The following is a 120,306-nucleotide window of genomic DNA, read 5'->3' on the forward strand; positions in this document are numbered from 1 at the left end:
ACAACGCTTTTTACTTTTTTTGTATGTGAATTGAATTGAAACACATTTTTTTTTAATGACCATAGTTTTATTTACAAATGGCAAAAATGACAAAAAAAATGGCAAAAAACAAAGAAATATCCTTAACTTTTTGTTTGCAGTGTACTTTAATACTAGTCATTACTCACTTCATGGACATAATATGCCTAAAAAAAAAAAAACTTTTGTTGTTAATTACAGTATAATAACAAGGAATTGATTTACACTCGAACATGTTAGATCGAGATTATCTAGAACAGCAAAGTTATAGTAATGTTTTCAATTGCAGTGTATGGGATGGTGCATAAGTGTCCAATGTGTCGGCTGATATGAAACTAAAACAACAAAATCTATGAACATACAAGAGAACAGCTGGAGAATAACTGTCCACTGTAATGACCACAATGCATGAAAGGGTTAAATAATTTCCTTGATTGGAAACTGCATGATGCAATTTTTTCAGATTTATTTATTCATTTATTTATTTCCTTTGCAGTGGACTGTTTTTTTGTTTTTTTTCCTGTTTTTGTTTTTCTGTGAAACTCTTGCACACTACAGAGAACAAAACTCCATTGCTGAGTCTCAAGAGGATATTTGGGTTCATTTTATTTCACTACAGATTAGATTTAAGGGTGTTTCATGCACACCCTTACATGTAATTACTAACATATTCTGTCATAATAAATAGACCAAACCCAAGAGTCTGCAGTTGTTTTATGACACTTGACAGGCTGACACCATAAATTAAAAAAAAAAAACTTTTCTCAATGTCTTGCCTGGTAAAATAAAGGTTAAAAGCAGTGCAAGGTTTTATTTGGTAAAAAGGGAAAAAAAAAAATCCAATCTTTTTCTGACCTTTTTATTTTTGTCAGCATCAAGTTAGATGAAAATAAAACTATTATCTGACGTACATTATTGTTTTGTTGCATTTTTTTGGTTGTTCTTAGCAGAAAATAGCAGCAAATGTCTAACAATGTGAATTTTCTGATTAATTCAACATGCAGCTTGATTTTTTTGTTCACATCCATCCTCTGTTTTGTGTGGACTGACTACACTGCACCTACTGTACGACAGATAAATACTGATAGAACATAATTAATACCTTTATCATTAAATTCCGAGGTCATTCTTTTAAGTAAGCTATTGGTTTTAAGTCTGTACATGTATCCCCATAACCTCCGATTTTGAGTTATAATTGAATTCAGGCATATTTTGTATTCTTAATATGTTATGCTGTTACGTTCTTTCACTTTAACTGTCTCATTCTTAATAAAGCAAGTTATCTGACATTTTTTTCGAGTTGAAAAGGATGTCTGCTGATGTACTACTTGGTGTCACATCATGATAATTAATGGTGCCTTTTTTTAACTTTTACTTTTTAAATTAACTATTTGTCTGGAGAAAATGTCAACATTTTTGCGTTTAATAATCCAAAGTCAACAACTTCATAAAAGTGACTTTTCATTTTGCACTCAGTTATTTTTGAGAAACCACTTTTGACAGTTTTAGGGCGCAACGCATCATTAATTTATAGTTAATAATGAAAAAAGTATTGTTACATCACTCAACCCTGGAGCTATTTCTGTCTAAAAGAATCTATTGTGCTGCAAAAATCCACATTTTAAAGAGTCATTTAACCTATGTGAACAGCCTCTAGTAGGATGACTGCAATGTTTTCCACAAAAAACAGTTTGTTCAAAGAATTTTCTGTTAATTGTGCATCAAATCTGTAGCGATCCTAGCAGTTGGACCTTCACAAAGGTTAGGTGTGAAGGTCTGAGAACAGCCAGTGCATGTAAGTGCTGCAGATATAACCTCAAGGACACTTACAGGTTATGGTCAAGTAAAAAATATATGAAGCAAGTTTAATTTCTATCAAATTAAACTGTCACATTAGTTCATAAAGGGAAATTTTGTCCCTCAGTTTGGACTTTCATTCCTCCACTGGTGTTTATCAGTTATCTCTATCCTGTTCATTATGCTGTAAAACTGTAATGGGTTTATATAAATGGTGATCAAGTGTCTGACTCTGATCCTGAGTCTTGAACTCATCCACATGCATCATGTGATCCTAGGTCAGGGGTGTCAAAGTCATCTTTGTTCAGGGGCCACATTCACCCCAATATGATCTCAAGTGTGCCGGACCAGTAAAATAATAACAGTGGAAAAAGTAAAATTACATTATGATAATGTTTACATCTACAGCGTTTCCTTAAAAATCTGAATAACATGAACAACTTGAAATGTCTTACAAAAAACAAGTGCAATTTTAACAATATTTTGCCTCAGTTTATCAGTTTATCATTTATACATGCGTTACAACTTCCATTACAATTACAAATACACAAAACATATAGTACCAGGCATAATATTGGTAAAATTTCATTTACTTCTCTTAAGACATTTCACGTTGTTCATATTTGTTCAGGTTATTCACATTTTTTGTCAAAGGATAGTTTGCTAATGTAAACATTTACATGTAATTTTACGTCTTTTCACTAAAACAAACATAAAATCTGCCATTATTCATGTTATTATGATAGTATTTTGACCAGAATGAGATCTAATTGGTCAGTATATGGAACCTGAATAAGATAATTTTTTACCACCATTGATTGTTAATGTCTTCAGTGTAATTTTTACATTTTACTAATTTATCCTACGGGCCGGATTGGACCCTTTGGCGGGCCAGATTTGGCCCCCCGGGCCGCATGTTTGACACCTGTGTCCTAGGTTAATTAAACTTATTAAATGTATATACAGAGTGTCCCATAAGTCTCCATACATAGGAGACATAATACATTCCATACATATATGGTTGTAACATGTATTTCTTTATATTTCTTCTTTATGGTTCTTCAGCAGACATGCATTGAAATGTGTTCCCGACAAAATGGCAGTCATATAGAGCATATTATATAAATAAAAATGGTTTATGTCAAGAAATGTTTATTTTTCCTATGTATGGAGACTTATGGGACACCCTGTAGTATGCAGCTCCAAATGCATTGGCATTTTTTTTTTTAATCAAATAATGTAAGTGCAGTTGTGTTTTTCTTCCAATACAACAGCAGAAATTACAGATTGAAAAGACATCATCTTGGTTGTCAGTGGTTGTCTTTTGCCAGTCGTCATATCATACTAGATCAACACTTGACTCTCCAGTCTTTGGTTAAGTAGAGATCTGGGCCAGATGGATCTGCCAGGTCAAATGAAACATTAGCTGTCAGGAAGGTAAAGATTTACGAGTTTATTATAGGATGAAGATGTACTGGTGTGTAAGACTGGAGTGGTCTCTAAAGATCTGGTAAGCAGTTAAGCAGGGGCCACATACAGGCCAGTGCGATCTCAAGTGGGCCGGACCAGTTGAATACTAACAAAATAATGTCATCTTTAAACTTTTCTTTATGTTTCAGGGTGAAAGAAGTTTAATTATATTATGAAAATGTTAACATCTACAAACTATAATTTAAATAATGTGAGTAACTACAAACAACCTGAAATATCTTTTAGAAAAATAAGTGCAATTTTAACAATATTATGCCTCATTTAGTCATTTACACATGTGCATTACAACTCAATCGCAGTGGATCTACAAAGGCTCAAACATTTATTAATAGATATAATATTGTTAAAATTGCACTTACTTCTCTTAAGACTTTTCACATTGTTTATATTTGTTCAGGTTATTATCATTTTTTGTGTAAGGATAGTTTGTATGTGTAAATATTTTCCATCCATCCATCCATCCATCCATCCATCCATCCATCCATCCATCCAGTCACTCTCACATTCACACCTATGGGCAATTTAGATTAACCAATTAACCTATCAATGCATGTTTTTGAATGGTGGGAGGAAGCCGGAGTACCCAGAGAGAACCCACGCAAACATGAGGAGAACATGAAAACTCCACACAGAAAGGTCCCTGGTTGGAATCAAACCTACTTTTTTTTTTATTTTTTACACTAAAACAAATGATTTCTAGGCTATTATTATTGTAATTTATTGGTCCTATCCACTTGAGATCGAGTTGGGCTGAATGTGGCCCCTGAACTTAAATGATAGACATGTTCAGTGTAATTTTTGCATTTCACTAATTCATTCCACAGGCCTGATTGGACCCTTTGGTGGGCCGGTTTTGGCCTACGGACCATATGATTGACACCCCTGCTCTATAGAGAGGCTATCTGGAAGATCACGGACACTGGCAGCAGCAAATGATTTCACATAGCTTTTTGCATAAAAATACAATGAGAATCGCATATTGTAAACAGCTGCCATGTAATTGTTTCCATGGTGGCATTAGTATAATTAATATTCACATATGCATATAATTATAGGAATTAGCATGTAACATACAAGAGACCCAGTGAATATGTGAGTTTGAATGCATCATTCTGTTTCTACATTTATATGAGCTTTTGTGAAGAGAGTCCACATTACCCAACACCTGCACACTTCTAATTGGTCCCTGCTGTTCTACATCTGCAGCTTATAATCTTGTGAGGGGGTGTATTTTAAGTATTGTTAACCTTATTTCAGGTCAATATGGAGATATCAGGAAACTGGGGGCCTTGACCACTCTGCAGCCCTTTGCCATCACTGTGTACATGTGCGCGACTGTATGTGTCCATGCAAACTATTTTATTATCTCCCATTAAGAAGGTTATGTTTTCATTACTGTTTTGTCTATCTGTGGCCAGGATTATGCAAAAACAACTGCACAGATTTTTACAAAACTTGGGGGTAGGTTAAGGTACGGGCCAAGGATGACTCATGCAAATTTGGAGCTGACATAGCTTTTCTGTCAAGTGCACTTCTAGTTTATTTTATTTTACATAGGTGGGAGTTCCCATAGAGATAAGAAATATCTTCAGCTAATAATAGCAGAATTCATTTGTTTGGAAAGAGTTATATCTGTGCTAACAGAGTCTCAACATTTAAAGGGAAAGTAATGGAACATGGAAAAAAAATAGCTTTCAAAATCATGAAAGAATAACAGTGTATCTTACAGTGAAACATAATTATGAAGGTTTTTGTTAAAAGCTTGTAATTGGACTGTCGAACAAGCAAAATGTGACTATGAAATAATCTATGAAAGTATAATAACCATTCATTTTCTGAACTGCTTAATCCTCAGGAGGGTTATGAGGGTGCCACCAATAATCATCAGCGGGTGAGGGTGGAGTTCACTCTGGATGTGTCACCAATTTACATATAAAGACATATTATGTATATGCAAGATCAGAATAGTTATACATCAAAAAATAATAAATCACAATAGTAAAAAGAAAGAAGACACAACTCAAATGTACTCTTTTTACACTTTATTGTGTATATATAGATATATATACATATACATACATATGTATATGTATATATATATGTAAAACTACAAAAGTAAGACTGTTTCAAATTCATAGACCGCTGTCCATTTATCTCATATACTATATATATCTATTTATATATTTATATATATATATACAGATATATATATATAAATTATCTACAGTCCATACTTTGATCCCAATACAGTGATCAGCTGATAGTTTCTTTCTCTCTGTTTGTATCCTCTATTGCATAGAAAAAGGCACAGCTCTGAGGTCTGTGAAAAAAATACAGCCTCCGTAGAGGGAATCAGCCTCGACTGCAGTACATCTTTCCCGGCGAGTCAAACAGCCGCACACTTGGACAGCGCTAAAACAGATTCGGTAACAAACACTGATCAAAAAGTCTCAGGAGCTTGAATGTTGTTCATACTATGTACATTACTTTTGGCATTGAAGCGTCTATGACAGGCTTTGGAGTCTTGACATCTGAATGTTGGGTTGTTGAGTATTGCTGCATGAACTGTACGCCTTGAACTGGAAACTGATGACAATAACAATAGTACAAAAGATGTAAAAAGTTGTGGCCGCCACCCCACAAAAATCAATAACAACAAACAAACAAATAAACAAAAATAATATAACTACCAATGTATATAAAAAAATGGCTTCCACCCATAATTCGGCCCTCAGATACATTCCTATCTGAAGCGGAGTACATTCCTACCACACATTCTGTACACACATTTACAATCCAAATGTTCACTTCACATCAAAAATAAATATATTTACAAAGAAAAGGAAAACAATATGAATAAATAACTTCATTGACAAAAACAAGCACTCCAAAATTCAAACATAGTGAAAGAAACAAGACGCAGTCGTCGACAAACGGTGTATAAGTTTGTGCTGCTATCTGCTCGGCTCACACTCTGCTATGAATTCAGTTAAAATGCTTTACATTTAAGGTCGAACCCACATCGGGAACTAATCATCTTCCATTGGAACATATTTGAACATCACCCCAGCCTCGTGGCTGATGACTAACACAGTAAGCTGAGTCACACTGAATTCTGTCCTATTAACAACTACCGAGTCCCGCCAACGGGGAGCGCTGCTACAAATACCATTAACATGCCAGTTTACACCACAGCAGTGCTGGGTTGGCAGGTGTGTGTGTTCAGGGCTGCCTTTTATTTGCACAAAGAGTGTTTCCAAAGACAGAAAATGGCCTTTTAATATTATTGGTTGTGGAACATCTATGCAGCAGCTACTCTGGGTGAAAGAAAGCTTTGCCTTTTTGACTAATACAAGCATCCTGACTAGCCCCAAAACACACCAGAACACAGTTTCAATACTTGACTACACAGCAGGTCCTGAAATAAACTGACTTGTGAAACATAACAAATGTACAGTAGGGTGTCCGGTTTGGATTTTCCCAAATGGTTGAAATTGTGTCACTTCACTGCCTTGTGGTTTTGTAACTTAAAACAGTAAACTAGTGCAGCTTCAGCACAAACAGAAAGATGCTAGGTGGATGAATTTTCTTACGTGTCTAGTGCAAGAATGCCCTTGTTATTATCAGTTCAATTCATCAATTTATCTAACTCACAATGGGCAATATCTAAGGCCTTGTTCAGACTGCAGATTGTTTCCTTTTGGCGTATACGGATTCTGTCCAGAAAGTCCAGAAGGAGGGTAAATAAAAAAAACACCTCAAATGAGATTTTTGCAAAATTGGATCCAAAACCCGATTTGTGGCTCCAATCAGATTTTTACAGATGAATTTCAGCCCAGACACTCAAAGCAGCTCAAATCAGATTTCAGCATCTTCTGTGTCACTCAAAACGTGGAGGAGATGCTGAGCAGAATCAGTGCTTCTAATACCAGAGCCCTATGGAAACAACATGGAGGACAATAGTATGTGGCACTTGGTGATTTGAAAGCTGGACTTTTTGGATGGACGGCCAATTCTTCTGCATCCACGATCACCAGCATAGCTATGTAGACACTGATGATTGTTTAATTACAATAACCAATGACAGTAGTTTGTGTTTTGGTCATCCCTATTTTGGCATTTTGGAGAAACATTTGGATAAAATGCCAAGTTGGTGACTATGAGGTGTGATAGTTGAGCTAATGCTAAGCTCTAGTTTATTGGCCCAGTCAAATGCAACTAATTTTAAGTAAGTAAGCAATCTGATGGTGACGTTAGAATAACCTATAACAACTACATTCAAGCTGTCTGTCAGGGAAATATACATTTTATTCAATATACAGAAGCTCTGAAAGCTCACTTTAGCAGGGGAGCAAGCTATCAATAAAAGCTCTAAAAATTTCAAGATAGACCACCACAATGAGGGTCTCTGAGAGCACAAAGAGACCAGAATAACCCCTGGAAAAAGTAACTGACTTAGTTTAGTTCAGTCTATGGGAGCCAGTGAACATGTTGCAGCTGTGATTACTCTTAAGACACTTCTCCTTGGTCTGGATGCATAAATCTGATCTGATCATATGAAATACCAGTCTGTCTTAAAGATCTGAGTGGAGAAACAAGTCCGATTTGCCTGCAGTCTGAACAAAGCTGAAGTATAAGCCATATGCACTGATTAGCAAAATCCAAGAGCAGCAACACTTTCTGATCCAAACTGTGACTTTTGAATAATGGTGACTCTTAAATGATGAAACAAAACATTAACTAGGTCATTGATTTAAATAATATAAATGGGACAAATACATTGACAGAATAAACATCTGCAGACACAACATTAGAACTGAGTATTCCTGTTCTGTTGCAAACTGTTGAACTGTGTGTGTACTCTAAGAGGAGAAAATACACAGGCATATGGAATCCTCATGTAACCCTTAGCCATTAGTTCTGTGTCAATCATATTTTTGTGCCAAGAGCCAAACACAGCGGCCCGTGCAGGGGAGTAGTGCCTTAAAACAACACAGGCCTTTGCACGGTTGTAGTATCAAGTTAACACAGGGTCTGGCTTTCCTAGTTCCACATTCGAATGATTTACACAACTGTTTTAGTCTCCCCACGTTGCTTAAATCACAAATGAGCTTTGGGGTTGACCACAAAGATGCACAATGCACAGAAGTACGCAGGACCTTCAGATATGGCGTAAAGGGCTCCTATTTTAAACACAAGTAAACACATACTGCAAATACGGGGGCTACGCAATGCTGTAAAGCTGTGCTGTAATTTGTGTCACTCATGTTACTAATTCTATGCAAAGAAAAACCCCAAAAAGTGGCAAGGCATTTCTTATGAAGTATTCAACTTTCTGAGAAGAGTCATATTTGTAGCGTACAGTTTGTAACAGCTTTTTTGAGTCATGCACGGCCAAATTCAATAGACTTCAACGAAAATCCCATGTGTTCAGAAAACAGAGTCTCTGCTTAGGTTGAACTTTTCACATAATCTCCACCCGAATGGTGACGCTGCCGCCACTTCCAATGTAAACACGTCCAGCCTTCCTGTGGGTGTAGCTCATTTGAATTCTGCTGCAACTGTATCATGATAACTAGGCTGTATGACTAAGCCAATGTAAAACAGCATCCAGCACAGTTATGTCCTCATGACAGGGAAAGACCTGAACTGAATTCATAGACGTGGACATAAACAAACATAACTTTCTAGTAAAACAAACATATGAGTCGACCCAGGGATATTATTTTAGAGCTAGTCCCGAAGCGGAATTATATAGCCAAGCTAATATTGTAAAAATGACGTAAATTCCCCGTAAAACCTTTTTATGCTTGCTTTACAAATAAAACATAACGTCTGTAATAAGATAGAGATTAAATAATTATTATTTGATCATGTGAAATTACCTTTCTTAATAATAGTTTTAATACAATACAATAAATTAAAAAACATGAAAGATTGGCCTATCTCAGCCATAAAAGTGAAGGAACTAAAAGAAGAAAAAAAAAATACTGTAAAAACAGGAATTGAATAAGTGGTCATTTTGAAAGGCACTCATCTGCTAAAAGCAATGAATTCAGTGTGTGTCTGTGTTCACTTGTATTTCTATACCTGTAAGGAGCAAATGTCCTCACAAAGTTAGAATGATTGCAAAAATCCTGTTGTCCAAATGAGGACGATTTGACATTTTCTTCTATTTTCATTGACGTTTTATGGGTTAAGGCTTAGGTTCAGGCAAAAGATCAGACCTTGTTTTAATTTAAAGTAGGACCAGGGAATGAAAGTCATAAATGAAGGTCTTCACAAGTATAGAAATACAACTCTCTGTGTGACTTTGTTTCCCGGTTACTTCATTTCCACACCTGGAAAGACGAGCACAGTGCATGCACAGTGTTGTGTAGTAGTAGTAGTTGTCATAGTAGTACTAATTGACATCACAATTGATGTTTACAATTACCGACCTTAAAGAGTTTCTTTTTTTTAACAAAAATAAAAACAACAACCAGGAAAAAAACCCCAAAAATCGATCCCAACTTTTCTTTCCAGTCTGTTTTTCTGGATGAAACTTTGGGAGGTGGTGGCGAATCACGAGCCCACTAACACCTCCATGATGTGGTCCAGTTCTGTCAGATCAATTTTAAAAGGCTGATTGGCTGAAACCTGCGGGGCGGGGCCGCTATACGGTGATGCCAACGATTTGAGGAGGTCGTCCGCCGTCACTACTGGTGACAGTTTGGAGAGGCCGCCGCCGGCCGTCACACCTACAGCCCCCGCTGTTGTGCACGGGTCAAAGTCATACATGGATGTGTCGATGTCTGCAAATAGGACATCGTCCAGCGCCAAATCTGAAAGAAACCCAGAGGGCGAGGAGGTGGAGGGAGGGGAAGTAGTAGAAGGGGAAATGTCTGCGAGGCCACCGGGAGGCAGTGTGGGTAGGGTGTCCATCAGCCGGAGCTCGGCACAGCGGCCTTCTACTTGCAAGACGCTAGCTGCCTCTGGTTTAGCACCCGTGGTCCTGCAGTCTCTGGGTGGGCCTGTGGGTGATGGCGACAGTGGGGCTAGGCAGGGGGAGTGGGCGAGTGGCGTGGGAGCTGGGGAGGTAGTCACGGTCGTAATATTAGCTGCTGCTGTCCTTGTTATGGCTGGGGGAGGACCCAACTCCATGTCACTCAAAGAGGAGGGGAAACCGTCGGAGGCAGGCACATGGACCCGAGGGGACACCTGGCTCAGGAGGGTTGATGGCAGCGCGGGAGGAAGCTGCACCGGGGGAGGCGACAGAGGAGGAGTGGGCGGGGATGGAGTGCAAAAGGCTGAATCTCCTCCATCCTCCTCCAGTAAAGAGGCCGGAGTGAGGCAGGCTTCCAGAGGGTCGGGGCCGCCCTCTGCAGGGGCAGAGCAGGCCTGGGATGTCTGGCAGGTGGGAGGCACCAGTGGGTGGGGTGAAGGCGGCGGAGCGATCACTGGCATCAGCAATGCAGAAGGCTGGGATACCTGGGCGGTCGCAGCTGCTGACAACACACCAAAGGAGGGCGGTGCCTCGCGGAAACCCTCGTCCATAGGGTCGTCAGGCGGCGGCGAGGGAGGCAGGAGCAGCGGCCGCAGGGAGCCCTCCTGCTTGAGTTCGTCCTGGATGCGCCGCAGCATGTTATTGATGAGGACGCGGCGCTCCAGGCTGGGCTCGCCGAGCGGCCGCTGGCTGTACAGCTTCATGAGAGAGATGTTGAAGATGGTCTGTCGCTGCAGGGTGTACGACACCTTGGACAGGCCTTCCGGACCCAGGCTTAGCCCCCCTCCCGCCACCGACGCCTCCAGCGTTTTGCCTTCCAGCCCCTCTTCATCCTCGTCCAGCTTCCGCTTCGCACCTTTACCGAACATATATCTGGAAAATAAAAAACAGAAAGACAGGATTCAGTAAAAAAAAAAAAAAAATTGCATTTTTCAGTTTATCAGACATGTGATGGTGACTTCAGAGTTTCTACTCATAAGGAAACTCACAGTCCAGACCTACATCATATCAGTGTAATCAAAAATAAATATTAGTGGTATTCATGTGCCACAAGAAAATATCATACTTTCTATGCTTTTTTGATATTTATGTCACTAATCATATGTTTGTACAACTGTTCATGATGTTTACTGTGGTGGAATTCCTTCAAGAAGCCTCCAGGGTTTTATAATCTCACCTGCACAACCTGCTTCTGAATGTTTTCCTTTCTGCACTGCTGTAAAGTGCTCCATGTGCAAACTGATAAATATGAAAACATCAAATTCACCCAGAACTTGGATTGTAAGACTGTTAGTTTTATTTTACAGGTTACTTCCTGGTTCCTACAGAAAAGAGATCACACACTCTGATGTGGTAAACACCTCAAAACAGCTATGACGCTCCAGTTACCTAACATGTGGTCTTTGAGGGGGTTTGATCTGAGTCCAGCGGCGCTATTGAATCTCAACATAAAACTGTCAAACTGTCATCGGTTTTCATGCCGCGGAAACCCATTTTTCATGTTCGTCAGTGAAGTTCGCAGCTTAGCCGTGGTGATTCAAGAAGCTGCTTAAACACAGCGAGCTTACCGCAACAGGGGATTTAAAGAAACATACGTTGAAACCGAGTGCAGCTGCAACGGGAGCCTCACCGCTGCATACTGTAGCACGCACACAGAAAGACACAGGCACACACTAAGTTATGTAATAGCAGCGTTCCCTGCTGTACCACAGGATCATAGGCCAGATTTAAAGCCCAACCCCCCTCTACCCTCCCTCCTCCTCCTCCTCGTGCCGTATTAGAATAGCACATTGAGTTACTTAGTGAGGGGGTGGGGCAGGGTGGGGGGTGAGAGACATACAGTAGGAGAGGAGAGGGAAAAAAGGAGATAAAACCACAGAGCATTGACTAAACTTATATAAAGCTGACAGTTTTATAGATGTATTTGTGTTATTTATTTACCAGTGCCTGTTTTATGATATTAGTGAAATGGAAGCGGCAAGAAATCTGTACGAGGGCAAAATGAAAGCAAGCAAGCAAGCAGGACAGATGAAGTGAAAAATAAAAAGGCAAAAGAAGAGAAAAGAAAGACAGCAAGGAAGGAAGAAAAAGAAATCAGGCATCGCTGCAGTGTGTTTGAGTCTAATCCAGGCTGACAGGCTCATGCAGCCAGTCACTGTCTACACACACTGCGCATGCGCCGCCTCACACAGACACACACAAAACACACACACATACAACCACACACACAGGAAGTGTGAGCTGCAGGCCCAGTCACCACGACTGGTTGGTTGCCATGACAAACAGAGTCAGCTGGGAATTCACCCAAAGAGATGACAAAGAATGGGATGGGGGAGAGACAGAGGAGGAGGAGGAGGGGAGGAGGGGGAGGAGGGGGGCAGGAAGGGAGAGGAGGAAGACGAGGAGGAGAGGTGAGGGGAGGAGGAAGTGGAGGAGGTGATAGATTGAGAATGGGTTTTGAAAAGGTGGGAGGGGAGCGAGCTGGGACTACAGCCGAGGTGTCGATGAGCAAGGCACTCGACGCAGACTTCCGCCATCTTTACAAGTGACTCCTCAACGGTGGAGGTCTGTGGGCTACCTTTAGATGGTGTTAGCGCTGCAGTAAAGACCACCAAGTTACGACCAAAACCAGATCAGAGAAGCAGCAAGGACATTACAGCCACCAAGAGTTTTTAGATGTGACAACAATAGAAAACAATGATCTTTTAGGTGTGAGACGGACTTTGATGTAACACAGCTTTATACTTTTTCTTTTTTGTGGTGTGTCTGTGTTGTCTTTGTGTATCACTGAGCCACAACAGAAACAGGATGGACGCTGTAAAAAGTTAACAAAAGGGTAAGCAAAGTTACAAAAACACAAGTAGACTTTGTGTGATTATACACCAATGAAAGCAAAATGATCAGTATTCTATTCTATTTCTATCTCCTGAACTGAGTACAAACAAGTACAGCTGCATTGCACGTTTACAATGTACATTACGAGTGCATTAAACAGAAGATAATCAGAATAAAACTACATATTTGAAGCATTTAGTTGGCATTATTCACAAATTTGTCGTAAGTTCCTGATTTTATACATAATGCCAAAGAGTATACCTGTATTATCCTTAAGTATCATGGGCATAAATGTAACTTTAGAACAATATATCCCAAAGCTAACATAGCATTAGCTGCATTTACTGATATATAGACACTGAAAAAATTATTAGACCATCAAAAGTAATCAAAAACAATGGTTATGCAATCACATACTAACTCCTGTGTGTATCATGTGACTAAAACAGACAGAAAAGAAAACATGCAATGCCTAAAAGCACTGTTTTTGGCAGTACAATGCCATAACTATTGATGTAAGAACTTAAATGATTTCAGTTATTATCAAGAAAGCCATGAAAAATGGATAGATATCAGCTCTGAAATTAAACTCTTATGAGCTATTTTTGTTGTTATCAGTATATTTGTCCAAACAAATGTACCTTTAGTTGTACCAGGCATTAAAATGAACACGAAGTTGAAGGAAATAAGGGTGGTCTAATATTTTTTTCCGTGACTGTATGGTGAGTAAATCAAGTACCTTGTGCATCTAGATATGTAATAAACAGCTAAGAAGCAACTGAAACTAGTGCCACCCGGTGTAAAGTGGCAAAAGAATACAGGAAATCCATTCTGAGCTAATTCAAAATCATGGCGGACACTGTAAAAAGGTAACTAATTTTCTCTGTTAACGTATATACACACACACACACATATATGGCTGATTGCAAGGTTACAAAAAACAACTTAATTTTGTGTGATTATATACCAGAGAAAGCAAAATTGTCTATATTATATTCCATTTGTACTTTCTACACTGAGCTATACAGACTGATTTACAACATCAAATTGAAACTGCTGTGAACCTTTGAGCTGCAAGTTCAATTAAGTTTGCAAAGAAACAGCAAATTGGATGTAAATATAGAGGAGGATGAATAGGCTAATACCCCTGTGATCATCCTATGTCTATTTGTTTTTTGTTTAGTTGTTTGTTTTGATGATGTCTATGTCATCATTATGTGTATTTCATTTTTTATTTCTAATTTATATTGAATGAGTGATGTATCAGTGTTGGCTGTTTTATGTCTTATTCTGTCACCTGCCTAGGGACTGCAGAGGACAAGCAGTTATTTTTACTAATTCTGGCATATTTACATGGGTGTATTTTTTATACAACAATGTTCATAAATATGCATGGTCCCTATTCAATAAACCAATAAAATAAAACTGACAGCATCAGCAATGTCTAGGCAACAAAAAGCTACTATTCTACACTTTATGACATTAGATGAGCTCGTTTATCTGCATAATATAAACAAGGAAGTGAGATCTGGTCACATGTGATCACTTGAGATGCAGGCGGAGACGCGTTATGATGCCAGCCGTGAGGTACGTCGTGATTGGATCATGGAAACACATGTCAAAGCCAGGTCTGAACTGAGGAACAAAGTGTAACTTGCACTACTGTCTAAACAAACATAGCTATTGTTTTGGGTTTTTTTTTTCTGTTGTACCGAACCATGACTTTTGTGTACTGTTACACCTCTAGATGCAACCTCATATTTTATTTTATTTCATCAGTATTGGCTCTGACAACTATGATTAGGCTTTAACTGTAATCAGTAGTCGCTTTTCCATTGACCTTCAACTTATGCGAATATAATTTGCGCATAAAAATTGACCTAATAGAAAAGTGAATATTTCGTCGAAACTCTTGTTTTTCGATTAAAAGTTTTTGTGCTGGGAAGAGGTGGTTTTTCAGGTGTAGCGCAAATGGTATATCACGTAAAACTGCAACAGAAAGACCTTTTTTCCGCAACTAGAGTCACGTGAATTAAAAAAAAAAACGGATGTTGATGGATGTTACAACAAGAGAAGAAGAGTTTGAAAAGAAACATGGTGCGGTATGTGTGGACACACCAGGAAACCGAATCATTTTAAAATTTAGTACGAGATAGAGGGGTAATATAAAATAGTAATGAATATATCTGTAAATCAACACCATATTTACATTTGTTGTCATGTTTATGGAATGACTTCTTGTGTCATCTCGTGATAATAAACAAATCATCGCATTTGTGATTTTATGAAAAAAAAAAATCGACATTATGCACTTCTGTTTTTTTGACATTTAGTAAATATCAGTAAAGTTCTGCGCAGATGTCCAATGGAAAAGCGACTAGTAACATTGAGAGAGAATAATAGCTACAAAATACATGTAAAATTGTTGATAAGATGTTCAGTTCTAGATTTGGGTAATTACTGATCCAGATTTATTAACTCAACTATTTTAGGTATTTATTGCCATGATATGTATTCAGTTAATAATACAGTCAAAGATTGTAGGTTTTTCATAGGTTGATAGTAGCCAATTAAACTGCTTTAAGCTTTTTCCTGCTGTAAATTCATCCTTTAAAAATCCACCAGCGGTCGACCTCTAGTTTAAGCAGACTACCGCTGCAGAACCTCTGATCAAAGGGACGGCTGCTTTTGCAAATCTGTGACTCTCAGCTTCGTTAGACGGCGCAGTTTCTTATCGAGCTTCGAAGAAAATGTTGCGCGTCAAAAGAGAGAGAAGCAGAGTTAGTTTCAAAGCAGTTTGCGGGTGTGTGATTGAGAGCTGAAGCAGCTGCGCATGTCTGACTCACTGACTCATGGCAGGGTGTTTAGACACACACACACATACGCACACACACGCACACATACGCGCACACACACACACACACACACACACACACACACACACACATATACAGAGCGCAGGGCTAACATACCAGAGGTGCCCCACCCCTTACATTCCACTTCATTATCCTCCTCTTCTCTTTCCTTCTCTTTCACTCCTCTCTTTCTTTTACCTCTTTTCCATCCTCCCTCTGTTTGTTACCTCCCCCCTCCCCTCCCCTTTCCCCCCCTCCTCCGTTAACTGCCAAAGTTCACAGCACCAGACCCATCCTACACCCTATGAGCCACCTCGAGATATGAACAACGCAAGAAGAACAGATCATAAAGGACTGGAGTAGATAAAGCAGAGCGGAGGAGGAGGACTGTGATCCAAAATGGAGCCATAGCCTTCATTCAAGGTCACTGTGACTTAACACTTGAAAGTAAAGTGTCTCACAAAGTAGTACCTTAAAACGACATTTTCAATTAGATAAATATAGCTAACGCTTTCTAAGCTTTTGGATCAAAAAAGAACCCGTCTGCTACTTCTGGGGTCAGTATTATTATGGGTATTTCTGGTGCTGAAGTTCAGAGTAGATTTGATAAATATTAGCTTGAAACTGTCCAGAAAGAGCGCAAAGATTTAAGTTTGCATTACAGTATATTACTAATCCTTAATATAACTGTATTCTTCCTTTTTCTTATCCTAGAAAATAAGCTTTGCCAAATCATTTAAAGCCAATTTATTTATCTAGCACATTTAAACAACAAGTGCTGCACATCATACAAACAATTAAACCATTAAAAGAAATACTAAAAACAATAAATAAGTGCATAAAACTGCAGCAATGCTCTAAATAAAATAATAAAAGTAAATAGTTAAAAAATAAATAAATAAATAAAATCAATGAAAATAAAGCCAATATCTAAATGGGCCTACTTATTTAGAGGATAGCCTATAATATTACAAAATATTATGATACAAATCCATAAAAACAGCAAAGTTCTCCTTTATTTAAAGCTTCAGGGTGTGATTTTCAGTGACATAATGCAATTGTAAATTGAAACCAAATGAATACTCCCCCACCTTCCCCTTTAGCGTCCACAAAAACACATACAAAAGTTATATTCAGTGTTTGTTTTGTCCATCTTATACAGGGATATTAACTCTGTTGCATAATCAGACATAGCAGGTAACAGTGATGCACCTTAAAACTTCACGTTACCTGCTATGAAATGGAAAAAAAGGAGACACTATTATGAATTTTATTACTGAACAATGGTTCTAGCTTTCATGCGATTACACACTTTCATTACACCGCTGCTGTTTGATCCTCCTAAATCTAACTGGACCTTTCAAGCAGGCAACATTTTGCTCTATTAGTTCACCCTCAGGCAAACCCAAAACTGACCACACAGCAGGCTTCAAGCGGAAAAAAAAAAAATCCATTACTTGACATTTGTGGAACTTTAAATGTCTATACCACCTCACACAAGAAGAAGAACTACATGTATTTGATAAGATACGAAAACAGTGACATGTGAGACAAAACAACTACAAAACATGTAAAGCTAACTGAAGATTTGAGGTCAGGTGTTAGCAGCGTACGTATGTCGGTCTGTCAAACACACATCAGACATGTGACACGAGTATGTTTTTTTTTTTAATTCCAGGAGCTGGCTGTGGTGTGTGTTGTGCAGTAGTGCAGTGCTAGTGGATGGACTCTGCAGTGATATTATGATCCTGTAACCGGATACGCTGGTTTCCATGCCTGAGCTGCACATCCACCCCTCCCCCTCACCTCCACATCAGGCTATTTCAGGTTCTCTAGATGCACGAAGTAAAGACACACACGCACTAATACACCGCTGCAGGTAAGTAAATGCAGCAGCGCGACGTATGCATGAAGACATACGGGGGTGCAGCTGCAGTACGTCCAGCTCTGCACAAGAGGACGACTCTATCCAACTCCCTCTTGTGTGTGTGTATGTGTGTGTGTGTGTGTGCGTCTCTCTCACTCTTTCAGTCACTCGCACACAATGTCGAACTAGTAAACACATTCCAGACAAAACCCAGAGGAAGAGATAGTGCGTTGTAGTGCTCGCCTGACCAGACCCGCTGTGCAGTCGCCGCTACACTTCCACACACAACTTTAAGATTCAGTTACAGCGTGACGATACCTACTACTACTACTGTTTCCAACCCTGCTGCTACTGCTGTGACCGACTAGACTGTGTTTACTAATTGTGATTCTAGTTTTAGGACATTTTTTTGGGTCGTAGGTTTCTGGGTTTGGAAGATGTAGTAATGGGATTTGATGTTATCGGACTAAAAACAGCTGATTGTTGCGTAGAATTAAACTATCATCAGGCTGTAGATTTTCACACTGAAGAAAAACAGTGAAACAAGTGCAACAGCTTTGCACATTTACAATATACATACATTATGAGTATTTCAATGGGAGACAATTCTGATACAACCACATGCAGTCGCAGAAAATTTTTTAGACTACCCTTGTTTTCTTCAATTTCTTGTTCATTTTTATGCCTGGTACAACTAAAGGTACATTTGTTTGGACAAATATAACAAAAACAACACAAATAGCTCATAGGAGGTTAATTTAAGAGTTGATATCTAGCAATTTTCCATTGTTTTCTTGATAAAAACCAAAATCACTTCAGTTCTTACATCAATATCTATGGCATTGTACTGACAAAAACAGTGCTTTTAGGCATTCCGTGTTTTCTTTTCTGTCTGTTTTAGTCACATGATACACACAGGAGTTAGTACTTGATTGCATAACCATTGTTTCTGATGACTTTTGATGGTCTAATCATTTTTTCCGCAACTACATTATTCACAGATTTCCCATAACTTACTCATTTAATACAAAATACATAAGTCTATGTATGTTTTATTAATAGGACTGGTTTGGTAAGCAGTACTGACATTCTAAATTTTGCAGATATCTCATCTTATTTATCTTTTTATCTTATCTTTATGTTACTTCTATTAATCTTTTTCACCTGTTTTTTCCTTGAGAGCAAACTGGCTTTTCTGCTGCTGTTTTTATTTTAACAGGATCCAAAATCTAAGTGAAAACAAAATCTTTTCCTGTGGAAATGTAAATTCATATACTTTTATTTTCATCTTTGCTTGTTGGTTTTCACTTAGAAAATTCAAGGTCAGGGAAATATTGGATCTTCATCCTTTCTGCAGAAAAAGCATCACACTGCTGTGGTGTTTCTATATTCTCATGGCTTTCAACTGTATATCAAGTGTAAATATATATATCTAATGGAATACAAATTAGATTTAACGGCATTAATCTGTGATCTGCGAAATACATTTTAAAAATAATTAAACATCAAACAGTGAAAAATTACTGATCTTTATCAAAACTTTGCCGCTCATTCAGTTCTTTTGCATGAGCCTGCAATGAAAACTGAAATCAAGTGCTATTATGAGGAAATTCCCAGGTATTTTTTAAAGGATGAATGGGCGACAGGAGGTCTCATCTGCAGTTTTGTATTAAATAATCACATTGCAATTTATCTGTTGATTAAAGTAATTTGTTAAATATGCTGAAACTAAGTGGAACGCCCATATGTTTGACCCCAACTGATGTAATTTGAATTTGAAATATGTTGAAAGATGCTCTGTAATGATGCTATGGAATAGCAACAAAGGTGAACAGATGGTAGAGGACATTCAGAACCCAAATAAATAAAGCAATCGCGCTACTGGAAACATGTCCGAGTGCGTGCCACAAACGTGCATGTGTGCGCTCTCCGTCATAGTGATCATAAACAGCGCTCACGTGACGGAGGTCAGCTGCATATCAGACCGGGAATTCACTACGATCTCTTACATAATGACAGACCTGGTTACAAAACACCCTAGCTTCTACTGAACAACATGGTGCATCCCATTAACACTCAGAAAGATTCGGGTTAGGGTGGGGAAACTGGGGCGTCGACATTAGAAAGGTCTTTCCTTTGCAGATTCTTTCAATTAAAACAGAGCTGAAGGCATTCTTAAAGGGGTCATATTTTGCTACACCCACTTTTATTAGTCTTTGGTACATTTATTTGTGTATTTAGGGACTGTAATAGTTAAAAAAGTTTGAATTTGAACCCTCCAGGTGCTGCAAAGTTATCTTTATATTCATTCCAGCAAAAATCTAGTGGATTTCTACAACCTGTTTCAGTTCCTGTTAATTTGTTACATTTTATAACTAGTTCCGTCACAACATTTGCACATATAAGGTCAAGACTTGCAATGAACATTCCTCTGAGTATGACAGCGGTTGTAGTAAAAACTGAAAATATGTCCAAACTTCGAACAGATTACCTAAAATGTTCAGTTGTTGGTTGTATTATCAAACTCAAGTGACAGAATGAGACAGAGAAGCAAGGGCAGCAACCTGGAGGGGGTGGGGTTATTTGCATTTAAAGGGCCAGCACTTTAAACGACCTTTCTGGTGTCATTACTTAAAAATAGGGTTGAAGATAGACCTGTGGAGTTGAATTAATGAAGAATTCAAACCCAAGCATAGCATTTACAGTTTATGTAGACCACAGGGAAATGTTTTAAAATGCATAATTTCATTTAAAAAGGCAAAATATCACTCCTTTAAAGCCTGAAAAACATCTGAACGTCTCATTCGGTCCTTTTCTCTATTAAAAATAATGTTTTTCATTTGATTGTTTTGCATGTCTTGTAGTAAGAGCCTCTGTTGTGTGCATAATTGCATATAAAAAAGCAAAATATCACTCCTTTAAGGTCTCAAAAAACAAGACTATAATATACTTTAAAGGTCAACTATGTGGCTGGAGTTTGTTTAGAGACTGCTCGCTCACCTGCACAGTCATTTACAACTTCGACTCATATCAGTAGAGAGAGGGAGGTGGAGGTGACAGAATGGGGCAAAGGTTCGAGCTCGGGCATGTAACCTTCAAAACTACACTTAAAAACTACAAAGACTAGTTTATAATGTGGATTATTATAGTAGAAATAGTATGACTTGAGCAGTTTGTGGATGAAAACACTCTTATAAAACCAAACCAGTTCATAATAAGTGAAGCAGATGCAAGAGAAAGTGACTGAAAGGGTTCATTTTTCATTCATTTACAGATATAGTACTCTTTTAAGTGTGGAGAACATGCGTTTGCAAATGCTAATGCTAATCTATCCAATAGTTACCTATAGTTCTGACTGCTAAATCTCATTTTCATCAGTATTAGTTTGAGCAAGTGCAATAAGCACATCTAATATGACTTCCTGGAATAGAAAAAAAAAAAAAAAATCACTTCATTAACTTGAGTTCATAATAAGTGAAGCAAATGCAAAAGAAAGTGGCTGAAACGGTTAATTTTTCATTCATCTACAGATATATAATACTCTTAAGTGTAGAGCACACGAGTTTTCAAATGCTAATGCTAATCTATCCTGTAGTTACTTATAGTTCTGGCCACTAAATCTAATTTTCATCAGCGTTAGTTTGAGCATGCGCAATAGGCATATCTAAAATGACTTCCTGGAATAATAATAATTAAAAAAAATCACTTTATTAATATGCACCAGCATGCCCAGGATACATGGGATGATCAGATTACTGGCTAGATGAACTAGCTTCAAGTGATTTTTGTAGCGATTGCCAGGTTAGAAGAATGCTGGATAATAGACTTAAGTGCATGCTGGGACATCAATTTCCAGCTCATTTTAGAAAAACACTTGAATGTGTTTTGTAATTATTCATATTAAACACAATACTTTTTTGTCTGTTCATGTTAATCATCTAACGCACACAGGTATTAAGCATCACTTTAATACTGAAATACAGTGGAAATAGGGTTAACTTGAATGTAATACTGTGTTAAATGTGCAAATCCATCAGCTCTCTCTAGAGCAGGGGTGTCAAACTCATTTTAGTTCAGGGGCCACATTCACCCCAATATGATCTCAAGTAGGCCAGACCGGTAAAATAATACCAGTGAAAAAGTAAAATTACATTAGGATAATATTTACATTTACAGCGTTTCCTTAAAAATCTGAATCACATGAACAACTTGAAATGTCTTAAGAAAAACAAGTGCAATTTTAACAATATTCTGCCTTAGTTTATCATTTACACATGTGCGTTACAACTTACATTACAATTGCAAATACACAAAACATATAGTACCAGGCATAATATTAGTAAAATTGCATTTACTTCTCGAAAGACATTTCACGATGTTCATATTTGTTCAGGTTATTCACATTTTTTGTAAAAGGATAGTTTGTTAATGTACACATTTTCATGTAATTTTACTTCTTTTCACTAAAACAAAGATAAAATCTGCAGTTGTCATTACTTATAAGTTATTATGATACTATTTTACTGATCTGACCCAAATGAGAGCTAATTGGTCTGTATGTGGAACCTGAATAAAATGATTTTCACACCATTGATTGTTAATATGGAATTTTTGCATTTTACTAATTCATCCATTCATTGGACCCTTTGGCGGGCCGGATTTGGCCCCCGGGCCGCATGTTTGACACCTGTGCTCTAGTGCAGGGGTGTCAAACTCACTTTAGTTCGGGGGCCACATTCAGCTAAATATGGTCTGAAGTGGGCCGAACCAGTAAAATGATAACATAATTATATATAAATAATGTCAACTCCAAAATTTTCTCTGTTTTAGAGTGAAAAAAGTCAAATTAAACAATGAAAATGTATTCATCTACAAACAATGTGAATAGCACGAGCAAACTGAAAAAATAACTGTAATTTTAACAATATTAAGCCTCAGTTTGTCATTTACACACGTTCATTAAAACTTACAGATCACTACAAATACATAAAACATTTAATATCAGGCAGAATATCGTTAAAATTGTACTTACTTTTCTTAAAACATTTCAGGTTGTTCATATTTGTTCAGGTTGTTATATTATACTTTGTTTTAGTGTAAATACATGAAAATATTTACATTTACAAAGAGAGAAATTTGGATTTGTGAGTATTTATAGATTATTATGATCGTATTTTACTGAATCCTGCCCACTTGAGATTGAATTTGTCTGAATGTGGAACCTGAACTAAAACGATTGTTAATATCTTAGTGTAATTTTTGCATTTCTCAAATTCATCCCAAGGGCCAGACTAGACCCTTTGGCAGGCCGGATTTGGCCCCTGGGCCGCATGTTTGAAACCTGTGCTGTAGTGTGTCTGCTAAAATACATTTCAAAAGTGACAAGAAAAAGACTGTAATGCAAATGATGGACTGAGGTTGTGGTTAAAACATTCAGATATGATATTTTGGACATAATCGCCCACCCCTTGTTTCACTTCTCAGCCAACATCTGATCGCAGCAGTATCACTAACTACCTGTACACATTCACGACAACACACTGATGCTCTGCGCCGGACATTTGTGGACATCTCAAATTTCTTATAATCAGTGCACACACACACACACACACAAACACATTGCTTCCTTCTCACACACACATGCACTTAAGTCTATAAATAAAAAGCAGAAGAAGAGAGCAGATTTAGGTCAGCAGACGTGTCTACATGTCGTTGAGCGCTCCTCTCTTCCCACTGAGCCTCTTCGGGGATAAAACACAGCTTGATACTTCCAGTGACAACGCCTCAGGAACTACACAAATCTACAGCGTCAATATGCCTGGGTGTAGTATCCACCTTATTACTGCAGCATCCACCGTATCACAGCAGTATTGGCCTTATTACTCACAGTGCCCACCTTGTCACAGCAGCACAAGCTCCAGTGCTGCAAGTGCTGTCATCATTTCTACTGCAGGCAGCACCCTTATTACTTAAGTATAATCCTTATCAATGCAGTACAAGCCGTACTGCTACACAGTAACCCATTATTACTAGTACTACATACTCAGGTATTCACCTTCTGATGGTTTAAATTATAAAGTAGCCTGCTACATCCATCACTCATAGCGTAGCTGAAGCAACTAAGGGTGAAAACACAGCAGCTCCACTCTTGACACTGCTTCCTGTGCATTTTCACATTTTCACAAACTCCCCGATTTTTTTTTTTTTTTTTTGAAGAGTCCGAAAATGTCTCCCAGCTCAATGTGGATGAGGCGTAGTGAGCCGAGGTGGATACGTCACAATAAAATGTGCATGCAAGTACAGGCTTTCATGGTGTCAGACAGATTTATGAAGGCTGTGCATGGTTTTTAATGTTTGTGCTTCTGCTTTCTGTGTTTCAGTTGGTGCTTAATGCCGACTATGTTGACACGCACTGGAATATTCCGCTGTTGTTCCCGGTAAGACGATATTCTGAATCTGATACCGAACATGTAAACAGCATGTTCTGAATTAGGCCTTCTTCTGAATGTAGGCTTTTTCAGTTAAACATGTATTATTCATGCTTTAGGAGCATTCTTTGAGCGCGTGTACAATACACTCACAATGTGTGTCCTTTAGGTTTGAGCAGAGATACAGGGCTACTTTAAAACATGAAGAAAATTTAGGATATCAACAGGTTTTTGTCCAGAAGGTGGTTGAAATAGGGGAGACTAGGATCACACAGTAACATGCAACCACCAGGGGAATATTTTCTTAAAAATATATTTTATTTTACAGTTACGTACTTATGTAAAAACACAAAAACAAAGGCTCAGATATGTGCAATAACTAATTAATTAACTAGCCAGTCCTTACTTAAAGGGGGAGGGGCAGAGGACGATCACTGGTATACAGATATAATACCAGGGGAATATTTTTGACAATCATATTTTGATGCAAAGAAGCTAAATGTCAGCGGCAACTTCCTCTTTTCTAAACTTTGACTTAATAAAATGCATGTTAGGGCATCAACCTGTCAAGAATGCACAAGTATGAGTGTGCACAGCTGCAAGTCCAGAAGGATATTAGTGGAATAGTTTAGTGGAAATATTGTCCTTTGTGGAAAAACAGAACATTTAAAGGGGTCATATGTTGCTAAACCCATTTTATTTTTAGTCTTTGGTACCTTTATTTGTGTATTTGGACCCTAATAGTTCATAAAGTTTGAGTTTGAACCCTCCAGGTGCTGCAAAGCTATCTTTATATTCATTTTAGCAAAAATTGAGTGGATTTCTGCAACCTGTTTCAATTCCTCCTTAATTCATTATGTCTACAATTAATTACGTCATGACATTTGCACATATAAGGTCAAGACTTCTGACAAGACTTCTTAGAGTACGACAAAATTATGTTGAAAATATGTCCAAACCTTGAGCCGATTACCAAAAATGTTCAGTTGTTGGTTGTATTAATGAACTCAAATGGCTGAACGGGACAGAGAAGCAAGGGCGACAACCTGGAGGGGGTGGGGTTATTTGCATTTAAAGGGCCAGCGCTCAAAACTACCTGTCTGGTGTCATTACTCAAAAGTAGGGTTGAAGATGGACCTGTGGTGTTGAATTAATGAAGAATTCAGATCCAAGCATAGCATTTACAGTTAATATAGACCACAGGGAAATGTTTTAAAATGCATAATTCTGTTTTAAAAAGCAAAATATCACTCCTTTAAGTCCTGAAAAACATCTCAACGTCTCATTCGATCCATTTCTCCATTAAAAATAATGTTTCTCATTTGATTGTTTTGCATGCCTTGTAGTAGGAGCCTCTGTATTTGCATATTTTCAACAGTAATAACTGTAATTAAAATCTTCTGTTCTGTTTTTAGGGTGCTTCTGACATCTGTCCAGATGAAAAATGGCCTGTTGGCTTACGCTAGTGCATTTAATTGACACATTATTGAAATTGCAATATGGCCAAATGCAATTTCCAAATCTCAGAACCTGCTGCCTGTCTTTGATAAAGGTAAAGTGTGACACAAACCGCCACTAGAAACAAGCATTGTGCATATTCTTCAGACATAAGTGGATATGTTTGTTTGGTATAGAGCTCCCATTTACTTTAAATGAAAAAGGAATGCAAAAAATGAGCTTTCTGATTAAAGTACCAACTCTGATTCGAATCGTCGTATCTGTTAAAATAATCACTTTTTTCCTGACCTACAGTACCCGCTAAATAAACCAACAAATACACAAAGAAACATAATGTGGACAGTATGTAACTCTGTCATTTGGTGTTTCTCAATCAAAACAATAACAGAGGAACTATTTTGTTGAAGCCGTGAAATAGCGTGGGACGTTGACAGTTGTTTTCATCGCCTCTGTTGATCACAATGTACATATGACTCAAAGACAAATGATGTTTACAGATGAGGTCATGTATGGATTCACAATATTCAGTCTTACAAATAATAAACACTACAAGTTAGTACGAGCTATCACACAGTTGATGTTATATTTCAGGGGTGTCAAACTCATTTTAGTTCAGGGGCCACATTCAGCTAAATTTGATCTGAGGAGGTCTGAACCAGTAAAATAATAACATAATATATAAATATCATATATATAATGTCAACTAAGAACTTTTCTCTATGTTTTAGAGCGAAAAAAGTAAATTTACATTATGAAAACATTTACATCTACAAAATATCCTTTCAAAAGATGTGAATAACACGAACAAACTGAAAAAAATAAGTGTCACTTTAACAATATTCTGCCTCAGTTTATCATTTCCACATGTACATTATAACTTACAGATCACAGTGGATCTACAAATACACAAAACATTTAGTAACAGGCAGAATATTGTTAAAATTGTACTTACTTCTCTTAAGAAATTTCAGGTTGTTCATATTTGTTCAGGTTATTCAGATATTTTTGCAATCTTATACTTTGTTTTAGTGTAAATACACGGAAATATTTACATTTACAAAGAGAAAAATCTGGAGTTGTCATGATTTATATGTTATTATGATAATATTTACTGAATCCTTCCCACTGGAGATTGAATTGGTCTGAATGTGGAACCTGAACTAAAAGGATTGTTCATATTTTTGTGTAATTTTTGCATTTCACAAATTCATCCTAAGGGCCGGACTGGACCCTTTGGCGGTCTTTGGCGGTCTTTGGTGGATTTGGCTCCATGTTTGACACCTGTGTTATATTTGAATTGTTGGGATAGTAAATAAAGAAGTCATCTCAATATTTAACATGGATGTAGTTGGTTTTTTTTATATTCTAATGCAAAGTTTTAAGGCTTAAGCTACATCAACTAGCATTTTTAAACTGAGAGTCTGCTTCTCTGTTTGTTTTAGGTCTTGTTTCGAAGTAGAATCAGATCAGAACTCGTCATGTGTCGTATTGGTTGAGAAGCTGACGACATTTTTAGCGATTGGATTGTTATTTACTGTGAACTCTGCCTGTCTGGAGAGTCTGGGGACCCCCGTTAGCTCCTGAGGGTTTCCCCACGCAGCAAAAAACCGAGGCTTCCCGCTTCCCACTGTGGTTATCAACCCACCCTCAGCTCGGTACAGTATAGACAGTTGTATAACCACGCATCCACACACAGACATGCGTCTACAGACTCCTCGCCATCAGCTGGGGTTCACTGCAGCTCAAACCCACGGATCAGACTGTATTTTAGGTGTTAACCGGTCCAGAGCAGGACCCTCTCTGATGTGTGTTGGACCACAGTGCAGAGGGGTAACAAAGTAAAGAGGAGCTCCAGCCTGCTGTCAGTCTGAGAGCTCACTGCTGTGCTGTGGTGCATGTTACGAAACAGAGGCCCCTCCGCTCCACTCACCACAACAGCTCCACTGACTGAGACGGTCCCAAACACCGGAGACCACAGCACTTCCATTTACACGGCAAAAAAACACACTGCAGCACACAACGGCAGTCTTACAGGTGGACCGGACCAGAGCAGCTTCACACATCCACACAATCCACACAAGCAGCCAAATGGCAATTAGATCCAAGCATGTTATTTGTGCCTGCAAGTGGCATTCAACAGAAATATGTGCAATTTAAGAGCCTGTCACCCATATTAGCCTCAAAAACGAACACTTGAATTCTATCCTGTTACAGTTAACTTAGTCGTTTTTTATTTAAATGTAGGTAAAGCTCTAATTTTATGACATTTTTCTGCTTTTTATTAATACAAGTTCAATTATTAACTTATTTAATGTAATATAGTGCTGAAAAAAGCCCCATAGGTTCATATGTGAATGTATTTCAGTGAAGTAGAAGATGTATTTTTTGTATTTGGACCCATATTATCCTCAAAAATGAACACTTTAATAATATTCTGTTACATTAAACTTACAGACTTGTTATTTAAATGCAGATAAAGCTCTAACTTTAGAACAGTTTTGTGCATTTTATTGCCACAAGTTCAATTATTAACTTATTTAATGTTATATAGAGGTGAAAAAAAGCACCTTGGTCCAATAATTGAGTGTATTTGAGCTAAGCAGTGGATGCATTTTGGGTATGGGTACTCACAATATCCACAAAAATGAACATTTTAATGTCATCCTGTCACATCTAACTTACAGACTTTTATTTAAATGTACATAAAAATCTAATTTGTTAACATTTTTGTGTGTTTCTTGACACAAGTTACTATTAAAATGTAATATAATGGTGAAAACTGCAACATGGACCAATAAGTGAATGCATGTCAGCTAACTAGTAGATGCATTTTGGTTATTTGTACCCAAATTATCCTAAAAAAATGAATACTTAAATTTTATTTTGTTACATTTAACTTACAGACTTGTTACTTACATGCAGATAAAGCTCAAATTTTATTACATTTTTGTGCATTTTATTGCCACAAGTTCAATTATTAACTTATCTAACGTAATATAATGGTGAAAATACCAACATGGACCTATAAGTGAGTGCATTTGAGCTAAGCAGTGGATGCATTTTGGGTATGGGTACTCATATTATCCTCAAAAATAAACATTTTAATGTCATCCTGTCACATCTAACTTACAGACTTTTTATTTAAATGTAAATAAAAGTCTATTTTTATAACATTTTTGGGTGTTTCTTGACACAAATTTCAATTATTAACCTATTAAAATGGAATATAATGGTGAAATTTGCCACATGGACCTATAAGTGAGAGTATTTCAGTTAAGTAGTGGATGCATTTTGGGTAAAAAAAAAAAAAAAAAAAAAAAAAGTTTATCAGACAGACTTGAGTCCGTGGTGAGAAAGTGGAAAGTGGCAGACACTGAGAAAAACGGTGAATAGAAAACAACTAAACGAAGAAATACTGGCAGGTACTAACAATTTAATAGAAAAACTTTCCCGAGCAGAAAACCCCCACAACTACTATTACTACTACTACTACTACAACACCAACTGCCCGAGCGACTCCTCCAACAGCAGCCTCCACTGTGTCTATTATTCATTAGAAATAGGTTATTTCTAAGCCCGGACGCTCTTCCTCCTGCGCTGCTTTTCTGTCGGTGCTTTATAAAAAGATAAAATCCGGATCTTACCACATCCAGGTCCGCCGGAGTTCGGAAGAGAAACATGGAGGGGGAGATTTAAACTGTCCTGTGTCGGCTACAGAAAAACAAGCCGTCCTCGCTGCCGGAGACTCTGTCACACAATGGCGCTGATAGGAGGAGGAAAGCGCCTCCGCTCGTAGGAACGCCGCTGATGCCTTCACGGACCGTCGGACTCTTTTCACCGGATGAACCGCATGTGAAGCTGTACTCCCCTCAGTTACCATGATTCATTACTATTGATGAACGATATGATTATAACTTCAATCGATTTACTGCGGCAGTTTACTGAGTATGAGTAACTATATTATAATTCCCATTAAAATATGGACATTTATTATATTCATCGACTTTATCTGTCATTTGTTAACTTCTAATCGCGTGTCATTTACATGTAAATGCAAACAAACATAAAGAATGTATTGGTTTTATTGCTGAACTGCATTCTATAGCAATTATTTTCTATATCCTTAGATTTTATGTTATTATCACTACCAAAACTGTTTTTTTTTTTTTTTTATCATATTGCAAAAGAAGCCTGTAATTGACTTTTGTGATTTCTGTTGTGCAATATTGTTTATTTTTTGTCCTGTGTGCAATGCTTGTTTGTTGTTACTATAGTTTTATATTGATAATTATTATTATTATTAGTGCTATTGTTGTTGTTATTATTATTATTATTATTATTATTATTACTATTATTATTATTATTATGTAGTTATTGTTCATTGTCACTAATACTAGTATCATTAGTAGTAGTAGCAATAGTAGTAATAGTACTATTTTCCACTATTATTATTTATTGCTACGTGTACTTTTTGAGTGCAATTGCCTGTTTGTGCTTCTTTATTTATTGCTTTTAATATTTTCTTATTTTCTCATCATTCTTCTTATACCTGTGAAATAATTCTATCCTGTAAATACGATGTGGTGCTGCTGCTGGAACTTTAATTTCCTGAAGGGCTCTACCAAAGGGATCAATAAAGTTCTAATCTAATCTAATCTAATCTAATCCGATTCAAGATATTTCTAGATTAAATTATGTAAAGGGGATTGTTTTTGTCTTAGATATGTCAGTTTATGTTATACACAGTCGTATAATTTAATACATGATAACTTTAATAAACTTCATCTTTAGCCTACATCTTTTTGACAAATATTGTATTTATTCTTTTGGCATGTTGCTAATTGCGAATGCTAATGCTAGGTACTGTGTGTGTATTAGGATGGGTGAAATGCAGAAACCAAATTTTGCTACAGAGCTAATAAAGTGAGTTAATCTTATTCTTTAAGCATCATGTTAAGTGTGATTATGTTTCAGACTCTGCAGTAACAAATGCAAGGTGATTAACAGTGCATGTGTAGTCACGAGTACTGTTTATAATACCAGCATCCCTTAGAAAATGAATGAATGAATGAATGATTGAATGAAAGAAAGAATGAATGAAATCAAATGAATAGATACACACAGTATGAAATGAACAAACAGAAACACGTGTGGTCCAGTTGGGAAACTTCCATCCTGGAATAACTGAGTTGTCACTTTAATATTAATAGGAAAGGCTTTTTAAGTTATCTCCCTTTCTTTCTTTCTTTCTTTCTTTCTTTCTAGCCAAAAATATTCTATTTTGTGGAAACTGCTACTATTTTTGTACATACTGTGCTGTGAAAATATCTTTTCCCATGGGGAAAAGTAAATTATACTGTCACTAAGTAAACATCCCCATATTTTAAGCCTGTCTGTCTTTAAAGCTCTAGTACAAAGGCCTAGTTACAAGTAGTTCTGTGTGACCTGAAAGCATACACCAAAATACACCACTAACTATCCGTATTTTTCTCTCTTGTTTAGTTCAGATACACACTAAATTTAACACGAATAGCTTTGCCCTCTTTTTTATTTCTCTTTATTGATGAATAACAGCGTTAGCAGGTTCATCATTGGATCCATTTTGTTACAGTTTACAGGTTTACGAGGAGCACATGAAGGCAGCAGGAGAAGCTGAAACCGAGCAGCTGCCCCGAGAAGTGACGTCGTCAACTTAGCCCCGCCCCTACCCCGTCCACACATGAACGCACACACACGCACACACGTTTTCTGTTAGTATAATGTGAGGTTACTGCACATGAACAACATGAGGTTGTGTTTAACCTGTAAAATAAAGCTCATGTTACTGAGTCTGTGCAGGTAAAGAAAATACAGGACAGTTGGAAGCATTTACTGGTGAACAGCAACAATATATGTGAATTTCTACAAAAGACTGTACAAGTATTAAGTCATAATCATGACTCAAGGTAAGTACAGCCCATATATTTCTAAGAGGATAATATTACATTACAGAAAACCACTATTTCCAGTGTAAATCATTATTTTTGTATCATAATAATGACAAAATACCAAAGTTTATTCGATAATTAAAACTAAAAGTTAATAGAGAGTTTTAATTGGCAGGTAAAATAGGTAGATCTGATCATAACATCTCAACTCCTGACATTTAATCAGTAATTTATTAAAAAAAAAAAAAAAAAATCCTCTGTTGACACTGCACAAACATAGGGAATAACTGGAGTGCAAAAATGTTCACAGTTCTATCACTGGTACATCATTTTCATACAGCAAAATGTCTTTTTACTTGTACATTCTAACTATTTTATTTACCAAAAAATAATAAAATAATTTTCAAATCAACTGAATCATTTTTTAAATCAACATTTATGTCAAATTATTGATTTCTTCACTAAATAAGCAGGATAAAATACAGCCAAATATATGGAATAAACCTTTTTAATATGATCAAAACTCCTGCATTGCCATGTCTAGTTTTATTTCACCATAACATTATCTCTCACTTGGGAACGTATAGTGTTATTTATGATCCCATCAGTTCAGACAACATATTACACAGTAAATTATAAGTCACTCTAAGTCAATTATACATTTGTTTCATTTTAATGTCACCTTAAAGGCATTTTGAACATGTGTTTTGCTTGAACAGACTGAAATTTTTACTGCCAATCTCTGTGTTATCTGTATCAGCCCTTAAAAAGTCAGTTGATCCCTAATCTGTAAGATTTATGACCATGTAAAATTGTCAGATTACCCAGCGCTAGTTTAGGGATAGATCTGTGGAGAAGCGAAAATAAGACCTAAAATAAAAAATCACTCCAACAGTAGATTTATATGATGCATTTGATATTCACCTCTAGATTTACTGATGCATGATTTTTGTGTTTGATGGGACAGTAATTCACAAATAAAACCGGACTGGGTAATGTCACGGTCTTAAATTGTTTGGCAGATGATTTACCTTTCAAAGTGATGATAAATATTATATCATTACAAAATTAGATAATAGTGCTTTGAAAACTTTCCTACTCATCTAACAGTCATTACAAATGGCCTGTTCATCAGTGTAATTACAGTATTTGTTGCTAACCCTGGTCGCTAGGCTACGGTGTTTATTTCAGTCTGTTTATAACCATACTTTGGCGCCTGTCTGCACTAAAGTGTTTACTTTTAGTCCATATTAACATGAAGAGATTGTGTTACATATTGTCTGGTTGCTGCTAAAAAATAATAGTGAAGAATTATTAGAAGTCTGTTGGGCGTTGTCAGTCTGATTTAGAGTTATCCTAGTAGGAAAACGGATCCATTATGAAAACATAATTCTGCTTCTTCTGCTGCCTCTTGGCCAGGTTGTCATTGTAAAGAGAACTGGGTCTCAATTGAAAAATACAACCGGACAAATTAGGCCCCACAGTCTAGATAATTAACCCATAAAGACCCAGTGCAACTTTTGTGAAAGTTCCCAAATGACTTTCTCTCGCTAATTAACCTTTCTTAAGTGATTTATCACCACATATCCTCTATATTTTGCTTTTTATATGAAAATCAGGTATTTTCCCGTATTTAATTTACTAATCATGTACTTTAATCATCATGATGAGATTACATATGACGGTTATTTTATCAAAAATTTAGGGGAAAAAAATGGACTTTTTCAGCAAATACATCAATAGCTGAACATAAACCAAGTGTCTCCATCCACTGTCACTTACAACGTGATATCATGAATTGCGTACAGATAACACGCCACTTTTAATTAGCGTGTTATCTGTACGCATTATAAGCTTTCCACATGTATATTCATGCCGCAAAAAATTAGGGTTAGGGTTAGTGGTTACGAATATGTAAATCGGTGATCTTGCTGTACGTTGACATGCGATCAAATGGCGTTGAATAACATGTGAAAGGAGGAAAATGCATACATATAGCGCGCCAAATGCCATAAGAACTGGCGTGACATACAACACGATTTCATGAGATCAATCTGGTCACTGATCCAACTCCATGGGTTTTATTGGTGAATCAATATTGTAGAAGATGACAGTGTTTCCACGGTAACTACGGAGCCTCTGAACGTCCAAATGGGTCATATCTGATGACCATGAAAAGACGACAAACTGCATTTTACATCGATTACTTACACGTATTAATAGGATCATAAGTGGATCATAAGATATTTAACATTTTATATCAGTAGATGCTGTTGGTCACCAGTGGATGTTTGGGTCTTCATGGGTTAATGGGAACACAGCAGCTGTATCTACATGAAAATACAGTTGTGCTTATTTAGTTTAATAATAATAACAATAACAATAATAATAATAATAATAATAATAATAATAATAATAATAATAATAATAATAATAATAATAATGGATTAGATTTATATAGTGCTTTTCTATGAACGCATACCATTATTCATTCACTCACACATTCACATAAGGATACTGTCAAGATATTGTAGTAATTTCAGTTCAAAATGATACAAAAATGCAGAATTTTTAAAGCATTCCAGAAACCAGAGGAAACTTCCAGAATTTGGTTATCTCCTGGGCGGCTGCTGCTGTTTTTTCAATGATTCAGAATATTTGTATTCATGGTTTTGACTTCAGTATGATTTTGGGATGATGCATCCACACTATCATTTTTATGTCTCTCTTTAAAAATCCACAGTGGGTCGACCTCTGGTTCTAACTGTTTTCATCAGTGGGTCTATCTGTTACTGTTTGGAACTGTGTGGAGAGATTTCTAACTGAAGTGATGGAGGCTGGACTGATGTTGCTGTTTGGCTGGCAGATGGTGGGGTGAAGCCGGTACAACTCAATAAAAAAAAAAAAAAAAAAACCACACACACACATTCATAGACAAAAACATCAGTGAAGCATCCAGGGGCACAAAGTGGGCATCTTAGACCGTTTGTGCCCCCGATGCCCCCCTGCTGCAACACTCACTCAGTTGTGCATGAACACACACACACAAACAATACAAATCTGCTGCAATTAGGCCATCATAGCGCACTAAAACTCTCCACTGAAAGTCACACTAATAGCGTGACATGTGCAGAAGGCTTAACTGACTGGGTTTTTCAGCAGAGCTTATGGAAAATGATGGCCAAACAAAGCAAAAACAAGAAATAGTCTGTTGTTCTTGGCAACAGAGTGAATCATGGGAGGCTCGTGTGAACAGTTTAACCTGAATGAAGCCTCAGCTGGAGTATGGCTAACAGGAGGGTTAGCCAGGGTGAGCTCTGTGCGCGCATACATGCATACGTAGCATCTGTGGTGAATGGAGATCTGCTTTTAGTCCTGCGTTCATCTCTCTGGACTCCGAGTTGAGTCATGAATGCCGAGCAGCGAGGAGGGATGGCTCTAAATAAAGATTTCAGGTCAAAAACAGGAAATGGCTCAGTGAGCAGGGAGGGCAGGGCCATAGCAACACCAACTGGAGAGCTGCACCCACAACATCCCTCCCTCCCTCCCTTCCCTGCATCTTTCTTTCTTTATTTCTCCCTTGCTCTTCTTTTATTTCCCTCTTTGTGTAAAATCTGCTGTTTCTTCTCTGTCTTTTTTTTTTTTTTTTGCTGGTTTTACAATCACTGTTTCTGTCTTTGGTGGTTTTTCCCTCTGCATTTTCTGCAGTTCTTTAAATTAATTATATTTTTATGAGGTTTTGATTCTAATCCTGTGATATAAAACTACAAAAAGACAAAGTAAATGGCCCAACTGTTTAATCATTTACATTAAAGTTATGAAAGAAAACACCTCCAAATGTGACTTATAGCATATTCATCAGCATTGATGGACTGACATACAGTCACAAAAAAAAAAAAGAAAAAAAAAAAAGGCCATCAAAAGTCATCAAAAACAATGGTTATGCAATCAAGTACTAACTCCTGTGTGTATCATGTGACTAAAACAGACAGAAAAGAAAACGTGGAATGCCTGAAAGCACTGTTTTTGTCAGTACAATGCCATAGCTACTGATGTAAGAACTGAAGTGATTTTGATTTTTTTATCATGAAAACGATGGAAAATGGATAGATATCAGCTCTGAAATTAAACTCTTATGAGCTATTTTTGTTGTTATCATTATATTTGTCCAAACAAATGCACCTTTAGTTGTACCAGGCATTAAAATGAAGAAGCAATTGAAGAAAATAAGATGGTTTAATAATTATTTCCCTGACTGTAAAAAAAAAAGCTGTGGTTAATCTATTTTCTTTTACAATTTTGAGATGCTTGTACTTCAGTATTTCCAATTTCTGCTACTTTTATTTCATTTCTTCTACATCTCACAGACAAATATAATACTTTCTACTAAACTACATCTGACTGACTGTTTTAGCTTCTTTTCATCTGAAGATTCAACACAATGAATAACACAAAAAACGATTAAAATACAACCCAATGTTAAAGATTAAACCAGTAGTTTCCAACATTTTATCTACTGACATCTCATAAAAAGCAGTTCATGAGTTAAAAGCTCATGCACTCACACATCACATTTTCCTATCTCAATTTCTCACATGGTTTCATTTAAACAAATACAACAATCATCCAATCTGCCACTAAAAATCAAAGATTAGAGAAAAAAAAAAGTTAGTCTCACACAGAAGCTACTATTTCAACACTTGGTTTTAACACTTTGTCAGTGCTGAAGAAAAGTCCGGTTGCATTCATTATCATACTCAAATATGGATAAAAACTCTCTGGCTCGTTTCTATTCTGAGAGGCCAATCACAATTGTCTTAGAGAGCACTAAGCCAAGGATGCAACAACAGTGCCTTTGAAAAAAGTGTTTGAGGAATTTGTTGTGGTGGAACATTTGCATGTGGGGAGACGAGCCCTGGCATTAAAGTGGCTAAATTCCTGCAGAAAATGAACAGTAAAAGGCATACAGCACATTGAATGTTTGACGTATAACATGTAGATTTACAGATTGGAACGTGTTTCACATAGCAGGGGACAGTGAAGGCTGACACAGTAGCTGGGTTTCCATTACAGTTTTCCACAAAATAAAAGCAATATTTGTACAGTTTCGACAAGTATAGTTGCTACTTGTAGGTGTTTCCATTGAAGAGTGTTTGGCTTCTGATGTGGGATTCTAATAAGTCCTGTCAACCAAGGTTAAAATAGTTTTGGATTTTTCATTATAATTTAGTTTTATTTAGTTTTGACTTTTTTCCCACTAATTCAGTTAGTTTTAATTTGTTTTTAGAGCAGGTTTGCTAGTTTTTAATAGTTTTTTTTTAAGTGCTTAGCTTTAGTTTAGTTTTTTTTTTTTTTTTTTTTTATATCTTTTATCTTCTTTGCCGTCAAATTCAAATAAACCCCAGACAGGACTCTGCTGCTTTCTCCCAACTTTAGTCTCCATGTTTCCAGGTAGAGTGGGGACTAGAAGACAACTGTAAACCACAAGTGACGGACCGTTAAATATTATATGGTGCCGCTAGCTAAAATTGCTTGAGCGAAACAAATTGATTTCGTATCAGTCCGACATTGACAGAGACGAAAACGAAGGGAATTTTATCCATAATTTTTATTCGTTTCAGTTAGTTTTGTAAACACACAATACAGTTTCAGTTAGTTATGTTTTTTCTTTTAATTAGAGTTTTTATTTATTTCAGTCAACGAAAAATGTTTTTTCAATTCCAGTGTTCGTCATTTCGTTAGTTTTCGTTAACGATAATTGCTTGCTGTCAACCTGTCTCGCGATATGTTGTAGTATCGTAGGCATACCTGACAATTTCACTCTGTAGGTGCACCTGATCATCCCAAGATAAAGTCTTTATTTATGGCAGCGGTAACGCATAATGGATTTCTGGAAGAGAATTATACAGAATTCACCGACGAGTTGTGGATCCAAAATTTCCGAATGACTTGGCCAACATTTAATGAACTGTTATGTTATCGAACCTCTCGTGGCAAAGGACTTGTCATGCCCGTGACTAGTGAAAATGCTCAAAATAAGTTTCCATTACACTTTTGCACAATACTTCTGTATCGAAACGTCTCAAAAACCACTTCAAGAGGATGTAAAAACTTTTTCGCGATCTTTGACAGTTTTTGCCACATTTCTGTATTTCCATTACCAGTTTTTTTATTGCTCAATTTACATTTTGCACATTTCTGAGGGTAATGGAAACCCAACAAGTGACTGAAACTTATTCCAACAGACTGAAAAAAAAGTCAAAAAAAATTTAAAATAGTGCTCAACAACTGATCACAATTTTCATTATCACTGCCTGGATAGCAATGAATTTAAAAAAAGAAAATATTCAAGTGCACTTTGGATTAAAACCATGAAAACAGCATTAGTACTTCAATGGGCCCAGACTATTCTATGTTTGGGGTTGATAATAGCATTGTGCCTGTTATAGGACCAGCATACTTAATATTGTATTGAAACGTCTCAAAAACCACCTCATGAGAGCGTAAAAACTTTTTTTGCGATCTTTGACAGTTTTTGCGACATTTCTGTATTTCCATTGCCAGTTTTTTTATTGCTCAATTTACATTTTGCGCATTTACGAGGGTAATGGAAACCCAGCTAGTGACTGAAATGCCCGACTTATTCCAACAGACTGAAAAAAAGTCAAAAAAATTGTAAACAGTGCTGAACGACTGATCACAATTTTCATTATCACTGCCTGGAAAGCAATGAATTAAAAAAAAAGAAAATATTCAAGTGCACTTTGGATTAAAACCATGAAAACAGCATTAGTACTTCAATGGGCCCAGACTGTTCTATATTTGGGGTCGATATTAGCATTGTGCCTGTTACAGGACCAGCATACTTAATATGAACATTACAATGCCTCATTATCTCCATATATCATCCCTGGTTTCTCTTTATTCACTCTCCACGTATATAGAAATATACTAATTATTACAGGGTTTTTCTTGGCTTCAAATAAGGTAGATTTGGAAACAACATTAATTTTAACAGCCTGAATAACCATATGTGCAAAGAAAATGACAATTAGCACATTAAAACTACACTGTAATTGGTTTTACTGTTACTTAAACACTTCATTAAGGCTATGCAATACCAGGGAATACATAACAGTGTTGTGATTACAGATTTGCAGGTTTACTAATTATCTTATGTCACACACATATAAGTTTTAGGAGGGGGGTGCTTCTATGGAACTGGGTTTATTTTGGTATATGGCACTTTGCCAGCTTTTTAGACCCAATAATAAAGAGAAATTTAGACATATTTCCCCCGAGGATGTACCTAATGATGACCTCAAATAAATGCAAAAAAATTATACTCTTGCTCTGAGCCATCCCAAAATGAATTTTTAATAAAATATTGGGGCCAAAATAGGACCAAAATCGAGACAGGAAAAGCTACCTAGGCGTCAATGCATTTGATCTGGAAAACATGGCTTGATCTTATATACCACTATAAATAAAGACACTGTGTTAAATCTGATGATCCTAGTGGTTTTTGTAATCCAGACATGTGGGTTTTTCATGAATCAGCAGTCTCATTCCAGGTTTCGTGTGTAACCCATTGTGTCCACTGGTGTTACATGCGGAACCTGCCCATTTAAACACATATAAATTGTGAGTGATTTTGCAACAGTGGTCATTTTTGTGAAACACTCTGCCTTCCATATTTACTTTGATTCCCAAAATGTACCTGTGAGAGAATAAAAAGATATTTGAAAAAAATAGTAGTGCGTAATTTTTGTGTCCTTTTTACCATGTCACATGCAAATTTTTGTATAAAAATAATATAAAAATGGGTTTTATCTGAAAATAGTTTCTTCTTTTTTTTTTTATCTCAGTAAATATTTATTTTAAAATATAGAGCCAAAGTGCTTCCAAACTTTCTTCATAAAATTAGTCTACATCTAGTTTGAATTTTTAGCCCCTTTTGTCCTGTTTTTAGGGACCATTTCATAGAAGCACCCATGTTTTGAAGAAAAAAAGCATTAATGTGTGAATTGCTGGTTTGATGCGGTTCAATAAAGTTTAAAGGCTTCCTTACCACACCAGTAAAGTGATATTTCTTGTTAGAAAGTAGGTGTACATCTTGTAATTCTACAGAAAAAACCCTATATTTATCATAGAATAGTGTTGTTTACAATCATAGTTCAGCCACAGGGACCAAACCAGTACTTCTACTTCAACACTACATATAGCTGCTAATATGTCTGAACTTATTGTTACTTGTAATGGAGTATTTCAACACTGCTCTGCTGAAACTTCGATATAAGTGAAAGATAGGAGCACATCTCCATCACTAGTATCAGCGTAGAGTGTATGTGTCACAACTTGACTGTGAACCTGACTCATGGTGAGTTCACTGATCCCACTCATCACCCCGGCCCAGTACATGAAGCCACGTGTTGCATCCATACATCACCATGTTGCACCTTAGGGTGGCAACAGACTGCATTACAACTGCCCCCTGAATTAGCTTGACCACCATCATGTTCCATTTATACTCACTGTTATAACACTGGGACCGTTTTATATCAAGAGGATCTATAAATGAACAATGACACATGGGAGAAAAATCCATGATGACACAAAGACAAGACTGATGTGTGTTAGTCATCAGCTCATGTGGTCAATCTGTTGTGCATGTCTTTTAATCACGTAAATACTTAACATTACAGGAATGAATTAACACTACTAGTGTTATGTTGCTAACTCAATAACAGACAACTATTTTTAATACTTCACACATTTGCCCCTCGTAGTGTGTAAATAAACACCAAAATTTATATTTCGTGCTGCCTATAAATCAAGTCACAAACAATGTTGGGTATTGTTTGGGGTTTTTCCTCATAGTAGATCTTAACCCTTTATAGGGCACTGATAGAAATACTCTGAAATTCAAAATTTAAACCTAGTGTGTTAGTGGAGGACATAACAAGACTCTTACTTTTGTGAAATTTTTCGAAAAAATTGGATTCTTATGTAGAAAATCAAGGTTAATGAAGTTACCATATTTGGTTCCTTACCCATAAGTGACAAATATAGTGAAAAATACAAGGAAAACACATGTGAGGTGAATAGACCATGTACTTTAGAACCTTAGAACATCACTTTTAGAGCATTAGACCCACATAAGTGCGTATCCAGACCCTTGTCCACATCCACATTATCCCTTTGAACATCATTCCTTACATTAGTACCATTACTTCATGGTACCTAACAAAGCAGGTACACGCACTGTTCATGCAGAGGTGGATCTTACAGACCCTGTAGACACCATTGGACCTGAGATTGTTGCCTCGCTGTAACTATTGCTGTCACTGTCTTGTAATGCATGCGGAAATTACCAAAAATAGTCACTTGCCCGATAAAAAGTTAATTTGGCCTATGATTTACTTCTCAGAGGGTTTGAACAAATACAGTCAACACTTTCCTACTCAGTAAACATTTGTTTTATCAGTGTAATTACTGTATTTTGCAGAGAGTGTTGCATCAGCCTATGGGTTTGTAGCATTAACATTTCTTGGCTAATGAGTTTATTTCAGTCTGTTTAATACAATACTTTAGAGTCAGTCGTAGTGTTTGTTTAAGTTGTTTTGCTGCTGTTGAAGAAATAGTGATGATAAATTATTGCAAGTCGGCTACAGGTATGGCTTCAGAGTCTAATCTACATGTAGATGCTTCAGAATTACACTTAATTTAAAAAAAACCCAAAAAAACAAAAAACCCTTTGTGATTCATTATAAAACTCCGGCAGAGCAAAATATGCTGCCATCGTCTCTATAGGTAAGTAAATTGAAACACTGCACTGTATTGACACTAAAATGTGGATGAATTTGTTTTCTTCATTTACATATTGTCAAAACATATTAATAATTTAATTTGAAAATGATGCAAAATTGTAGAAAAAAACAAAAAGAAACAAAAAAAATCATAAAACCCCATCACATACAGCCTAAGCATCCTGAAACCAGAGAAAACTATAAAATTTTAGCTTGTTTACGACTTCCTTGTATTTTACAAGATTCAGATCACATATTATGATTCTACCTCCAAAGGTATAATCTTTTAGCTGGATTATGAAATGATTATTGGACGATTCTTTCTAAACTGTGCCTACAAATTAATATGAAATGTGTGTTAATAGCATTAAAAAAGTTTTTTTTTTTTTTTAAATTACTAAAGCATATTTGGAATTGAACTACACTGTTGACCATGAAGTTGGAATAAAATATTTTGACCTCTTCTTATCAAGTTATTATGACAATGTGATCCAAATGTAACTGAGACTCGGTATGTAATCATTGCACCTCGTCAAAGGTGACTACTGTTGTGTATAAATAGGACTAAAGAGAGGAATGTGTCTGAAAACGGAATTATTCCAATTTAATGTTAAACAGTAAGATTCAATATGGTGAGTTTATGCAACAGTAGTTTTGTAGTAAAATACAGTCACATCTTGCCTTCTGTTCCCGTGTTATGACAGTGAATAATAGTGTTTTCGCAGAAAATTATTAGCTGACCTTGGACCTCTTGCATATAAAATGTCATCAATTCATTATTTTAGATTTGTCTTAATTAGTGAATGAATTCCTGTGGCCATAAAAGTGTTGTGAGGTCGTAGTGAACTTGACCTTTAGATTTCACCAATAAAATTCAAATTAATCATGCATTCCAGGAGACATCAACCCAAAACATAAAACCTCAAAACACTGAAATGAGGAAAAAGGTGTGAAAACTAATGACTGTAATGACTGCAAGAGAAATTAGAATGAAATTTATCACAGAGTCGGAGTCTGATGACGGATTTGATATTTTTGAGTTGAAATGATACGAGGTATGAAGTTAAAGAGGGACGACAGTGAAGACGTTCATGTGTGCGCTGGTAGGTTTAAGAGAGGATATGTGGTGAGGACCCTGGAATATCATTAATACTATTAGACATGGGTGTGGCACATGGAGAGAGAGAGAGAGAGAGAGAGAGAGAGAGAGAGAGAGAGAGAGGGGTAGACACAGAGGGAGGGGAAAGGCTCCACACCAAAAAACACCCATCTGCTTTCTTTCCCATTCTCTCTCCCTTTCCCTTTGTCTCTACCTCCTCCTATTTTGTGCCTTTGTCCCATAACGTCCATCATCCCACCCTGACCCACACACACACACACACACACACACACACACACGGTTACGACCTAAGCACGATGTTTGGCGTCTTCATGATCCGTTTTCTTTCACTTTCTGACACACTTGGATGAAGCTGCTGTGTTCATCTGTTCACCTTCATCTGTTACACATCTCACCACCTTCCTTTCTTCTTTCACTAAGACTTCAAACACTTGACTCACGCACCTTCAAAAAGGGGAAGTGGAAGTAAGCAAAGCGTCTCTGACTCCCACATTGGTACCGTTTTTACTCAAATATGCAGCCCTCACCGGTGGTTTCTCGTCATATCGTTGATGTAAACATCTAATCATCATGAAATGTAGTCAACAACATCACGTTTTGCTGCATTTCCAGTTTTCCCACTCCTTTGTCTAAAATGTATTTATATTCTCGATGGGAACCTTTATTGCATGTCCTACCTCTTCATCATCTCCATCTATTTCAGACAAAATAAACACAAAACACACACAAATATTCCTTCCTAATAACTTTTATCTCTTGATTAATGCAAGATATTTATCAGTTTTAATGGTCATAGCTTAATTATATCAGCAAATCAAGATTAGAAATGGTGTGTTTTAATTTTTAAGCCCATTATCCAAATATCACACTGTAATTATGTTTTTATCTGAACATATTAAACATTGTTATCTTGTGATGATTGGCTCAAATCAGCTTCTGAATTTATATCCAGACTAGATTGATTACAGACAATGCTCTAATTACATCTGGGACAACCGTTTGAGACTAATTTGTTATCCAAGCACAATTTGAGAGTGAATTTGAGATCGCAACAGTTGTTACTATATTGATATTATGATGATTATCTCGGGACTGACTAAAACAGCGACCACAGTCCTCTAAGGCTACGTTCAGACTGCAGGCAAATGTGGCCCAAATCTGATTTTTTTGCCCATATGTGACCTGTATCCAATCTGTGAAAGAAAGTTTGAACAGCACAAATCCAATTTTTTTTTTTCAAATCCGACCCACACCACTTTCATGTGTGGTCCTAAATCCGCTACATATCTGAAATTTTGCAATGCGACTTCAGTCTGAATGACCAGGTCGCATTTTTCTGACCTTTAAGTCATTGAAATGCGACAAACATCCAAATTCTGCATTTCAGGAGGAGAAGCAGCGGGAAAAACATATTTACTTCCGTAAACACCGTGAGTCAGGACCTCTTTTGTGCATGCAGGTCACTTCAGGGTCGCATTCAGTTCACACTCAAAACTGATAGAAGCAGCTTTGCAGGTGTCTCTTTTACAATATCTATAGTCGCTTTTCTACTGACCCTCAAATTGCGCGAATGTAACTCACAAATAAAAATTTACCTAATGGAAAAATGCCAATTTTGCCAAAACGAGCTGGCAAGAGTTGGTTTTTCGTGCGTGGTGTAAATGGTATATCACAAAAAAACTGCAATGGAAAGACCTTTTTCCACAAGAGGACCTCTTTTGTGCATGCGGGTCACTTCAGGATCGCATTCAGTTCATACTCAAAACTGATAGAAGTCGTATTTAATGTGTAATATGAATGAGCACACAAAAAAATCAGATTTCACCCAAAAATCTGAATTGTGCATTAAGAACTGCTGTCTGAATGTAGCCTTAAGGCCAGGGGTGTAAGAAAATATCGGTATCACAATATATTGCGATATTTCACTTCATGATACTGTATCGATATTAAAAAGTACTGTATTGATATTTTTAGGTATTTATTCAAATGCAGATATTGTGGAGGTTCATTTTTGTTTTTTGTTTTTCCAGCTCTTTTATTTCTACATTCACATGGGTTTTTTGTTCTGTTGTTTGTTTACTAAAAAAAGTACTATTGTGATATTGCAAGTCATAAAAGTCGTTTTTTTAGATTGATAACGCTGTTTTGTTAAATACTGGATAATTCAATCATCCTAAAAGCACTTTTTACTGTCTGAAAGAGGCAGATGTTTGTTTGTTTTTATTGTGAACACACAAAAATAAAGTTCTGATGTTGGATGACTCAGGGACTGAACACTATGGATTATTTTCGCAATAGAATGCAAACATTTAAGCAGGATCTTAAACTGTAATGTCTGTAAAACATTATTTATTTATTTGTGTGTTTTTTGTTCTGGTAAAGCTGCGTGTTAAAACTTTATTCATGCAAATGCTGCACTTTAAGTTTTTCCAGAAAAAAAAATCTTTAAAAAAAACAAAACAAAAAATATTGCCATGTTAACAGTATCGTGATATATCGCAATATATCATATTGTGATCCTAGTATTGTGATTTGTATTGTATCACCAGATTCTTGCCAATAAACAGCCCTACTTAAGGCCCCCATAGAATTGGGTGTACTTGACTCCACGGATGTCCATCTGTAGTCGAGGCGAACCCAGTGCAGGCCCAAAGTAGACGTCCGCTGGACATGCCTGCACAAAGCAAAATTTTTACGACCGTGCAGACTCCGAGCCGGCCTGGGTGTGCCAGGGATGCAGGGTGGGATCACTATCTTGCCTTTTTTCCGGGGTTTCTGTGTAAAAGTGGCTATTGATTCATTAGCGGTTTTGGACCTAAGTTTGTTCTGGTACACGATTTCCTATTGTTGAGAGTTTAGAATATAAATACTACACGAGATCCCTTCAAAACAAGTAAAATCAAAGTTATTACTGTGCAGCTAAAGGGTCCCTGTCAGTGTTTTACTGATACTCTCTTGTAGTCATGTGTACAGGGGTTGGACAAAATAATGGAAACACCTTCACCTCAAGATGATAATGCCCCAATCCATACAGCTAGAATTGTTAAAGAATGGCATGAGGAACATTCTAATGAAGTTGAGCATCTCGTATGGCCGGCACAGTCCCCGGACCTCAACATTTTTGAGCATTTATGGTCAGTTTTAGAGATTCAAGTAAGACGTCAATTTCCACCGCCATCGTCTCTAAAAGAGTTGGAGGGTATTCTAACTGAAGAATGGCTTAAAATTCCTTTGGAAACAATTCACAAGTTGTATGAATCAATACCTCGGAGAATTGAGGCTGTAATTGCCGCAAAAGGCGGACCTACACCATATTAAATTATATTTTGTTGATGTTTTAAGGTGTTTCCATTATTTTGTCCAACCCCTGTACGTTGCATCTCACCGCTGCAGATGTTTAAGCTAATTTTAACTACTTTACTGTTGACTACTTCTCTAAAAATGCTGCTTTTCATGAGCTCACTTTGAGGGTACGGATTTCTGTGAAGCACTGATGTGTCGGTGGAGAGATTACAAAAAACACCTGCTCCTTTTCACCCTTTCTTTTTGGCATGCCGTTCGATTAAATCAGCACACCTCTGGTTGCTGTGAATGCAGACATCTGTTCACAGCTCACAAACAGCATCAACAACAGCTCAATTTTGTATCTACTTGTTTCGAAGTTAAGGTACCAAAATAACATGACAGTGTGTGGTACCTGAACCTGTACTACTGCTAATAACACCAACAAAGAAACAGACTTGTTTGGGGGCTGGTTTTCTACTTCACTGCGCTCACAAAGGCATGGTGCAGTGACTTTATTTTGGCTGAACTCACAGTCGGACAGTTTAAAGGTTCACTATGGGAGACTGGAGTGTGTTCACGTGCTTATGTAAAGTTTGTGTTGGAGTCTGTTTAGTACTGGTTTGCTGACATTAACTAACTGCACGTCCAGACTAACAACAATGACTCTGGTATTTTACCTTGCACCCAAAAATACCACCTTATAATAACTTTCTGGATGCTCAGACAGTACAGCCACATTATTTTAACATCTATTTTCAGCCATTTATACAACTTAAAACCTTTTAAACCTCCACAAACTAATAATAAAAATAGCCATTCTGACCTTCTTTGCAGTTGTCGGTGTCCTGTCAGCAGTTTTACAGGTGTCTATTTTACAGTATCTATAGGTGCTTTTCCATTGACCCTCAAATTGCACAAATATAACTTGCGCATAAAAATTTACCTAATGGAAAAACGAGTTTCACCAAAACACGCTGGCAAGTGGTGGTTTTTCGTGCGTAGCACAAATGGTACAGTATATCACAAAAAAACTGCAATAGTAAGACCCTTTTGTGCAACTAGAGCAGGGGTGCCCAACCCTGGTCCTCGTGGGCTACTATCCTGCATGTTTTAGATGTATCCCTCTTCCAACCCACCTGATTCAAATGATAGGCCTATCATCAGGCTCTGCAGAAGCATGATAATGACCGTCAGGTGTGCTGGGAGAGGGATACATCTAAAACATGCAGGATAGTAGCCCTCGAGGACCAGGGTTGGGCACCCCTGAACTAGAGTCACATAAATAAATAAAATGGATGTTGACGGACGTTCCAACAAGAGAAGAAGAAGAGTTTTAAAAGAAACATGGCGCGGTATGTGTGGACACACCAAGAAACCAAATCAGTTTTTAATTTTGTACGGGATAGAGGGGTAATATATAATAGCAATGAATATATCTGTAAATCAACATAATATTTATGTTTGTCACCATGTTTATGGAATGACTTCTCGTGTCATCTTGCAATAATAAATAAACAAATCATCGCATTTGTGATTTAATGGAAAAACCAACATTACGCACTTGTGTTTTTTTGACATTTAGTAAATATAGTTAAAGTTTTGTGCATATATGTCCAATGGGAAAGTGACTATTGTTGTCTAAAGGAAAAAGGCTTGATGGGCAGTCCCACAAGAGTCCACTAGTGGAATTAAACCCCACAGCTGAGTGGCAGTTCCATATTCAAATCTAATCATACAGTCATGTTTTTCTGCTCTTTATGACTGCAAGATTGTGCAACACCAGGTACTATATGATTAAAAATGCTGTCAGATTCTGGAAATGACAGATTTCAGGCAGAACAAAAAAGTTATATGACTTAAATCAAACTTAAGTCACAATTTCTAGGGCTTGAGACTTACTTGACTAACACTGACAAAACTCTTGACTGGATTTAAGCAGTATTGACATGGGACTCAGATACTTTGTAATAATCACAGAGGTCGTCTTTGATCTTAACCTCGTGCAAATCAGCCATGTCTGTGATTTGTTAAGTAAAAATTTCATCACAGATCGTGTAGCCTATTTCAGCAAACACAAATGTCCAGTGATACAATTAGCACCATGCAAATCATCATCTTTGTCATTTAGCAGCATATGCCACATTCTTTGTTTCAGTCTATTTCCTGGTTTAGGACAATGAAGGTGGAAATTCCAGAGGCTCAAGTCACAATATAAGATTAATATTCACCAAAAGAGCAAGTTAAGTCTTTCAGAAGGATCTCAAAAACTGATGAGCTGGATGAACATGTATAGTAAAGATGATTTTTCAGTCTTTTAACCCTACCCTTGACATTAGAACCAAGGAATAATATTAGTGAATTTGCAAAAAAAAAAACCAAAAACAAACAAAAAAACCATGGGCAGTTAATTCCCAGTTACCAGAGGTCCACGGGTTATACTAGACTTTGGCCAAAATGTCTTTGGATTTAGTATTCATCTGACTCCACTTGACTTTGACTCGTGACAGATGACTTGCTGAGTCATCCTGCTCAGAAACATACTCAGAGGTCACATATGATCTGTGAAATACAATAGAAGGAAGGATAGATAGATAGATAGATAGATAGATAGATAGATAGATAGATAGATAGATAGATAGATAGATAGATAGATAGATAGAATGTACCTGATGACCTCAGATAAATGCAAACAAAAATTTATACTCTTGCTCTGAGTCATCCCAAAATATATGAATTTTTAATACAATTTTGGGGCCAAAAATAGGACCAAAATCGGGACAGGAAAAACTACCTATAGGTGTCAGTGCATTTAATCTTGAAAATATGGCTTGAAATGGTCTTATATAGCGCTATAAATAAAGACACTGTTAAATTTGACGATCTAAGTGGTTTTTCTAATCCAGAAATGTGGGTTTTTCACGAATCTGCAGTCTCTCCAGGTTTCATGTGTAACCCATCGTGTCCACTGGCGTTACATACGGAACCTGCCCAGATAGATAGATAGATAGATAGATAGATAGATAGATAGATAGATAGATAAATAGATAAGTAAGGTTAGCATTAAGGTTACTATATACTCTAAAAAAAGTTGCTGTACAAAACTATAAACAAAACACTTCTAATTTAAAAGTCTAAATGTATTAAAAGTCATTTAAGAGGATTGAATGAAGATTCCACAGACTATTAAAACATCCACACTCACCGTTATTATTCATTTAATTTGTAATTGACGGCTCATTCATTCAGATCATCAGAAGTTCATGTGACTGGACTCGTCACTTCCTCGACCTGAACAATGACTTAACTTGTCTGGCTTGGTTTTTAGTGTGGACTCCACTCAGCTTGGTTGATTTTCACCACAGAAACTTAAAGCTTAACATGTGACCTACACCTGCTTTTCAGTATACATTTGTGTATATGAACGTTTAAAACATACCATGATAATAAACATATATATATATATATATATATATATATATATATATATATATATATATATATATATATATATATTTATATATATATTTATATATATATATAATGTCATATGAAGATAACAGTGGCACTATTTTATGCTGCTAAAGCCTGATATATCCTTGTCTATAACTAACATTCTTTAGTCATCCATTCATTTTCTATAAAAGTCTATCAGTTCAGGAAATGACCTTCCTCTTGTGCCCATAAGACTAAGACACTTTCTGTATTTTTTTCCTTTAATTTGTCACCCCTCTGCATGTGTTCTAACATGTCTGCAGCAGATATTTGTCCTCTAAAGGAACCACTGGGTTTCAGGCTAAATACCACATTATACTATAGTATAAAGAAGTCAGTATTGAGAGAAGAAGTAAAGCACTGTGGGTTTTGGTCTCTGTTAAACCACCGTATCTGTAAAAGATCTTGAATATAAATCACCATAATATTGTACAAATATTTCTTCCTCCACAGAATGACTACCTTGACTATAAAGCCCTCCTTGTTCTGTGCGTAGACAGAGAATTTAAGGAGATATGTCTATAAATAGAAAATAGCTGGGGCGCTCCAAACAAAACTTTTCATCTTGCGAGAGGAGGACTTGGGCTTTGACTAAGAACATGGACGAGAGACTGAGGCAGAAAGACAGTGGAAAGACAGCGAGAGGGGGGGAGAAGGAGGGAGGTGTGTTTACTCATGGCTGTGTGACGCCTCCAGTGTCAGGTGACTTACAGGAAAGAAGTTGTTGTTCTCTTTCTCTCTCTTTTGCTGCTGCTCTGACTCCGTTTCATTTTGCGTCCTTTTACTTTTTTCTGCGTTTCATAACTTCTCAAATGTTCCCCTCTTTCTTTTCACTGACTCTACTGGCATGTTGTTTATCAGACTATATAATCACAACACAAAATGTCATACACAAGTAAATCAGTCATGGTTTAAATGTTACAACAATGAATACTTTGGTTTTTATAAAACTACAAATAGTATACTGTGAAAATACTTCATTATAGGTAAATGTTCCAGTATTCATGTCCCTCATAAGGTTAACCCTTTATAAGTCACTCATAGAAATACTTTGAAATCCAAAATTTAAACCTTAGTGTGTTATTGGAGGACATAACAAGACTTTTCTGTTACTTTTGTGAAATATTTCACATTATTTTAGTGTCATATAGAAAATCAAGGTCACTTAAGTTACCATATTGGGTCCCTTGCCTGTAAGTATAAAAAAAATACAAGAAAAACACATGTAAGGTGAAAGGAACATGTATTTTACAACATTAGAACATCACTTTTAGAACATTAGACCAACATAAGTGCTGATCCAGACACCTGTCCACATCCACATTATCCCTTTGAACATCATTCCTTACATTAGTACCATTACTTCATGGTACCTAACAAAGCAGGTACACTCACTGTTCATGCAGAGGTGGACCTCACAGACCCTGCAGACCACATTGGACCTGAGATTGTTGCCTCACTGTTTTGTAATGTATGCGGAAATTACCAAAAATAGTCACTTGCTGGATAAAGGGTTAAAGGATTATCAGCAGTAAATTTACTGTGTTTTACTATTACATAAGATATTTCTTTTTTTTTTTTTAACTACCACATTTGTGTGTATGTTGCATTTTACTGTGGTGTTTTAAGTTCATTTTAACTGTTGGCAACGTAATCTACAGCAAAATGTCATATACAACACCTGTAAGATCATTCGGGATGGGAATCGTTAAGAATTTAACGATTCCGATTCCATTATCGATATTGCTTATCGATCCAATTCCTTATTGATTCTCTTATCGATTCTCATTGGGTGAGGGAATAAAAGAGTACAAATGGGTGTGTTTGCATTAACTGTCTTTTATATTTCCATGTCTGCACAGAAAATATAACATATACAGTATGTACAAATAATAACAGATGACGCCGGGCCTGGTTGGGGGGTGGGGGGGTACAGTGAAAGTGAAACTAAAGACGCTTTACTAATTCCTCTATTGCCACATTTCTACTATGTGGAACCGGTTCGACTAGGCTCAGCTTGTCTCCTGTTGTTGTGCATCTCATTTCCTTTCCCTTCTTACCTTTGGAAACTTGTATTTGAGGAGTTACGACATTTGTTGCCCGCACTGGAACTGACCCGGCGTTCACTCTGCCGCTACATTCACAAGCATCGCTAAGTAGCGAATCAAATATTTGACATTCCTGTAAATGAATCACATGCTGTGGACAAATGTTTGAGGATATTGGAGGGATTCCACCCTTTTGAAGACATGGAAGCTTTGACAGGGTTCCAGTGGACCTGGTGTCATCTTTTTAGACTGTTTCTGCCTCAACGCCATGTTGGCTACGTTCTGACCAAAACAATGCAGCGTACGTGTGACGTCATCGCGCATGCACAACGAAGGCGGAATCAATAAGCAGAATCGTTAAGCAGGCAGGCAAACAATTCCAAGGAATCCAGCTACTGGGAACCGGTTCTAAACCGGTTCTCGAATCCCATCCCTAAAGATCATCATATATTTGTTGCATGAAAACCAAAAATCTCAACTTTTCATGAGTGAGAAAAACAAGACAATGCATTTTCAGTGAATTTTAACAAGTGTATGTAGCTTAACAGGAGAATTTTCTAGCCATTGGATGATGTTAATATTTTGTTTGTTTTTTTTCAATGAAACTACGTATGTGAGAATTTATGGGGAAAAAAAATCTGTATTTGTTGTAGGTGTTAACAACAGAGACCTGAAATATGTACCAGCTACATACTACTTTTTGTAAGAAGACAAAACGGTTGTTTAATGCTGGTTGTTTGTTGATGTAAACAACCTAAATTTCTCAGTCGCCTGCATCCACGAAAAAGAAAAACCTCATTTCTATGTAGGGACAGGTCAGGTCTTTCTCAAAAATACATGTGGTCACTTCTCACTTCTACCATTAAAAATAATGATGAAGGTTCCACATCTAATTACCAGTTGGACTCTCATACTAATGCTAGGCACTGTGTGTGTGTGTGTGTGTGTGTGTGTGTGTGTGTAACATGGGTAAAATGCCGAGACCGAATTTCCCTACGGGGATAATAAAGCAAGTTAACCTTTAACGTTTAAGTAATTTTTTTATCCTTTTTTAATTATGCCACCATTTACACATATGACATTTGTTAATTTAAAAAAGATTATCTAACAAGTCTAGAAAGTTGCAGTTTGTTGTAAAATTGTCTAATTATAAGCCTCTGATACTTAAAAGTCACAGAGTTCACATCATCATAACTGTGACTCCACGATCTGTTCAGAGTCGCTGAAGATGTCTCTGCAGCTTCACCATGACCAGACTGTTGGGATTTTCACCACTTTTGACACATTTTAACTCTCAGAGTTTGAGGTGAAATACACCAAGACACTTTACTGTTGATGATGTGCATCACATGCAGTTCGACATGCAGTCCACTGAACTGTGTAACACAAGACTAGAGGTTTCTTTATTAACTCTGCAACAAACGATGGCTTTTTTGGTTGGTAAAATTATCTTTTAAATCAACAAACACATGTATGTATGGTTGCACAATTGTCTCTTGCCAATGACAGGCCATTCATATTTTCTCTGAAGTTAGTTCCCATAGGGCACATGGAGCAGGACTTCAGCTTATTATAAAATGAGTACTGATGCACCGATACCACTTTTTTCCTGACTGAGTGACTAAGTACAAGTACTTACATTTGATTACTTGCCGATACCGAGTACCAATACGAGTACTTAATAATACCATTACAGTTCTTAGTTACTTTTGAAAATGTGCTTTATTGTCGTTGTCATTAGCCTGACTGTAAAAAAGTGCTGCTACCGACATTTGATGCATTGGAATGAACGTTTCTCAATCAATCCACCAGGGGGCACCGCTCTTAGTTAACCATACTGGACAAATACCATGAAGAGGAGTAAAGTTTTTTGAGAAGTAGAAGAAGAAGAAAGTCAATAATAACAAACATGGCAACAACAGAGTAGGTAATACTCATGTGGATACTAATATTGACATTGATAAGGGTGGTTGTCATAAATATGTCAGTAGTTTTTCTCTAACTCACACAATGATCTTTGAAAAAATCCGCCACCTCCACAGTTCCCTGTAGTACTGCTTCTCTGTCTGGGTTTGCACAGACCCTCATATATAAGATAATATGATAATGTTTATATGAGTCTGGGTACGCATCTGCAGGCTCCTCGAAAATGGACAGAATTACGTACGGAATGCACGCACAGGACAGACAATACGCTCCGTCTGTATCCGTCTGTCTTTAACGTAACTTGCAGTCAATGTTAGTTTTATCATTTATTTTAAAAAATCTCCACAAAAAACAACTGACATTACCACTCGGCCGCATACCTGTTGCACTGTGAACGTCACACTGGTGTAAAGTGGTATCACTGTGTTTGTATCAGAGCATTTTAACAAGTACGAGTATTAGTACACACGCTCAGTATCGGACCGATACCCAGTACTGGTATCGGTGCATTCCTAAAAATGAGTTAACCTTTAACTTTTATTTTACATATTGAATCAGTGTTAAATGTTTCTCTGAAAATGACTAAAGTGGTCAGACAAATATAGTAGAGTAGAAGTAGATATTTCTTTGCAATGCAGTGAAATGGCAGAATAAATTAGAACAGAGAGCAAATTCTTAAGTACAATGTTGACTGTATGACTTTGCAAATCGTCCATGCTTGTAAAGACATTATGAGGGTCTGTAATAAGGATCTTAGACATACAGTGCTCTGTTGTATGTTCTAATAGCTTTAGGCTCGGGGCTGTTTAGAAAGGTTTACACTGAAGCTTTAATGTGTGTACGTGTGTGTACCCATCCATAGCAGGCTGGTGAGTGTGACACATTCCAGTGGGACAACTCAACGATAGTCTAGCAGTAGATGGGACACAGATACCTCTGTCTGCTGAGGAAAAACTCAACAAAAACACATTGATGCTGGAGAATTCAGTTCCCACAATCACTACAGTGCCACTGCCAGAAATGTCGAGGTTGTTTTTATTTTTTTTCCCACAATTTGGGTCACAGGTTAACTCCACATTAAGCGATCAGAAGACAGGGACGGCTGTAGTGTTACATTATTAGGAATTATTGTATTGGCATTATCAGTGGAAACAGGCACAACAGCCATACAGAACATGCAAGTGTGTGTTTGTACACCCTTTCCCTCTGTTCTGCATACCTTAGCGGCCCTGCCTCTAACAATAAATTCTGCAGCGTTTTTAAAAAGTGCACTTCAAGTCAAACCGAACTGCAGTGAAAACTCTGCGGAGAGAGATACCGTAGCTGAAAACAGGAAGGTCATTAATCTTCTAGAGAAAGCGAGCCGACTCACAAGTCATGGCACAAGGAAGCAGCCGCAGCGGTTCAGATTTAGAGACTAGCAGCCAGCAACTACAGTTTAGCTGGTTATCCGTCTTTCTCTCTCAGATTTTCCACCCCGAGCAGCTTCATTTCACTAACCCTCCTGTCCCTTCAGAGAGCTATTCTTTCCCCCCTGGCATTGCTTTTTTGTATCTGGGATACCATGTAAAAAAAAAAAAAAAAAACAAGAAATGAAAGGAAACTGCATATTGGAATGATCAGCGGTCAGCTTGTTGCAGGAGGTAGAGCCTCTCTACGGACCTGCACATACCAGACTCAGATTTAAATGCAAATAAACTCAAGTTGTGATAGATTTCTACTGTTATTTTTACTCATAGTTTGTCATTTCACGAAATTGAATAGAAGACCGGCTGCTGTGTTCTTGTATATTCCTTCATTTGATCACAGTGAGTTAAAAGGCCTGCAGAAAATTAAAGGAGAGAAGACAAACAGTGCTGACCAAATACAGTTCTTGAGTTCTCCATGTGGTACATTACATACTGTCATGTGTAATTACATTTTTTAGTCGACAATGGCTATAAAAGCAACATCAGAGGGTACATATATACTGTAGCTACTGTAGATACCGGAGAATAAAGACATATAATCCGGAATAATAATATTTTTTCTCTTTGATGGGGCTCATTTTGAGAGTTGTCCTTAATCCTTTATAGGGCACTCACTGAAATACTCTGAAATTCAAAATTTCAACCTTAGTGTGTTATTGGACATCAAAATCTACCTCCTCTTGCCATAAAACATCCAAGCACCACTTGCTAAAAACTAAACACATCATTCGTAATTAAGTGAATGTGGAACAATGTGGGTGGGTGGTTAGGGACTACTATTCCTTTTTTTTTTTTTTTACGTTTTTTTTTTTTTTTTTTTTTAAGTTTTTGTTTGGTGTTAGTTGGTTTTTGGAAAACTGGACATGCTTATACCTGTGCTGAGGGGATATGTATACTGAAAATATGTCCTAATAAAAAGATTATTAAAAAAAAAACAACACATGCAATAAAACAACTGTTATAAGGTCATAAACTGGCAAGAATCACTCATATTCACGATTTATAGCTACAAAATTTCTGTAAAATCTCTCTGAATCACTGTATAATGTTATAAAAACCAATATATTTACTGTTTGTGGAAATGACCAAAAATAGTCACTTGCCCAATAAAGGGTTAACTGTGTTTAATTAATTGTATTTTTTTTTATTTCATATTTATTTCCACACCTTTGACCACCAAGTTAAATGTCATTGTTTTCCTGTAGTAAGTGAAAAACTTAGAGGTTATTTAGAACAGCTTCAGGTGCTGCTTATAATTGAGACATACAGTTTTTTTTGTGTATATACAGTAAAATTAGGCGCCCATGTAAATTTTTAAATTCTACTTATGATCAGAATTCATGAGCTGAATCATTGTTCCAGAAAATTAAACATGGATCATGGACAAAGTCAGCATTATTGAGTCTCTTAATAACAGCAGGGTTACTAAAAAATGCAATACAAGGTAAATTATTATATATTTGGAGTATTTTTTTCTTTTTTCCTGTAATTATTAGTTTCTGCACTACAACTGTTATTGATGGTTAACTCCCACTGTTAGCTCTTAAAGTGTGTAGGCCAAAGGATACAACATAATCAAAGCCAACAGGTCACTGATGCAGCAATAAGAACACAATCTCTCTTCAACCTCCCACCACTTTGTGTAATGGAGACCACACTAGAAACACCTCTGAGGGGGAATGAGTTGAAGTGTTTGCCTGCTAGGACTACAACTGTCTTTGTTCCATTCGACCATGATATCAGCCACACTGACTTCTAAGTACGAGTCTCAGGTTGAGTTGTCTGAAAAAATCAGGAGTTCATCAGTGCCACTACTCTACTCTTTTACAGATTCAACAAGGTGCGGGACTGGCTTAGAAATGCATTCGGCTAACATAAAAAAAGACAATTTCCAAGTGGTGATTTTCCTGAATGATTTATTTTTCTAGATTAAACCTTTCTTAACCCTCCGGTATCCGGGTGAGCCTTTTAGGCACACTTTGCACTTTGTTTTAAAAAACTTCATATTATTTTTCACAATTTAAATAAGGTTACAATTTAAAAGTTGTTCATTTTTGCATGATCTTTAAAATTCTGGCCACCAACTAAAATTTGCACATTGTAAACAAAAGAAAATTACAAGACTAGCATCTGTCTGCCAAGTGTGCCTAAAACGCACTATTTCTTCCATTTGATATGTATGATTAGGGCTGACCTTGATTTACAAAAAAAAAAATCAAATTAAAGCAGAAAAATAAATCAGTATATAATATTTAATAGTTTGATTTATCGGTGTGCATTTTTGGCACACTTGGTGACAAATGCTAGTATTTTTAAACATTTGACCTAGTGCCAAAAATAATAATGCAAATTAACCAGTGTCGGAGTTAATCATTGACATATGCCAGGCTGCAAAAATCAAATAATATGTGATCCACTTTTTATGTAGTATATTGAACAATTTTTTTTGTTTTGTTTTGTTTTTTGCATCCAAAAAAATGGTTTGTTTACATTACAAACACAGCATTTAAAGGGTTAAAAAATGTGGCAATTATTGAGTATTTGGTATTTTTATTTACGGCTCACGTTGATGAAATAGAAAAAAGTGTAAAAGAATTAAAAACAAACTGTATGAAAATTTTTTTGACATTATTCCGCACACTTGGTGCTTAGTAAGGGCCTTGCTGGATGGGATACCGGAGGGTTAAATGATTTATCACCATTTATTACAATATTATCCTCTGTATTTTGTATTTTGTTCAGTGAAAATCATATATTTTCCTATATTTAATTCACTGATCATGTAGATGTTCATTAAAGCACCAGAGTAAAGTTGAGCAACGTGATATCATGAAATCGTGTACATATACACACCACTTTTAATTGGCGTGTTATCTGTACGCATAATAAGCTTTCTGTGTGTATGTTCATGCCATGTCAAATACCACACACTGAGCGTTAGGGGTTAGGGTTAGGGGTTATGGATATGTGAACCGGAGATCTTGGCATAAATTGACACGTGATCAAATGGCGTTGAATAACACGCGAAAGGATGAAAATGCATACGTATAGCGCGCCAATTGCCACAGGAAGTGACGTGACAAACAACATGATTTCATGAGATCAATCTGGTCATTGATCCAACTCCATGGGTTTTACTGGTGAATCAATGTTGTAGAAGATGACGGTGTTTCCCTGTTCACTACGGAGCCTCTGAACGTCCAAATGGTCATATCTGATGACCATGAAAAGATGACAAACTGCATTTTACACCAATTATTTACATGTATCGATAGGATTAGTGGATCATAAGATATCAACCATTTTATTTGAGTAGATGCTGTTGGTCACCAGTGGATGTTTAGGACCGGAGATCTTGGCGTAAATTGACACGCGATCAAACGGCGTTGAAAAACACGCGAAAGGACAAAAATGCATATGTATAGCACGCTAAATGCCATAAGAAGAGGCATGACATACAACGTGATTTCATGAGATCAGTCTCGGTTGAAGGTTATTGTATCAAAAACAGAAAAAGAAATGCAGAAAAACTGACACTCAGAATAATTTATCATTAACTGAACATAAACCAAGTGTCTCCATTCACTGCCATTGATCAAACTCAATGGGTTTTACTGGTGAATCAGTGTTGTAGAAGATGACGGTGTTTCCATGTTCACTACGGAGCCTCTGAACGTCCAAATGACTCATATTTGATGACCATGAAAAGGTGACAAACTGCATTTTACGCCAATTATTTACGTGGATTGATAGAATTAGTGGATCAACAGGGATTAAACATTTTACATCAGTATGATTTTAGTCGCTGGTGGCTGCTTGGGTCTTTATAGGTTAACCAAAGGAAAAATGATGGTAGCTCTTAAGTGAAGAGGTATCTGTAAGTGTAATACCACTGATGACCACTAAATGCTAACTCTAAAAATGTCTGGCTCCCATAGACTTGACTTACAAAGAAGTCGTTAACGTCTGCTGTGTCTTGTGGGTATGAGCTTCTGTCTTCTATCACTGACAGCTCAATGGTAGATTTGCTTTTTAGGTTCAACTAACAAGACCATTAAATGATTTTCTCATGCAATTGTTAGCATCAGGAACGAGCCACTTAGCGCTAGCTCATCCATTTCCCCCATATGCTTCCCCTACGTGACATGAAAACAGCATTTAAAAAAACACATTTGGGTGACATGATAGTGTGTGATTTCAACACATCTTCATTTAAAGCTGTAGGACAGGGGTGTCAAACTCATTTTAGTTCAGGGGCCACATTCAGCTAAATTTGATCTGAAGTGGGCCGGACCAGTAAAATAATAACATAATAATATAGAAATAATGTCAACTCCAAACTTTTCTCTATGTTTTAGAGCGAAAAAAGTAAATTTACATTATGAAAAGGTTTACATCTACAAACTATCCTTTCAAACAATGTGAATAACTTTAACAAACTGAAAAAATAAAAGTAATTTTAACAATATTCAGCCTCAGTTTATCATTTACACATTTACATTATAATATAAAAAATACACCAAACATTTAATAACAGGCAGAATCTTATTAAAATTGTACTTATGTCTCCTAAGACATTTCAGGTTGTTCATATTTGTTCAGGTTATTTACATTTTTTTTTCAAAATTATACTTTGTTTTAGTGTAAATACATGAAAATATTTACATTTACAAAGAGAAAAATTTGGAGTTGTCATTATTTCTACGTTATTTTGATAGTATTTTACAAGTCCCGCCCACGTGAGATTGAATTGGTCTGAATGTGGAACCTGAACTAAAAGGATTGTTAACATCTTAGTGTAATTTTTGCATTTCACAAATTCATCCCAAGGGCCAGACTGGACCCTTTGATGGGCCAGATTTGGCCCCCGGGCCGCATGTTTGACACCTGTGCTGTAGGAGCTAAAACCAGGAGAAAGAAATGCCACAGTTGGAACATACACATCTTCCTTTTGCAGCTCTCTAATTTAAGTCCACAGCAAAACATTAAACATATAACAACATAATGGAAAAATGCTACCACTTTGTGAAGAATCTAATCAGCAGTTGTTAATCTCAGCTGTCACTCACATATTTAACTCTCCAACTACTTTAATATGCCTGCGATTAGCCAAAGTCCAGGTGTCGCAGCATAGATTTTCAACCTGAAAACGTCAGAAAACAACAGTTACATTAGTCTCATGACAGTCTCAGTCTACTTGAATGACAATAAGCTGGAAAGTAATTATGGAATATTTTCCCAGTGATGTTAAAACCTATGAAGCAGTGCAGTTTCAGTCTCCAATAGTCAGCATGTCTTATATAATGAATGTTATTCATCGAATTTACACAAAATGTGCTTTATCATGACATATATTACCTGGAAATGAAAGGACCAGCCTCTGGGTATAAAATTTTAGTCATATCACACATATTTTGGTATTTCCAAATATTGAAATGAACAAATGAATGAATCACTGGTTAATTGACTAAACTGTGCATATCAGGTTACAAGTACCCATCATTTGTGGTGTAAAAATATCACTTCTCCTCTGGTGTTGACTTTTATTATTACAGTGCACACAATTCTCGAACATGTTACATGATCACATTTCCCCTCAGAGGTGTAGTTTCCGCACCGCCTCACTCCTCTGCTTCCTTTTGTTAAAATACTAGAAACCTATTCCCCCTCTTCAGAGGTAATCTGATTACTGTGATCCAGTTAAACACACAGGAACCTACTTCTTCCCCTGCTGCTGCCCTCCTACGCCAGACCAGACTGGCTGAGTCAGCTCTGCTGCTCTATCACGATTCAGCCTGACACACTTTCCCTCCTTGAACCCCCCCCTCGTCTTTACTTTCCTTCATGAATCTCTTCATTCACTCAGAGCTGCGTTCAAAACTTCGTCACCTCTTTCTTTTCTCTGTCAGTCGCTTTCTCTTCCCTCTGATTGCAATCGCTCCTTCGCTATCGCTTTGAAGTGAATATACGCACCCCCCTCCGTTCATTTTTCTCCTCTATCTTATTCCTTTGACCCCCTCTCTCTCGCCTTCCTCCCTCCCTGCCTCCCTCCCTCCCTGCTGGCTGCCTTCAGGGTAGCAGAAGGGAAGTGAATGGCTTCAGCCCTCCCAGCTGGTCCCATCACCCAGCAACCCAGAGCAAAACAAAAGAACACACAAAACACGCACACACACACTCGGGTCCACAGTCAGATATGCATGCTCTTAGACACATACAGACTGATATGCAGATGAATGCACGCACACACACACACACATATACACACACCCCCTGGACCCCCACCTTTGCCCCCCGAAACTCACATCCATAAACACAGCCAGCCAGCCAGCCGTCCCCTGCAGACTCCCACCCATCATCCCCTTCCTCCAGTCCCCCACCCATCACCCATCATCCCCTTCTCCCCTCCCCGGCAGCACCCACCCTCTCCAGACACCCAGTCCTTTGTCCACACTCTGCACTGCACAAAAAAAAAAAAGCATATTTGGGGGAAAAACAGATGAACATGTGTTGGTCCCAAAGTGAAGTCGACAAAAGCAGAGAGTAAATGCAGCGTTTGTGTTTGCAGTGCTCACTCTCATACATGCATAAAAGCTGCAACTCAGCACTAAAACAGAGCTTGATTGTTGTTTTAAATTGTGTAAGTACTAAATTACAGATCAGGAAAGCTGCGTGGTTTGTGTTATACAGAATATCATCGGTTTGTGATGGTCAGCGCATTCCTGAAGTTATTTTTTAATGCGAAACTAGAACTCACTGTGACAATTAAGTTTGTACCTGCCTTTCTATTATTTATAATATTTGTTTTTTTAAATGATATTCATGGGAAATTTATTTGCAAACTTGCTGTATCTAGTAGGTATTTTGAAGAGAGGGACCACATAATCAGTTTGGACAATTAGCCTAATCCTCACCCAAAGGATGTTTTATAAACTATTAGCAAAACTTGTCTCTATATAGATCTATGACTTATATTAACCTTCTCATTTCTTGACTTTAAGTGAAAAAAATTTTTTTTTTGTTGGCTTTATATCAAGTATACAGATTTTTTTAAATTTAGATGAAACATTATACTGATTTAGATGTTCAGTTCAACAGGTAACCAGTAAGAAAGGCAGTTAACTTGCAAACATGTTGATTTTTTCAGTTTATTCCAGCTAAAACCATCATTATTAGTTCAGTCTTTGAATAGCTAGGCTATCTATCATTAGTCAATAACATTAAGCGGAGGAAGAAGGATTAGTAGGTAGGCAAAAATTCGATAAAATTTGATAGAAAACAATAAATAAAACGGAGAATTAGCTTATAAATACACACAACGCTGTCAATACTAAACTACTAAAGGCCTCTCTGTGTCACTTAAACTAAGCACAAATTAATCAACATAAAATCACTCGTAGCTGGTTTAAAACATATGAATAATCATGGTTTTATTCAGCTTTAGAAGCAGTGATGGTGTTTGCCTGCCTCTCACTTGCTGAACTAAGTTCTACCTCCATACTTTAATATACCATATAGACAACAGAGTGGTATTAATCTTTTCACTACCAAGAAAGTAGGGGTGTAACGGTGCACTCGTTTGTACCAAACCGTTTCAGTTCGGAGCCTTAAATACAATACAGAGGTGTAGCGAATGCATACATGTTGCTTATGTGAAGAACGTAAACACTTGCCATAAGTTTCTACACCAGGGGTCTCAAACTCAGTTTCTTTCAGGGGCCACATACAGCCCGATTTGATCTCAAGTGGGCCGGACCAGTAAAATAATAGTATAATAACCGATAAATATTGACAACTCCAAATATTTGTCTTTGTTTTAGTGCGAAAATTCAATTAAATTATGCAAATACTTACTTTTATAAACTATCCAAACAAAAAAGATGTGAATAACCTGAAAAAACAGAAATTTCTTAAGAAAAATAAGCGCAATTTTAACAATATTGTGCCTCAACTCATCATTAATACATGTGCATTGTGGATCGGACCTACAAAGACACTAAACACTTAGTAACGGGCAGAAAATTGTTAAAATTGTGCTTAATTTTCTTTAGAGATTTCAGGTTGTTCATATTAATTCAGGTTATTCACATTTTATTGTTACAGGATAGTTTGCAAATGTCAATATTTTCATAATTTTATGCTATTTTTTGCACTAAAACAAAATCAGAACTTTGAAGTTGTCATTATTCATAGGCATAGTAATATCAAATAACATTTTTTTTTCACATCAAACCGAAAAGAAAATATGGAGTCATTATTTTTTATAAATTATTATGTTATTATTGGTTTGCATGTGGAACCTGAACTACAATGAGTTCGACAGCCTTGACGGTGGAATTTTTACACTTTGCAAATTCATCACACGAGCCGGATTGGAACCTTTAATTTGGGCCCCGGGCCGCATGTTTGAGACCCCTGTTCTACACAAACCTTGAAGTGGAATGCACACATTATGAGCAGGGTGGCCGCAAGCAGAACCCATGAGCAATATTTGATATCCTAGATGGATGTCTAAGGGGAGCACGCACCATCCACATGCTGAATGTGAACCAGTATGGCAGCTCAGAGCAGGGTCACAGGTACAAAGCCAGAGGTAGAAGACCCTCCGTCTTCTTTAAGGTCTCTGATTTGGGAGCATGTCGGATTCCCTGTCAGTTATGTCAATGGAGAGAGACAAGTCGACAAAACAAGAGTGGCATGCTGGTATTATTTTGTGAAGATGGGTTATATTTAAAGTTTTTTTTTTTAAATGAAATTGGTCTTCCCTGTACCGAAAATGTATCGAAAACGTATAGAACCGAAGACCCCTGTACCGAAAACGCAACAAACCGAAATTTTTCTGTACCGCTACACCCCTAGAAGAAAAAAAAAAAATTCTGAAGATGACCAACTTCTGGTTTAAACCTTGAAAATCGAAAAAATAGTGCAAGGAGGGCAGTAACTGTACAAGGAAAAAAACAAATATGGGACTACTAAATATTTAGTTTCTCCTTAGGCACCATCAAACCTGATCACGTCCAAGAATCTTAATCCAAATGTGTTTCAAACAAACACAATGAAGGAAAGTGAAAAGAAGTGAAACAACATGTGAGCAGCTCCTGCAGGCTTCACAAACACAGAAATGATCTGAAATGAATCCACAGCAGACTCATCTGGACCAAATGTGTCTAAACGTGGCACCCGTACTTATTCTAGTCGAGCTTAGTCCAGTCCACCTGGGTCCAGTGGAGCCAGTATGATCCAAACCCGTGTCTAGTCCCAGTTTAGTCCACTACAGCCCAGTCAATATTCAACACTAATACTGTCTACACTGTGGTCTAAACCAAATCCTCATCAAAATTAACAACACACAGTCCAGTGGTGAAAATAACGACCTACTCCAGAACTATTCTTGAGTATAAAATTAAAGTATCTCTAAAAACACTAATAAATTGCATAGAAATTGGTAAAAATCTGTGTAAAATGACAGTGAAAATTGGCATTAGAAGAAAATATCTGCATATTTGTTGTTTGTGCATGTCTCTTTTCTGTGGTGAACTGTACTAAATGACTCAATTAATATGTTTGAGATCACACACAAACAAATGTTGTGTTTTTTATTCTAAAATTTAGAATATTTGAGTAGAAATAGTGCAAAAATCTATGCATTTCTATAGGGGTAAATTCAACTCTGTGGCTGTTACAGGTATAAATGCTTATTCAGATTTATTTTGACCGTATTTAACACAATTTTAGGAAGAGGCAAAAAAATGGTAAGATTTGACAATTTATTAAACCAAAGGAATAAATACACAACTGAAAAACACCCACTGGTAAATTTGACCCACTGGCAGTTCTAGTGTTAAATACTGAATATTTAGATATTGTCATGGTATATTAGTACGTAGTCACTGCTAACTGGGCACCAGTTCCTGGAAAAACAAAGAAACACCTGACCATACACACCAAAACGAGGCATTCACTGTCCCCTACATTAATAATTCAACAGGAAGAATATGCCGGAAAAACAAGCCAGCCAAGAGTCATGAAAATAAGCCCAAAGAGGCCAGAAAAAAAGGCAAAAATTGAACAAAGACACAAAAAGTCCAAACAGAATTTGTAAATGCACTTATGTTTTTCATTCTCCTTCCTGCTGTTGTTAATCATCTCGAGACTCTTCAGCTTTATTTTGCAGCCAGTTTGGATTTCCAAACAACCAAGATGAGAACCACTACAATAAACAACCTGCTTTTGGCCTCATGAGGAAATGATTATAAGAAAAAAAAAAGAAGAAAAAACTGAGCAACAGTCATAGTCCTTTTCACCTGTTCATTATATGAGCATACATGACCAGCTCCGTTCATGTGTTATATAGATTCACACACAACTGAAATTATGGCTCTCAACACATCATCATTCAGTCACAGACCCAAACAGTAATCTCCCCAAATGCTACGCTGCACCACTGACACAGATATCAGCCACTTGAAAGGCTGCCAAGCTGACACAGCACTGTATAACAAAGTATATAATCATTAGACCATAATCATACAGAGGCTGAAAGCCAAATATCCCAATATCAGGGCTGGCCTGTTAACACTCCCTCACTCATTCAACATGTGCCATGGCTGAATTATTTCACTGTGGACATTTCAAGTTCTAAATGTACCGGGACTTAATAGTGACATTACATAACACTGTGCACACACTGTCCTCAATACGGAAATACGCCATGTCAAATACATCAATATACTTAGCACTAAATGCCCTTTTAATACTGTACGGCAAACACTAGGGTTCATGTTTTTTCTAATACTGGTTGAATGCGTAAGACATTTTCTCTAAGAACAAAAAGGCTTTACACAGTGAAGTGTGTAGGAGGTGATAGATGCACGTTTGCATGAGAGCAGTCATGAAATGTAACTAAGTACTGTATTTCACCAAAGTATTTGAGGTACTTTTAGTCTACTTGAGTATTACTATTAAATCTCAAAGGCAATTTTTGTTGTTCTTTTTCTTCCACTACATTCGGACCTTCTGTCCTTTTTATTAAATGCTTCATTATACACCAATCAAACCATTAAAATATAAGCCATAAACCTATAGCGACATTTATGAAATTGAGGTACTTGTACTTTTTTGAGTATTTCCACTTTCTGATGCTTATGTAACAGATTTAAGTACATTTCATGCTATATTTTTATTACCCTTGAGTCGAGGGGTATTGCAATCGTTTTGTCATCTGTCCGTCTGTCTGTCTGCCCATTCTCTTATCTAAAAAAAATGCATCGACATATCTGCACCAAATTTATACTGTGGATGCATCTTGGCATGTGGCAGACGCCTATTGAAAATCAGTAACCTTGAACTACTTTTTCAAGGTCAAATGGCTTTGAAATACATCAGAGACCTTCTAGTCCAGTATGAACCATCCAGACCACTCAGGTAGTCTGGTGCAAGTCTGCTCTGTGTTCCAAAAGTCAGAACTAAACATGGAGAATCAGCGTTCAGTTTCTATGCTCCGTATATCTGGAACAAACTACCAGAAAACATCAGGTCTGCTGAGAGTCTGAGTTCTTTTAAGTCAAGGTTAAAGACTCACCTGTTCACTGCTGCCTTTGACTAAAAGGCTTCTTACTTTTTAAATTTTATATTCTCCTTCAAAACTCTGCCAAGCAACTCTTACTTTAATATGAGTGTGTTTTTTTATTTTTGGATTTTATGTGTTGTTTTCTTACTTGCTGTTTTTCATCACTTTTTACATGTTTCTTTTATAATGTTTTAAATGTGTTTCTTTTTCCCTGTCGTTGTATTTCAATGTCCTGTGTGAAGCACCTTGAATTGCCTTGTTGCTGAAATGTGCTATATAAATAAATTTGCCTTGCCTTGTCTTGTGCAGTTATAATATCTGAGTACTTTCACATATAAATATGTATTTAATAAGTTTTACACAAAGACAATCTAATCTAAATCATAGGGCAGTAACTTTCAACAGAATCTTACACTATATTTGACCAAGGGGGATTAAAAGTGTGCAGCAAGTTATGTTTGTTTATCCCTTTCCTGCTCAGTGAAAACCATGCACCTGAGCTTGAATTTTCATGATAAAAGTGAAAGACGAAGTCTTACTTTATAGCTTGATAAAATTCTCCAGCAAATCCATGGAGGATTTTAAAGTGTTTATACTCTTAAAAAATTCTTGGATTAGATGGAAAATGCACAAAGCTGAAGAGTGGACTGTGAAAAGCTAATAAGAAGTTGACTTGATAAAGGCAATAAAGATATAATATGATTATTAATTGCTTCAGAATAATCTGACAACATTATGTAATGTAGTTAAAAGGAGCTGGCACTTGAACATACTGTGTATAGCAACAAAATTCAAAATACAGATAAATTAAGCAGTAAAATTAACCCACAGAACATCACATATAATAGTAAAACACATTTTCGGCCCGATAACTACTTTTTGTATTAATTCTTTACACGTTTTGCTGATAATCCTTCCAATTAAGTAAGTTTTAAGTCTAAATTACTTCATCAAAGAGTACAAACTCAGATCCACAAAGAACAAGGTCCTTGTTCCATGAGTTCTAATTGTTTCCGGCAAAAAGCAGGAAGGTTTTAGAAATCATTTGACCCTACTGCTACTGGCCTTTCTTTACACCATTATGTAATAGTAATAGTTTTATATGCAAACTGTGTTGATGATGATTGTATTTACTGCTGGCTGTGCTACAAATGGCCCCTCAAGCAAAGTAAAGATTACCTTACACTTTCATTCATTCGACCTTTCTTTTCACTCAGAATATATATTTATGTGAAGGTCCTATTTTCAAAGAAGCTGAGTAAAGTGATCACAACAAAACGTACAACAGACAGAAAAATAATGACAGAATTCAGTCAAATAATCAAACCTTAAGGATAAGTGCAGTCATTAAAATACAAAACAAACAACTAAAGTGAGAACAGCTAGAAGTAAAATGTTCAAATCTTTGTGCAGGTTTTCGTCTTTGTTCCAGGTTGCAGGTGCACAGTGACTAACATTTGATTTTCTAATCTCTGTAAAAACAGCCGACACCTGCAACATAATACAGTCATTTGTGTGTGGATGATAAGAACCCACATTAAAAGATAACAGTGGAGTGACATACATTATTTTACCTTAACTATCTGTTAATGACACTTGATAGAAAACACATTTTCACCAGGTGTGCAGGTTATTAAGATGGCAACATACTGCGGTAGAACTGGGAAAAACTACTGTTAGTCGACAAAATAACAACCATTAACATTTTTAGCCACGCTGTACTTTGCTTTTAAAACGCAACAGCAGGGGGAAGTCATATGGCAGAACACACTTATGACTACCAAAACCACCAACAAATCAACACTATGTACCACAGACTGTATCACTCACTGAATGCATTATAAAGCTTATTGTTTCCACATATCTGTATTATCGTATCACCAAGTCAGTTACTTTGACATTCAGTCAAAATAACCATGTCTTATAATCTTCAAGTGCTGCATCAGCTGACAGTTTATGTTATAGCTCTGTTAGCTTAGCTCTGTTTTAAGACTGAAAACAGCCACAGTAAAACCACAAATCACCTCTGTTTTCTATTTGGTTTTTGTTGTCAATTGCTGCACTAAAGATCTGTTTGGAATTGTCCAAACAAGGTCAGAACTGTCACAGTTTAGTCTCAACTAAAAATCAACTTAACAAAGATAATAAATAACATCACATAATAACATTATACCTTCATAAACTGGCATAAGCCTTATAATCAAACTCACCAATGAAGAAACATTACAATTTCAGCATCAAACTCCGTTCTTTTCATTTAGAGTTGTGTTTGGTTAGACTGACAGAGTGACTCTCTACTCCCTCTAGTGGTCACATAATTCGACTGGACTGTCAGTATAAATAGATTCAGTTCATATCCCTACTCAGGATGCAACAGTACAGGTTATCCACAGTTTGGTACATATTGTGGTTCTTGAGTCATGGTTCGCTTTACGTATGTAAATAGGTTCGTTCATTTCTAATGTTGTCATGCGTCACTGCCTTCATACTTCCATGCGTCCTGTACGTTGGAATGAGCGTTTCTCAATCAATCCACCAGAGGGCACTGCTCTTAATTACCATAGTGGCAAAGAAGAGTAAAGTTTTTTGAGAAGAAGAAAGTAAATAATAACAAACATGACAGAAGAGGTTTTATTAATGTGGATACCAGTGGTGGCTGCTCGTCTTTCAGAGAGGGGAAGCTCATTGTCGGCTTACATCAAAAAAAAGGCCAAGTTATTTAAACATAAACTCGTCCCTCCATTCCTTTTTAAGAAAATGGTCAGTGACCTTATCGTACCAAGTAAACAAGAAAACGTTGAAATTATGTTAAATTGAAACAAGGAAGTACAATGAGTGTGTTTTATTTACAGTACAAGAAATGAACAAGTAATTTTGAAGTGGTTTCTCTCTCAATTTCACAGCAGAATGTGCGACGGTATTAAACTGAACTCTGTCAAAATAGCTGTCAATCAAACGGGATTCAGCCTTTCGACTGATCCCCCAATCAGCACGTGGAAGCCTGGTGTCCAGCCCAGCCGAGCTCCGCCCACAGCTCCATTCACCCCCAGAGACGCTGGGTGTCCGGGGGCGGGACAACCTCGTGGCATTTATCCAATTACCGTCCAGTTTTCAGGCAATGAAAAAAACTGTTCCACTCAGTCCCATTGAAGTGCATGGACGCTGAGCGTCTACGGGCAAATGCACTGAGCAGAGATCGAATGAGAAAACAGCGCAACGAGAATGTATGAGAAGTGAACAACATTGAGTCTGCTGATTTGTGATCAAGCTGATTCTGAACTCGTCTTTGAGATGAACGTGTTCTAACACATTTGTAGTCAATGAAATGTCAACACAACTGTACATATTTAACCATTTAATTTTCGTAATTTTAGGGGAGGCTGAGCTTCCCTTGCAGTCTATGAGAAATCGCCTCTGATGGATACTAATGTTAATGTTGAGAAGGGCAGTTGGCAGTAGAAGGGCTGTGTTCCACATCTGGCTCAGGCTGGGCTCTGCACTGTCCACCACTTAATGCTTTAGACGGCCTCCACATCCGGCTCCAACCAATGACAGTAGAATTCCATAAGTCAGTCATCTTGCAAAGCTCTACCCTCTACAATCCAATATAATGGCATCTTCTGCAGAACTTCAGAGCTCTTTAATCTAAACACTGTGATGATAATTTTACGCTATTTTTTAATATTACCCGTGGCCTCCATTTTTTAATTGACATTTAATTGTCAGACATTAAACTTGTTTGACAACAGGATAACATTATCCATGTAAGTATGTTAATATGCTGATATTAGATTTTAGCTGAAGCACCACTGTGACTAAATCTCACAGTTTTTTTTTTTTTTTTTTTTACTTCAGACTTAACTGCCTGAAGGACTAGTCTTACTGTGTGTAGTATTTCTGTTAGAACTAGCCGCAGTACAGCAATGGATTACATGTACACGTGCAAGTTGAGAACTTCCTTCTTGACTCTGTATACGTGACACTGAAAATGAGGTTTATTTTTTGTTTTACTGCTTTGTCTGTGAGGATGAAAGGGGTGACTTTCACAAAATGTCCTCCAAGGTAACCTTTTTAGTAGTGGATTTATTTGACAAACTTGGGAGAAGAAGCAAAATACTGTAAAATAAGGTGTAGTCCTGTAATGAGATTAACTGCAGTCGCACTTTTGTTGTCTCATAAACCCAGGAGAGTTCGACATCTTGTTTTGCATCAAATGAAAATAAAAGAACCAATCAATCAATCGTGCTCTTCTTTGACAAACAACATAATCTGATCTACTCCACGCCACTTCATGATTAATGCTGTTTTTTCACATCAACGTTGAACTAAAATAACTCATGCTCTTAATTAAAATCAATGAATCATTAAGCACTGAAGGCATCCAGCTGATAACAAGAAAATCCAACAGCGCTTCCAGATACTATCAGACAACTTGTATTCGTATAAACTTCATTAAACATGCAACGTTCCTGATGTGTATCTAAAAAACATTTAGATGAAGTCATGATGGTTCAGATGTACAGCACCGCATTGATCTGAGTAAGGGTAAAGCCTTAAGTGAAACGATGAGCACTGTTAAGAAGTGGGAGACAGAGTGTGTGGGAGGGGGTATTCCAGCGAAGTACATGATGTAACATGGAGCTACTATTCAGGTAGTGGAGCAGTGAGTCACAGCACTGAGGGAGGTAACATGATAACATCCACACAGAACAACTAAACATCTGTGTGTGTGTGTGTGTGTGTGTGTGTGTGTGTGTGTGTGTGTATGTGGGGGGGGGGGGGGTTAGTTTGTGAACAAAGTGTACAGCACATGTCTGACAGTAATGAACTACATATGAGTAAATTAATAGACTATAACCATATTTCACTGTAGTTTGCCATTTGTTCAAATCAGTGTGGGGTGTATGATTCTCTTTAAGTGGAAGGAACCTCTGCCGGCCACCTTTGTGCAATGGGTGCATGATTTACTTTTCTTTTTAAAGTTGGAAAAGATTAAGTTTTCTGTTTGTGGACAAATTAATTTGTTTTTATCAACTATGGAATCCTTTTTTCTCTGGTGTCAATAAGACTGTCCTGCTGTCTCCTATGTCCTTTTGACGGAGAAATTTGTTGTTAGTATGCATTATATTAAATTTTAATCAGCCCTGAGCATTGTAAAGAGGAGCTGATAATATTATTTATCTTGTTGTTGTTGTTTTTTTGTTGTGTTTTTTGTTTTTTCTCTCTTTTTTGTGTTTAATAGGTTTGTAGGTCTGTTGTATAATTTGTTCTTCTTTTTCTGGTTGTTTCTTTTTTTGTATTGTGTCTGTATGGTTCCTTATGTCTAAATACATCTTTATGTAAATTGGCTAAAATTTGCTTAGAGGTCTTATTTAGGTCTTTGTGCATAAGAAATCAATATAAGTGAATCCCCAAAGGAATTTTGTGTTGGTAAATGCAAGTTATGCAAATTTACAGGATTTCAGTTCTGTTGCAACATGTTGATGGTCATATGAACTATGTTTTCAGGTCACAAACGTCCAATCACATCACAATTAATGCTAATATTTTCATGTCACAAATGGCCAAGTTATATTTGAACTGAATTTACCTGAAAAACAAATATTCTATTCTTTTAGATTCCCCAATTTTTCTCACAAGATCATATACTACATATCACATGTTTTATTTTTACAGGTTGCAATATGGAGTATGGTGCTGATCCATCCTGCTTATGTTACGCCAATACATACATTAAGAATGTCACACGTCACTTTTAAATCAACAGTTTTCTAATAATAAGCATTTTTATAAAGAAATAACAATTCTATATTGTTATTTACTCTTTAGTATGATGATAAACTATACAATAAATAATTCTGATGCTAGTTTTTGCACAGGGATCATTTGTGGAAACGGTGACATGGCTGCCGAGCATCAGTATGATGGGATCTGTAACAACCATGTCACATTCGTCCACTGCCACATTTTGTGTTTTTGTGTCAGCTGTTTTTGTTTTAGATCCAGAACACTAACATTTATGAATAAAAGGATAGTTAGCAATAGTAAGTATATAAGTTTATTACTAATAAAGTACTGGTACTGACCAGATCATCATGGGTAATGTCACGTCCGTCCACCAGCAAAAGTTTTCACATACACGTGCTATTCAAAATCCAATATTTCTGAAAATATAGCTTCCACTGTCAAATAATATCAGTAGTCTGTGCACAAATGTATTAGCATTATTTCAACACAGTTCTATGCATTTCTTACAACTTTTTTTTTTTTTTTGACAAAAATGGCCACTCATTTGACCCCCTAAGTAAATTTTAGCCGAAATGTATAATTTAAAATAATAAAATAAATACATAAATTTTAAAAATCACTGTGGGGTGATCTTACAATTTCATATTATCATTAATACTTATTAGATACATAATTTACTTTCCAGAGGTATTCAACAGATTATGTCATTAACCCATAAAAACCCAGTGCTACTTTTGTGTCAGTTCCCAAATGAATTTTTCTCTCTATGTAACCCTTCCTAAGTGATTTATCACCCTTTATTGTCATATTATCTTCTTTATTTTGCGTTTTTTCAATATAAGTCATACATTTTCCTATTTTTAATTTACTGGTCATGCAGATGTTCATAAAAGCACTGATTAAAGTTGAAGGTTATTATATTAGAAACAGTAAAAACTGAAGAAAATGTGACTTTTTGCAACTCTGATTCAAGTGGTAGTGCCAAGTGCAAGGGCCAAGGGGTAGGGGTGAAAATGAGAATTGGGATTGGGCCTATGTGCAATGTGTCATTTTGCTAATACTCAAGAAATGAAAAGTTATTATTGCAAGTCTAGGTTCTGATGTGCACTTTAGTTTGAGTTTGATTTGCTCATGCCCTGTCCACACTATCATGAATATTCATCTAAACATGCATTTTTTTCATTTTACTGGCTTTGTTTTGCAAAATGTCCCTAGTCGCTTTTCCATTGCACATATGCGCAAAACTTCATTTACTAAATGTTGAAAAACAGAGGTGCGTAATGTCGGTTTGTCCATTAAATCACAAATCATTTGTTCATTTATTGTCGCGAGATGACACAAGAAGTCATTCCATAAACATAGCGAAGAACATAAATATTACATTGATTTACAGATATATTCATTATTATTATATATTACCCCTCTAAATGATTCCCTTTCTTGGTGTGTTTCCTTTAAAGCTCTTCTTCTTCGCTTGTTGTGTCAGTTGTTTCTGTTCACGTGACTAGTTGTGGAATAAAAGTCTTTTCATTGCAGTTTTGCGTGATATGCCAATTTTGTTATGCCTGAAAAATAACCTCTGGCCAGGACAAAAACTTTTCATCAAAAAAACAAGAGTTTTTTTATGTGCAAGTTATATTCATGCAATTTGAGGGTCAATGGAAAAGTGCCTTCTGTCTACACAACAATGTAAAAATTGTTCCAAATTGGTCCAAATGCTCAGACAAACCCTAGTTTCTGTTCAACTTAAAACACAGTGGATAAAACTGGATAAAGCAGATGCAGAGGCTTTAATCTGCTGCGAAGGTGAAGCAGCAACAAGTTCAGTTGTGGTTGCTGAAGAGTATTCTTTACATGATGTGGATTTATCCATAACACTGGTCTGATCCGTCTCCTAAAGGTATCTGTGCTGACCTTGATCTACTGCAGGTCATCCACTCATTTTTACACCTGGAATTGATGTTTCAGGTGCAGCTTCATTCATACACAAAGTAATAATAGACATGAGCAAAATGGGATATGCCATCATTTTCCAATCTGTGAGTTTTCCCTGTCCACATTGAAAAACACACATCTCCTTTTCGCCGACCTAAAACACTGTTTACATGTGGACAAAAAGCCCAAATGCAGAGGGAAAATATCTGTTGTCGGAAATATCCGCATTAATGTGGACGAGGCATCGGATGCTTTAGAGCTGAGTTCCCCAAAATGAGGGTCTGGATGCAAAATGGGCCACAAAACTGTTTACTGGGTCACAAATTGTCAAAGGAAAATAGAGTCTATAGCAGTAACATGATGTGTGAATTCATTTTCTTAATCAAAACAGTAGAAGAGTGTTTCTGTGGCTGGGTTTATAAATGTTGACCTCACCAAAGTCAATGTGAAATGCAGATGAGAGGTGACGGTTGTAAAAGATGCAACTAGATTAAAGTGACACGGGAGACACAAGATGAAAACAAGACAAGAAGACGGGAAAGCACATAAAAGATATAAAAAGAATAAAATGACATAAAGGACACAAGAAGACACTTTTAGAGAGTTTCAACAGGGGGGAAAATGTAGATCGATGGCATGTCTCGATGCATAGTGTTGGAGTGTTGGTGAATTCTATTTTGTTTGATGTGTTTCAGTTCCATTTGTTTGATGAGGACGCAAATAAATGGAACCTGGAACTCAAATGCTTTTGGAATACAAATTTCTACACTGTATATTATCATATTACATGTTTCCCAAACAGGGTCAGGACCTAAAAATGGGTCATGGAGCTGCTGTTATTGGATCGAGTGAAATACTGCGTAGAGCAATAATGTGATAAGTGAATTAATTTTCCTAATAAAATGGCAAAAAAGTGTTCGCTGCAGGAGTGAACAAATATTCTCACTAAATGCAAATTGCAGAGAAGCAATGCAAAGTCAATAAAAATGTATGGTAAATCTATGTAGCAATCTATCAGTCTATCTATCTGGGTGCTTCTATGAAACTGGTCCCTAAAAGCAGGACATGGGGGCTAAACATTCAAACCAGATGTAGATTAATGTTATAAAGCAAGTTTGGGAGCACTTTGGGTCTATTTTAAAAAATAAATATTTACTGAGGTAAAAGAGAAACTATTTTTCAGATAAAACACTTTTTTTTAAAAAATATTTTTATATAGAAATCTGCATGTAACACTGCAAAAAGAACAAAATTACACGCTACTATTTTTTTTAATAGCTTTTTATTCTCTCACAGGTAAATTTTGGGAGTCGAACTAATCATGCAAGGCAGAGTGTTTCAAAAAAATGGCCGCTGTTGCAAAATCACTCACGATTTATTTGTGTTTAACAGGGCAGGTTCCGCATGTAACGCAAGTGGACACGATGGGTTGCACACGAAACCTGGAATGAGACGGAGATTCACGAAAAACCCACATGTCTGTCCTGATTTTGGTCCTATTTTTGGCCCCAATATTTTAATTCATGAATTTTGGAATGGCTCAGAGCAAGAGTATATCTTTTTTTGCATTTATCTGAGGTCATCAATAGGTACATTCTATCTATCTATCTATCTATCTATCTATCTATCTATCTATCTATCTATCTATCTATCTATCTATCTATCTATCTATCTATCTATCTATCTATCTATCTATCTATCTATCTGTCTATCTGTCTATCTATCTCGGTGCTTCTATGAAACTGGTCCCTAAAAGGAGGACATGGGGGCTAAAAATTCAAACCAGATGTAGACTAATGTTATGAAGCAAGTCTGGAAGCACTTTGGGTCTATTTTAAAAAAAAAAAAAAAAATTACTGAGGTAAAAGAGAAACTATTTTTCAGATAAAACACATTTTTATATGATTTTTTTAAAATAAAAATCTGCATGTAACACGGTAAAAAGAACAAAATTAGATGCTCCTATTTTTTAAAATATGTTTTTATTCTCTCACAGGTAAATTTTGGGAGTCGAACTAATCATGCAAGGCAGAGTGTTTCACAAAAATAACCGCTGTTGCAAAACCACTCGCGATTTACATGTGTTTTAATGGCCAGGTTCCACATGTAACACAAGTGGACACAATGGGTTACACACGAAACCTGGAATGAGACTGCCGATTCATGAAAAACCTGCATGTCTGGATTAGAAAAACCACTAGGATCGTCAAATTTAACAGTGTTTTTATTTATAGCGTTATATAAGACCATTTCAAGCCACATTTTTGAGATTAAATGCACTGACACCTAGGTAGCTTTTCCTGTCCCGATTTTGGTCCTATTTTTGGCCCCAATATGTTATTAAAAATTCATATATTTTGGGGTGACTCAGAGCAAGAGTATAATTTTTTTTTTTTTGCATTTATCTGACGTCATCATTAGGCACATTCTATCTATCTATCTATCTATCTATCTATCTATCTATCTATCTATCTATCTATCTATCTATCTATCTATCTATCTATCTATCTATCTATCTATCTATCTATCTATGTCTCTCTTTTGTGAATGCAGCCTCATCCATTAATAATACTCTGTTCTCCTGCTCCTGCTCAGTTGCCTGCTCTACAAACGCTGCTCTTCTGACATCCGATCTCCCTGTTCGTGTATGTCTGTGTGTGTATTGCATGTACAGTGTACGCGCTACAGCTATACTTGTTAAGTCTTGCCTCCACTGGTTCTGTGAATGCACCACAACGCTTCTACAGTCATTACACACCAAATTCATTGTGACACAAATGCAGGAAACAGCTTGTTATATTAAAACATGCTAAAATAAGAGTACGTTTACAATGTTTGAATGTCTGAACCACTTACTGAGCTCATATGGGATGCATTTGACTATATATTCTGAAAAAGATGGAACAAGAATGACTTTGTCCTTTCTTTCTCAAAAGTGTAAATAGTCCATACATGTAAATTTAACGTAAGAAAACAAATCTAGTGCTCATCCAGTGCCAAAGCGATGCAATACCATGGGAACATTCACTGAATGTCCGTGGGAACTAGTGACTATAAGTGCCTGAATAAAAGCATGTAATAAAATCTGAACACAAGAAGAGATTCACAAAGATGAACGTTGAACATTTAGATTTACGTTAGGGCTACATGACCCATATGTGTAAAGAAATTTATATCATAAAACTTCAGTGTTTTAAACAACATACATGACCATTTGAATAAGGATTTCTTAATTTACAGGAACCTCGAAGGTGACATATCTGTTGTGTTTTGCTGAAACTTGCAGAGTTTACGTGGTACACAGAATGCATCGTGAATTCCTTTCATATTATCAGAAAACATCAGTTTTAAATGACATACAGGACCATTTGAATAAAGATTTCTTAATTTACAGGAACCTTGAAAGCAACATATCAGTTGTTTTGCTGAAAATTGCAGAGTTTACAAGGCACACTGAATGTATCATGAATTCCTTGAATATTAGCATAAAACTCCAGCGTTTTAAATGACATATGTGACCATTTGCATAAAGTTTTCTTAATTTACAGGCAACATTTCTGTTATGTTTTGCTGAAAATTGTCATTTACGAGGTAAACTGAATGCATCATGAATTCCCTGAATATTATCAGAAAACCTCAGAGTTGTAATCAGCATAAATTACCATTTGAATAAAGATCTTATAATTTACAGGAACTTTGAAGACAACATATCTGCTGTGTTTTGCTAAAAATTGCAGAGTTTACGTGGTACACTGAATGCATCATTAATTCCCTGAATATGATCATAAAACATCAGTGTTTGAAATAACATTCGTGAGCATTTGAATAAAGATTTCTTAATTTACAGGAACCTTGAAGGCAAAATATCTGTTATGTTTTGCTGAAAATTGCTGTTTACGAGGTACACTGAATGCATCATGAATTCCCTGAATATTTCATAAAACCTCAGTGTTGTAATCGACATAAATTACCATTTGAACAAAGATTTCATAATTTACAGTAACCCTGAAGGTGACGTATCTCTTATGTTTTGCTGACAAGTGCCGTTTACAAGGTACACTGAATGCAACATGAATCCCCTGAATATTATAATAAAATGTCAGTGTTTTAAATGACATACATTGCCATTTGAATAAAGATTTCTTAATTTACAGGAACCTTGAAGGTAACATATCTGTTGTGTTTTGCTGGAGATAGCAGCGTTTACGAGGTACACTGAATGCATCATGAATTCCCTGTTCTTGTGTCATTTCAGACTCAAACAGCAGCAGAAACAGAAGCAGCACATGTGTAAATAGAACCAAAACACAGTTTATACTCTAAGCACCTTTTTACAACATGAGATTTACTCAAAAAAACTGATGTGACGCTTCATGGACGATACATCAGATCTATTCATGTCCAAACCATCGTTATCGAGGCAAATTTGATCACATTTTGTTTTATTACTCAGCCCTTGTATGTATCACTGATAAACATTTTAGGACCGAGTGTAAACATCTGAATAAGTTCTAAAAATGGACTAGTGTGTCAACAGATCTGTATCCATGGTAACTGAACAAACTCCAGCTCCAAATGAAAACCATATGATACGTTTGTAAGCATTATGTAAAAACTCACCAACTGAGCTTAAGTTTAGATGGTCCTGTCAGATTTCAACCTATTTTACACTATTCAAAGCTCTAAATGAAATGTCCTATACACATATTATTCAATTTCTGCAGTTTTAAACTCCTGAAAAAACACTGACTCCTAATAAATTTACAGTGAACATCCAAAAACCCTGTAGGAAATACAATTGAATAAAAAAAAAAAAAAAAAAAAAAAAAAAAATCACACTTCAATGTGGAAATCCTCCAGTACTACATTTGGTTTTTGCAAGTTGTGTTGGATCATTTGATACTTCAGGGAGATGAGGTGAGAGAAAAACACACACGAAGAACAGAAAGAGCAGGAAAGAAGCGAGAAAAGGTGCTGCTTGTGTGAATAATGAAAAGGAGGTCAGTGCCTGGAGGGGTGGGGCGATGGCGAACGCTCTGCTTAAAGTAAAGCCACTGAGAACACAGAGCAGCCACATGCACACACTCATACACACACACACGGCTGTCTATTGTGGTGCTTCGATGAGTCAAAGGGCAAACTTCATTTGCACGTCTTGTCGCTGCATCTCCTCCCTCTAAAAAACATCAAAACGTTGTCACACATGCACTGATTTACGCTTCCTTCCAGGAAGATATGAATGTTTGGCTATGACTGACACCACCAGCACTGGTGACGATGAAAGACACCACTTCAACTCCTGATTTGTTTACTCTGTCTTTCATGTTTCTCTATAACATGTGCAACTTTTCAGCAAATTATTAGTATCTGCTGCATTGAGTTGATCAGCCTTAAACTAAAGAAAGTATGAAAAAATGGTGTCAGGCACAACAAACCGCGCCCCTCGCACATATTGTTGCTTATTTTGGCATCGATCCAGCTGATGTCATCATGTCTATGCATGTGCTGATGTCAGCACATCAATTGCCTCTATGTATGCGCCAAGTTTGAAGTAAATCGAAACAAAATTGAAGTTTTTACAGACATTTGAAATTTTGCCCATTTTAAGTAAATGGGAGAAGATAAAAGATTTTAAAAATTCACTAAAAATGTGAACTTTGACTTACTTTTCCCTAAATATAATGATATCTATTCAGGGTCACTGGCAATCTATAAACCCAATTTGGTATGAATTCAACCAATAGTTTTGCTGCTATAGACATGTGAAATTTCGCCTGTTATAAGTAAATGGGGAAGAAAAAAAAAAAAGATTTAAAAAAAAATCATAAAAAATTTAAACTTTGACTTACTTTTCCCAAAATGCAATGACATCTGTTCTGGGTCATTGGCAATCTATAAACCAAATTTGGAATGAATTCAACCAACAGTTTTGCTGCTAGAGTGTTAACAAACAAACAAACCAAACCAAACCAAAACCTTGCTTCTCCTTCGGGGGCGGTGTAATCAAGGCTAAACCATTTTGATACTCATTTCAATATTCAAACATTTGCATTTTTACTCATACTCATAATATAATCTTTATGAGATTATGACAGCACAACCTTCCTGTCACTAGGTGTTAAGTTAAATAAGAAGCGGGGCATCTATAAGGATAGGACAGTCATCTACAGCCCAACAGTTCCTTTTACTCATGAGGCTTTTCTCAATTCCCAATTTTTCATGCCCTCAACTCTGCAACCTGGAAATCAGCCTCAGTGGCACTCTTCAACCATGTCTCAGTTCCTTAAGTTAACCATTTCATGCACGAATTATGAGAATCTTAGTCAATATTTTTTTCTTGAGTGTTTTTGTTCTTAAGGTATGAAAAAAACAATGCAATTGATTTTTTTTTTTTTTTTAAAGAACATATTTTTCATGGAGTTACAAAAATGTCCACTCAGCTGGGCACCATGCATTTAAGTTTTGAAGCAAAGAAACATTTATTTAAAACTCATCATCAGAAAGTGATAAACTGTGTGAAAACTATGAAATAAAAGCATTTTTAATGCCGCTAATTGCTAAATCGCTACTGTTTTCTCACATTTTATCACACTCTAATATTAGTTATTACTCATTTCATAGACATATTATCCTCCTGAGACCCAGGAAATTGACAGTGTTAGCTGTTTTACATTAAAAATTTGTCTTGATTGGAAACTGCATAATACAACAGTTTTTTCGGATACATTTTTAAAACTATTTTTATTTATTTATTGATTTTTTTTAATGGAATGTCCTTTGCAATGTACAACATTTTTAAAGTAAAACTGTCAAACTTTTGTCCCCTAAAGAGGACAAAATGCATTGCTGGGTCTCAGGAGGATATGCAAAAAAAAAAAAAATAAAATAAAATAAAATAGTTTGTTTATTACAGTCACACTAAAACATGTTACTGCAGATCAGGCTTATGAAGAACAGCAAGGTTACAGTAATTGTATGTATTGCAGTGTTTTGGATGATGCATAAGAGTCCTGATACGGAACTAAAACAACAAAACCCATGAATAAACAATAGAACAGCCGTAGAATAGCTGTCCACTGTAGTGACCAGTATGCATGAAAGGGTTAATATGCATGTTGAAGATAGAGAACTGAGGACAAGAGATAGGAACTGAACCCTGGTAGTAGACAGGCCCCAGTTCCAAATAATGAAGGACTAGATTATCAATAAACTCAGATGTTAAAGATTATAGCAATAAAAGAAAAATAGAAAAAGACAAATAGAAATGTTGCTTGGCTATTTTTTCTCACCAACACTGTGACTAAGAAATTAATCTGTAATCTGTTTTTGTGATTTTTGAGCCAGATGATGATATACTGATTACATAGACCTAAGACGCAAATGAGAAAATAAAGCAAATAATTGTGTAAAGAATCAATAAGAATACATTAAAGCATCGGATCGATAAGAGTAGTAGAACTGATAAAATCTTAACAATACCCATCCCTACTGAAGAACAAGGAGGCACCCAGGACTTTAAAACAAAAGTTTTCTTCAGTCTTAATTTGTATTGGTTATTTATTTTTAGGTATTTATTACAAGTCACTGTGCTATTGTCTTTTAATAGTTTTTAACACTGCTTTTATATTTTCTGATATTTTTCTACTTTTATACTGCTTATATCTTTGACTTTTATACTTGCTCTTGAGAGACCTCTGCATAATAATTCCTATGGGCAGGTTCCGCATGTAACGCAAGTGGACACGATGGGTTACACATGAAACCTGGAATGAGACTGCCGATTCATGAAAAACCTGCATGTCTGGAGTAGAAAAACCACTAGGATCGTCAAATTTAACACAGTGTTTTTATTTATAGCATTATAGAAGACCATTTCAAGCCATATTTTCAAGATTAAATGCACTGACACCTAGGTAGCTTTTCCTGTCCCGATTTTGGTCCTATTTTTGGCCCCAATATGTTATTAAAAATTCATATATTTTGGGGTGACTCAGAGCAAGAGTATAATTTTTTTTTTTTTTGCATTTATCTGAGGTCATCATTAGGTACATTCTATCTATCTATCTATCTATCTATCTATCTATCTATCTATCTATCTATCTATCTATCTATCTATCTATCTATCTATCTATCTATCTATCTATCTATCTATCTATCTATCTATCTATCTATCTATCTATCTATCTAATTTTCTCTCTTTTTTTAAGTTTTTGTTTGTTGTTAATTGTTTTTTTGTTGTTGTTTGTTTTGTGAAAACTGGAAAATTGGACATATGCTTGTACTTGTGCTGAGCGGATGTGTGTACAGAAAATGTGTCCTAATAAAAAGATTATTAAAAGAATAAACTGATATGTGAAATTGTATTCTTGATGCTTAAAACATGAGATCATGAAACTGTCAAACTTGGTGGATTTTGAGGTGAAAAGTGAGTATTGGATCTTCAATTATTAAGATCCGCAGTGTCACCCCAATCAGTAAGAAATTGATCAGCTCTTCATGAAACACTCATTCTTTCAGACAAGCTCTCATAAAGCCTTCAGAGGAAACGGGTAAGACAATTTAAAAAAATAAAAAAAGGGCCAAAGTTTGTGTCTTGTGCTCCAGAAGCACTTAATAATTCCAAAACTGCAATTTATATGAAAAAGAATGAACAGTGAGTGTAAATACTCCATCTATCTGACCGCCTCTGATGTGCTTCATAGTTTCAGAAAATAACGAAAACTATATAGCATGATGTAATGTTTGAATGTTTCTTTTATCATGAAGAAGAGTAATGACTTATTGAATCAATCATCTTTTTCTGAACAACTCATTTTTAAAATAAAATCAGCATCATGCCTTATTTAAAAAAAAAAAAAAAAAAAAACAAAAAAAAAACTCAAATAAGGAACTAATGAAGATATGAGGGTGAATTTTTGTAAACAAATGAGATGATCAGTCAGGTTTCCAGTAATTTCTCAACCATTATCACATATAATTTCAACTATGAAGAAGCAGGAGTTAAATCAATTACAAATAAACCACACTCAAACTGACCTCTAGAATTAAAATTAATACAATCTCACCGAAGTTATTGGAGTTGTAGTGTAATAGCCGCTGGATCCACACCTTCGTCTGTGGTTGAGTGACCAGGAACGACCCACAGACTATGAACTCAAAAGGATTATAGTGAACTTACACTATCCAGGTCAGAGTGAAACATGCCCCTTTACCCAGAGGTCAGTATTAATGAGCTTAATAATGAACCGACGCACAGAGAAACGGATATAGTTACAGGCAGAGGATGAAAAGCATAGTGTCCACCAGCTCAGACTTCTTTTCCCTAGTGTTTTAATTATTCTGTACTTTGATTTGTCACTATAACACAACTGAACATGTGTAAAACAAGATGGTGCGACTGTAATTGTTGTAAGTGTATCATCTTAAGTGAAGCAGATAAAGAAAATGTGCACGCGTCGAACATTATACGTGCTTTTGTCAATTTTAACCCATAAGGACCCAGTGTGATATTTGTGTCAGTTCCCAAATGATTTTTTCTCTATATTTAGCTGTCCTTAAGTAATATATCACCATTTATTGCACAGGTGTCAAACATGTGGCTCGGGGGCCAAATCCGGCCCGCCAAAGGTTCCAATCCGGCCAGCGAGATGAATTTACAAAGTGCAAAATGCAAAAATTACCCTGAAGATATTAACAGTCAAGGACATCAAACTCAAAAATAACAGCATAATAACCTAGAAATAATGAGTCCAAATTTTCTTCTTGGTTTAATGTGAGGAAAAATCATATATTTTGCCTCTAAATAATGGCAACACCAATTTTCTTCTCTTTGATTTATTGCAAAGAACATTTAAATTCTGATATCCTTTAATAATAAAATGTCAATAACCTGAACAAATATGAACAACCTGAAATGTCTAAAGAAAAATAAATAATATTCTGACTGTTTAGTGTCTTTGTAGATCTGATCCATAATACACATGTATAAATCATAAGTTGAGGCATAATATTGATCAAATTGTACTTATTTTTCTTCAGAAATTTCAGTTTTTTTCAGTTATTCACATCTTTTTTGTTTTGGATAAGTTTCATCATTTAATGTTATTTTTTGCACTAAAAAATTTGGAGTTGTCATTATTTATGGGCTATTATGCTATTATTTTATTGGTCCGGCCCACTGGAGATCAAATTTGGCTGAATGTGGCCCCTGAACTAAAATGAGTTTGACACCCCTGATTTATTGTAATATTATCTTCTGTATTTTGTGTTTTTTGTTGCAGTGAAAAGGTATTTTCCTATATCTAATTTACTAATCATATAGATATTCATAAGTAAAGAGTAAAGTTGGGGATTATTATATTAAAAAAAATAGAGAAAACTGAAGAAAAAATTACTTTTTCAGTAAAATTTACACTGTAAAAAAAAAATCCACAAACATATTTATAGAATAACATGTAGATTTAACATTTTAAACATGTAGATTTAACATTGGATTTCAGTTATATTTACATGTTTTTACATGTTAAATGTACTTTTTTATTACTTTAAAAAAATAAAAAATTACAAATTACAAATAATAAAAATTTTTAAAAGTATGAGAATAGGCTATTTCAACATTATGGTCTTGCAGTTTTAATAGCACCACATTGTTTTTCAGTTTACAGTTTTATTTTCTCAAAACAACAGAAATACATAATTTCTACATACAAATCTGGTTTTGTTAACATGCTCTTCCTGTAAAAAAAACAAAACAAAACTATATTTGATTTAATCATTTACACAAAAATAATTTCAAATAAACAACTCTGCATTGCATTACACTGGTCTACAAGGAAAATGCTTCCAGAATAAAAGTAATGAAATTTTACCACATGAGAGTCACCGATAAAGAAAAATCAAGTAAAAAATGCTGGTTGGCTGAACTTTCCAAGATAAGGCCTTGGGTCAAAATGTGAAATTCAAGAATTAACGAGAGAATGGGTTTGACTCAAAAGGAATATTTGTCTCAGAGCTACAAGATCTACTTCAAAACACTGTCTGCACATTAGAATACATTCACTTTACAGGTTCTATGTAGTGGAAGATTTATAAAACTATTATATAAATGTACATAAACCAATATATATGCGTAATAACACTTAATCACATACCTTGAAAACATCAGCAAACCGGCACTTTTGTCATTTATTTTCCAATTAATCTTATTAAAGTACGTAACATTTAGCACATTTAATCTCTGAAGCAAATCCTTTCTAAAAAATTGTAGACCAGTGTTATCACTTACAGTTTTTCTACGCTAGAATTTTACAACTTTTTGGTGTTAATTCTACAGTCATTTTTTACAGTGTATCATTAACTGAGCATAAACCAAGTGTTTCCATCCACTGTCATTGATTTTCTGGTGAATCAATGTTATAGAAGATGACGGTGTTTCCATGGTAACTACAGAGCCTCTGAATGTCCAAATGGGTCATATCTGATGACCGTGAAAAGATGACAAACTGCATTTTACACCAATTATTTACATGTATTGATAGGATTAATGGATCAACAGGTATTAAACATTTTAGATCAGTAGATGATTTTGGTAGATGGAAGATGTTTGGGTCTTTATGGGTTAATATTAATGTGAGGGTCTAATGAAAGATTTTCTTAAAGGTTATATTACCCATACACTGATACCTCTGTAATTCTACAAGGTATAAGTAGTAGCTCATGTAAAATCCTGATTCCTCATCATCTACTCTACTTCTCTAACCTTCTGCTTTGTTTCCTGTATACAAAATAATTAATTAATGGTGGCAGAGTCATGGGATTTGTAGGCTCAAATTCATCTTATAATTTGATATGTCCACCCGTTTTATGTTTAATCCTGCTGAGAAACCTGACTGCTTGCCTACAGGTAAGAGAATGAAAGGTTATCTTACTGGTGAACACTAACTAATGTGGTTGTGTAATATCAGCTGACACATTTTCCATTTCCAAAGGCCTGTTAATAGCAGGTATTAACTTTAACGCTGCAGTGCCTGATAGTTTTTTTTTTTTTTTTTAGCATCTCTGGATGAGAAAAATCCACGATTACCTGAAAATATTATAATGAAAGTCACCTGAGAGGATGATTTCTACCCATTTCTGCACATTCTCTGTAAAAAATGTACCCTGGGGATGTTAACTCTGTGCTTTCAGACAGGATGAAGGGGCTACTTATGTGATGAACACCTGCATAAAGCAATCGCTATTAAAAAACTTCCTCATCTATTATTATATCTACTATTGTTTTGGATCAAGAGCAAAAAGCAGAAGAAGTAAGGAGTGCATTTTCAATTTCTGCTGCAACTTTACCTGGAAGTTACTTCTGACTAGTTACATACAGGGGTTGGACAAAATAATGGAAACACCTTAAAACATCAACAAAATATAATTTAATATGGTGTAGGTCCGCCTTTTGCGGCAATTACAGCCTCAATTCTCCGAGGTATTGATTCATACAACTTGTGAATTGTTTCCAAAGGAATTTTAAGCCATTCTTCAGTTAGAATACCCTCCAACTCTTTTAGAGACGATGGCGGTGGAAATCGACGTCTTACTTGAATCTCTAAAACTGACCATAAATGCTCAATAATGTTGAGGTCTGGGGACTGTGCCGGCCATACGAGATGCTCAACTTCATTAGAATGTTCCTCATGCCATTCTTTAACAATTCTAGCTGTATGGATTGGGGCATTATCATCTTGAGGTGAAGGTGTTTCCATTATTTTGTCCAACCCCTGTATTTCTGCCCCTTTCTGCTTTTATTTTGGTGGTGACATGACAAAATGTGAAAAAGGCAGTTCTATGCTTACATCTGGACTCAAATGGCCTTCAAAACCTGAAATATATACAACCAAATTCCTTAAATAGTCATACAGACATGTGTCTAATGCAGGGGTGTCAAACTCATTTTAGTTCAGGGGCAATATTAAGCCTAATTTGATCTGAAGTGGGCCGGAGCAGTGGAATAATAATAACATAATAATACATCAATAATGTCAACTCCAAACTTTCCTCTGTTTTAGAGCGAAATAAGTAAAATTATGCGATGAAAATGTTTAAATCTACCAACTATCCTTTAAAACAATGTAAATATTATGAACAAACTGAAATTTCTAAAGAAAATTAAGTGCAATTTTAACAATATTACGTCTCACTTTATCATTTACGCGTGTACATTACAACTTACAGATTACAATCGATCTACAGATACACAAAACATTTAATAACAGGCAGAATATTGGTAAACTCGCACTTCAGACACTTCAAACTGTTCATATTTGTTCAGGTTATTTGCGTTTTTGTGAAATGATAGTTTGTTTTAGTGTAAATAAAGTAAAATGATATAAAAATGTTTATATTTACAAAGAGAAAAATTTGGAGTTGTGAGTATTTGTAGGTTATTATGATCGTATTTTACTGATCTGACTCACTTGAGATTAAATTGGTCTGAATGTGGAACCTGAACTAAAATGATTAATATCTTCAGTGTAATTTTTGCATTTCACAAATTCATCCCACAGGCCAGACTGGACTCTTTGGCAGGCCGGATTTGGTCCCCGGACCTGCCTCTTTCTTTGCAAACCCCTGGAAGCGTGTGCAAATCATACCATCACCAATTATCTGTATGGGCATCCTTGAATTACTATGTATTAATATGTGTTCAAAACCCACTTCATGATCTACACAGTTCCTCAATAAAATATGGAAAAATGATGATGCATACAGCCCTCATCAAAAATGGATATATGCAGAGTTTTGTTTATGAGAAAAGAAGGTCCATCAGCAAAGATTTTGCAACCAATCTGCCAGTGAATCAGGGTTATTACAGTTCAATGAAATACATTAACCGAGATAAAAACAAAACAAAAAAACACTGCAATGAAAAATACAAACAACACAATTAATAAAAATGCAGTAAAAGAGCAGCTTTGTTTTTCATTTAACTGTCTGATTTGTGCTACGCTGTGAGAAAAAATGGAACTTTAAATAAAAAATGGTTCAGTAAATTATACATAATGTCATGCATTCTACACTGTTCAGCTGCTACTGTATTTGTTAAAGGGGTCATATTTTGCTAAACCCACTTTTATTAGTCTTTGGTACATTTATTTGTGTATTTGGACCCTAATAGTTCAAAAAGTTTGAATTTGAACCCTCCAGCTGCTGCAAAGCTATCTTTATATTCATTCCGGCAAAAATCGAGTGGATTTCTACGACTTATTTTAATTCCTTCCTTATTTGTTACGTCTATAACTAGATACGTTACGACATTTGCACATATAAGGTCAAGACTTCTGACGAACGTTATTCCGGGTATGACATAAATGTTTATCAGCAGCAGCGATTATAGGAAAAACTGAAAAAATGTCCAAACTTTGAGCCGATTACCTCAAATGTTCAGTTGTTGCTTGTATTAATGAACACATGTGGCAGTCAACAACCTGGAGGGGGTGGGGTTTGAAGTGGCTCATTTGCATTTAAAGGGCCAGCGCTCAAATCGACCTTTCTGGTGTCATTACTGAGAAACAGAGTTGAAGATGGACCTGTGGAGTTGAATTAATGAAGAATTCAGACCCAAGCATCACATTTACAGTTTATGTAGACCACAGGGAAATGTTTTAAAATGCATGATTCCATTTTTTTTTTTTTTTTTTTTTTTAAAGCAAAATATTACTCCTTTAAGGCTTTCCATTCAATACCTGAAAAACTAAAAATCCAACTAAACTTTTCCTCAAAATTAAATAAAAGCTACATTAAAACTAAACTGAACACACTTTGTCTGTCAATTATATTACAGGTTTTGAGGATTTGCCGTCATGTGGAATAATCGTAGAAGCCATCTCATATGACGCTCATTTTAGTTTGCGATGTTCAAATTGATCATGTAGATCAGGGGTGTCAAACTCATTTTAGTTTGGGTGCCACATTAAGCCAAATTTGATCTGCAGTGGGCCGGACAAGTAAAATAATAACATAATAATACAAAAGTAATGTCATCTCCAAACTTTCCTCTATGTTTTAGAGCAAAAAAAAGGAAAATTATGCGATGAAAATGTTTACATCTACCAACTATCCCTTAAAACAATGTGAATAACATGAACAAACTGAAATTTCTTAAGAAAACTAAGTGCAATTTTAACAATATTATGCCTCAGTTTATCATTTAAACGTGTAAATTACAACTTATAGATCCCAGCGGATCAACAAATACACAAAACATTTAATAACAGGCAGAATATTGTTAAAATTGCACATCAGACATTTTAAAATGTTCATATTCATTGAAGTTATTCGTGTTTTTGTGAAATGTTAGTTTGTTTTAGTGTAAATACAGTAAAATGACATGAAAATGTTTACAAAAATTTGGAGTTGTGATCATTTATAGGTTATTATGATAGTATTTTACTGATCCGACCCACTGGAGATTAAATTGGTCTGTTTGTGGAACCTGAACTAAAATGATTAATATCTTCAGTGTAATTTTTGCATTTCACAAATTCATTCCAGGGGCCAGACTGGACCCTTTGGCGAGCCGGATTTGGTCCCCGGGCCACATATTTGAGACCTGGCTCTTTGCAAACCCCTGGAAGAGTGTGCAAATCATACCATCACCAATTATCTGTATCCTTGAATTACTATGTATTAATACGTGTTCAAAACCCACTTCATGATCTACACAGTTCCTCAATAAAACATGGAAAAATGATGACGCATACAGCCCTCATCAAAACTTCAGTGTGATTTTTGCATTTCACAAATTCATTCCAGGAGTCAGACTGGACCCTTTGGCGGGCCGGATTTGGCCCCCGGGCCGCATGTTTGACACCTGTGATGTAGATTACTCATCTACATGTTGAATCAAATCCAAACCCTTCCTTCTCCTATTTATTGTTTAACAGCACGTAGCCATCACATACAAGAAAAACCCGCGCGTGTTTACGTCTGCTCATGCTGTAACATATGATTCTAGAGGAATCTGAGCTGAGCCTCTGGTCATAAGATAAATGTGAAATAGAGGAATACCTGTTCACTGTTCAGGCCAATGTGGTGGAGCAGAGTAACGCCAGTCCTACTAAGGGATTATTGTGTGGTGATGCTATCATCACAACCACTCTCCCACTGTCTATTTATAGTTCACAGAGCCCTCTCTCTCTCTCTCTCTCTTTCTCTCTCTCTCTCTCTCTCTCTGTCTGTCTTTTTCAGTCTCTCTGTCAGATTCTCCACACTGAATGCCAAACGCATTAAAAGGAGAAGGTCGGGGAAAAAAAAAACAAATCACTAACCAGCAGTTCGTGGATCTAAACTCAGCGAGAAATGCAACTCCTCAACACTCACCTCTCATGCAATATGATTCTTTGTATGCACAGGTATTTTTGGTAGAATTATAATGTTGAGCGCCGTAAAACAACTGAGTCGGAGCCCCTGTTCAAGGACACGCAGCTGAAAAAGAGGCTGAATCACTTTTATTAGAGGCCAGATTCTCAATATCGTCATGATTTGGGACTGGATTCGCACCACTTGTGTGGAAAGGTTTATTGAATCTTTCGGGACTTTATCAGTTCATTTATTGATTTCGAGTTTTAATCCAAAGCGGTTCTTGTTTGGACAGTTTGGGAACATGTGTTGTGAAATGTCTGGCCTTCATTTCAGTAGCATAAAGTACACAATTACCTAATGTAGGCCAAACTGAAACATGATAATGACAGAGGGATGAGCTGTGGTTTCTCATCCATCCATCCATTTTATAGTTGCGGCAAAAATTATTAGACCACCCCTTATTTTCTTCCATTTCTTGTACATTTTAATGCCTGGTAGAACTAAAGGTACATTTGTTTGGACAAATATAATGATAACAACAAAAATAGCTCATAAGAGTTTAATTTCAGAGCTGATATCAAGACATTTTCCATAGTTTTCTTCATAATAACCAAAATCATTTCAGTTCTTACATCAATGTCTATGGCACTGTACTGACAAAAACAGTGCTTTTAGTCATTCCATGTTTTCCTTCCTGTCTGTTCTAGTCACATGATACACACAGGAGTTAGTAATTGAGTGCATAACCACTGTTTCTGATGACTTTTGATGGTCTAATAATTTTTTTCCATGACTGTATGAACTGCTTAGTCCTCATGAGAGTTTGTGAGGGTCCCAGAGTCTACCTATGGGAAAAGGTGGGGTACACCCTAGACATATTGCCAGTTCAGGTCCAGTACATCCAGTTACCACCAGTAACTTGGGCAGCCACATTTCCATCTGTGTTCCCACGACAATGCTATACTTGTAGCAATATACTAGACTAGAAGAACATCAGCTAAATGCTAAAAAAAAACACTTGCCAGTCAACAGAACACAACCCCAACAAATACTTAAACGGGCAAATATCTAAAAAAAGCTAACAGCTAAAGTCCAGGACATTTCTCAATAACAAGAATGCAGAGAACGGTCTTGCAAACCCAACGAGTACGGTCTTGGCAAGAACAGTCCCAGAGAACGGACTTCCGAAGAACGCAAGTCTCTCTATAATTAAAATGGCTGCGTACTTGTGAACTTTCCTCCCTGTTTCTGTTGTATTTCCGTCATTGCCTCCCTAACGTATTCCCCTCAAATCAACACAATGTCACTCGATTTGATTTCAGTACATTTGTACTAGTAGATATCAAACTGGAAGAAAAATCCAAGGCACTCTCTTTAAATATTAAAATGCATTTATTAACATGGCACGCTCATATCTAGACCCAAAAAACACTTCTACATGTTTCGGCTTCAAGCCTTCACCAGGAAGTCGAAAATGGTTTTTGACTACTTTATGAATCCCTTTTTCCAAAGAGCACCTTGGACAAACTCTTTTTTGGTCAGAGAAGCATTCCTTCCCATGAATTTTTTGTACTAGTATTTACATGTCATTTATACATTTTGCATATTTTTCAAAACTGTAATACATTTCGATGAATCCCAAATCATGATAATAAAGATGTATTTCTCGCTATTCTGCTTCTCGCTCGAGTTCTAACATTATATCACATCATCTCATTACACTCATCTTCTCAAAAAACATTTCTGAATTAAGTTATCAGAAGCCGCCATAGCATTCCAGAGTTGCATGAGGTGCATCTTGGGATATTTTCCCAGCCAAGTCTACATGAGTCACTAACCAGTGCATCCTTGGTTTAAGATAGCTGACAAGAACAACATCCGGGTATTCCACGCATTCTTGGTTTGTGCAAACTTGCAATTAGAACAGTACTTGGGCAGCGACTGATGACGTTTCACATCAATGGAAGAACAGACAAGAACACGTATTGAGAAACGGCCTCTGTCAATCATAATTTCATAAAGCAAAAGACCAATGAGACAAACTTTACACCACTAAGTAGATCCAAAAGTACAAGGATTATTTCCCTAGTACTAAAACTCACTGAACAAGTAATAAATATCTCATTATGAAGCAATGATCATGATTTCTGTCTTATCTTTGCTTTTTTCTGATCATAACTTTGTTTAAATGAATGAAGCTTCTGCTATGGCAGTGGTTCCCAACCTTTTTTTTGCCTTGTGACCCCATTTTAACATCACAAATTGAAAAAAAGTGAGAAAAATCACAAAAACAGAGGCATGTTTTTGCTAAAATTAATTTGTTTTTGATCATGTAATAGTTTGCTATACTATGTTGCAAAATAAACATTGATTTTAGATGACATTTAGGCTATGTAATGTATATTATTATGGACAGAGATAGACAGTACGCTAGAACATAGCAGACATTTTGGCTTTTCCTCATTGCTCTCAGTGATGTTGGTAAAGGAAACTTTACCATCAGGCATTTTCTCTGCCTTTTTGGTGTCTGCTTCTCAGTTTCTCTTAGCGGGACCAGGCGGGCCAAGAAATCTGTTCATTCTCTGCTCGGTTCGGTTTTCTGACAGCGACTGTGTCCGGGCAGGTTGAAGCATAGTGACGCACAAGGTCACATGATCAGGTCAATCAAGACATGCCCTCTCAAATATTATATACTGCATTTTATTTGAACTGGATTTTTATGAGGAAACATGTGTCGTGTTTTAATTATAATGAAATTTATATTGAATCATTAAAAAATATCTTTCATTAGTAATTTTATTTTTATTTTTATCAATTACTAGAAATTTTAGGTGACCCCATTTAAATTCCAGATGACCCCACGTGGCACTGTGACACTGTGCTATGGGTTAATCCATTGTTTTGTGTTACACTGAAATGATTCCCACTGGAAACAAATGGCCCAGAGTTTAACAGGTTAAAGATGGTTGAATGAAAAATGAATAAATAGAGAACATGAAAATATCATCAATATCGGCATCAGCTATCAGCCATAATGTCGTTTCACACACTGGTATCAGAAAGAGATTATTGCAATCAGTGCATCCATAACTGAAACTGATAAGAGGTGTTGAAATTTGGTATCCAATGCTGTGACATTTTCTGGGTCAGTGCCATTAAATATCAAAGTCCATTGTCCTGCTGTATTCCTGACCATAGCTTAGGACCCTGAATGCATCGTCCTGCTGTTTGGTTGAAGACGGTGGACACTGGACGGATGCTGACACAGACGACCATGCCACCTTAATCTGGATTATCTGCTAAATTAGAAGCCTGGTTACTTGTGTAATCCTGTAGACAAAGTTCCCTCAGCCCTATGGCCATTTGACTGCAGCCGATTCATTCAGGCCACATCAAAGTACAGAAATCTATCATCTTTACTCTCTTTCTAGGGTTACTACTGACAAAAATTTACAACAGATGATGATTACACTATTAATTCCTAAAGTGGGTAATAGATCTGTCACACATCTGTAAAATATTAAAAGAATGAATTTCACCTGCCACAATTTAAACAATAAAAAACAAGCAACAAAACTTCAAAAAAAACAAAAAACAAAAAAAAAAAAACACACATTAAATCATATCAGTCTTTCCATGCTTTTTTGTGATTGTGTAGTTTTCTGTACTTCGAGGGCATGATCACCTTTTGTTTTGAGTCAAGCGCCAGAAGCAAAGATTTAGGAACACAAAGAACTCTATTTGTAAAAAAACAAACAAACAAAAAAACCCCACATACAATTAGGGGTGTTAGAAAATATCGGTTCTGCAATATATCACGATATTTCATTTCACAATACTGTATCAATATTAAAAAGCACTGTATTGATATTTTTAGGTATTTATTCAATTGTAGATATGGCGGAGGTTAATTTTTGTTTTTTGGTTTTCTTTATTGTTTACATTTTATTTATTATTATTTAACACTGTTTTATTAAATAATGGTTATTTGAACCATCCTAAAAGCACTTTTTACTGTCTGAGAGGCAGATGTTAGTTCCTTTGTTGGGATTGCACAAAAATAATGTTCTGATGTTAGTTACGAACTAATAGAATATGAACATTTGAGTTTTAACACAGGAACATTTTGTGATATAGCATTAGATCCTGTTGTGATCAAATAAAAATGTGTTTAGTATTTGTGCATATTTCTGGTGTAATTCAATTCTTCCAGGAAATAATCATTTTAAAAAAAGAAACAAACAAAAACTTGCCTTTTTAACAGTATCATGATATATCGGGATATATCGTATCGTGATCCTAGTATTGTGATTTGTATTGTATCGCCAGATTCCTGCCAATACACACCCCTACAGACAATGTTTCTGATGCTCCTGGACCAGGTCGACCCTACAGTAGCATTCTGGACCATCATCAGACAACTTACTGAGGAATGTAATAGGAAGTGCATCTGGGATAACAGACAAGGATCATGATCATCTCCACCTCAGGTTGTTAACCCATAAAGACCCAGTACTACTTTTGTGGCATTTCCCAAATAATTTTTTCTTTCTATTTAACCTTTCTTAAGTGATTTATCACCATTTATTATAACATGAATCTCTGAGTTTTACATTTTTTCCAGTAAAAATCAGGCCTTTTCCTATATTTAATTTACTGATCATAGACGTTAATCATCGTTCTGATGTTGAAGGTTATTATATCAAAAACAGAGAAAACTTAAGAAAAAGTGACTTTTCCAGTAAAGTATATCATTAACCCTTTCATGCATAGTAGTCAGTGGACTACAGTGGACAGTTTTTCTCCAGCTGTTCTCTTGTATATTCATGGGTTTTGTTGTTTTAGTTCCATATTAGCCAACACAGTGGACACTGATGCATCATCCCAAACACTTCAATTCATACCATTACTGTAACTTTGCTGTTCTTGATAAACCTGATCTGCAATAACATGTTTTAGTACAAATCAATTGCTAATTGTTATTATACTGAAATTGGCAGTTTTCTTAAACATTTTTTTTTTGCATAATATCTCCATGAAGTGAGTAATTACTAGTATTAGAGTATGTTAAAATGTGAGAAAACGGTATTAGCAGCATTGAAAATGTTTTTATTTCATAGTTTTCATACAGTATCACTTTCTGATTATGCATTTTAAATGTGTTTCTTAGCTTCAAAAATTAAACACATGGTGTCCACCTGAGTGGACAGTTTTGTAACTTCATGAAAAAGAGGTTCATTAAAAATTTCAATTGCAGTGCTTTTTTTTTGTGCCTAAAGAGGAATAAAAACACTAAAGAAAAAAAATATAGACTAAGGTTTTCATAATTCATGTATGAAAGGGTTAACTGAACATAAAAACACACATCTCCAACAACTGTCATTTATTGAAGTACATGGGTTTTCCTGGTGAATCAATGTTGTAGAAGATGACAGTGTTTCCACGTTCACTATGGAGCCTCTAAACATCCAAATGGGTCATATCTGCTGACCATGAAAAGACAACAAACTGCATTTTACATCAATTATTTACACGTATTGATAGGATTAGTGGATCAATAGGTATTAAACATTTTACATCAGTATATGACTTGAGTCGCTAGTGGCTGTTCGGGTCTTTACCAGAATAAAAGTGTACATAAGAGTTGATATAGATGATTATCACAATACATGTTAAATCATTATGTCTAAAGGCTGATATTCAGAAGAGTAGAAAGCAGACAGTTATTTACAGCTTTAGATTATTTGTAAAAGGAAATTAAAGAAAAGTAAAGTGATAATGTCTTGATTTCTATTGTGCTTACACTGGAAACTGATCAGAGTGAAGTTAATATTCATTATATTCTGTAAATTGTTTTATTTAGTTAGGAAGCTATAGTAGTCTTCATGTTATATTAATAGATATATTAATAGATGAGAGGGTAGTATTAGATCAGTAGTACAGATTATCTCATTGAAAGTATAAATGTCAGTTGTATTATTGTTACTAGTAGACGTCGCTAGGCTAGTAAGTTTCCTTCAGTCGATTTATAGCGTCTGTCTGCCCTAAAATGTTTGGTTTTAGACTGCATTAAACTTCAAGAATTTGTGTAATGTATTGTTTTGTTGAAGAAATGCTGATGAAAAATCACTGTAAGTGCATCATCTGTGGGTTTGACCTCTGACCTCTGAACTCTGACCCGACACATGTGTTTTAAGAGTTATTTTAGTGTAAAAATGTGGATTATTTGCTATAAAACTCAGATGTGGTGAAACAGATTGCTACAATCCAGATAATTAACAAATACACTGCAGATGGCACGTCACTTACAACCACAAAAACATCAATGCGTTCATTTCATTTAGATATTGTCAAAATATTGAATAATTTCAGTCTAAAATGATGCAAAAAGAGCCATCACACACACAGAAACCAGAAAACTGTAGAGGAAAGCTGAACTTGGCTGTAACTTGTGTGTCTTTTATAAGATTGTGATATGATCTTTTTGCCAGATCACCCAGCCCTGAGTGAAGTTGAGTAATCTTTGCACAGAAACACAGAAACAGCCAGCTTTACTTTTACACTCTGAGTACATATCGGTTAAGTTTCATCACTGCTTCCTGCTGGAATACTGCTTTTACCACTGTTTCTGTACTTCTGCTGGAGTACAGAGTGTGCACACTTCTGCTACTTCTGCAAATTATTGATCTCCTAAGTAAATAGACATATAATGAGTGGGATAATGTAGGGCGAGACAGTCATCACTGCAGAATAATCATCCTGTATCAATGTGTTGAAGTTTAATTACTGATAATGACCGACGTTCTGTAGATTATCCCACTTATTGCATGAAACTGGGGTATGTACTGGACATGTCGCCCAGGTCGGAAAAACAACCATTCACTCGCACATTCACTAACAATTTAGAGTGACCGACTAACCTATTAAACTGTGTACATTTGGACTATGGTAGGAAATCCACGCAGACATGTAGACTCAACACAGAAACACTGGGCAGCTCTGGGTTCATGCATCAATATTTTTTCTCTGTGACAGAAGATGAAGCTCCAGGATAAGACATTTACAAGTAAAACTATCAAAAGTAGGGTAGGAGATGTTTTCCTAGTGCATTTTTTGCTATATTGCTAAAAAAAAAATCCCCTTCACACCCCGATTGAAATCAATTAATTAAATGCTCTAACACAAAAATAAAAAAAATTTAGTCACCCGTGGAATGGAAAAGACTGAAAAAACACCATCCAGATAATATGTAGTCTAATTTTGTGTCTTAATAGAGTGTTTTAATATGTATATTTATTCAGCGCTATATTTATATTTGTATATTTAGTGCTTTACATATTCATATATTTTTCTTTTTCTGTTGTATTGATAGTTTCTTTGCTGCTTTTTTTTTTTTTTTTTTTTTTTTTAATATACTTACACTTAGAGCGACTGTAGCACTCAATAATTTCCCCCTGGGATTAATAAAGTTTTTGATTCTGATTGATGATTTATTATTATTATTATTTTTTTTTTAGTAAACCAGGAAATTCTCATTGAGATTTAACTGACAAACATATGTGTCAATGACAGGATCAAAACATCCCCATCGACCCATATTCATATATTTTCTGCAGCTACGTCTAACTTTTGGAGCCCAGCCCACTGTTAGCAATAAAGCACCTGGATTAAATGTGTCTCAATACTTTTGTCTACATGGTTTACTTTCTATACTGTTGCTACAGCAGTGCATTAGTCTGTGTAGACCATCATGAGAACTTTTCATGAGTTCAGAAAAACACACCTGTTTTCAGCTTTGTGACATTTTTCAAGTGAATTTAAGAGTTTTAAAAAAGCTTGTATAGGTTAAGAAGGTAGAGAATGCACTTCATCCACTATTTTATCACAAACATTAACCCATAAACACCCAAACATCCACCGTCTAGCAAAACCATCTACTGATCTAAACTGTTTAATACCTGTTGATCCACTAATCCTATCAATACATGTAAATAATTGGAGTAAAATGCAGTTTGTCGTCTTTTCATGGTCATCAGATATGACCAATTTGGACGTTCAGAGGCTCCATAGTTACCATGGAAACACCATCATCTCCTACAACATTGATTCATCAGTAAAACCCATGGAGTTGGATCAATGCCCGTGGATAGAGATGTTTGTTTTACGCTCAGTTGTTGATATATTTGTTGAAAATGTCACTTTTTCTTCAGTTTTCTTTGTTTCTAAAATAATAACCTTTGAATTTACTCTGAGCTTTAACGAACATCTACATCACAGGTGTCAAACATGCGGCCCGGGGACCAAATCCGGCCCTCCAAAGGGTCCATTTCGGCCCTTGGGATGAATTTGTGAAATGCAAAAATTACACTGAAGATATGTACAATCCTTTTAGTTCAGGTTCCACATTCAGACCAATTCAATCTCCAGTGGGCAAGGCCAGTAAAATACTATCATAATAACATAGAAATAATGACAACTCCAAATTTTTCTCTTTGTAAATGTAAATATTTTCATGTATTTACACCAAAACTAAGTATAGTTTCGCAAAAAATGCGAATAACCTGAACAAATATGAACACACCTGAAATGTCTTAAGAGAAATAAGTGTAATTTTATCAATATTCTGCCTGTTACTAAATGTTGTGCATGTTTGTAGAGCCACTGTGATCTGTAAGTTATAATGTACATGTGTAAATTATAGACTGAGGCAGAATATTGTTAAAATTACACTTATTTTTTCAGTTGTTCCAGGTTATTCACATCTTTTGTAAGGCTACTTTGTAGATGTAAACCTCTCCATAATGTAAATTCACTTTTTTCGCTCTAAAACATAGAGAAAAGTTTGGAGTTGACATTATTTACATATTATTATGTTATTATTTTACTGGTTCGGCACATTTCAGATCAAATTTAGCTGAATGTGGCCACTGAACTAAAATGAGTTTGACATCCCTGATCTACGTGAACAGCAGATTAAATATAGGAAAATACCTTGAATAGAGAGGATAATAATAAATGGTGATAAGTCACTTACGAAAAGTTGCATAGAGAGAAAAATTTATTTGAAAAGTACCATCAAAGTAGCACTGGGTCTTTATGGGTTAAAAATCAACATGTTTACATTTCCCTGAAGAGGAAAAAGGGGTTGAAACTGTATAGCTGTCAAGTGAATGGAAAAGGTGATGGAAAAAACCTACAATATTTGCATTGAAGCTGCAGAGAAGTGCTTCAAATGTACTTAGTTGCATTGACTCCAGTGTAATTGTGCAGATCGGTGGGGACACACATATTTGTTGAAAATGTCACTTTTTCTTCAGTTTTCTCTGCTTCTGATATATTAAGCTTTGAATTTACTCTCAGCTTTAATGAACATTTACATGCTCAGTGGCTTAAATATAGGAAAATACAATAAACAGAGAGGATAATATTAATAAATGGTGATAAGTCACTTACGAAAAGTTACATAGAGAGAAAAATTTATTTGAAAAGTACCATCAAAGTAGCACTGGGTCTTTATGGGTTAAAAATCAACATGTTTACATTTCCCTGGAGAGGAAAAAGGGGTCGAAACTGTACAGTTGTCAAGTGAATGGAAAAGGTGATGGAAAAAAACTACAATATTTGCACTGAAGCTGCAGAGAAGTGCTTCAAATGTACTTAGTTGCATTAACTCCAGTGTGATTGTGCAGATCGGTGGGGACACATATATTTGTTGAAAATGTCACTTTTTCTTCAGTTTTCTCTGTTTCTGATAAAATAACCTTGGAATTTACTCTGAGCTTTAATAAACATTTTCATGCTCAGTGGCTTAAATATAGGAAAATACACTAAACAGAGAGGATAATATTAATAAATGGTGATAAGCCACTTATGAAAGGTTACATAGAGAGAAAAATGTATTTGAGAAGTGCCACAACAGTAGCACTGGGTCTTAATGGGTTAAAAATCAACATGTTTACATTTCCCTGGAGAGGAAAAAGGGGTTGAAACTGTATAGCTGTCAAGTGAATGGAAAAGGTGATGGAAAAAAACTACAATATTTGCATTGAAGCTGCAGAGAAGTGCTTCAAATGTACTTAGTTGCATTAACTCCAGTGTGATTGTGCAGATCGGTGGGGACACATATATTTGTTGAAAATGTCACTTTTTCTTCAGTTTTCTCTGTTTCTGATAAAATAACCTTGGAATTTACTCTCCGCTTTAATAAACATTTTCATGCTCAGTGGCTTAAATATAGGAAGATACAATAAACAGAGAGGATAATATTAATAAATGGTGATAAGTCACTTATGAAAGGTTACATAGAGAGAAAAATGTATTTGAGAAGTACCATCAAAGTAGCACTGGGTCTTTATGGGTTAAAAATCAACATGTTTACATTTCCCTGGAGAGGAAAAAGGGGTTGAAACTGTACAGCTGTCAAGTGAATGGAAAAGGTGATGGAAAAAAACTACAATATTTGCCTTGAAGCTGCAGAGAAGTGCTTCAAATGTACTTAGTTGCATTGACTCCAGTGTAATTGTGCAGATTGGTGGGGACACATATTTGTTGAAAATGTCCCTTTTTCTTCAGTTTTCTCTGCTTCTGATATATTAAGCTTTGAATTTACTCTCAGCTTTAATGAACATTTACATGCTCAGTGGCTTAAATATAGGAAAATACACTAAATAGAGAGGATAATATTAATAAATGGTGATAAGTCACTTACAAAAGGTTAAATAGAGAGAAAAATGTATTTGAGAAGTGCCACAAAAGTAGCACTGGGTCTTTATGGGTTAAAAATCAACATGTTTACATTTCCCTGGAGAGGAAAAAGGGGTTGAAACTGTACAGCTGTCAAGTGAATGGAAAAGGTGATGGAAAAAAACTACAATATTTGCATTGAAGCTGCAGAGAAGTGCTTCAAATGTACTTAGTTGCATTAACTCCAGTGTGATTGTGCAGATCGGTGGGGACACATATATTTGTTGAAAATGTCACTTTTTCTTCAGTTTTCTCTGTTTCTGATAAAATAACCTTGGAATTTACTCTGAGCTTTAATAAACATTTTCATGCTCAGTGACTTAAATATAGGAAAATACACTAAATAGAGAGGATAATATTAATAAATGGTGATAAGTCACTTATGAAAGGTTAAATAGAGAGAAAAATGTATTTGAGAAGTGCCACAACAGTAGCACTGGGTCTTAATGGGTTAAAAATCAACATGTTTACATTTCCCTGAAGAGGAAAAAGGGGTTGAAACTGTACAGCTGTCAAGACAATGGAAAAGGTGACGGAAAAAACTACAATATTTGCATTGAAGCTGCAGAGAAGTGCTTGAAATGTGCTTAGTTGCATTGATTCCTGTGTAATTGTGTAGATCCGTGGGGACACTGTTCTCCACTGTGCTGCAGCTCAGATCAGGATGTGTCTGTCAGTCAGTGATGGAGTGTGTAAGCTTAAAGACAACTTGGTTATATAATTCAGGCAGCAGAAGCAATAACAAGCGACAAGATACACCTCTACTATCACATCACAACAGACAATATGAACTTTTCCAAAGTTTTGCAACGTCTAATGAACATGCAAAAACAAAATCAACTTCTTTTATATTATATTGTGCTACATATTTTCATTGGATTTGCAATATAGTCAGTAACATTTCATCCATTCCATAAAAAAACGCATCATTTTTGGAGGAAAAAACAAACGCCGATTTAAAGGCCAGACTCAAATCATGATGATTATATATGCATATGTTTTAAATTCTGGGTTTAAAATAGGAAAAATAACCAACACGTGCTAAAATCATCACTTTTCAAGCGGGGTTTGGTGGTACACTTTCCATGCGTAATACAATAGTGCGTAACGGGAATTCCACGCTGCGCTTCTCCTCCTGTGAAAGCGTTGGCTGCTGGAGACTCTTCCATTTATTGGCTCCATTAACTACCATTTGTTTACAGGTCATATGTCTACTTTCTTCAGGCGTTTACATGTACTTTCTACGTGTTTCCAGTGGCACAGACACATGCGCTTTAACGGATGCAGAAGAGTTTAAGATGCAGTTGAAGACACTCACCCTCTGTGGCAGATCCGTCCAGCACGGTGTTAAAGTAGAAAATAAAAGGGTCTCAAGGAACTGGATCTGCAGGTTTTTCACCACAGACAGAGAACGCAGCTACTGTCTGAATGCGTGGTGTTTTTTGTTTTGTTTTGTTTTGTTTTTAATGGATCTAAAACTGATGGACCGCGTACAGACTCAGTCCAACGTTTCCAATGTCACAGATCATGTAGGAACAGCCAGTCTGATGCTGCATTCACGTGTCGATACATGGATAGTAAATAAGACCTGCTGGCATGGTGCGCCACTTTAGACGGTGTGAGATCAGATTTAACTTGGTTTTCATTCATATTTTTTTTAACCTTAGGATTTATTTTATAACAACAGATTCCTTTTAAGTCTAACATTTTAACACAAATAGTAAAATAAATAAATAAATAAATAATAATAATAATAATAATAATAATAATAATAATAATAATAATAACAATAATAATAATAATAATAATAATAATAATAAAAAGAGCAGAACTGTCCCACTTCAGCAGAAATATACATAGAATTGAATATATACAGATCAAAATATACAATATTATGTATTGCAATATTATGAAAACATATGGTGTAAAATAAAAATATGTGCAGAAAAATGTAGTGAGTTATTGCAGTGTATATTATTTATTGCACATGGCCAACTGGTACAAGTGTATGTATTGATTAGGGTTATTTCCCTGTTGTAAAAGCTGTTCCTGACTCTGTAAAATATCAATACATTCTATAAAAAACAGGCTCATTTGGTTTTGTTTAAAGGGAAATTGCTCATTAGTTTGATATTGCTGTGTGCCTTCACAAAATCAAGACAGTTTAAGCCCAAATGGTTGGAATAATGCTTAGAAAAGATGTGTTTTGGTAGATTAATTGGTGAAGATAAGATAAGAATTATTATTATTATTATTATTATTATTGTTATTATTATTATTATTATTATTATTATTATTATTGTTATTATTATTAATAATAATAATAATAATAATAATAATAATAATAATAATAATAAGAGCAGAACTGTCCCACTTCAGAGCAGAAATATACACAGAATTGAATATATACAGATCAAAATATACAATATTTGCAATATTATGAAAATATATGAAGTGAAATGTGCCATATGTGCAGAAAAAAACTTGTGCATTATTGCAGTGTATATTATTTATTGCACATGGCCAACTGGTACAAGTGTATGTATTGATTAAGGTTACTTCCCTGTTGGAAAAGCTGTTCCTGACTCTGTAAAATATCAATACATTCTACAAAAAACAGGCTCATTCGGTTTTGTTTAAAGGGAAATTGTTCATTAGTTTGATATTGCTGTGTGCCTTCACAAAATCAAGACAGTTTCAGCCCAAATGGTTGGAATAATACTTAGAAAAGATGCATCTTGGTAGATTAAGTGGTGAAGATAAGATAAGATAAGATAAGATAAGATAAGATAACATAACATAACATAACATAACATAACATAACATAACATAACATAACATAACATGTCAAATATTAAAAATAACAATAATTAATTATAAAAAGAGCAGAACTGTCCCACTTCAGAGCAGAAATATACACAGAAATGAATATATACAGATCAAAATATACAATATTTGCAATATTATGATAATATATGAAGTAAAATGTACAATATGTGCAGAAAAAAACTTGTGAATTATTGCAGTGTATATTATTTATTGCACATGGCCAACTGGTACAAGTGTATGTATTGATTAGGGTTATTTCCTTTTTGTAAAAGCTGTTCCTTACTCTGTAAAATTCCTGAGTCTGTAAAATTCACGTGTCGATACATGGATAGTAAATTAGACCTGCTGGCATGGAGCACCACTTTAGACAGTGTGAGATCAGATTTTACTTGGTTTTCATACATATTTTTACCTTTGGATTTATTTTATAACAACAGATTCCTTTTAAGTCCAACATTTTAACACACACACACACACACACACACACACACACACACACACACACACACACACACACACACACACATATATATATAAATAAAGCTAATAAAAAGAGCAGAACTGTCCCACTTCAGCAGAAATATACACAGAAATGATATATACAGATCAAAATATATAATATTTGCAACATTATTAAAATATCTGGCATAAAATGTACAATATGTGCAGAAAAATGTAATGAATTATTGCAGTGTATATTATTTATTGCACATGGCCAACTGGTACAAGTGTATGTATTGATTAGGGTTATTTCCCTGTTGTAAAAGCTGTTCCTGAGTCTGTAAAATATCAATGCATTCTATAAAAAACAGGCCCATTTGGTTTTGTTTAAAGGGAAATTGCTCATTAGTTTGACATTGCTGTGTACCTTCACAAAATCAAGACAGTTTCGGCCCAAATGGTTGGAATAATACTTAGAAAAGATGTGTCTTGGTAGATTAACTGGTGAAGATAAGATAAGATAAGATAAGATAAGATAAGATAAGATAAGATAAGATAAGATAAGATGTCATAATACAAAATTAATAATTAAAAGTACTCTCTAAGACAAAACCTTAAGGAAACATGTATATGCAAAATATATAGATAGAACTGTATTGTCATTATTTTCAGACAATACTAAAAAAAAAAAAAAAAGAAAAGAAAAGAAAAGAATGTTCAGCAGCTGTGGTGTTACTGTAAATACAGTATTGCAAGAAAAATAAGTTAAAAAGTTTTCAGCTGGATGTAAAGTGTAAGGTAATGTAAAGTGCTTTGTGGAGCCTAAAACTGAATATCACTCTTGAAAAACATGGAACAACAAAAATCAGATAAAAGATGTAATAAGATACAAGCACATTTGTAGTTTCTGCTCTTGTGAGTTGGTGCTAAATCAAAATACAGACTGTACAGACAGTAGGTTCAATGAAAAAAAGAGATAATAAGATGAAGATGATGGAAAAGACACACTAGAATCTACAGGAAAAAGCATCATAATGTGTTGAAGTCCTGTAGCTGATATTGAAAAGTAAGTTCATGTAATGTTATTTCCAATTTTTTTTTCATATGATATGAGGTTTGGTTATCTTTGCATTAAAACCATCAGTAAAAATGTCCTTCAAAAGCCTTCTTTGTATTTCCGTACTTGTATTTTCCTCACTTTTACTACAATGAAGAAGCTGAATCAGTACTTCTACGTTGACCATAGTCTATTTACACAAGAATCTATAGTTCTACTGGAGTACAAATCTACTTTCATAACAACTTTCATGCATGAAAGACAGCTCAAAGTGCTGTCCACAGAATGAAACAGCATACAGCCAATGAAATAGTCACAGCATGAATACAAAAACAGAGGTAAAATGTCATTGGCTGATTTAACATAAGGGAAAAATTAACTCCAGTGTTAACAAGTGGTGGCAGCAACAACAAACCCTGCCCCTTGCGCATACTGTAGCTTATTTTGTCATGGATCTAGCTGATGTCATCATATCAATTGCCTCTATATATGTGCCAAGTTTGAAGTAAATTGAAAAAAAAAAAAAAGAGGTTTTTATAGACATTTGAAATTTCACCCATTACACTGGTCAACAACAAATTTATTGTTTAAGTTTTTTGAGCTGATTTAGGATAATTTTGGTGTGCTGAATCCAAAAATCACATTAATTTTGCTCAATCAGGTCAACTTTCTGAACTATGCTACATATTGGCTTTTTAACATTTTTGCTTACATTTATGGGCATTTTCACATCATATGATACAAAATTCTTTCATATTTCTTGCAATAAACGAGTTCTGAAGATTTTACTTTTGCCAATTTATGATTAATGTTTTCTTTTAATATTACAGGTGAATGAAATGGCTTCGACTAGAAGATCTTGCAAAAATAACCCTGACGTATTCTGCTACATCTGCGGTGAATACACCATTGTACCTAACAGGAATCAAGTCACAAGTTTCATAAAGTGTGTTTACCAATCTTATTTTGGTATTAATTATTATATTTTGTGAGAAGATCAAATTTTTCAAAATCAAATTAGCAAAAAAAACCTGACCTGATTGAAAAAAACAGATGTCATTTTTGGATTTAGTGGTGCAAAATGATCCTAATTCAGTTGAAAAAACCTAGACAACTTGCAAAAAACATTTTTTTGTAACCCAGTGTTATAAGCAAATGGAATAAGAAAACAGATTTTAAAAATTCATAAAAAATTTGAACTTTGACCTACTTTTCCCAAAATGTAATCAGATTTATTCTGGGTCACTGGCAATCTATAAATCCAATTTCGTATGAATTCAACAAATATTTTTGCTGCTAAAGTGTTAACAAAAAAACCCAAACAAACAAACAAACCAAACCAAAAATAATCCCCCTTGCCTTCCCTTCGGGGGGGGGATGGGGGGGCGGTAATAAGTCAGTAAACATTAAAGCATTAGCATTACAAGATGCTAAATAATGCAAATACTTTAACAGAAAAGTTTAACAGAAAAATGAAAACTGGAAATAAAAGTAGGGGCCTGTAATGAAGTAAAAATGGTAAAAATACACAGAAATGCAACAAAACAAATGACTCTAACATCTTTAGGAGATAAAATTAGAACATTCATAATACATGAAAACAAACATAAGATGTAGTTCTAGTAGTTGTAGTAATAGTTGAAATTAGAAATACACACACTGGTTCGTTTGTGGGATTTTATAGGATATACAGTACTGTACAAAAGTCTCAGGCCACCATTATATTTGCTATTTTGGCAAAAGTTACACACAAAAAGAAAAAGTATGTATGTTATTGAAGTTAAATGGGATTATCTGGGCAGACAAAATAAGAAAAGACTATACAAAGTGAGACTATGGGATGTTCTGAATGAAGCTTAGTTTAATATAATACCAAATTAATTAAGGAAACTTCTAGACAGTCGACTTGACAGGTAAAGATGTTCCAAATCCAAAAACGGAGGTTACATTAAATATTGACCTTTGCCTGTGGAAGCCATTTAGTTCTGTTTTATTTCGTGTTAAAATACTGTGCGTATATTCTCAGTATTATGGTGTTATGTCTTAATAAAGGGACTCACAAATAAAAATGCATGTTCATTACAAAACCTGCAAAACCAACAATGTATGAAAACCAAAGACTATTGCACAGTATTGCTTATGTTTCATTTATTGTTTTTTTAAGCTTATTTGCAGTAGTTTTTATTCTTTTCCCTCGTTTATAGGTTTTAAGGTCAGAGAATAACCCAAAGCAGATGTTTGGGGATTTTTTTTTTTTTTTTTTTGTAAAGCAAATTATAGTAATTTATTGCCTCAAATTCGGAAATTGTGATTTATCAGTGACATTTATCAGTCACAGCGTTAGGGTCTAAATGCATTCACTATAGAGCCTCCACATAAGAGCTGTGTAATATCACTGAAAAGCTGTGGAACTTCACTTTACTTTTCAACGCTTTATTGGGCAAGTGACTATTTTTAGTAATTTCCGCACACATTACAAGACAGTAATAGCAATACATGTTCCTTTCACCGTACATGTGTTTTTCTTGTATTTTTATATATACTTCTTGGATTTATTTATTTATTTTTTGCCACTTATGGACAAGGAACCAAATATGGTAACTTCACTGACCTTAATTTTTTTAATGTACAAATTTATGTACAAATTTGACAAATTTCACAGAAGTAATAAAGTCTTGTTGGGTCCTCCAATAACACACTAAGGTTGATATTTTGAATTTCAGACTATTTCTACGAGTGCTCTATAAAGGGTTAAAGCATACACTCATGGCCAAATTTTTTGGGGAATGACTCTATGTTTTGTTTTGTTTTTTAATTTTCACCTACTTCTGTGGTACACTGAAGATTTATTAAATGGGTTTCAAAGGTATTTAATGAGAAATAAAAAACATTTAAACAAAGAATCCTATAATGAGGCCTTCTTGCTTCCATAGCAGTCTGGTTTTGGAATACTCAGACGCTATAGAATCCTTAACACTTTTATCTAACTTCTTCATCATATCTGCAGGTTTTGTAAGTGTTCATTCATGGTTACTTATTTGACAACTCAATACAAATGATTCTGATTGGCCACATAAACCAACCAAAGAGTGCTTATGAAAACATAACGCATAAGTCCTTCAATACACAAACTAAAGTTAATATAAAAGCAGATTCTTTTAGTGTTCATGGTCAAGAGGAATGAAATGGTCTTATACAATGTCAGACCTTTCATCTTTCATAAAGTACATGTAATATCATTGATTCTGTCTTCAACAAATGAAGACTGTCTTTATAAAAACTCAAAATTTCAAAATTTGAACTAAACCAGTCAATTCCTAAGAAAACAACTGCTTATGTACAGTCACGACTGAACTCAAAATGCAATTATATGTTATTTGTTTGTTTTATTTAACCTTTGTTTAATCAGGAAAGTCTTACTGAGATTAAAAATGTCTTTTGCAAGGGTGTCCAGGCCAAGACAGGCAGCACAAATTACTCGAGTTACAGTTAGTGTTGAACATAAATAATACAGATAAAGTTAAAAATGGACAAAATATATCACCAATGCCCATTTTATAAAGCAAGTCGGAATGAGCGCCATATAGTTTTACAGTCAGGCAATGCAAGTTTATATTTCATGGCCCTTCAATACAAATCCATTGGGCAATGAGTGCATAAGCTATGTATGTATATGGACATCCACATAGAATAATGTTTGCTTCACAAGGCATTAATAACTGTATTTGTTATTTGAATTAGTTTTGCTTTGTTTTTGGCAGGAAAAGACTAAAATACAGTCGACCTCGGCCACTCCCCTCTCCTCATTTCATGTTATGGTTTGGTCCAGGTGCCAGCGTTCCTTTCTGATACTAGTAAATATACTTCCATCCAAAAAGAAAAACTATATTTTGTTTGTACTTGTATGTCAATTGAAAAAAAATCTAAAACTGTTATCATTCAAAATAGATTTCAGATTTAAGGTTTATGTTTATTCAGTCATCATCCATATTAAAGAAAACACAAACAATGAGGCTAATTTTAAGTTAACTGACTGTGAATTCTGTTGAGACTGAAAAGGCTTATGAAATATCATTCATAAAATCTATTGTAAGTAAAATATTGATCCATGCCTGCACAGTGTTATATTTTTAGGGTTTGAATGGTTTGAAACATTGGGGCTGAAAGTGATTTTTTATTTTATTTTTTTAACCAAGCCCCAAATCTGTAGATACAGATAGAGATAGAGAGGAACTTTATTGATCATTTATTGATTTTGGTTTCTAAATCATCTCAATAAAATAAAATAAAATAAAATAAATAATAATAATAAAAAAATAATAAAATAAAGTAAAATAAAATGAAATAAAGAATGAATCATTATACTGAGGTGTTGTGGGCTTTGGTGTCCGTGGGCAGTGTCAGTTCTGTATCTTAAATATAAACTGAACCAACTAGTGTTTTATCCGTAGTATTTCCATGCAGGGTGTTGAAATTCCCAGTGTCCGTGAAGGCAGCGGCGGGCTGCGTGTGACAGACGTGTCGTGCGGTGACTCAGAGCTGACTCAGACACGCGTGTCCCGCCCACACCGCGGTGGCGGCCAATGGCGCTCGTGCGGAAGCGGGCACAGCGGCGAGCAGTCACGCAGCCGTCCACAGAGCCGCTGTGTGCGGGTTTAAAGGGACGCAAATAGACGGTTCTACTGCGGAAGTAATGCCCATTGACCATTAAAGGCAAATGGGCGGAACGGGGCTGTGGATGTCACATTCAGATGAAATCCACAGAGGGAGGACAAATTAAAGGAAAAACACGAGTGGGAGAGGGGAGAAACACGAGGAGGATCAAACACAGTGCACTGTGAAAGATAAGATAAGATAAGATAAGATAAGATAAGATAAGATAAGATAAGATAAGATAAGATAAGATAAGATAAGACCAGGCAAGATAAGACCAGATAAGAAAAGATAAGATAAAATAAGATAAGATAAGATAAGATAAGATAAGATAAGATAAGATAAGATAAGATAAGATAAGATAAGATAAGATAAGATAACACCAGGTAAAATAAGATAAGCTAAGTTAAGGTAAAATAAGATAAGACCAGATGAGATAAGATAAGACAAGACAAGACAAGATAAGGTAAGACCAGATAAGACAAGACAAGACAAGACAAGACAAGATAAGATAAGATAAGATAAGATAAGATAAGATAAGATAAGATAAGATAAGATAAGATAAGATAAGATGGAATGACAGGGGCCAAGATAAGACAAAAAAAGATATGACAAGATAAGACATGATGAAGACAAGACAAGATAAGACCAGGTAAACTAAGCTAAGATAAGCTAAGCTAAAAGAAGATAAGATAAGACCAGATAAGATAAGATAGCACCAGGTAAGCTAGGATAAGCTAAGTTAAGGTAAAATAAGATAAGACCAGATGAGATAAGATAAGACAAGATAAGGTAAGACCAGATAAGATAAGATAAGAAAAGACCAGCTAAGATAAGCTAAGCTAAGATAAAAGAAGATAAGATAAGCTAAAATAAGATAAGACAAGATAAGATAAAGTGGCATGACAGGGGCCAAGATAAGACAAAAAAAAAACATATGTCAAGATAAGACGTGATGAAGACAAGATAAGATAAGACCAGTTAAGATAAGATAAGATAAGATAAGCAAAGATAAGATAAGCTAAGATAAGTTAAGATAAGACAAGACCAGATAAGATAGGATGGAATGACAGGGGCAAAGATAGGACAAAAAACAAAGATATGACAAAATAAGACCAGTTAGAACTTTCTTGTCATTGTTTAAAAACCACTGAAGCTTTGATATGCTCTGGTATGACAGTAAATGTAAAATGTAAACTCTAACACACAATCATAATCAGACATATAGACACAAATCACTGATTAATTTAAAACAAATTATTACAAGTTGACGTCTAGAATTAGTTCATAGGATTCAACGTTAACCCTCAAAAACCTGAACAGCCACTGGTGACCAGAAACATCTACTGATCTAAAATATTTAACCACTAATCTTATCAATACATGTAAATAAAATGGGTTCAATGCAGTGTTTTGTCTTTTCAGTGGTATCGGTTTGTCTTTTTTGGATGCTGAATAATTCCTAAATTGGGAAATCATTTTGAAATAACATGATAAATCAATTTATTGACAGCTAAAATATGCTCTCAGGATTAGGATTCCTGCCATTTGTGGTTATTTCTAATTATTTCAGAGTCATAATTATGGTCAGACTGAGTAGGAACAGGTCTGACATGAAAAAGGAATGAACTGACAGTGAGTGTAAATCTTCAAAACTGATATCTGGAAAATATGGTGGACTTTTTGAATAAGAAACCACATGAGATTCAAGAACTCAAAGTTAAAAAAAAAAAAAAAAAAAAAAAAAAAAAGTTCAACAATCTTTGCCTGAAGTGAAGTGTGTAGTAATTACTATTCAGGGGTTGGTTGAAGCGTTGGTCTATTTACTGCCTTGTGCTTTCTAACACTGACATGGGAAGCAGTTCTCAACCCTTTCCTGACCTCGGCTTCCTCCTTCCCTGCACCTGCTTCTTCTCACATATCACAGCTCCGTCACTGCTACACAATATTTGCGTTTGACTGTTACAAAGAAAATTCCTTTTCATTTAAAGGGACGGTTAAGTTAGTAAACCTTGGTTTGTGTCGACCTCTACAGGCAACTAGACGGAACTGCATCATACATACAGATCTGGAAATATTGCAAATGTGTGTTTTAAATTGGTAAAATTAAGAGTTTGGTTTAACCCATAAAGACTCAGCATTACTTTTATGAAATTTTCTCTATATCTAACCTTTCTTAAGGGATTTATTTATAATATTATCCTCTGTATACAGGGTGGGGAAGCAAAATTTACAATGAACATTTAGTTGTTTTTTTCTCAGCAGGCACTGCGTCAATTGTTTTGAAACCAAACATATATTGATGTCATAATCATACCTAACACTATTATCCATACCTTTTCAGAAACGTTTGCCCATATGAGTAATCAGGAAAGCAAACGTCAAAGAGTGTGTGATTTGCTGAATGCACTCGTCACACCGAAGGAGATTTCAAAAATAGTTGGAGTGTCCATAAAGACTGTTTATAATGGAAAGAAGAGAATGACTATGAGCAAAACTATTACGAGAAAGTCTGGAAGTGGAGGAAGTAACAAAAAACGTACCAAAGCTTTTATTAAAGCTCTCAAATCCAAAATCCTAAAGGATCCAACCAAATCCATGAGGAAAATGGCAATTGAACTTGAGGTAGACAACAAGACCGTTAGAAATGCAGTAAAATATGATTTAAAGTTAAAATCTTACACAAGAACACCAAAACACTTGTTGACAACAGCAACAAATCCAACTGTAGCAATTTTTGGGAATCATGTTTATGGCCAACTTCTAGCCCAGATCTAAACCCTCTGGATTATGCTATTTGGGGCGTTTTAGAACATGCTACCAATAGAACATCACACAGCAATGTCGACTTTCTTAAAGATACTATTAAAGAAGAATGGGAGAAGTTGTCACCCCAATATTTGAGGAACACTTGCACAAGTTTCAGGAAGCGTGTGAAGGCAGTTATTGAGAAAGAAGGAGGACACATAGAATAAAAACATTTTCTATTATGTCAATTTTCTTGTGGCAAATAAATTCTCATGACTTTCAATAAACTAATTGGTCATACACTGTCTTTCAATCCCTGCCTCAAAATATTGTCAATTTTGCTTCCCCACCCTGTATTGTATTTTATCAGTATAAATCAGGCATTTTCCTATATTTAATTCACTGATCATGCAGATGTTCATAAAAACTCAGATTAAAGTTGAGGGTTATTATATCAAAAAAGAGAAAACTGCAGAAAAAGAGACTGTTTCCATAAAATATATCAATAACTGACCATAAAATAAGCAGTTCCATTCACTGTCATAGAAGCAACTTTTTGTGTATTATTGGTGAATCAATGCTGTAGAACACAGGTCTCAAACATACGGCCCAAGGGCCAAATCCGGCTCGCCAAAGGGTCCAGTCCGGCCCCTGGGATGAATTTGTGCAAAAATGCAAAAATTACACTGAAGATATTAACAATCAGTGGTGTCAAAATCATTTTAATTCAGGTTCCACATACAGACCAATTGGATTTCAAGTCGGTCAGACAAGTAAAATATTATCATTATAACCTATAATAATGACAACCCCAAATGTTCTCTTTGTTTCTTTGATGTAAAAAAGTAAAATTAAATGAAAATGTTTACATTACCAAACTATACTTTTACAGAAAATGTGAATAACCTGAAGAAATATGAACAAATGGAAATGTTTTAAGAAAAGTAGATGCAATTTTACCAATATTCTGCCTGTTACTAAATGTTTTGTGTCATAATGCACATGTGTAAATGATAAACTGATAAACCGAGGCAGAATATTGCTAAAATTGCACTTGTTTTTCTTAAGACAATTCAAGTTGTTCGTGTTACTCAGATTTTTAAGGTAACTTCGTAGATGTAAACCTGATCATAATATAATTTTCCTGTTTTCACTGTTATTATTTTACTGGTTCGACCCACTGCAGATCAAATTTAGCTGAATGTGGCCCCTGAACTGAAATGAGTTTGACACCCCTGCTGTAGAAGATGACGGTGTTTCCACGTTCACTACGGAGCCTCTGAACGTCCAGATGGGTCATATCTGATGACCATAAAAAGATGATAAACTGCATTTTTACACCAATTATTTACATGTATTGATCAGATTATTGGTTCAACAGGTATTAAACATTTTAGATCAATTGATGCTTTTGGTCAGCGGTTGAGGTTTGGGTGTTTATGGGTTGAACAGTATAATCCTGACGACATTGCTGACACTTTTATGTTTTATGTAAAGAACTTTGAATTGTCTTGTACATGAAATGTGGTATATATAAATAAACCTGTCTTGCCTTGCCTAAAAAAAAAAAAAAACAGAGTTGAAAACCAAACTAAAACTAGACAAGTCTTAGTGACATAAAATAATTAAAGCTGGGGCTAAGTAATATAATAATAACTGTCATGCTTAAAATGTTCCTATCAGATCACAATTCAAATTAAATTGAGAATGATATTTATTCATGGGTGAAAGATGAAGAAACTAGATTATCTGGGGTTTTTAAATTGACAAACATATAGCAAGCAGTGAAATAGTTTCAGAAAAAGGTAGAGTATTCAGAACTACAATAAAGATCCAATGATTACTCATTAATGCATGTATGAGTGAAACTGAATAAAACATCAAAAAATTTAAGCTTCGAAGTGTTTAACAGTCAATGGAAATGAAATAAACTCAAATTACAGCAGAAAAATTATCAGTTTTATCACACTGGTCAACAACAAATTTATTGTTTAAGTTTTTTGAGCTGATTTAGGATAATTTTGGTGTGCTGAATCCAAAAATCACATTAATTTTGCTCAATCAGGTCAACTTTCTGAACTATGCTACATATTGGCTTTTTAACATTTTTGCTTACATTTATGGGTATTTTCACATCATATGATACAAAATTCTTTCATATTTCTTGCAATAAACGAGTTCTGAAGATTTTACTTTTGCCAATTTATGATTAATGTTTTCTTTTAATATTACAGGTGAATGAAATGGCTTCGACTAGAAGATCTTGCAAAAATAACCCTGACGTATTCTGCTACATCTGTGGTGAATACACCATTGTACCTAACAGGAATCAAGTCACAAGTTTCATAAAGTGTGCTTACCGATCTTATTTTGGTATTAATTATTATATTTTGTGAGAAGATCAAATTTTTCAAAATCAAATTAGCAAAAAAACCTGACCTGATTGAGAAAAACAGATGTCATTTTTGGATTTAGCGGTGCAAAATGGTCCTAATTCAGTTGAAAAACCTCGACAACTTGCAAAAAACATTTTTTTGTAACCCAGTGTTATTTATCAGTAATTATGTTCATTATTTTCTTACTGGTTGATATACATCTGTGGGTCTCCTATAGAACAGCCTGTGTTTGTGTGTGTTTCTCAACTGCCTTGGAGGATAAGCATTATTAATACATTAGTTCACATGAGAAATCAATGACAGCATTGATCCATCTGTGCCAGAGTGGATGAAGCTGTGTTTGCAGGTCGGTAGAGGTGCTGTGGCTCCAAATCACACAACACCTGGACTACATTTGGACCTGTTACAGTACTATTTAGCATCAGGGTAAACTGAGACTAAAGGTGTTTCTGACAGATACAGCCAATGCACAGAGAAAAAAGAAAGTGGTAGAAAGTGGCTGCTGAGGTCCTTACCTAACTCAGAGGTTCTTACACTGGCTGCCTGTCCGTCAGAGGATAGACTTTAAAGTCCTGTTGCTGGTGGTCTATAAAGCTCTGAATGGTTTAGGCCCAAAATACATCAGTGACCTCCTGACCCAGTATGAACCCACCAGACCCCTCAGGTCATCTGGATCTGGTCTGTTGTCAGTTCCCAGAGTCAGAACCAGACACGGAGAAGCTGTGTTCAGCTTCTATACTCCACATGTCTGGAACAAATTTACAGAAAGTCTCAGATCAGCTGAAACACTCAGTTTATTTAAATCCAGGTTAAAGAGCCACCTGTTCTCAGCTGCATTTGAATAGAGTTTGTATTCATCTGTTCACATCTGCAGCATTTCTTTTAAGCTCAAAGTTTTAATCTGTTTATCTGTTTTATCTATTCATCTGTTTTTTTTTTCTTTCATGCCTATACTTTTTATTACTTCCCTGCTGTAATACTTTTAATGTTTGATGTAAAGCACTTTGAATTCTCTTGGACATGAAATGTGCTATATAAATAAACCTAACTTGCCTTGCTGGACAAAGTAACAACCAGACATACACTATATTGCCAAAAGTATTTGCTCACCTGCCTTGACTCGCATATGAATTTCAGTGCCATCCCATTCCTAGTCTATGGGGTTCAATATGACGTCGGTCCACCCTTTGCAGCTATAACAGCTTCAACTCTTCTGGGAAGGCTGTCCACAAGGTTTAGGAGTGTGTTCATGGGAATTTTGACCATTCTTCCAGAAGTGCATTTGTGAGGTCACACACTGATGTTGGACAGAAGGCCTGGCTCTCAGTCTCCGCTCTAATTCATCCCAAAGGTGTTCTATGGGGTTGAGGTCAGGACTGTGCAGGCCAGTCCAGTTCATCCACACCAGACTCTGTCATCCATGTCTTTATGGACCTTGCTTTGTGCACTGGTGCACAGTCATGTTGGAAGAGGAAGGGGCCAGCTCCAAACTGTTCCCACAAAGTTGGGAGCATGGAATTGTCCAAAATGTCTTGGTATGCTGAAGCATTCCCAGTTCCTTTCACTGGAACTAAGGGGCCAAGCCCAGCTCCTGAAAAACAACCCCACACCATAATCCCCCCTCCACCAAACTTTACACTTGGCACAATGCGGTCTGACAAGTATTGTTCTCCTGGCGACCGCCAAACCCAGACCCGTACATCAGATTGCCAGATGGAGAAGTGCGATTCGTCACTCCAGTGAACGTGCCTCCACTGCTCTAGAGTCCAGTGGCGGTGTGCTTTACACCACTGCATCCGGCGCTTTGCATTGCACTTGGTGATGGATGGCTTGGATGCAGCTGCTCGGCCATGGAAACCCATTCCATGAAGCTCTCTGTGCACTGTTCTGGAGCTAATCTGAAGGCCACATGAAGTTTGGAGGTCTGTAGCGACTGACTCTGCAGAAAGTTGGCGACCTCTTCGCACTATGCGTCTCAGCATCCGCTGACCCCGCTCCGTCAGTTTACGTGGCCTACCACTTCGTGGCTGAGTTGCTGTCGTTCCCAAACACTTCCACTTTCTTATAATACAGCTGACAGTTGACTGTGGAATATTTAGGAGCCAGGAAATTTCACGACTGGATTTGTTGCACAGGTGGCATCCTATCACAGTTCCACGCTGGAATTCACTGAGCTCCTGAGAGCGACCCATTCTTTCACAAATGTTTGTAAAAGCAGTCTGCATGCCTAAGTGCTTGATTTTATACACCTGTGGCCATGGAAGTGATTGGAACACCTGATTCTGATTATTTGGATGGGTGAGCCAATACTTTTGGCAATATAGTGTACATCCAAGTGTAAAATGATCCGTGCAAAGACAGTAGTGAAAGTATTAAATTTTTTTCATTTCATTTCATTTATTTCGTTCATGGGTGTTGCATTTCATCAGCAAACATCCAATAATCATCCAGTAAACAAACATGTACACACCCATGCTCGAAAAGGAGCGGGATGAAGAAAATCTTATATTTCCTGCCCCCTTCTAATTAATCATAGCCTTAATGGTTAGCCATACACAACTAGCTATAAAATCATACTGTATAAAGTCAGACAAACCAAACTAAATACATCCAAAGATAATACAAAATGAATACAAAACCAAGTGCAAAACTACATGTCCAGAAAGTACAAAACAAACAAAACATAGGTAAATATATACCTGACAAAATGATGCAAAAACATGATAGCAAACCAAAATAAACAAATAAATATGTCACAAGATGCAGTACAAATACAAAGCAAAATGTAAAACTTAGAACTGTACATATAATCTCATTGTTCTTTCTTTATCCACTTTTTTCAGTTGGAATATGTTTTTACAGTCCTTCAGCTCATTATAAAGAGAATTCCAGAGTTTCACACCCACCACTGATACACACATCTGCTTCAAAGTTGTCAGTGTGCACTGGTGTTTGAAATGACCTTTCCTTCTATGCTCTTCATTCTCTGAAGTGAAGACAAACAGTTCTTGTAATTTAGCTGGTAGTACTTTACTTTTGGCCTCGAACATAACAAGTAATGTCTGTAGCTTAACTAGCTCCTGCCATTTCAATCATCCAGAATTAATAAATAATGTATTAGTGTGTTCCTGATAATCTGTTTTATGGATAATCCTGATAGCTCTCTTCTGTAGGAGATACAATGGCTTTGTGTTGCTCTTATATGTATTACCCCAGACTTCCACACAGTAGCTGATATATGACAATATAAGTGCACAATACAGTGTTTGCATTGCACTGTAATCTAACAAATATTTTACCTTATTTAGAGTGAAAATACTCGAAGACATCTATTTCTCACATGTACAGTATGGGATTTCCATGTCAGACCTTCATCCAGTATTACTCCCAAAAAGAGAAGTTCAGAGACCCTTTCAATATTAATTCCATCTATAGACAGTACTACATTTTCCTCCCTTCTTTTCTTACCAAAAATCATAAACTTTGGGTTTTTTTTTTTTTACATTTAGTGATAATTTATTGGCATCTTATTACCATCTCTGAAGTTTAACCATTTCTTGTTCAATAATATTAACTAAAGCTTTTATGTCAGATCCCGAACTGTAAAAATTGGTATCGTCCGCAAATAACACTGGTCTACAATTTTTCAGAAATGATTTGCTTCAGAGATTAAATGTGCTAAATGTTACGTATTTTAATAAGATTAATTGGAAAATAAATGACAAAAGTGTTGGTTTGCTGATGTTTTCAAGGTATATTATTAAGTGTTATTACACATATATATTGGTTTATGTACATTTATATAATAGTTTAATAAATCTTCCACTAAATAGAACCTATAAAGTGAATGTATTCTAATGTGCAGACAATGTTTTGAAGTAGATCTTGTAGCTCTGAGACAAATAATCCTTTTGAGTCAAACCCATTCTCTCGTTAATTCTTGAGTTTCACATTTTGACCCAAGGCTGTATCTTGGAAAGTTCAGCCAACCAGCACTTTTGACCTGATTTTTCTTTATTAGTGACTCTCGTGTGGTAAAATTTCATTACTTTTATTCTGGAAGAATTTTCCTTGTAGACCAGTGTAATACAAATTTCAATAACTTTGACACTTCACAAATATCGTTAACATATATGATAAACAATGTAGGTCCCAGCACCGAACCTTGTGGAATTCCACATCCAGTCCTTACATTATTTATTGCAATACTGTTTGGGCAGCAACCTGTCCCACGTATCTCAATAAGATTCTCTTAATTCAAAAGAAATTTTTAAGAATGATGAGTTTTTCTAAGAGACTCGACTCATCCGCTCCTCTTTTCAAAAAATTCAATCTTCTCTCAGTTTTTGATGTGAACGTTTACCAGACCTGTGTCTTCATGTACAAATATGCTCACTTAACTTATATTCTTCCTAAATTTTCCCCAATTTCTTTATGTTGTCTTCTGTTATTTACAACTTTCCGACACGATTTTCAAGCAAATTTTATCTTCCGTACTGCTGAACTTCAATCTGTCAGTATTCTCTGAAATATCGTGGACCAAATCTGTGGAATAATCTAAGACCTGAATTTCAGTCAACATCTACTTTATCATTGTTTAAAAAGCATCTGGGTATATATACCCTGATATTAGTCCACACTGTGTCAAATGCCAACATGCAGAAGCTTCTCTCATCCACATGTACTGGTCCTGTTCAAGCCTTAACAAATATTGGACTGAAATTTTTCATACACTTTCTCAGCTGTTAAACATCAAGTTAGAACCAAATCCCTTGACTGCTCCATTTGGTGTAATGGAAGATGAAGTTAAGCTACCTACAGAAAAATAACGCACTTTATCCTTTGCTGCCCTTCTAGCTCGACGAGCAATCCTGTTTAGATGGAGGGATGCTCCCCCCCCACTCATGCACAGTGGTTAGAAGACATTATGTCCTGCTTAAAACTGGAGAAAATTAGATATTCACTCCAGCAATCAAATGGGAAATTCCAGAAAGTGTGGAGTCCCTTCCTAAAAACATTCCAGACCTTGT

At 35.9% G+C, this 120,306-nt stretch overlaps 1 protein-coding gene across 2 annotated transcripts; it reads right to left on the minus strand.

The window, feature by feature from the left end:
* Positions 1-6,557: 6,557 nt before the first annotated feature.
* On the minus strand, positions 6,558-102,735 carry sertad2b (SERTA domain containing 2b). 2 transcript variants are annotated; one of them, XM_030155702.1, is made up of 2 exons: positions 102,471-102,735; positions 6,558-11,164 (listed from the first exon to the last, which is right to left on the minus strand). In XM_030155702.1, the coding sequence occupies exon 2, from the start codon at positions 11,158-11,160 to the stop codon at positions 9,871-9,873; it is 1,290 nt and encodes a 429-aa protein (XP_030011562.1). In that variant the 5' UTR covers positions 11,161-11,164; positions 102,471-102,735; the 3' UTR covers positions 6,558-9,870. The 2 variants fall into 2 exon arrangements, with proteins under 2 accessions (XP_030011562.1, XP_030011561.1); XM_030155701.1 differs by lacking the exon at positions 102,471-102,735 and adding an exon at positions 29,379-29,505.
* Between the last annotated feature and the right edge of the window lie 17,571 nt (positions 102,736-120,306).

Source organism: Sphaeramia orbicularis, chromosome 15, assembly GCF_902148855.1.
Source record: "Sphaeramia orbicularis chromosome 15, fSphaOr1.1, whole genome shotgun sequence".
In the NCBI taxonomy this organism is placed as follows: Eukaryota; Metazoa; Chordata; class Actinopteri; order Kurtiformes; family Apogonidae; genus Sphaeramia; species Sphaeramia orbicularis.

Coding starts and splice junctions, on each gene's coding strand:
- sertad2b (XM_030155702.1), bottom strand. CDS start 11,160: ATGTTCGGTAAAGGTGCGAAGCGGAAGCTGGACGAGGATGAAGAGGGG.